The 144,179-nt window shown below is 48.0% G+C and overlaps 1 protein-coding gene and 1 long non-coding RNA gene across 3 annotated transcripts; one reads left to right on the top strand and one right to left on the bottom strand.

Annotated features, from left to right (window-relative positions):
* Window positions 1-27,018: 27,018 nt before the first annotated feature.
* Window positions 27,019-124,070, bottom strand: LOC119463558 (probable cytochrome P450 12c1, mitochondrial). Its single transcript, XM_049655271.1, has 7 exons — window positions 123,932-124,070; window positions 93,621-93,822; window positions 57,178-57,340; window positions 48,291-48,460; window positions 41,707-41,785; window positions 37,392-37,622; window positions 27,019-27,190 (listed from the first exon to the last, which is right to left on the bottom strand). Exons 1-7 carry the CDS (start codon window positions 124,035-124,037, stop codon window positions 27,068-27,070), a joined length of 1,074 nt encoding a protein of 357 aa, XP_049511228.1. The 5' UTR covers window positions 124,038-124,070; the 3' UTR covers window positions 27,019-27,067.
* LOC125940347 (uncharacterized) lies at window positions 66,275-87,289 on the top strand. Of its 2 annotated transcripts, none has more exons than XR_007463568.1 (3): window positions 66,275-66,445; window positions 67,447-67,519; window positions 87,123-87,289. It is a non-coding gene; the product is annotated as an uncharacterized LOC125940347 (long non-coding RNA). The 2 variants fall into 2 exon arrangements; XR_007463567.1 differs by having other exon boundaries at window positions 67,382-67,519.
* Window positions 124,071-144,179: the final 20,109 nt, after the last annotated feature.

Raw genomic sequence — 144,179 nt, 5'->3', positions numbered from 1 at the left:
TTTCTGCGAAGAGCTGGACAAATGGTGCCTTGCTTGTTCTTAGCAGTTAAAACGACATCAACATTATACAGGGAGGCTACTTCTTGAGAATATGCGAAAGCCCATGAATATAAGGTATTACCGCTTATTTATTTCTGTTCTCTACCATTTTTTTGGTGAACTATCCGCTAATGTTGTGATGGCTTTAGGGCACCTCAAGCTTGCTGCGGTAATAACAGCTTCAGGGCAGCTTGCACCACGTAGTTTTTGGCCTCACTTTGTTTTATTACACGTTGGCAAGAATTGGTGACCACCGAGCGGACGCAGGAAAAGGCGATGCCATTTTTGACAAGTTTTGAATGGTACGAATGAAAGCTTAGGAGGGCTTTTACAGACCGGGGCATGTATTTCCAGCATATGTGTGATCCCTCAAGCACGAATTGAAGGTCTATGAACTGGATCTTGTGAACGTTTGGGTTCTCCAACGAAAAGTTCCAACCTAGCTCTTGTTCTTTGAACACACTGAGTACTTCTACTACCTTTTGGTTGTAGAACCAAAAGGTAGTAGAAGTATCAAATATTACGTAAGCATACATGTATATCGCGACTTTGTGAGCCAAATTTACACAGGTTCCTGTCTATGACTCGTTGTACCACAGCAAAAAAAAAAAAAAAAGGCTCAGAAAAGCCTCTACTCCAGACCCTATACATACGCCTGAACGCCGAGCATAGACATTGCCTTTCCAGGCAATGAACGTAGAGCGGTGATAAAATGACAGCCACTCCAAAAACCTTCCAACGAAACACAACATGTAGAAGTGAACGCCGCCTCATCGTTGTGTTCGCAAATGTATTCTTTTACGCTCTGTATCAAGGCGTCGTGTGGCATAGAATAATATAGGTTTTCTACGTCAATGCTAAAGGCACTGCAACCTACAGGGTTCTCCTGATACAAAAAATCTGCAGCGAAACTAGAGCGAGGAACAGAAAAAGGGTCCTTAACATGCAACGATTCCAAACGTTTCTGAAGGACCTCTGACACCGAGTACAGCCAAGCGTTCTCCGATACTATCGCTCTAAATGGAACATCAGGTTTATGTGTTTTCGCGGAGAGGAACACTTCGATCAACAGGCTCTTTTTTGCCTCACTTCATTTGCCTCCTCCAAAACACGAGCAGGCACTCATAACTTAATCTAACCTCAACCGATCTCTTAGGAAGAACGAGAGTGCATGTGCGATCCCAAGAAAGCAAGTTCCTTATTCGTTAATGCAATCGACGGCTTACGGACCGAGTCACACTTAGCGATTGCTGCTGCCTCAATGATAAGTCTAGTGGTTTCATTAGGATGCCTAGCTAAGATAGTAGTCTTTTTAAAGTACGGAATACACCCGCATTGTGCGCAATGTACTTCGTTCTGGCTGTATTCCGTTCTATTCCGTACCGACGATTCGTCCCGTGCTGTGAATCTAGCCTTACGAGTTCGAACGCCGCTTCGCGCATTTTGGTTTGGCCTCATCACAGTAGGCCCTACGCACGCAACATACGCGTAATGCGGAGGTTGCGGGTTCGGCTCCTGCCGGCGACAAGTTATCTTTGCGTCCATTTTCATTTCGCTTTTCTTCATTATTTCTACATTCCAATTTCAACCACACCTAATTTCCCCGATGCTTTCCTTGGCTTCATTGTCTGTTGGCTATATGTGGTCATGATGAACAAAATCGCGCCCCTGGGTCCCCCCCCCCCCCTTCTTCTCTCGGTTAGGCCTTACCGAGGCGCACTTAGAACGTAGGCGAGATCATGTGCGGACAAGTAGCGCTCGGATAACAAATAACCAGCAGTGTGTTGTCAGATGGCGCAGAGCCACATATAGCCAAAACAGACGGATATTATATCCAAGAGTAGCCAACTATGCAGTCGCGCCTCGATAGCTTGTCGCCAAAATGCAGCCATCATTTCTGCTAGAGTAATATGGCAAAAAAACTAAGGAGAACAAACCGTTTTTTTTTGTAAGTAAAGTTAAACCTGAATGTATAGAATACACGGCCCAACCATGTGTTTGACTATACTCACACAGAGCTTAGGAAGTTAAAAAAATATTACATATGCAAGCATCAAGCACACGCACAAGCGAAGTGAGTGACTACAAATAAAACACGTGAAGAAAGAATATGAAATAGAAATCATTCGCCATGGTTTCCCAATGGCTAAGGGGTAAAATATCTGAATCTCTACAATAGAGGGTCCCTGCTTTCAAACTCTGAAGGTTAGGGATTGTAAGCCAAATTAATTATCAGATATGAAAACATGTAAGCACTTTATTGTAAATTTCGCCGACTTGCCTATGGCACACACGTAAAATCGGACTTGAAGCGAGCAGCTGGCCGGTGTCGGCTAAAAGCAGCACGCAGCATTTCTATAGCCAACATCGTGATGATGATGAGCGTATAGTGCTCTTCCATTTGTAACAGGTGGACGTAGAAATTAGGTCCTAGCGGGAAACCCGGTGCATCGATCGCGCCATGTCATGGACGCGAATGTGGAAACAGAAGAAGGCTGCACCAACAGCTGTTTGAACGCTCTGCGAATCTAAAAACACGCTTTTTTACGATTGCTGATACAGGCAAAACTGTAGCCCCAAAATAGCCACACAGCCTAAAGTACAGCCAAACGAAATTTAAGTAGCCCAATTTGGTAAAAACAGCTCAATCTGGCAACACTGGCAACCAGAGGCAGCGTCGCGTCGCCGTATCTGCTCCCTCAAGGCGATGCCTCTCCCCTCAAGCCCCTAACCATGGTTAATTGCCTTCCGGCGTCACTCAATTGTTTCGATTTCCCGCGAACCGCCGGTTGTATATCAGCGGTAGATAAATCCCTTTTTTGTCTTGAAGTTGCTTCGCCCCCCCGACAGGTATCCGCTGCCGTCACCGGGACGATGGACGCGCGCTGTTAGTTCATCTGGTCGATCTCGTCTCGGGAGTGTCCTCACCTGACGAGTATATATCTTACACCGTGATGCAGGCATAGTATAGCACAACAGCTGCAACATGCCGACAGTTTTTCCAATTCTGCCTTCACCAAGCAACTAGTTCATGCCGCCTTGATTGTCCGTCACCATTCGCTCTTAACAAGTTTTGTGCCCATTGGGGCTTATCTTGTCCAACAACGATAATCGTCATCTGCCTTGTTTGCGTTTCCTTTCTTGAAAACTCCGCGCTCACTAATTTCCTATCGAAAATGCTCTGTCACGCTAATAACACGCACGCCGTTCGGGATATGGAAGTACCGGGCGCGCAGCGTTACAGAAAGGAAGTGCGGGCAATATAGATGTTTATAAGATAAGCCCCAATCGGTGCAAAATTCAAGAGTCTGTCCTCTAAGATTCGCGCTGGTGCGAGTGGTGCCGAGGCTGCACACCATGCTCTGGAGGACCCCTGCGCTGCTTCATTTTACCAAGCAAACGTAAGGCACAATTCTCAGCTATTGCGTAGAAATCCAGGTTTTCTTCCAAATGTTTATTTTGCTACTTCGATTTTTCGTTGTCCCACAGCTGTCGCACTTGCACCACAATGACGCGAGGAATGCCTGGGCGGCTGTTGTATTCGGTCAGCATTGCCCAGGCAATTTCTTTGGGGCGGTTCGATATATTATCGGTGTTGCCTGGCTACACGGTTTACACACACGAAGCGCAAACTATCAACAGTTTATTGCGAGAAGAACGTGACCGTATTTATACCTTGCCACAGGCAGCACTGCGCATGACACCAAGGGCGGAACCACACCGACAAAAAAGAAAAAAAAAACGTCAACACGCACGTGTCGTGCCATTCAAATACGCTATTTCCTTAGCTGATAAGGTGATAGACTTTTAAAGTTGTGATGCAGTGGGCCTCAATAATGAGGCGTGTCATCTCATTATTCGACTTTTCAAGGATAATGCACTTTTTGAAGGTTGGTCTGCAGCCGCATTCATCACAACTAAGTGTCAGCCACCCTACCGTCTTGTGATTTACATTGTTTGCATGCCCGCGGAGCCGGTATTTGATGCAATGACCCATTTTTCCGACATAAAAACCTTTCCATGATAAACTTATCGTGTATACTACGCTTACATTACATTTCACCAATTCGTTTTGGTTATTCTTGACGCATGCTCTTTGTTTTCTGGTTCGGGTTAGTCATGTTGCAAACTTTTGCAAGCTTATTCGGCGCTGAAAACACGACTCGAATGTTAGCTTTTTGGGCTATCTTCTTAATGTTGTGCAACACTTCATGAATGTATGGGATTACAGGGAATTTTCTTTTTTTTCTTTCTCCATCTCTTGGAAGGTGGGGTGCACGGTGGAGTCAGGTGCCCTGATATTCTTAAGAGCTTCTCCTCTATGGACACTAACAGGTGCCTCGGGTAACTTGCTTCTAAAGGACGTGAAGTTTGCTGGCCCAAACTTTGGCTCATTATGTGTGGACAAGGAAGAGATTGGCGATTGCTATTTTTATTAGTTTTTAATGGGCTGATTTAAACGGGAGGAGAGGTTTGTTTGTTCGTGGTTCATGGCTCCAGCAAATGTGGTTTTGTTTAAAAGTGAACCTGACATCAAGAAAACGCATGTTTTCTTCACTGGGAAGTTCATGGGTGATTTCCAATGGGTAGAGACATTTGTCAGCGAGAGCAAAAACTTTTGCGGATTCTCGCCTAAAATCTGTCGGGTCACATTCTAAAAAAAATAAAAAATCGTCTACGAATCGGAACCCTTTAACCACCTTAGTGGGTCGAAGTTCAGCGTTTAGCGACTTGTCAAGATGTGATAAAAATAAATTGCTCAGTACGGGTGCTATCCAGGAACCTATGCAGATGCCTTTTTTGTAAGAAGTATATCTGTTCTCCCTTGTGATGGCGTGGAGCAGAGGCAAAACACCGGACTTCTAATCCGAAGGTCGTAGGTTCGAATCCTCCTCCAGTCCACTACCTTTCCAGGCTTGGAGTGACGCCTGACACCAGCAAAAAGAAAATTGCCGGGCGCTAGTGGGGCTATACTAGTCCAGGCGCAACCAAATTAGGAAGGCCCACTAAGCTTCAAGAAAATCACTCCCTCACCAGAACAGAAATTGGCCTTCCTGGTGCAGTATTCGGCAACTACCTCCCTCATGACTCCTCAGTCCCCCGCGGCTGCGGAGCATCTGACCATGGCGGCGGTCAGACCTGCGACGCGGCAGAGGGTGCTAAGAATCTTTGGGTCCGGACAGGCCGGCCACTGGAAACTGAACCTGGCAACGTTCAACACGCGCACCTTCTTGAGTAAGGCTAGCTTAGCAGGGCTATTTGCGGAACTATCAGGCATTGCCTGGAATATTATTGGCCTTAGTGAGGTTAGAAGAACTGGTGAGGCTTATACAGTGCAGACTAACGGCCACGTCCTCTGCTACAGAGGCCTTCCAGATAAGAGAGAATTCGGAGTAGGATTTCTAGTCCATAAGGACATAGCAGGCAACATTTATGAATTCTACAGCATTAATGAGAGGGCAGCAGTAGTCGTCATAAAGCTCAGTAGGAGGTATAGACTGAATGTAGTAAAAGCCTACGTCCCAACCTCCAGTCACGATGATGAAGAAATAGTTCAGTTTCACTGAAGATGTTGAATTAGCGATGAGAAAGGCGCAAACTCAGTATACTGTAGTCATGGGCGACTTCAATGCAAAAGTGGGGAAAAAGCAGGCTGGTGAGCAACTACAGCATGGACTCTAGGAACGCTAGAGGAGAGATGTTGATATAATTCGCGGAAGCGAATGGGCTCCGAATAATGAATACCTTTTTCAGGAAGCACAACAACAGGGAGTCCACTGAAAGAGGAAATGCACTGAAAGATATGCAAGGTAATATCATCAGCAATTTCGATGACATATCAAAAGCAGTGGAAGAATTCTATACTGACCTGTAAAGTTCCCAGAGCAACCAAGCTACTTTCATTCGAAGTAGTGATGAACAAGATACAGATGCTCCTTCTATAAATAGCGATGAAGTTAGAAGGGCCTTGCAAGACATGGCCAGGGGAAAAGCTGCTGGAGAAGATGGAATAACAGTCGATTTATAGAAACATGGAGGGAAGTACAGTACACTAAAGAGAAGGGAAGTACAGTAGAGGGCGACGGAAAACTAGGTGGGGTGATGAAGTTAGAAAATTTGCAGGCGCAAGTTGGAATCAGTTAGTGCAAGACAGGAGTAATTGGAGATCACAGGGAGAGGCCTTCGTCCTGCAGTGGACATAAATATAGCGTGATGATGATGATGATGATGATGATGATGATCTGTCCTCCCATTTGATGAAGGTGGATTTGAGATAAAACTGGAGAAGCTCCAGAAACTGTCCAGATGAAATACCGGACTCAGTCTAAAAAGCAACCCCTACAAATTCGTGAATAACGTGTTCCACACGCCTTAACAAACCATTATGTGGTAAACAGTAGTATAGGTCAGTAATATCAATTAGTGAATAATGTGCTACGTGTGCTGCAGGTCGATAAAGAAGGCAGATTCGCAGTTGTAACCTCTGGCACCTTCAATGAAAAGGTGAGCGTTTGATAAATAGATTGAAGAATACTTCATTAGTTACAAACAATAAAGGTGCCGTAAACGTTTAAATGTTTATTCGCTGCTTTTATGGCAGTATTTAGCCATATGATCTTGTTATCATGGCCGTTTTCCGGAAGTCGCCAGCCATTGAAGTGAAGGCCAATTTCTCAAGCCGCCCCTTGACTGAGTAGTGCTGAAGTAGCGTCCATGAAACGCAGCGGCTCCTTGAGTGAAGGAAGGCGCGTCGCCTCTGTATCGAGTGCGTTATCTGAACCGAGCACGCGCTATGCGCAGACGGTGTTCCGCGCATGCTGTCACCCTTGCCACCAACATGTATATAAGCGCACTCGAATAAAGGCAGTGGTTCGTTCTCAAGCAAGCCGAGGCTGTCGTTTTGCTTTATCGCATCACGCGATACAGCCTCAAATCGGTGAAGTCAAGGTGAACTGTGGAGTGAAGGCGCGTTTAAGAACACGGGGCGGAGAGTGGTAAACGCGATCTTTTTGGTGTCGATGCGATCGATGGCTCCACGAGACCCAGTGCGTTGGTCGTACGTCATCTCGCGGTGAAAAGAACGTTCTTGGTGTGGCCGCAGGTGGACTTGGTAGTCTACGGCGCAAGGCGCTGCAGAAAAGGAGGATACAGCTCACGCTGGTTGGCAAAGTTGGCCGCAAGTACTATGAAGCTGGTCTGCCTCTTGCTTGTGTCGTCCGAGAGTTCTTTGCAGTCAATTTGTCTTATAGTTGCTCCGAGGTCGAACTGGAAGCTGTCGCTGTCGTCAACGCTTTGAACCGTCGTGACATTACCTAATAACCCGTTCACACTTTGGCGTGATGCGGCGCACTTTCAAGGTCTCAAAGGTACGGAAATGTCCGATGACATCGGCAACTGAGCTGAGATTCTTCTTTCCGATTAGGTAGTTTGTACACGTCCTTGGCAATGCCTTTAAAATGACATCCAACTTTGTCCTCTGCGGTGATTCGAGGGTTGACTGTGTTGCACAGCTTGAGGATGACCTCGATGTGCACATGGTGCAGGTCTCCTCTGGGACTTGGGCACGCTGAAAGATTGTTTGCTTCGCCCATTTTCTCTTCACGATGAAGTCTCCAAAACATTCTGTGATATCCGTAACGAAGCGGTCCCACGTTATTAAGGTATCTTCATGGTTCTCAAAACACTCAAGCAGCAGCACACCCAGGATCTCTGCCAGGGGGGGTTCACAGTTTGCCAATACCATCTAAACAGCACTAATTTCGATTTCTTCACTGGAAATTGTGAAAAAATGCGCTTTTTGCGAGTGTGCAGACGATTGCGCGTCTTACATATTAGTTGCAGTACTCAAATGCGTAAGGAAAGAAAAGGGGTTAAACAAAAGTGGGGGTTAAGTCGGCCTCAGGGGGGAGGGGTTACAACCACTGAATCCGCCCCCCCCCCCCCCCCCCCCCGTCGGTGCGCCACTGCACTCAAGAGGTTGTCAATCCTCTCAGTCTATGAGGAAGAGAGCGACCTTTTCGAGCTTAGCCGTGCAAGTACCACCCACCGGTGGCACGTGCTCACCCGTTTGCTACAAGATCATTTCAAGGAAGGTTTCAACATTTCAAACAATAGTTTAAAACAAACATACAGTGTGTCCTAGCTGTCATGCAGAAAGGGTTAAAAATAAGCAAATGCCGGGTAGCTAGAACCATGGTCATGTTGTGTGCCATCGCTTGGAGACACTCAGATTATTTTTTGCATTCCTCCTATTTACATGATTAGTATTAGTTAATTAATCAACTCCTCAAATATTATAATCAGATGAAAAGCGTCAATGAGAAAATTGTAGAACAACATGAAAAACTCCTGATACAGCTTTCTGTTGCTCTATACGTGCTACATAAATGTTTTTCCGAGCGTGAAAGAATCCCGGCGAATACACGCAAAGTGCCTCGAGCGGCCAGTCGCACAGAAATATTGTGTGTATTCCTGTCCATATTGTCACGGTACTATTCCTCAAGAGGAGCGTCAATGAAGACGTTGTTGATCTGGCACGCTCGTGCCCATATGGCTCAGCGCTTCATCGCCTTCTAAGTATATTGTAAACACGTTTTCCTGTTGTGTCTGCCTCCCCGTAACATCTTGGTGGAGCTGCCGGGGTTCCACTTCTGGAAACAGATGGATTGCCGTTGCTACGGACCACACCACCCGATACGCAATTACACGCGCCCTCCCTACCAGTTGTGCTACGGACGTCGCTGATTTCTTGCCTCCACGATATCATCTGACATCACGGAGCCCCTTGTCAACTCCTCACCGACTGTGGTCTCTACTTTCTCTCCAGAGTTATCGATGACTTGCTTCGCTCCTGCGCAACAAAACACAAATTTACGACGGCTTGCCACACTCAAACCAACAGTTTGACAGAACGCTTCAAGCGCACGCTGACACGCTTTCTATTTATGTCTCTTCTGACCATCAATACTGGGACGTTGCGTTGCCCTTCGTTACATTTGCCTGCAGTTCTTCCCGTCATGATACCACTGGTTTTTCACCCGTTTATCTTCTGTTTGGCCTTGACCCAAAGTTATCTTTTGACGCTATCATCCCCGATGCCGTTCGTTGCCCCACTGCGTACGCCCGCGATGCTATTTCCAAAGCTGACGAGGCACGCCAAATAGCTCGCTATCGCCTTACTACATCGTAAGGACACCAGAAGCATCGCTATGACTCCCGTCATGCATCGCGACGTTATCTACACTCCGGGTGCCATTGTGATTCTATGAACTCCGACTCGGCGTTTTGGACTCTCGAAAAATTGCTTTCCCGGTACTCCGGACGCTACCGTGTCTTATGGCGCGTAACTGACCTCACTTACGAGATTGGCCCTCTCGAGTCTTCCTCTCCTTCCGTCTTGCTACCTACAAACGTTGTCCAGGTATCCCGCTTTAAATCTTACCACTCGCCCACACCACAGCAAGCACCGTGACGGTGCTTCAGCGGCCGGGTGTCATGTCATGACCCCTGGCTATATAACATATATTTATATAGTAACATATAATTGCTATAGCAATAACCTGTTAGGTATAACGTTAAGAGACAGGACGACAGCGGTGTGAGTATTGTAGTCGACATTAACAAAAAAAATGGAGCTGGGCAAGCCATGTATTGTGTAGGGAAGATAACCGGCGGACCGCAGGAGTTACAGAATTGGTGCCAAGGGAAGAGAAGTGCAGTCGAAGAAAGCACAATATTAGGCGGGGTGATTAAATTAGGAAATTTGCAGGCGAAAGTTGGAATCAGCTAGCGCAAGACAGGGAAGGGGTAATTGGAGATCGCCGGGAGAGGCCTTCGTTTTGCTGTGGACATAAAAATAAGCTGATGAAGATACTAATACTGGCATACGTGACATTCCACTTTTCTCTGCAGCACCGTCCAATAAGGACTTGTAAATGTAGCGTGCATGTATTGCACGGGAAGAAGTTGCTTAAGCACGAGCAAGCACAAATGTAGAAACACAAACTTATTTATATAGAAACGTTGCGAGGCGAGAAGGTGGCAAAGACTTCCGACGCTGCTCGACGAGTGTCCAGTGCTGATCTGGTCGAAAAACTCCGAGCCGCCACCAGAGGCAGCGGTACAATGCCTAGAGTAGGGAGCCTACATGCAACGCCGTTGCATATAGGCTCCCTAGCCTAGAATATTCTAGGCACTGTAGCACCGGCAACAGTCACGGACTGCGCGCGCGTTCGGTGCAAGCGCGGGCAAAACGCCGACGGCGTCGACAACAGTTCTGCGCGTTGCTGGTGCTGCTACAGACTGTTTACCGTAGTCGCGCCATTGAGGAGGATAATCATGATCTCTGTACAAATGGCACATACCCACCGTGGGGGATCGGCCAAGAATCGGGCGGTTTGAAGAAAATGAAAGTTGTCGCAGTTTCAACTGAAAGGCGAAGCATCAATTGCGATAGCAAATTTGAAGAGAGCTATACGGAGTAATGATAGCAGCTTTATCAGCTGTATAAACTTGGACATGCAGCAGCACCGGCAACACGCAGAACTGTTGTCGACGCCGCCGGCGTTTTGCCCGCGTTCGCTCAAAATGCGTGCGGCGTTGGTGACAGTTGCCGGAGCCTCTGATATAAATAGGCACTTGGTGCCGCAGCTAAACGTCGCCTCCCTTCCCTGCCCCTCCCCCCCCCTCCCCCACAGCCTTTCGCGCGTCGGAAGAAGGTACGTTTACTCTACATATATGGTGATTGTAGAGGAGGAAAGAGACGCCTACTTCTGCAGCCCTTAAGGGAGCATAGCCCAGAACGAGCGTTTCTTCTCCGCCGTGCGTTCACTCCCCGTGAAAGCGCGCGTCCCTAGCGCTCTTTCACTCGCACATACAGCGTTCGGTGGCGCGCGGCGACGATTTCATCTCCATTGACGTCATACGGAACCTCACGGCGACGGCGACAGCGACGGCAGAAATCTGCTTTTGAGTGTCCATATAATTGCTATCGCAATAAAATAAAAAAATTAGAGAAAGAAAGACGTCCAAGTTGCTTCATCCACCGCCTCTACGTGTCTTGGGCTTCGACTGGGCGAAGGTACATGCCGGCCTGGGGCGCGCGGTCGCTATTTTTGTCCTCTTTGTTTCGCTGTTCCGTTGCTCCGTACAGTGCACCACAACATGTCGGTACACTAGCTTGTTTTGCGTAACGCATATAGTGTATGTTGTGTACAGCCATGTGAGCACGTTCTAAGTGCGGTTTTTGTCCAATAATAATGAAGGTTGAGGGGAAAGTAACGTAAATGTAATCAAATACATTTTAGTAATGGCTCAGTGTTTTATTGAAATAAAAATAAAGCAACGTAGTCACCCAATAATAGTGACGGCTACTCCTTTTTGCATAGTATGAACGATAATGTTAAAAACATATTGTAAGAATGTAATAACTTCCTATGGTGAAAAATGAACAGCATAGAGTCTGATACGCACCGGAACATATACAGATGAAAGGAAAAGACAAGTTGCATCACACGGGGTTACTTCACATATAAGTGCACGCAGAGTTACAAACAAATCCACGAGGCGGCGATGGAGTGTGGGAAGAACAGGTGAACATATGAGGAAGGCGGAATGGTGCAATAATGCATGAGCGGGGATACGACAGTCAAAAGCGAGTTTCACCACACAAAAAAAGCAAGTGCTACACGTTTGTAAAACGTCAAGATGAAAGCCTGATTGCACTCTTCGCCGACGTTTTGTCACAATTAGGATACGTTTATGAAGAATTCCGGCAACTGTGTGCCAAGTTCGCAATCAGGCTTTCCCCTTCAGGTTTTACAAACGTGTAACGCCTGCTTAATTTTTTTGTACCATCTCCTTCGAAGGTTGGTCCATCGGAGCGCACGACAGAACTCACCGAAATCGCAGCGCTTACTGGTAGTCAGCCAGTGCTGCCAGCGCCTTCGCAGAGGGAGGGGCAATATGGGAACGCTGTCATGATGAGCAGCATCGGAGCCTGCTGTGGAATAAGACGATGACGAACGTGCGAGCAGTGGCACCAGCGCGTCTCTGTGACGTTTGCGATCACGCACGCATTAGACACACCTTTAGGAAGCCAGAACTGTGGAGGAGCCGCGGCTTCAGGGAAGCGTGCTCCTCCCGGACCCCGGCAACCCGGGCTCGATTCCCACCCAGACCGAAATGCACCAAATTTTCTTGTCAAAGCCACTAATTTACTTTGTTTACGTGTTTACAGGAACCTCCCTGAGAAATGGGACGTCAATCCAAGCATTTTGACGTGTTTCTATTCTTTGTGTCGTCGGCCATTTTTCGTCACGGCGCAGTTTCGTCAAGGTCGCCGCCAAGGGCCCCGCCAACATAGGCACCTAAGACTTTCGCCTTAAAAATATTACGGCAGAACTCGTCTTAGGATGACCGCCGACGGTAATGCGAATGATAATCAAGCAATATACTGACAGACCTTGTCCTGACGTGACGTTTACTTAACCCAAGTAGTGGTTATTTCGATATTTTTAACACGGCAGCATTAAGAGGCCAATGTCGCAGAAAATCCAGTGTCGGCGCCGGCGTCCCCAGAGCGCATTGCTATATGACTTGTGGTATGTGCGGATTATTTTGCCACACCATTCTATCACTAATGTTGCTCATACCTTGTCTTACATTCTTGACAAAGTTATTCCTCGGAATTTTGAGAATGGAAGCTCCCAAAAAAATGTCATGAAACAAAACAGCGACAGCCCATGCCTTTTATGTTAAATCTTAGACTGAAACATAAAAGCGCGATCGATCGCGCTTAAATATTTCAGTCTGAGAAGATCCCAGCATTGCCCATCATTAGTTTTATGCTGGGAATGCCGGGAAATGTGCTGGGCATGCTGGATAAAGTGCTGGGCACGATGAAATTCATCATGGGTATGCTGGGTGGATGGTGGGCGATATAGATGGTGCTGCGTAGATGCTGGGTAGATGGTGGAATACCTACTGGGTGACTCGTCTCAATGGTGGGTGTACAGGGTGGACGCTGGAATACATACTGGGCGACCTGTGCAAATGATGGGTGAATGATGGGTGTACTGGTTGGGTGGTTGGTGAATGGTGTGCGTGCTGGGTGAATGGTGGGTGTACTGGGTGGATGGTGGAAGGATTATGGGCGACTATACAGGGTGTTTCAGCGAACGCTTTCAAAAATGTTTACAGGTTGCCTGTGGTAGATAGCACAATTCTAGTTAATGAGCTGGTCCACTCGAAGTGGCGGACATTACTTGCAAAAAAAGTTAATGCATAATCAACAATACAATTAATAAAAAATCACTAATTTAGTTTCTAACTAATTACCTATTGTCCCATATTCCAATTTACAAATTCTAGCCTTTGAGTTCGCAAGGCGGACCCACGAATTATAAGGATGACATCAGTTTGGAGATAATAATGATTAAGATATAAATGTTTTGGTTGCCTGTGGCAGATAGCCCCATTCCAGTTCATGACTTAGTCTACTCGAAGAGGCGGACATATACTTGCACACAAAATTCAAATCTTCTGTTCAAGTATCAGTGTTACACTTTAAGCAGTTAAATCAACATTGAAGTGGTTAATTTCTACCATCAGTTAGATTGAACTTGTTCAGTCACACCTTCTTTGGAAATTTCATCATGTTAAGCTCAATGTTCTTACCAGCATCCAAATTTTGAGAGTGATGCCTGGTTTTTACTCGAAGGGTGGTTGCATCCTCTTTCTTTTCTACAGAAACATTAGGTTGTTTCTCAAAGAAAACCGCTTGTGGAATGGTCATGAAACTGAATCTGATTAGCGTATGATTGAGAAGAGTGTGTATCAGGAAAGTCAAGCTTCTTTCATGACTGCCTTCTCTGCCAAACAGCTGGGAACGTCCTTGCATTTTTGCAGGATTAAGTATATTTACATATTCCCAAATGCTACACAGGGTGTTCATTTTTATGTTTTACGGAATTGTTAGAAGTTGCCAAGTTGGCAGGTAGTATAATTCTTATCATCGAGCTGGGTTATTCGATCAGGCAGACATTAGTAGCACGAGAAATAGAAACGCATATTTAACTATGATTAACAAAATTTCACTAATGAACTTCTTAGTGAATTACTTTACCACATATATTACCATTTACAAATTGTAGCCGGTGAGCTTGTCAGGCGTATCCACTTGGAATTAATTTCCAGAATAACACCAGTTTGGAGATATGCTCCATTGAACTCGCTGTAAAAATGCACTGTTATTCTACTTACTTTTTTACCAAAATGCTGTTGTATACATGGAAGCACAAAAGTAACTTGAATGCCTATGTATTTCGTCCCACAGTTTGGGAAATAATATCTTGAAACTGGTGTTATCCTGGAAATTCATTTCAAGTGGAGTCTCGTCTTGCAAACTCACCGGTTAAATAGGTGCCGTAAAGTAATTAACTAAGAAGTTCATTAGTCAATGTTTATTAATTAGTTGAATATGTGTGTCGATTTCTCATGCTACTAATGTTTGCCTCATCGAATAACCTAGCTCAGCGATAAGAATTATGCTACCTGCCACAGACAATTTTAAAAAAATTCCGTAAAGCCTAATTTTGAACACAGGGTATATATATATACGTATGCGCTTCGTAGCTTTTGCTCTAGTGATCACGGTGAATGTAATAACAAGATATTTTTCCGTATTTCAATTAAGCGATTGATTGCTGGAACGTACACACTGGATTTTCTCGAATACAGTATCACTGTATTCACCTAATTGCTGCGACTCGATGACTCTGGGATATACTCATTAAATTAATTACTAATGCATCTGGGTACTTTCTCGCAAAAAACACGACAGACAGTGAGAAACTTAATGACTTCTGAACTGATGGAAGATATCTAAATGCCCTGTTCCCGTTAACGAAAATGTGAACTGATTGACTATGCCGAAGCGCCGGAGCGAAAAGCTTCAATAATGAACTCGTGAGGCCGCTAACTGCTGTTTGCGTCCCCTGCCATCTGGGCATGGAAATCGGCGCGATTCACCCTTGTCGCACGATATGCGCGCGACGTTGACAAGCAACGCCAAAGAGATCGCTAATGCTCAAGCCGGTTGGTTTGCTGTTGACACCACAGGTGAAACCATAAATACGTGCGAGCGACGGCTGCAAGCGACGCGACGTGGAGGCAGTGTGATACGCAGCTTGGTTGATAATTTGCATGCGTCGGTTAATAACGCCACTGTTACGGTGGACTCGTACTTTGCACTGTAATTTGCCCGTAAGTGCAATCACTACTGCTGACAGCCTTGCCACGAACTTTACCCCCATTGCTAAAGAGCTGCGTGTTCTGGGATCGGGCGTATCGTCGCCAGAAGACCGCGCCTGTCATACACCGCATGTATACAACCCACGGAAACAGCAGCCGTGTTTCTTCGTATATCGTGTCGAGTTGCGGCGGCGATGGCATGCAAACCTACGGCTACTCGATCGAGAAGCACAAGGTTGGACAAATGACACTGAACTGCGGTAATCATGAAGATGCGCTCCACTGCAACATACACGGTCCTGAATATTTCACTGCGTTTGTTCGAAAAAAAAGTTTTGCGCTCACCGCTGCACTCTTCTTGCTCATATTTTGCAGAACGATCGTATTTTGAGTTCTGCTTCGTTTAGTATAACACTTACCGGAGTTATTTGCCTGGTTTTCAAGGAAAACAAGGCAAATTTGCCTTCACTTATGGGGAATGCGAGCTGTTCCACCGACGGCGCTAGCATAAACTTGTGTCGCCGCCTGCCGGCAGCTGCAGAAAGCAGCCGGTAAGCCAGGTTAGCTGCGTGTTGTAGGAGCGGGCGACAGGCGGCAAACCACCCTGACCAGTTGCTTTCTGCAGCTTCTGGCAGGCGGCGAAAGAAGTTTATTATAGCTCGTCGGTGTAGCAGCTCGCATCACCATAATTGAAGACAAATTAGCATTTTTTCTTAAAAACCAGGCAATTAACAGTGGTAAGTGTTACACTAAACGAAGAAGACTCAACATGCGATCATTCTGCAAAATTTGAGCAAGAAGAGTGCAGTGGTGAGCGCAATATCTTTTTTTGAACAGGCTCTGCGAAATATTCAGGACCCTACAAGAAAGGCTGGCGAGCGGCTCGCTCGCTCGTTTAGATTTAGAAAGAGGATTTTAAGTATGGCTGTAAGCGTTTAACTCACAGACGAAAGGTTCGAGCGAAACTTACGCAAAATGAACGAGAACTGGAGTTAGAAAACGCCAAAATAAACAAAAATTTAGTAACGAAAGCCTACAGTTAGGACAGAAGCTGGATACCAAAATAGCCCCTCCACCCCTCCAATATTGATTGCATAGTGTTCAATCAATATTGCATGGTGCACCGATACACTAACATATCACGTTGCCTTGACATGTTGGAGCGTTAGAGCATTATTCGGAGCTATTCCTGACACGATTCACAAAAGTGAATTAGCAGGTGATATTTCAAATCGAAACTGAAACCTGTTCAGGCACCGCGGCCGTAGTGTCGCCACTATCGCTGTTTACAGACATGGCGTCGTGTTATGCTGCGTGCGTGTCTCTGTGGTGATGCAGTCGTCGTTTAGTTACTTTTTCTTGTGCTACCTCGTGATGTCGCTTTTATATTGCGCTCATTAACGAAGGAGGAATTTCTGGGCCGGATATGATCCGTCATACGCGAGGAACTAATTCAACAGCAACCTACAGCAACACAACGTAGGTGATCCCTTTGTTTGATTTGCGGACGGACGTGATTCGTAGTCTTGGAAGATACCGTCTTCAAATTCTTCCGCACAACAGTGAAAGGCAGTGCCGAAGTTCCTTCTCGACAACGCGCTCTGTGGCCAGGAGAAATGCTTTGAATTCCGGGCACATCGAGAAGTCGCCACATTGCCCCGAGACCAACGGACGTCCGGCAATAGGCAGCGCGGCACATCACCACAAGACGGACGGACGCGTGTTTTTCGTGCCAAATGTAGGTAGCCGTGCATGCTATCCTTCTTACGTTACGCGTTATCATTGCTCTATGCATTGTTTCCCTGGAAATTGAACAGCGTGGTACCTAATACGGTTGCAGTGGCGTTGAATCTGCTTGCGTTTGTGGAGATTAGTCGCTACTAATACATAGCGCTGGCAGTGAGATAATACGTGAGCACTACCTTTCGTAAAATTTTCCCAGTATTAGACGCAAAAATGTTCCGCCGGCAAGATGATCACCGTGCATTTTAAATTTGCGGTTTGTGTTAAATGCTGTATTGACTCGTAACGAAGCCGAAACCTCGGTTTGAATACGTCTGAGCTACAGCTCTAAAAAATATCTGCAGCCACCGTGGGGTTCTGGGAACCGGGAGTCGATACCGTAAGACAAATTACGTTGCGTTTAGAAGTGTTTGTTTTGCGGCGCATTTTGTTTGTACGGAGCCGCGATAAGTGTGCACGCTTGCACTTTTAATTATCGGCGTTTAAGGAATAGATTTAAAAGGTTATTTGTGTAGCATGACAAGGAAATTGATTGCTGCTGTATATTGAGAGGACTTCGTATTACAGTATTCTCGGCGGATTTACGCAGTTACAGAAAATGCTTCTGTGTAATTACGTTTTTGCCGATTTCATTTTCACTGAAAAGGGCTGTCAAACCGAGGTAGTTCGTACAGGACTGCAAGAAAACTGTGCCTGAAATACACAGCTATGTTCTCGTTCTATTTGCGTAGTAGATAAGAAGTCTGGAACAAATGCAATGGCAAGTTGTTGGCTTGTGAGCCTGAGTGGTGGTTTGTAGTGGTTATCGGCGGAACACTGTAGAACAGTTGCCATTTCTTTTTTTAATAAATGTATGGACTGATTTGTACAAGCATTATTTTTTATTATTAGACAGACTGTGTTTGGATGTGAAAATTTCGATTCTGTGCAACAGGTCCAAACGCATTTCATAATACTGTCAATGTGGAAGATGCAATAATGTTCAAATTGCATATTTTATATCAAGCTGTTTGTAAAATATGGGGCATGTTGGCTTCGAATGGGCAGTAAGCTTCCTGCACTGTATGTGTGCCCATGCCTTGAAGGTACACCTGAGCTTGAGATTATTAGTTGCCTAATGTGTGGACTACGTAGATTGTGGAAGACGTCTGTTGCTTTCTTTATGTGGCGATGGGTTTATCCAGAAACCATTTACATGCATTTCGCTTGTTCTTAGAGTGAAATAATGACTGCAAATCTGCATATTACTGGCAGGAATAATAAAGCACCTGCTCTACTTCCTCTGATAGTGGTGTCGTGAATTTGAATTTTCACCTGCATGAAGCAAGAAAGTGGACAGAGTTGTGTGATTTAGAACTTGTCGCACATTATATATGTGGTTAGGCATTATGTATGTGGTCAAGCATGCTTAGAATTAAACCACCACTTGACGTGGTTGCTTAGTGGCTACAGTGTTGGGCTGCTAAGCACGAGGCCGCGGGATGAAATCCCGGCTACGGCGGCCGCATTTGAGTCGGGGGGGGGGGATGTAGAAAACATCCGTGCACTTAGATTTAGGTGCCGTTAAAAGAACCTCAGGGGGTCCAAATTATTCCCGAGTCCCCCACTACGGCGTGCCTGATAATCCAGATGGTGGTTGTGGCATGTAAAACCCCATAATTGTTTTTTTTTAATTAAACCGTTTTTAATCCAAGGCAGGTCAGGTGGAATTGCCTTGGCATAACACATCACTACTGCCACACTCGGAGAAAGCATGCTGTAGCTGGTACTACTTTGTCGGACGTAAACAGAACTGTGGAAAGCATAAATACTGAAAAAAGCTGCAAATTTCCGAAAAGTTCAAGAAATTCAACATGCATAATACCAAACGTGTCTAAGGAGATTCTTTTAACTGTCACTGTGAATAGAACATCACATGAAAAAAATTTATTGTACATTTATTACACTTCAGGTAACACCTCAAAAACTTCAGAAACACATTTCCTTCCTGAAAGCTCATACTGTGGAATAGCTACTTTAATTTGTCAGTAGGTGCACCTCATTAGTGGGATCAGTAGGGGTCCTTTCTGTCTGTATTTGCTCATAATAAACATATCAGCTGATTGATAGATAACGCACAAGTGCAAAAATAGTCCTTGTGTTTGTCACAGTGTCATCTCTTATTCAGTGAAACAGTTGTCTGTGTGAAACTGTATCCTTTTGTATGGAATAACCACTAAATTGACTACCATCTGTTGTGTCACTCGACATAGTTTCAGAGCCTGTCCTGTATTTCTGTACTTTCAGAAAACCTGTTTTTTTTTCAGCCTGTTCCTCTGCAGATGACGCTGGTGATTATTATCTGTGAGCAGCACTGACCTATGGCTGAGTGAAGAGACATATAAGTAGGTAAGTCTAGGCTTTGTTGTTAAATTATTTTGTCATTATCGTAGTCGTAAAATTGATTTCTGGAATTTCAGAGCGACGTCTTGTGTGGTCGGGCTGAATGAATTGCAACTGTGATGCATAAACAAGGGAAGTAAAGGCATGTTGTTGGGCTAGTCGGTTCATAGATTCAGCAAAAATTTTTAAACTGCGCAAAGAAGACACAACATGAACAGAAACGTGTGTGAGCTTCAATGTTTCTGTTCATGTCTTGTCTTCACGCAGTTTAAAAATTTTCCTGAAACAAGGGAACAGACTCAAGTACTGATTTGTAATGAAAAACTTACTCAATGCACAGAATATATCTACCATGAGAATTCAAATGCAACCAATTCCGAAACTACTTGAAAATGCTTCATTTCCAGGTTTAGCTGCACTTGTAACAACGGTCTAATTTAGACTCCTAAACATGCACTTGAGACTACTCCATGCTTAGAAACCAGCTATAGTGCAATTACATGTTGCATATCCATGTCATTATGCATAACAAATATTCATTCCTGTTCGCAGTTCAATTTATGCTATAACTGAGTAAACTCAAGAAATAAAATGCATACGCCTTTCCAAGAGTCAATGAAATTGCTACTTATTGCAAAGCTAGAAGTAGGTGTGGCTCACACTATTTTTTGCTGTTGTTGCTTTGAGTGTTACATATGGCTGTACATTGTCCCGTGGCATTGTCAGTCTCTTGACTATTCGGTGGCATCTCAAATAAATGCTAGACTATTGATAGGTGTAGTATAAATGAAGGTTTCGCTGGCAGGCACACAGAAATTGGATACTTTCTGAGGCATAAAATGCCTGTGCACCTACACCTGCAATCTTTCATTGTTTTTTGCATGAGAAGTGGACCACAATAAGATATTCCTCTTATTGTGTTCAGCTTGGTGCCAAGGTACCATGAATTTATTCCACCCAGTCCAAATATAATTTTTTTGTTAATGTAATCTTTGGCACATGTGAAGAGACAACTAAATTGTGGTCGCATCACAACTTTTTAAGAAGAAACACTGACCGCTTATGATAATGTCAAAAGCAATGAAGAAAACCAGCCGTATTGTCTGGCATGCTCACAGAAGGCACTACAGATACAAGTGCTTGACCTGAATTAACATCTTTTTTATAGACAAAGTTATGCCGTCCTGGCACACATCTTTGGCTGTTGCATACAATATATTGTTACAATTAATTTGTTTCGCTTTGGGATTTTTCAAGAACCTGGTGCTATTAAACAGTCGACCACAATCGCATTTATTACAGGGCAGCTAAATGGCTACCATACCCATTTTGACATTGTTTTTGGGCTGTCTCGCTTTGTCATTAACATCCCCTAGTTTCGCTAGCCATTTAGCAGCTCTTGTAATAAATGCACATGCACTCCACTGTTTAGTAGCGCCAGGTTTCTGAAAAATGCAAAAACCAAAAAAGAGAAGTTTAGAGGTGCACTGGATAACAAAAGTCATAGACAAGTATGTCAGTGTGGTTTCAATACGCTGATTAAAACGAACGGATGGTATATATCGATAAACACTTGTAACTGTAGTTATACCTGTCCAGATGCCTGTCAATCATCGGGTTTTCTTTGTGGTTTTCGACATGGACTCTAGACGATGGTATTCCTTCTTTTTTCTGGGGTTTTACGTGCCAAAACAAGTTTATGATTACGAAAACGAATTATGAGGCACGCCGTAGTGGAGGGCTCCGGATTAATTTTGACCAACTCGGGGTTCTTTAACGTGCACTACAACGCAAGCACACGGGCATTTTTGCACCAAATGAAGTTTAGTTGACAGTTAGCGGTAGTCCTGTTTTGATTGTTTTCGTGTCCCATTGTGCTGCTTCATTGTGCCATCAAGGTTAATGAACTTGCAGAAATCAAGTTGTTGATACTAGAGCATACCACAGTTCTGCTACACTTTTACGACACAGATCAGAAAAAAGCGAAGGGAAAATGTACATGTGCAACGTAAAAGAAACAAGACACAGACAAAACAATTATGTGTACCTGTCACATAAAGAACAAAAATAGGCAATACTATACTACTACCTACTCATACATACAAACTAGCGGAAAGCAAACTGATCACATATTTGAATGGGCCTCGCATTGCTAACTCAACAAACCAGGAAGCACACACAACATTTGATATGTTTCTTCGTTGTCCTTGCAAAGCTTCCAGTTAAATCATGTGCAGCTAGCCTAACATTCTGTTTTTACAAGGTTTTTCATGGTGCCGATAAACTTACCTTTTAACTCAGCCCATTCAAATCTCATCAAGCAAGGAATCGTTAGCCTATGCTTCACTGATTCCTTTTCAAAGTCCTGTCACCACTTAATGGAAACCAGTTTCAGGAAAGGCCCGGAGACTTGAGCAATCGGGCTACCCGGGCAGTCTGCTGACGTCAGTAGCCGGAAGCTTGCAAAAGCAAGAAAAAGCTAGCAACCTAGATTCTGCTACTTCCAGGAAGAGAGTCACCGTCATCCCTTACATCCACACGTTGTCCCATAATCTCAAGAAAGTTGGTCGGCGTGCTTGTGTTGATGTTGTATTTTCGGCACAACATAAGCTATCACGCTTATGCAGGAAGGTCAACTGTAATCCTAAAGAAAGCAAAAATTGCTGCAGAACCAACCATAATAACCGTATTGTCACGTGCGCTGTAGGTGTTGCTGACAACATTCCTCTATCCTGCGGCCGCAAATACATTGGTCAGACGGGACGCTGTCTTAATGAACGATTAAAGGAGCATAATAATGATGTTTTCAACTCCGTTTCTGATCATCTCAGTATTCATTGCAGAGACCACCGTTGCAAACCCTTATTTGATAGCACACAAATTGTCAGTCGCAACAAAAACAAACATACTAGAGAAATTATTCAAGTGCTCGAAATTCACAAATGTGGGGAGCGCTGCGTCAGTACCCCTTCATTGTCACTGTGCGATAAAGAAGTGCAATATTTAACCACATGATTTGCATATCGTATGTTGGAAGCTGAGTCCTGAACACGTGCTACCTTTCTGTTTTTTCTTTTGTGCCTTAGCGTGGTATTTAAACCTTGGTTATGTGCGCAATAAAATTGTTGTAAGTCAGTGCTTGTTCCTATCCCTTCTCTCGCTTCCATGTAGATCGTCGCGCTGCTAACCTAAGATGAAACTTCAACGCAAGGGTGGCTGAACGGGAGTGTTGATAGAGAGTCTAGCCAAGTCGTGGCTCTCGAAATCTGACAGAAATTTGGGTGCTTGAAGAGCAGACAAATTATGCGAAATTGGAAGCAATAAGTCCTTCTGACGGGGCTTCGAATGCAGCTTCCGTATGACTAAACTTTGCAGTAAAGCCAACTTCCTGATGAGAAGAGGCGTGGCTTTGGCAAACACCTGCTAAAATCCCATGCAACTCGGCAAAACAGTGTGATGCATGTGTATGCATTCTCACTGCAAATAAAGCTGCTCTGCCATGCGCGCTGGGTAGCATATTTGTGTGTAATATATGCTACATTGTATTATTTGAAACTTGTTAAATCTTTTGCAGCAAATTTCCTTCATTCACTTATTACTACAAATGGTTTCAAAAACAATTTAATTCTATATTTATTGCACTCTTCTTTTAGACTGCCTGGAGAAGTACATCTAGGAACATCCGATGGGGCCACCAGCACCACCTTCAGAGCACCGCCTTGCTTCTGTAAGGAAGCACCTTTGGAGCTTCACAGAAGCGGGCGCGAGGGCAAGCGAGTATGGAAGACGTGAATCGCCTTAACCTATTCCATTTTTCAATAAAGTGTGAAGACATGGAACATATTATGGTGCTATACATTGATTCCTTATGGCATGAAAATGTAGTGGCATACTTGGCCACATGTAGATACAGAATGCACACTTTGCAAGACTCAAGCACGCATGAAGATAGCCCATCATGAGCTTCCCAAGTGCAATGGCTGCTCCTACGATTCATTACACAACTTGCATTTGACCTGATGTGTCCACTGTTATACCCAGCATCCCACCCAGCATGCCACCATCGCCCGGCATTCCACCCATCGCCCGGCATTCGACCCATCACCAAGCATTCTACCCATCACCCAGCATGCCCACCGCCCAGCATGCCCATTACCGTAATCCACCGTGATGATGGATGATGGATTCCATCATGCCCAGCATCGGGCAAATTTTCAATAGGGGAAACAATAACAAAAACCTGAAAATTATGTTTTTTTTTTGGCGTAGCTGCGCGCTACTTCCGAGATCGGCCCTAGCAAGAAGCCGCGTTTCTACCAGAAAGTTCGCCTCCGTGCATAGCGTTCGCCGCCAGCGTTTGCCCGTAAACTTTACGGTTACAAAAACTATAGTAGTCGTCAAGCGTGAGAAGCAGTGAGGCTTCTTTGAATGCTATCGCGTTCCACTCTTAAAGGCGAAGCTTATACGCCCTCAAAACTTTTTTGCTTCGGCTACATGCCACATACTTTGATGTCGTCCCAATTTGGTATGGCACTCGTTTGCCAAGGTCGCCCATGACCGTGGAGGCATGACACGACTCTACGACACTGAATGGGTGAAGATGGAATGATGAAGAAAAAAAGTCATCGATTGAACGACAAAGGCATATAAGGATGACGGCATGACGACAATTAGATATCAATTTTTAAATTGCGAAACGACCGGCTCCTACTCCATTCTCCGCGCGTGACGTCATGGAAATATGCCGCGCTCCCTATAAAACGTGCACGCGCGCGTGCCACGCCGCCTAGCCACTCCTCCATTACGCCTCCCCTTGTGCGCAACGACGCCAGCATACGTAGCGGGCTTTACGTCGTACATGGTTCTCGATAACATTAAGCGCATCGAGTTTCAGCAGAGAGAAAACGCTATGGTTACGACGCACTGGAAGTCTTGCACAGATCCCGTAGTGATCTCGTCGGAGACATCAAAGCCGTGGCCGTTTACTATACGGACCACAAAACGGTCTTTGCGCAAGTCTGCAATCCTCCTCCTCCTGAGTACACCGAGTAACCACGCATGCATAAGTAATGCAACCAAGTGTCCAGACTATGCGTATCATGTCTGCAATAAAGGCCGCAGTTTAGCCCGAAAGGCGAAGCACCGATTGCGATAGCAAACTAGTAGGACAGCTATGCGAAGTAAGGATAGCTTTAGTGGTCGCATGAACTTGCAAAGATAGGCATACTAACCAAATTAAGCATGGTGTCAAGCGCGCACGAACAAGCATGAACGAATCTCACTCGATGACCGCGGTGACTCGCTGTCAAAACGCTGTAGTGAGTAAGCGCGGCTGCAGCAGCGAGCGAATTGACCTTCGTCCCGCAGCTCGCATCAACGCGAACTAAGTCGCGAAAACGCAGCGCAGGGAGGAAGGACTCCACCCTGCTGCAGATGGCTTTCAAAATACAGCCGCCCGGGCGGAGCGCGGGGCGTAGTACGCCCCCCCCCCCCCCCCACCCCCCCCCCCCCCCAGAGCCTTGCGGCCCGGCGCACGCGCTAGGGCGCGGCGCGGAGTAAAACACGCCCGCCGCCCTCCCCCCGGAGCCGTGGACGCGACTGTGAAGACGGGCGCTTCCTTCCCGCCCTTGCGTGCGTGAGATTCAACCGCTATCACCTGCTCACTCTCGCAGGCTTTCACTCGCACATAAAACATGCGCGGCGCGGCGACGATTTTATCGCCCATGGTCTTTATACGGAACCTCACGGCGACGTCGACGGCAGCAATGCGAATGGAGTGTCCATATATCAATAAAACACCATTTTAACATCCACATCACGACTGCAAAGCATTTATTTAGCAACCGTACAAACAATGACCTAGCAATGCCTAACTTGGTGCAAAAAATGGATAATTTGGTCTAAGAAAATGTGCATTCGCACGATATTCCGCGGTTGCCGCAGCCAAACCATGTGTCATTTTTGTATCGTGTACAAGACTCGCAATTATGTAACTTCAGCTATGCACCTGGTGGGCACAAGTGATTCCTTTGAGGAGCCTCAATATCAAAATAATTGAAGTCGTGACGGAGTTGTTGTCAAATACTGCACCAGACAGGGCAATTGCTGTGGTGTTGAAAGAGTGTCTTCAACACCACAGCAATTCACACCACACACACCACACCACCACCACAGCTTGTTCAATGGGACTTTCTTACTTATTTGCACCTGGACTAGTAAAGACCCACTGGCTCTGGCGATTTTAATTTTCTGTTTGCCAGTATCAGGTGTCACTGCCATCACGAAAAAATGTTGGCCGTAACGGTAAATAGAGGTCGACGGTGGCGAGGATTACAGAGCAAACAGGGGTAGCCGATATTCTAGGTAAAACAAAAAAGATAGAAAATCTAACTGGGAAGGGCATTTCTTATGACAGACCAGGAGTTGGTTAGATAACCGGTGGCCTATTAGAGTTACAGGTTGTGTGCCAAGGGAAGGGGCGCAACGTCGAGGAAGGAAGAGAACTAGGTGATGAGATTAAATCGGGACATTTACAGGCATACCATGGAACCGGCTAGGGCAAGCCAGCGGTAATTGATCACCGGCAGCGGCCTTCATTTTACGGTGGACATAAAAAAATTACGCCGATGATGAATATGAAGGTAACGTGTCAGGCGCTTCATGAAGCGTTCTCACGATACGTATGTTTGGCGTGGCGCTGCTACGACCGAGGGCGCGCGTTCAAATCCCGGCCATGGCACGCACATTTTAATGGGGCCGAAATGAAATAACGCCTGTGTACTTTGCATTTTGGGCAGGTTGAAGAACCGCACCTAGTCAAAATCAACACATAATCCCCCACTACGACGTGCGTCATAATCACATCGTAGCTTTGTTACGTAAAATACCAGAATTTATATATATAGTCATATCGTAAAAAGCCACAATGACACCAAGGACAGCATAGGGGAACTTACCCGTAGTCCCGTAGTTGCTAACTGAATTAAAGAACTTGTAAATAAATGGAAATGAAAGTGAATGCCAAAATAGCCAGCCGCATGTGGGATAGGATCCCACGTCTTCGCATTATGCGTGCGATGCTCTTACCAATAGAGCTACCGCGGCGCCTTTTCCCGTCTACTTTCTCGGGTATTTAAGTTTATCTACTAGCACTAACCCCAGAAGTGTGAGCCAGTGCCACCACTCACGAAGTCGTGAGTTCTTATCCCACTGGCGGCCATTTGTTTCTTAATCCGCTTTCATTACCACGTATTTATAATTTCGTTACTTCAATTAAGAACTAAAAGTAATTACCCCTATGCTGTCCTTAGTGTCAATATTCGTTGGCTTCGTATGATATGACTAATAGATATCGGACCCCTCAGTTTCCTTTCTTCGTGTTCTAATATACACATGTATGTATTCAAATTACCTGCTGTGATCGGAGACATTTTATCAAGGTTAACACCGGACCTTGTGCATGGGATAGGTGTGTAGGTGTGAGCAGTGCTCCGGCGCGTTGTGCATGACCACAAACGGCGCTGGCATATGAGTGTTTAATGCAGGATTCAGGCAGGAAAGTATACTTTTATTTCTCTACCGCATTTGTCTTCAGGGGAGCGTTGGAATATTCACGAAGACGAAGTAACAGCGGCGACAATTTTTTTAAGCATTAGTTAAGTGTGGTGTTGAGTTCCACAAACCGGAACTTAGCTGGCTTTTCTGGCCTGCCGGTGAACTGCGTAAGAAAGCCGATGTCGCCGTGATGGTTCTCCACGCGGTATCTTTTCAGCACCTGCAGGAGAGAAGACAATTTCAACTTATACCTTTCACAGAAGCCCTACACGTATCATATCACCAAAGCATGTTCTGCCTTAGCCGCTTTTATTTTATTGCAATAGCAATTATATGGACACTTCAATCGGATTTCTGCCGTCGGTGTCGCCGTCGCCGTGAGGTTCCGTATAAAGTCCAAGGGCGATAAAATCGTCGCCGCGCACCGTATGCGCAAGTGAAAGCGCGCGGGGGGCGCGCGCTATCACGGAGCGCGAACGCGACCATCACGCGAAAGGCCGTGGAGGTATGGGAGGGAGGGAGGCGGGGCGACGCTGTGCTGCGGCACCAAATGCTTATCTTGCAACGGGGCGCAACGGGGCGCAACGGGAAATTGCCACTCAATCTCCCACGCGAAAGCAAGAAAGTGGGAAGGCAGCGCGGGGAGGGAGGGGGGGGGGCGGGCGGCAGCTTTTACTCTGCCAACTGCTCTTGTACTTTGCCCGGCTGTGGCGGTCGCCCGCGCCGTCTCCTAAAAGCGATATCCACACGGATCTGACCTTTGTATGCGCCGTGCATTCGCCGCTCAGTTACCGTTGAAGCGATAGACCGCACGAACCTTCGCCCGCGGCGGCGGCTGCGCTTGCTGCCAGCGTTTTGACAGTCGTTGTCTGCAGTCATTCATTGTGATCTATTCATGTTTGCTTGTGCGCGCTGACACCACGCTTATTAATTGAGTTAGTAAGCGAATGTATCCAAGTTTATGCAGCCGATAAAACTACTATCCTTACTCCGAATAGCTCTCTACTAATTTGCTATCGCAATTGATGCTTCGCCTTTCGGGCGAAACTGCGACATTTTTTTGTCATTCAGAATATTTAGCAATATTAAGGACTTGAGGGGAAGCTTTTGCTCGGGGGCTTCTATCTAAATACATGGGAAGGAATATATTGTTTATCTCGACAATCACAGGATAAAATTGGATGTGGTTCGTTGCACACAAAAATGTCACAGTTTCGCCCTAAGGGCGAAGCAATGAATGCGATAGCAACACAGCAATGTCATACGAAGTAAGGTGAGCGGCTTTGGTAGCAATATGAATTGTAGTAAACATGAGCTGATTAAGTAAGCAGGTGTGCTGCGGCGTAAGTAGACCGACATGATGAGAGACTCGATGACCACGAGAAGGCGCGTGTGAAACGGTGGTGTTGATGAGAAGCGCTTCCCGTGGGCAGCGCGTTTCAAAGGGACACACCTGTAGCGCTGCACTGCCGATCCGGGCAGCATTGCATGTGTAGCGTGCGTTTGAAAATGTGGCCCAACTATTACTAACTGAATGAACAAGCGTGGTGTGAGCGCGCACAACAAACACGAATAGATCACACTGAATGACTGCAGACAACGACGCTGGCAGCAAGCATACGCCGCAGCGGGCGAAGGTACGTGCGGTCTATCGCTTCAACGGAAACTGGGCGGCGAATGCACGGCGCATAAAGGTCAGAGCCGTGTGGAGATAAGAGACGGTGCGGAGGAGCGACGAGCGCGGTTGTTGGCAGAGTAGAAGTGCGCCCCCCCCCCTCTCTCCGGCGCTGGCTTCCCGCTTCCTTGCTTGCGAGTGGGAGATTGAGTGCGTTCGCTATCCGTGATAGCGCGCGTCCCCGCACGCTTCCGCTCGGGCATACGGCGCGCGGCGAAGATTGTATCTATAGGGAACCTCACGGCGACGGCGACGCCGACGGCAGAAATCCGGTTGAAGTGTCCATATAATTGCTATCGCAATGAAAGAAAACGTTAAAATTTAGTGATTCCTGCAAGCGAAATTTTGATTTAGCCGTACACTAAAAAAAAAAAAACATTGTCTCAAATTCCACAGCTCCAGGAAAAGAAACATCGAACTTACAACTGTGAACTCAGCAAGTAGAAAAAACTCGCACTGAGCGGCGCAGTTGTTCGAGTTCTCGGCAAATTTATCTGTGTCATTTGAGCCATTGAGCGAAATGCAGCTCCACTGTAACGTGAAACCTGGGGAGGTGCGAAGCATGCAGTGATGCACCGCTAATGGTCTCATACTGCCTTAAGCAATGGCTCATAACCCCTTGAACGCGGCCTCCCCATTACGACGACAGAAGAGAAGTGAAATTCTACGCTGGAATGATGAGCGGCAACGCAGAAAGCTGTGGAAGGGGACGAAGACGACGAACGGGGGACGCTCGGCACGAGCGCGTGCCGCTTGCTTACCGAGCACTCAAACGAGAACATCCGGGCGCCGATGGAAGATCAAAACGAGATCATCCGGGAAAGCAGTCAAGACTGAAGAAAATGCGGTCTCTGCACCCCAGCCTTGTACAGGACCGCATTACATGCGCTAGTTACTGCCCAAACAAGTTGCAAGAAATACTGCTCTGGCTTTTGGCTCAAGGTCACTTAAAGGTCGCCGATCGCGGGAGCTAAAAGTATTTGATGTTTTAAAAATTTCCGCCACCATTCCGCCCTGTGAAAGTGGATGTACAACGAAGCTGTTGCCGACGTTACACAAGCGCCACCACCATACCGTGTTGCACCGTCGATATCAAAAAAGCGTCCGCGACCTCGTTCGCTCCCGTTTTGTTGGTGTTTCCCCGCCGCGGTGCACGTTCGGGGCGTCCATACGCTCGCGCGTAACCCGCGTTAACAACGTCACTAACTTTGATGTCTTCGCCCTGATGTCGATTATGGTCGCAGCACACACTGCGCGACTGACGCAACGGACAGAGCACCCACTCATGAAGGACCGATATATCGCGTGCACACGTTCGTCATGCGCGCACACAAATGTGCCGGAGTGCAGCATATATCCTGATTGTAGTACCTCCGCCTGGCGCAAGTGCGTTATTGAACTAATTCAATTTCTCAATGTAAAGTGCGCCAGAAAATTTGTAAAGTAGGACTTACACACTACCTTCGGACATAGCATCGGATTGTAATTTGAACATACGAGAAAACATCATTCTGTTACGCGGAAACTCAAAATTACACTAGCTCTAGATACGAAAATTTCTTTGTCGAAGTGACCGTGTACCCGCACGGACGCAGAAATATTGCCCGGGTAGCCATACACAGATTCACTGTAAAATGCTGGCTCTGCCGTAATCGAGAGTAGATGTAAGCATGGAACGGACACCGGCAAAGCGTATTGGTGCCGCGACGCAGGCCTGAAAGCTCAGCCGAAATGAACCTGTTTTGAACTGAACCTCGCTGCAAGTCTAGTCTCGGCCAAACAACCATCCGCGGCGCGCCGGACGCTGCGGCCTAGTCATGCAGCGTGGCGCTATCACTCGAAGCAGTAGGCACCCAACCCGTGCCGCGGAAGTCGCGGACCACTGGCGTTGAAAACAGCACAGGCAAGTCTGTCTCAGAGCCAAAAGATGACAATCAAGTGCATGGTGCACTGCATCTGCCTTTTGAAAGTCGCTATAGAAAATGACAAATTAAACTTCAGCGTACTGAAGTTACAGCTTGAGTGATATTGTGAAAAAAAAATCAGTAGTCCCTCCCTTGTCGAGGAAATGGGGGTAAGCAAAGCTTGTCGTGTGTTTCTTCGATGTTGCTCGGAAGGAATTGCACTGACGAGTACCACGTTCTGCTCGAACCACAACCGATCACACGCACTGCAGCTGACTCCGAAGTTCCGGCTTAAGCCCGTTTCACATGGTGCGATTTTGCAGTGCGTTTTTCGCAGCTACAATTTCCACAGATGCGAAATTCGCAATCCCGTTTCACATGGATCTACGGCAGCTGGGTTTTTCGCATACTCGTTAAGCATTCTCACTGGCGATGACGTATGAGCGAGCCGCCTCCTATTGGTCGTCTGTTTCCACCGTTACAGTGGCTACCACCGCACCTGCGTGTTTCGCAGAGAGGTTCAGCAAGCCGAACATCGAAAAAACGCACGCACGAAGCGTCCGGCGGCCTATTTTCCGCAGCTGCGAATTCGCACGTGCGAATTCGCAGACAAAACGTACCATGTGAAACGGGCTTTAGAAACTCGCGTTGAAACCTGGCCGTCGCAACGGGGAAGGTGGCGTCAGCGTTGCCAAGGCATGCATCCCCGTTCTGGGTTTCTTGGAGGGCACGACGACGCTTACGTTTGACCTCAACATCGCGCTCCCGCAACTCGGGGTCCGTGGCTCTTCGCTGATAGTTCGCCTAGGCTTCGGAAGCCCTCACGCTAGAAGAGGCACATCGACGACGAGCCCTTTCCCGAGCGCGTTCTCGACGCCGTTGCTCAAACGCAACCTGCTCCTCGGCTGAACGTACCACGCGTGGTCTTCCCATCCGGACGCCGAAACTGATCTGAAGCGCGGGAAGCCCGGCGGAGCGCCCGCTAACCCCTTTTCCTTGCCCTTCCCTCCCCGCGGCACAACAAACGACTCTGATTGGTCGCACACGCCATGCGATCCGGCACCGGGGAATCTTTCGCCGCACCTGGTCTTTCTTGCTTTTTTGTCCCTGGCTCATAACCGCATATGTAGCGCGCGTGTGCGCCACGCGCGAGTTTTTACGTGACTACAACGCCACCGAAACTTGTGAGCCAATACAAGCTTCGCTTGAATATTAGTAAAAATCGGAAGCAATGTTTTCTTTATCAGCGGAGCTGTATAAGGCCGACGTTAATACCTGTGGAGCGACGTCATTCGCAGGTGTTGGGAGAGGGCACGCTAAGGCACAGGTGGGCGGTGCTAGGGAGAGGGAATCGAGCGCGCAGCTGTGGTCCTCGCGGGGGGTTCGCAGAGTGCTACAAAAAGCGTGCGCTGGCGGCACGCAGTCTCTCTTTCGTTCTGGAACGTTCCGAGATGGCGAAGACGAAGAGGACGCCCGAGGCCGCCCGGCTTGAACATCGACGGGAAATAGCTCGCGAACGGGCTCGTCGTCGTCGAGCCGATACCGAACTCCGAGCGAGAGATGCCGAAGCCAAGCGGCGGCGAAGTGAAGACCCCGAAGTTCGTGCAAAGGAGGCCGAAGCCGGGAAATGTAAAGAGCCGAGCGAGAGGGATGAAGGAGTTGAGACTGGCGAAGAAGGGGGTAGTTTGGGGAAAAGTGAGGGAGACAAATTAATGAGTTTGAACTCAGAAATGAGTTGTGGCAGGAACCGTATTTTGTTAAGGTTTGACTGGTTGCCCGGATGATCTCGTTTAGCTCTCGCAACGGTGCCCGGATGTTCTCGTTTCGTTCTCGCCCAATTCTCGTCTTGAGTGCTCGGATAACGACTCTGGATCTTCGCTCAAGGTGTCTGGAAGGTCGGCGACAGCGGGAGCTAAAACATTTCATGCTTAAAATATGCGCGCGCCTAGCGGTTGCCGGGCAACCTAAAATTTAATGGGATAAAGATGTGTTTGCATTTTTTAGCAATCACTTGTTTTTAGAAAAAAAGTTCAATAGACAGGCAAGACCACTTTTTTCTGTGTGTTTGCTGTTTTTACCTGATGTTTCTGTGAATTTTAAAACAGGCATAGCACGGGAATTGGTTGGCGGCGTGCGCCCGTCGCCCTTGCCTCCGCTCACCATCATGACATGCTCGATGTTAGGGCAGGTAGGCTCGCGTCCGAGCCGTTCTCTTAATACCCCTACCAACTGCAATTACTATCCATACCAATAGGGACGCAACGCGCGTTTCAATGTTACTGAAACACGATTAAGATATTTGCAACATACTATTAATTCGCGTAGTTGACGCGAATTATTAGTTTCCAACGCTATGGTGGTAGAACAACGGGTTGCTAGCGTCATGTACCAGTGTAGCCACAAAAAGGGTGGAGCAAAACGCGCACGTGGCTTTGATTATCCAATGGACGACCGCGCGCACACAATATGTTTAATCCACGGCCTTTCTTAAACAAAAAAAGTGCTTTCACGAAGACACATGTGTAAGCAGGCATCCCGTCGGACAGCGTGATAAGGCCAATAACTCTTAGTATATAGTTCACGGTATTTTCATCGCCAATGATGGCACCATGACGGCGCAGCGGAAGGTAGGATGACCACACGTGCTCATCCATCAGGTCGCCTTCTTCGAATAGTTTCCAACAACGCCACCTTTTATTGGGACAGCAATTATATGAACACTCCAAGCGGATTTCTGCCGTCGGCGTCGCCTTCGTCGTCAGGTTCTGTATAAAGTCCAAGGGCGATGAAATTGTCGCCGCGCGCTTCATGCTGTATGCTAGCATGAATGCACGCGAGGGACGCGCGCTTTCACGGGGAGCGAATGCACGGCGGAGAGCAAACGCGACGTCTTCCGTTGCACGAAAGGCCATGGGGGGATGGGAGGGGAGGGTGCGGCTTCTGCTCTGCGAGCAACTGCGTACTTGTACTTTGCGCGGCTGCGGGCGGTCGCGCGCATCGTATCTTGAAACGATCTGCAACACGGCTCCTACCTTTGTATGCGCTGTGCTTTCACCGCTCGGTTTCCGCTGAAGCGATAGACCGCACAAAGCTTCGCGCGCTGCTGCTGACGGGCTTGCTCACACAAGCGTTTTGACAACGGTTGTGTGCGGTCATGGAGTTTGACCTATTCATGTTTGCTTGTGCGCGCTGACACCATGCTTGTTAATTCAGTTAGTGAGCGAATGTGTCCAAGTTTATACAGCCGATAAAACTGCTATCCTAATTGCGTATAGCTCTCTACTAATTTGCTGTGCCAATTGTTGCTTCGCCTTTCGGGCGAAACTGCGATTTTTTCGCACATTGTTTTCCTTGGCGAGCTACTGCCACGTTGTGTTATCGGGTATACCTGTTTCTAACGTCAGGCGCCCGTTCTTGCGGCGAGCGTCGGAGTCGGCGTAACCGAGCGAAAGAGCACAGCGAACGATGAAAGCAAACGCCCAGCTGAGCGGGGGATGATACACTCGAGGAGGAAAGCGGAGGAGGAGGGTGCAGCGTAACCATGTGGCGGAAAGCGGAGGAGGATGCTATGGCGAAAGGGTGAGAAAAAAAGCGTAGTGCGGCGACGATGTCTACGAGAATGGCGTAAGAGTAGCGCGCGTCGTCTGGGATGTCTGTCGGCGGTGGCTGCTGTCAATTGTGCCCACGCGTCACCCACGCGCTGGCTCTCGCGATCTCCAGATTAGCGAGGCAGTCGCGCCGCACTTAGCTCCGATTGCAAACGTGCCGCGCTAGACAGATTGTCCGCGCCAGCCAATGTATCGCGAAATAAAAACACGTACAGAGCTGCGCTGAGATTTGGTATTAAGGAGTATGCTAATCGTCGCTGAATTTTTTTCACGGGTCCATCTCAAAGATAGTGCAGTCTAAAAAGGTGACAAAAGTGATAATGATGACGCCAAAAATCGGTATAGTGGTGGTGAAGATGACGATGGTTATGATGGTGACGATTATGATGATGAAAGCTGATGACAAAAATTTGGTAGGCGATTCAAACGTCGGTTCCGCGGAGCTCTCACAATAAATGACGTGGTGCATACACCCCATTCTCACTCAACTCGCCCAAGGAAACATTGTCTTCCATCGACTTCAGCTTGAGGTTGAACTGCCTTCAAACTTTTTCTCTGTTTTATGTTTAAACGCTGTATCACTCGCAAGGTATGCCCAAATGCGCACACCAAATCATGCGATGTCACAGTGCTCGGAGTGATGTCCCGAAAACGAAGGACTACTATCATGCTTCTCGTGAGAAACATTTTATGACATGTTGCATGCACAGGGAAGCACTACGCATTTCCAGCTGCGTTTAGCGATACCGTTGTGTGCCGGTCGCGCATATCCCTTCTGGAACATTGGCTAGGAGTGGGCACATTCCCTTCACTAGTGGCATATATGTTATACCTGAATAACAAATTACAATTAAATAAAAATTCTCTTGATTATATTGAACTATGGCATTATCAGAGTGGTGTTCTTTAGAATTACTTAAGAGTACATCATATGGTCCGGTTTTATCTAGTAATTCTTTTATCAACCATAACAAAGGCGTGCCTACTGGCTCTATTTGTCAGTGAGTATATAGGGGTATTTAAGCCCGTTTGCTGGAGCTTGCATTAGGCGCACATAAAGGGTTTCCAAGCTAACGTTAACCAAGCTGTAAAAAATAATCTGCAAGTTAAAAGATAATATGCACTTTGTTCTGTCGTTAGTAATGTTCCGCGATCAGAATAATTTTATCGCGATAGCAATTAAATAGACATCCCAGGTGAACTGTTGCTGTCACAGTGGTGCTCTGGATATACGAAAGTAATATATACTTGACATCTTTCACGTTTTTAGAACGTGAAAGATGCCCGCGAATGCACGCAAAGTGCCTCGAGCGGCCAGTGGCGCTGCAATTTTCCGTACTAAAATATCGTCCATATACTACAATGCCTTAACGGAATTTTCTCACCAAGGTTAGCCTTCAGGCACCTCTCATAACGAGCTAATAGAATATCAGATGAGGACTGGGGTCAAACACGACCCAGTGCGCCCCATGATTTTGAATGAACCACTTCTCCTTACTCATAATGAACGTCGACTGCAAGAAAAAGTCCCACGGTTAAAGAAAGCTTTTTATGTCTGTACTGCAAAGTAAAAAAAAAATTTCGCTGTTTCGCCCGAAAGGCGGTGCATCGGTGGCGATAGCAAATTTGTAGACAGCTATACGAAGTAAGGATATTAGTTTTATAGGCCGTATAAACGTGTAAACATTCGCTTACTAAATACATTAACAAGCCTGGTGTCGTCACGCGCTCGCAAGCAAACATGAACACATCTCACTCGGTGACCGCTGAAACTCGCTGTCAAAATGCTGGAGTGAGGAAGCGCGGCGGCAGGCGAGCGAATCGTGCTGCCTCTCGCTTCAACTCGAACTAAGTCACGAACACAAAGAGCGCACATGAAGCTATCAGCACTCGGTGTGCTCTGTCGCCACGACAGACCTCTTTCAAGAAAGGGCCCGCGCGGCCGCGCCTTACGCAGCCGCCGCCGGAGTAAAAAGCTCCCCCCCTCTCTCCCCTCCCCCGGTGCCTTGCGCTCGACGGAAGACGGCGCGCTTCCTCCTCGCTTTCCTCCTCTGTGCACGCGAGAATGCGCGGATCAGTAGGCAGCATCCCAGCAGGTCATTGTACCAAGTGCAAGTGCACCCCTAGTTTTGACGATTGCGACGTTGTGGCCGAGAGAGACACAAGAGCATGTAAAATTCGCGAGGCCTTTCGCTATGCAGGGGGAAATAAATGTGTGAGTGGGCCTTGTATTATTAGAAAATTAGTATCATTATATCTTGAGACGATGCCTGTTCATGTACATGTGCGTACGCACTTATTCACCCCTATTTTGACCCCTCCCTCCACCCCTATGGGTCCTGCTGACTTCTTGATTGCTCGCACCTTACATCAAGAAGAGCACAGTGTTCCAATTCCGCTTTCGAGGACAGACGCCGCAAGGCAGCTTCGACACCAGGCACGTTGTCTCTCACTGACCGAGTGGAACGCGCCAAACTTAAGACGTACACGACTGCATGGATTAATTACCCCTCCTTGCAACTCCGACCTCCATTCGGACTTCCTCAAGGTGAATCTTCGCTTCTCTGACGCCTTCGCTTAGGAGTTGCCTTCACAAAGGCATACCCTACATTAATTGGAGTGACCGAGAGTGCAGCATGCGAGGTCTGCAGCCCAGAAGAAACTATCGACCACCTGCTGTGCCACTGTCCACGATATTCTTCAGAAAGACAAAAACTTGCTAACAGGCTACAAAAACTGGACAGTCGGCCACTTTTCATGCAGGTGCTGCTGGAACACCGCCCCCATCACTCATCGGCCCACAGAGCGGTGAAGGCAATTTTGCGCTTTTTGAGGACGACGGCCTTGTGTGAACGTCTTTGACTAATAGTGCAAAATCACACGCGTCAGCGAGTTCACCGCTAATTTCCCTCTTTCCTTCCCTCATCTCTTTCCATGTCATCTTTGTGTTCCCTTTTCCCATTCCCTTGGTGTAGGGTAGCCAAACGGACGTTATTCTGGTTAACCTCCCTGCCTTCTGTCCTTTTTATTCCTCCCTTCCTTTCTTCCTTCCTACGAATTGCGCAGTAAAAACTCTTTTTTTTGTTTATACAGTTGTAAGCACCGCATTCTGTAGAACTTAATAAAGCTGATTGCAACTTAATTCTGTTGGAATTAAGCTGATTCCAGTTTAATTACAACATGTGCATTGGATCTCAATGGTTTTTCGTAATATCTTTGCGCTGTCGAACGTACCTTGGCCACAAGAATGCAAATCTCCATCTCAGCGATTCTTCTGCCAATGCACATTCTTGGTCCAATGCTGAATGGGAGAGAGGCGAATGGATGCAGATTCCAAGTGTTGTCATTCTCCTTGGACGATGGGTCATCGCTCGATCGCAGCCACCTTTCAGGTAGGAATTCCGAAGCCCGAGTGAAGTTCTCGTCCAGCCTTCCAGCAACAAATGGCTGTGTTTGTAAGACTGTCTGAAAATTGCATGTAGAATATTGTAACCCTCATCGCTTGCATAAAAGTTTAGAGCAGTAGAGTAGCAACAGTGAATGTAAATTGTTCGAAAAGAAATGGCCCAAGTACTCAACAGAAGTAGACAAAGAAATTCGGTGGGTCTTCATGCTAACACTTCAGCGAGAAGAATACGTAAGCATATGCGGTACCCGTCTTTGAGCCTATGTTAATCACCTGTATTTTATTATGTTCGTCATTGTGTTCATCCTGCCGACTCCACATGGCTCATTTGTAAGCAACGCATTCAGCGATCACCAATAGTAGCGCATGCAGCACACTCACTTGCCACGAGCCGCAGCTCTTAATAGGATGGGCATCTTGTGAAATTATGCAACATTTTCCCGTTAGTAATGCGCTTAGCATTGCGATTAGTAGATCAGGGTACTAGACGTACTCTCCGGGAGCTTTCTGTCTGTCTGTCTGCCTGTCTGTCTGTCTGTCTGTCTGTCTGTCTGTCTGTCTGTCTGTCTGTCTGTCTGTCTGTCTGTCTGTCTGTCTGTCTGTCTGTCTGTCTGTCCGTCCGTCCGTCCGTCCGTCCGTCCGTCCGTCCGTCCGTCCGTCCGTCTGTCTGTCTGTCTGTCTCTCTGTCTGTCTGTGTATCTGTATGTCTGTCCGTCTTTCCGTCCGTCCGTCCGTCCGTCCGTCCGTCCGTACCGCATTGTAGCGCTAATCAGTAGCGCATTGGGCTGCTGTTTCTCAGGGAACAAGTTTTGAAACGAATCGTCGAAACAACTTGCGCCAATAGCTATGTGCGGCAGGGTATCTTCCACTGTTCAATGAACCTCTTTGATGCCTACTTGACAACCACCAACAGCGACCAACTGAGTACGTCCCCAATATGACTGAACCTGAAACGGAAGATTGTCATCCACTCGAATGTGGCACGAAGCTACAAAGGATAGCACCTCGTGTTGCGATCTTCTATCCTCCTGGTTAGCCCGAACGACAGAAGGACGGCCCAGAAAGACGTTGGGCCCGGGCTCCCATCCCATACTACGATTAGTTTTCCCTCAACTGCAAAGCCTTCTTTCCGAGAAAGCACTAGGCGTTTACTTTGTATCTTTTTGCTACATTCGGGTAGATGACAATATTCCTTTCATGACACTTCCTCCACCTTACGGGATCCCTCCAAACTTATTTGCCGTAACGAGCTTCGAGTTAACGATTATTTCACCCTGACGCGGGGATCTGCTAGCCTCCCGGTTAGATAGGATGTTAGAGCCATCGCAGGATAAAATTGAAGCGACAAGTGTGCATATATTTTCGAATCACACATACAATAAACGCATACCACATAGTTCATTTTGGTCAAAAAAAGCATAAAACCCGTTCCATGTCATCATGATCAATGATAAGATGGTTGATTGATAACGATGATTGATAACGAGATCTGCTTGTAACAGAGGGCGCGACGTCAATACCCATACAAAATATAAACTACAGTGCAGGTTTGTGACAGCACAATTTGTAACACAGGACGAGACGTTGCTACATTACATATATATAAACAGGCCCACCTCGTAAGGCATTGGATTTATGTTGTGACAGTGCTATGGGAAGGATCCGTATAGCGAGGACTCCTGAAGAGCAGCGTGCATACAAGCAAGTGAACGGAGGCGACAGTGTGAACAACGGCGTCGTGCTCGTGCCACAGATGAACATCGTATCCAGGCCGTGTATCGCAAGTGCCAAAAGCGGCAGGATGATAATGGATGTCGTGAAGCCGAAAATGCAGCCAAGAGACGAACTTACAATCCAATAAATTGTTTCAAAGGTGCAAATCCTAAATTTAAGAAGAAATATCTCAACGCAGAATTCGCATTTAGTTGCTCCGTGTGTGGTCGACTGTAGTTCCAGGTTAAGTGCATTTTGCTTGTCTCTAGTGGTGTGAAGACAGGGCAAACAGCGAAACTGGCGACTCAACCTAGCTTTATCTCGGTTCGGCCAAGTTTTTGCGAGGTTATGCTTCAAGACTCGGTCACGTTTTGCTCAAGATCATTACGGAATCATCGACAGCCCAAGGAGCAAGGATCACTCGGTCATTAAAGTGTCTGGACGCTTCTGGAAGCTAAAACGCTTGTGCTCGGTTTCTCGGGCTTGTAACTCCGGATCTTCTGCGAATCGCCGACGTTTTCCCGCCGCTTCGGCGGCGTGATACTCGGGATCGTACTGAAGTCGTATCACTCGGTCTCGAGTAGCGGCGCGGCAGCTTTCGCGCAGGGCTCCTCTTCGGCAGTGACTCTCTGCTTCAGCCGCCCCATCTTCGCGGCGATGTGCTCGGCGCGGAGACGGCGGAGCTTTCGTGTCGCAGCGGCGGCGACGAGGAGCTATATATCCCGTGGTTTGATGCAGTGACGTCATGGCTTAGCTCCGCCTCTGCGCAGCCGCGGCAACCACTCCGCACGCCGCGGTGACGTCATGGCTCGGCAAAGCTATAAGCGAAGCAATGAAGCGCGCGATCACATCACGGCTCACGCAGCTGTGACGAGGCTCGGCGCGGTAGGCACAGCTGGGGCGAAGCGTTGCTAGGCGACGCATTCTGACATCATCACCAGGCAGAGGTTCTGCGGCGTACACTCGACGGACAATCCTCCAGCTTAAACAGCTTCGCTAGTTCACAGGGGTATGTGCCACTACGCTTGGACCCTTTCTGCACAACCACTAGGATCGGCCCACATTTCGGCTTTACACCTGACGGCAAAGGCCCAGGTTAAGCAGCTTCACTGTTTAAAAGTCGCAGTTTCGCCCGAAAGGCGAAGCATCAATTGCGATAGAAAAATAGTAGAGAGCTATACGGGGTAAGGATAGTAGATTTATCTGCTTTATAAACTTGGAGACATTCGCTTACTAACGGAATTAACAAGCTTGGTGTCAGCGCGCACAAGCAAACATGAATACATTACACTCGATGACCGCAGACAACCGCTGTAAAAACGCTGGCGTGAGTAAGCGGGTCAGCAGCAGCGACCGAAGGTTCGTGCGGTCTATCGCTTCAACGGAAACTGAGCGGCAAAATCACAGCGCACACAAAGGTAGGAGCCGTGTGCCGATCTCTTTCAAGATACGGTGCGCGCGACCGACCGCACCCGTGCAAAGTACCAGTACGCAGTTGTTGGCAGAGTAGAAACCGCATCCCCCTCCCTCCAGCGCTGCACTCCCGCTTTCCTTCTTTCGCGTGCGAGATTGTGTCGTCTGTTCCCCTTGTATGTTCGCCGAGAAATGCTTCACTTCTAAACCGGTCGCAGGATAGGCAGTTGGTGCCGCAGCACAATGTCGCCTCCCCCCCCCTCTCTCCCTACCTTCCTCCCATATTCTAACGGCCTTTCGCGCGACGTAAGACGTCGTGTTTACTCTCCGCCATGTGTTCGCTCTCCGGAAAGTGCGCGTCCCTCGCGCGATTTCACTCGCACATACAGCATAAGCATGCGTCGACGATTTCATCGCCCTTGTTGATATAGAACCTCACGGCGAGGACGACGCCGACGGCAGGAATCCGCCTGGAGTGTCCATATAATTGCTATCGCAATAAAATAAAATACACTTCAACATAACTCTCATAATCGTGTAATGAAACCCGCAAGAGTTGTCATAACCATGATCAAGTGACAGTAAATATTGTACATTTATTTTAAACGCGCACTTAACTATTACTGTTTATCATGGAAACACGGAAGTTTCATTGCGCTGTATAGCTCGTGCCGTATGCGCAGATGTCATTACTGTTGAACACCTTTCTGTAATGCAACAGCTCCAAAAGTGTAATGGCCTGTATCACTCTTCGTGATCGTATTTGGATCAATCTCTGGAAACGATAATGCACTGACGCTCTTGTTTTTGTCTGAGCCTAAGCGCTGAGTGCGAGCAATCGACACGTTATAATAGTGGTAAAAAATCGACCGGCTAAAATGTGACGGTAGATTGCAACGTCGGCATGTCATATAGCTTACCGCTTGTACTTTGACCTTGTCCTCGTAATGACCTAAATGTTCGATTTAAAATACGGAGTGCCTGCATTGTTATGTGAATGGTGGTCTTCATACTTACATTAGCGGGTATGCAGTAACCTGACATTACGACGTCATGGTTTAATTTCCGGTTCACTCCTGGTATGACGGGGTGGAATCTGAAAAAAGGAATGATACAGGAAATTTTGAAACTACTCATTCGACATCTGATAGCACTACTGCCGCTTAGCTAGGTCAAGCAACTTTTCTTCGAAAGAAAATAGCTGAGAGTTTTAGAATAGGGGACCCTAAAGTTTGGGGCCCCAGAGAACTTTGCGGGTGCTTGCGTTGGGGCATGCTGGAATGGATAGATTTAGAATAGGATTTTGCGTTGTCGGACAGCGTGTTGCGCTTGCAGCGCCACTACGGCGTTAAAGAAAAGCTGTTATAAATATTAATATATACCACATTATTATAAGAAGATTATTATAATTTACACTTTCGCGTTCAACTACAATTTAGAAGTTATTCTATTAGCAGCAACCAACTTGTTGCGCTTTGTTTTGCGTAACCAACTTCACATGCATTCACCAGCTAAGTTAATCCGTGTTAGGCCTACGAGCCATGTAGTCGACAATCGAATTCGGAATCAGCGGCGTCTAGTGAGTCAATCTTCATTACACACGTTAATTGAGAGGAAGCGATAACCGCAGTCACTTCTCCTAGCTTGCGAACTTCACGCGTTACCACGAACTGAGCCCAGTTCGGTGCTAGGTTAGAGCCGTAACTTCGATAGGTGCCGCCATGTATGCTGACGCAAAGCTTTTGGGGATACCGCTAAATCAGTGAAATAGGGTGCCCTACGTACAACCTAAAGGCAGTTTGCGTCTCGCGCATGCGTAATGGCTATTTCTTTGGGGCACCTAAGCGTTCGGGTCCCCTATTCTACAACTATTATCCTACTTTTAATTTATTGCAAGTGTTACACAAATATGTTAACGCACTCGATAAGATTGGGCAAATCTAGCATGTGCTTTATGTTGTTTGTTACAGGGAAAGAGGTTTCAAATCTATTTCCGGGGATATTTACAATGCGGCCACTGGCATACAAAACAGACACGATGGCAAAACCAATCCGCGCGACATCAGAGAGCGTCGTCGTCTTCCGTACTGCCGTCAGCTTCGTCTCGATCAGCGTTTGGTAACATGACCCCCGGTGGCGAAGGCGCCGTCCCGGTGCTGGCTAGATCGTCCTAGTTGTATCGCTTGAGGCTGGTGACGTGCACGACATCTATTGAAGGTCGAGATGTGATAGAATAGAGGGGCGTGATTTCACATGTGACGTCGGTCACTTGGCGAAAGACCTGGTACGGGCCACAGTAAGGCGAAATCAACTTTTAGCAAAGGCCAACTCGTCGTGACGGTAACTAAAGAAGGACCCTATCACCGGGGTTGAAGTGGGTATTGAGGTGGCGGGAATCATAGAAGAGTCGTTGCTTGTCCTGCGAAGTGGTAAGGCGCAAGCTTGCAATCTGGCGTGCCTCTACAGCTCTTAAGATGGCGTCACAGGCGTATTCTGACGACGAGTCGAGAGCGGCAGGATGAAGGGTGTCAAATGGGAGCGTGGGATTTATTCCGTAGAAGAGGTAAAACAGAGAAAAGCCAGCAGACTCATGTCGGGAGGAAATATAAGCAAATGTTACGAAGGGCAGGGCGGGAGTCCCAGTCATGATGGTCGGCGGAAACATACATAGCAAGCATGTCTTTGATAGTTCTATTAAGACGCTATGTGAGGCCGTTAGTCTGAGGGTGACGTACGCCATTGTCAACTTGTGCTTTGTAGCGCAGGAGTGCAAGAGGTCCTGGACAACCTTCGGAATGAAAGAGTAGCCCCAGTCTGTGAGGAGGTGTCGAAGAGAGCCGTGCCGAAGTATAACGTCTTCGAGGAAGAAGTCGGTGACGTCGGTTGAACAGCTGGTTGTAAGTGGCAGAGGGATCACGTACCGGGTCGTGTAGTCGGTAGCTACTGCTATCCACTTATTTCCGCCGGTAGATAGCGGGAAGTGACCAAGAAGGTCAATAACAACCCCAAAGAATGGCTGCGATGGCACGTCAAGGGGTTGAAGGCGGCCAGCTGGGAGTACTGTTGGTTTCTTGTGGCGCTGGCACGTTTCACAGGAAGCGACGTAATGGCAGACGAAACGGTATATACCGCGCCAAAGGAAACGATGCAGAACACAGTCATACGTGCTAGAGACTCCGAGGTGACCCGTGGTAGGCACATCTTGTAGCTGTGTGAGGACAGTTTGACGCATATGTGCAGGAATAACCAAGAGTAGTTCAGGACCGTCAGGGTGCATGTTGTAGCGGTACAAGACGCCATCCTGCACCACAAACATACGCAGAGAAGGGCAAGGTGTCTCAGAAGTCAGCCGAAGAATGACGTTTCGGAAGTAGGTGTCACGGCGTCGCTCATCTCCGATGTTCTGAAACGTAGTAAGCGACAGCACGCAGGTATACTCCTAGCTGTCGGGAAGCTCCGTTGGGTATACTGGATCGGCCGCTCTTATGCACAACGGTGCATGAGTACTCTTAGAGTCGTAGCGCCAACCGACCGAGACGTCCAGTAGGACCCTTTAGGGATGAAAGCCAGCATAAAGCATGATGGTCGGTGATAACTGTGAACGGCAGGCTGTAGAAGTAGGGGCGAAATTTACCCACTGCCCAAATGAGAGCAAGGCACTCGCGTTCAGTGATGGAGCAATTACGCTCCGCTTGCGACAGAAGACGGCTAGCGTACGCAATAACACGGTCGCAACCTTGTTGGCGCTGAGCCAAAACAGCGCCGATGTCATAACCGCTGGCATCGGTTTGACCTTCCGTTGGAGCGGTCATGTCAAAATGGGCTAGAACTGTTATCTGGCATTCACTCATTTTCGATGACATCAACCATCTTTCTCAATAAACGCTCTATGCGAGGATCCTCTGCCCTCGCTGACTGAACTTTAGGACATCAGAAGTTACTGTGCCCAAATTCTCACTTTCCAATTGGTTTTTAAATCAAAAATATGTGCTTGGGGTAACTTTTCTTCCCCCTCCTTTTTTATTTTCCATTGGCTTTATACCCGTTTTTGCACACCAGTAGGGACCGGTTTCCCCAGCTTTCATTTAATTTGATTTCCAAAACCAGGGGATCAGAGATAATTCGGGGCTAGAACTGGTGGTGAAGTGAGCCGCATGTTAAGCTCAGCGAATGCAGTAGCTTGCTCCAGACCCCAGACAAAAACCGCGTCTTTCTTGAGAAGTTCTGTGAAAGGGCGCGCAACGTTAGCGAAATTGCGTACGAACCGGCGGAAGTATGAGCAGAGGCCCACAAAGCTTCGAACGTCGTTGGCACAGGTCGGCACGGGGAATAACTTGACGGCGTGAACTTTATCAGGATCGGGCGGACGCCGGAAGAATCGACGAGGCGTCTGCGTACAGTAAGTTGCTGGCGGCGAAGTGGTATTTTGATGAATGGAGCTGAAGGCTAGCCTGGCGGAAAACAGAAATAATTGTCGTAAGAAGGCCGAGGTGCCTGGCAAAAGTTGGTGAAAAGACAATAACATCATCGAGGTAGCACAGGCAGATTGACCACTTAAAACCGGGAAGGAGAGCGTCCATCATACGCTAAATGTAGCCGGGGCATTACATAACCCGCACGACACCACTTTAAACTGATAGAGGCCATCAAGTATAATAAATGCAATCTTTTCGTGGTCCGTGTCGTCAACTGCAATCTGCCAGTACCCGGAGCGAAGGTCCATCGAAGAAAAATATTTTGCACCATCTAAACAATCGAGGGCGTCATCTATCCGCGGCAGGGGATACACGTCTTTTTTTGCTACTTTGTTGAGATGGCGATAGTCGACACCGAAGCACCAGCTGTCAGCCTTCTTTCTGACGAGCGTGACCGGGGAAGCCCAAAGGCTATACAGAAGGCTCAATGATATCTGGGGCAAGCATCTGGTCGACTTCCTTCTGGTTGACTTGGCGCTCAGTAGGGGAGACGCGGTAGGGCCGTCGGTGGATCGGGCTGGCGTCGCCGGTGTGTATCCGATGTTTCACAACGGAGGTTTCACCCAGTAGCCGGTTATCTCGATCGAAAATGTCCAGGTACGAGACGATAAGGCAATGAAGTGTTTCCGCATGGTGGGCCGGCGGGTCAGGAGCGATCATTGCCAAGAAAGGTTATGATGGCGAAAAATATGTCCAACGCGTCCACAGCAGAAGCATATATGACTATCATAAGAAGTGCACCATTCTTCCTGGTTCCGATAACGAGGACAAGCGTTCGAATTTCGTGGTAGATCGGGTACGCCGGGTGAGCCCGGCGTACCCGAGTCGGGTTTGTGGGCTGGGCTCAATATATGGAGTCCGACATTGGCCAGCTCTTGCCTTAAAACGGCCTAGATTAGGGATATTGTTGCGTGGGAGTCGTCTGGGCCGCAAATCTGGGTAGGCACAGAAGATGCACCTTCAATCTTCCTGCGGACGATGCACGATGCACGCAATACTGTTGGATGCAGGCGGAAAAGGTAAGAAACGGAGGTCCTCGCAGGTAGATATTGCACCCGCAATAGGAAGGCGAGAAAAGTTGTGAGCAATGCGACGGCTTTTGGCTTCTTCGAATCGGCGGCATTCAGCAATGATGTCCTGCACTGTCGATGAGTTCTTGAAAACGAGGAGCTTAAACGCGTCATCCACGATTCCTCTGAGGATTTCTGCTTCCGGAATCTTCTAGTCAACCTTGCGACAAAGTGCAAGCCCATCCTGAATATATGTCGTATAGTACTCAGTGCACGTCTGAGTTTGGCACGCAAGGTCTTTCTGCGCGGCACGCCGGCGGCGTACAGGCTAGTCAAACAAATCAGTGAGATTTTCTTGCACACGTCCCACCTAGTGAGTTACTCTTCGTGGGTCTCGAACCAGACGCGTGCCGTTCCCGCAAGGTAACATATCAGGTTAGCGAGCATGATGGTCTGGTCCCAGTGATTGCTCGCGGTCACCCGTTCGTAGAGTTGAAGCCAGTCTTCAACGTCGGTGTTGTCTGTGCCGGAAAAAGTTCCAGGGGGGCGCGGTTGTGCCATGATGATGGTGGGCGCGGTTTGCGACGTGCCCGAAGCATTCTCGCCTTGAGCTGGCATTGTCAATGCAACCAAGGAGCGCCCGCAGCGTAAATACGTTGTGCTTCTTGGAGTACCTCGCACCTCCACCAAAATGTTACGTGGAGAGAGGTTTAAAATATATTTACATGGCTATTTACAATGCGGCCACTGGCATACAAAACATACAAGATTGCAGAACCAATCCGCGTGACATCAGAGAGCGTCGTCTTCTTCCTCAGCTTCGTATCGATCAGCGCTTGGTACCAACATGAAGTTTGCAGAAATGCGTACTTCTCCGAGAAATGGGATGATTCTCGTCATCGGAAACTGTGCGTGTACGAGGACAGCCATGGGCCACGTAACTCGAAGTCGTGCTTATTCCAACAGCCTTTGCAAGGTGCACAATTTTTAAAATTTATTATGTTGTTAATTTTGGACGCTTTCTTTAAAAATATAAGCACAAGGTGGGAAATAATACCGGCAGTAGCGGACACAGGGAAGGAGTTGGGGAAATATTCGATTAAAAATAAGCATGAGATAAATTGTTCCGCTCCCCTGAAATATTAGAGGAAGCAGAGGGAAGCGTTGCATAGAATGCCGCAGTTTCATGTACCTAATTTTAATCATCGTGCTAGTCGCCAAATTGGAGGTTTCACTCTGATCTCTGTCATCCTCTTCTATTCATATGGCTACATCGTCGTCTTGTTTAGCGAACACGACGCTTCGCACCTTTCCTAAAACGCTCATTGCCCCGTTGACGGTGCCGCATCGGCGTTTCATTTTCGACACGGTACAGGTCGTAACACGACGGGTTTTCGTTTTACACGAAGGACGTTCCTTTCAATTTTTCACAAGCATGTCGCGTTTGACATAGCAAGTCTGTTTAGCGATTAATGAAATGCTGCTAGCAGCGCTTCCGATTTACGTCATCCTGCTCGATCACGTCGCCCTTGAGGTCGGCGGGAAATTGGTTCGCGTGTTTTCTTTGTCATAAAGACAATCCGCTACTTCGTCGTCTGATTCGGACGCCGGGCTTCGAGTGGCCTGTCGATCGAAAGCCCTATTTTGAGCCTTATTCGGCTGCAACTATGGGACAAGGTGTCTCAAGTTGTCTACCCGTGCATCTTAACATTTCCCACATTCACTACCCTCAAGCTCTCTTGCAGGGTCATGCACATTGATCCAGAATCGCCTTGGCCGAATAAGTATCTTGTCCACGCGCACGGTGGAGAGTGGACATGGAGGAATTTCGCAGGCGATGTCTAGTGGTTTATAAAACAGCTTGCTAAATAAAAGCAGCGGCGCCATCAGCAGCAGCTGCGGTTCGCTGGGCTCGCCTTTGACTTAGAGGCAATGTTGGTTCCGATTTGTCAGTTCTGATATTTCGTCACTCGCTGTACAAATTAAATAGCAATATTGGGAATACCTTCTTGTATAATTAGGTGTACGGGAGCAACAGGGAGAATTTCAGAATAAAACATTTACACGGGCACGCTGTCACTGACATAAAAGTGCATTGAACTAACTTAACACTTACCGAAGTGCCTCTTTTATACAGGCTTTGACGTAGTGTAAGTGATGATGAATGTCTGCAGAGAATGTGCCAGAATTGTCCTCCGTTGCAGCGAGAACTTCCTGTCGTGCTTTCTCTTGGGCTACTGGGTTCATTGCTAACCGATATAACGTGTAGGTGACCGCACCAGCTGTCTGAGAGGACAAATACAAAAGCGTGGAGCTGTGTTTAAATCATTCAGTGCAAATAAAATGGGCAAATGATATAGCGACACTCGTAGTCGACTAAAGATTTTAAAAACTTGTTTATCGTAAATTATGCAGGAAGTGGCTAACTTAATTAATCTACTGCGTATTCCTGGTGCTGAAATCCTAAAGGCATTACAAATCGACGACAACTTCTCCTATACAAGTGAAGACCGTGCTTGCATTACATGTATTTGCAACTTCCTCTTGATTGCGTATTCCCGTCATAATTTTAAACGTTTTCTTCCTACTCATGGCTATCTTAGTGGTAGTGTGCTTGCCTTAGTAGCTTCCACGAAGTTCTTACACACATTGACTAGAAGATGGCAAATAAGTTCTGCGGAATCCCGCAAGTTGGCGGAAGTATCGTGAAAGGGGAAAATCGTCGTCCACGCGGATGTAGCACGAAACTACAAAGAAAACCCATACGGGTTTCTCAGAAACATCGCTTCGCAGTTGAGAAAAATTGCGCAAAACTAGTGCAAAATTTGTTGTCCCGAACGTTCGCACAGTGTAACGTGCTAACTTGGGATGGTTCGTACATGTCTGAAGAAAACGAGTAACAACGCTGAACAGCGGGACGAGACTCAGACAGACGAAGTCACGTCCCGTTCTTCAGCGCTGTTACTCGTTTTCTTCTTGCAGTAAATGACGGGGTGAGAGCGGCATGAACAGGAGCGCCAGGTGTTTTAAAAAAAGGAAATTATGGGGTGTGATGTGCCATATTATGATCTGATTTAGAGGCACGCCATAGTGAGGAACTACAGATTAAATTTGACCACCAGCGACACTTCAACCTGCAACCAATGCATGGTACATGGCGTTCCTGCATTTCGCCTCCATCTAAAGGCGGCTGCGTGGCCGGGATTTCATCCAGTGACCTTGTGCTTCACAGCGCAAAGCCATATCCACTAAGCGGCCGTGGTGGCGAGCACCAAGTGCTCACGACTGTTCGGCTATGCGGTGTTCACGGTATTTCCGTGTAAACGCAGTTATTGCAGATTGCGACTCTTTTGTTGGAAACTGAACATTTTTCAGAGGCATCACTACAGGCGGCGGCCGCTTCAGATTTATCGTAGCCGAAACTGGTATGGGGGGGGGGGGGGGTAAGGCCAGAAAACACGAAATAAACGTTAAGTTTATGCACAAGGACGCCGTTGCGCAAATATTGAGTAGAGATCAACCAGCAGTTTAACGGAATCAGTCAAGTATCCGTGACCGCTCCAATTTCTGCAACACTCTGTGCATGTAAGATGGCGCTTCAAGAAGTGCAACTGTCTGGCTGCGGTTGGGCAGAAATGGCACTGCGAAAAATTTTCTTATGTTTACGGGTGCCTATAACTATATATATGCTATAGATATAGATATAATACTATATCTTCCGATAATATCAGGGACTATACATTTCTTGCTCTTGCAGAATTCATAAAGGACACTTGATTGAGTCATCCGAAATCATAATAACTTGTATGAAAAACAAGGCTCGTCAATTTGTAGGTCACGTTTTATTTTTCCACTGCGCTGTAACGTTTTATTTACTTAAAAAGACACCCTGAAATGTTTAAGTGCGTATTTTAAGTTTTCATGGTTAATGTGAGTCTGCAGCAGAGCTTCCTTCACTTGTCCATCTTCGCGCTTAGAGCGACCTGACAACTATTTGTCAACGTTTTTCTGCGCGTTTGGTGTGATCAACAAGCAACATGTAAATTATCTGACGCCTCTCCTATATCACGATAGCCGACCGCTATTCAGAGGCAACTGGCCCGCTTTAGCTGCTGTAAAGTTCGTTGCCTTCAGGTTACATTAATTGTAGGCTGGTAAACTAAGCGCGATTAAATAACACAAGACACGTGCAACACCCAAGAAGAAGCGCTTGTCCTCGTGTGTTCCATGTGTCCTGTGTTTTAAGGCAAACGCATTATCATAGTGAGTCTCCGTTTCAAGGCCGTTTCAAGAGCACGTCGTCGACACGAAATGGTCTTCTTAGGATAAGAGGCGATAATCCGCACAAAACCACGATTAAGGGTGGAAGAAGGATTAACCAAGTGAATTTTGTGATAATGGGTATACAAAGAGGTGAATGAGGTGAATTAAGAATTCATTGGTGGTGAATTAAATGAGTTTAGTTGGCTTATAGGAGTCAAACGAAAGGTAATAATTGTGGCAGAAGGCATCGTCATCCGCACACGCGCACAAGACGACTACTGCGCATGCCTCAGCCCAAGAGCGCAAGGTATAAATACCAGAGCACTTTGTAATAAAAGCATTCCTTGTTCCCTCATGCCTGCGTGTAACATGGTGTCAGAAGTGGCGAACGCGGTTTAGCACCGTCGTTCGTATTGACAGCGTGGCCCTCCACGTTGGAAACGCCCCAGCAGGAACCGTCGCGAAATCTTGACACGCATGGCGTCGTCAATAATTTCGCCGTCGAAACCGCTGGACTCAACGGGAGACATCTTCCACAGCTGGACCGTCTGGAAGAAAGACTTCGACCTGTACGCAACGGCAACGAAGCTGAAAGAACAAGCAAAGGAGGTTCAAGCGGCAACGTTCCTAATGGCAATCGGTGAAGAGGCAAGGCGATCTTTCTACACTTTCACGTTTGAGAATGACGACGACAAGCAGGACATCAAGATTCTCACCGAAAAGTTCCAGGCGCACTTCAAGCCAACAACTAACCTGACATTCAATGAATTTCGCTTTGGCTCCGGGAATCAGCAAGAGGGTGAGTCGTTCAACGATTGGCTCACAGAGTTTCGGACGCTCGCACAACAATGCGAGTTTGGCGCACTAGAAGACCGAATGCTGCGCAGCAGAATTATTCTTGGAATCGATGACAAACTTCTGCAGCAGAGACTCGTATTGGAAAATCCGTCTTACGCCAAAACTGTCGAAATCTGCCGTGCAAGCGAACAAGGTAAGGAACGTTTCAATGAAATACAGGACGCCTGTGCTACTAGAATAGATGCAGTGAAATCAAAAGCCAACACTTGCTTTAAGTGTGGCTTAGATAAACATAAAAGTGGAAATTGCCCCGCTCAGGGTAAGCAATGCCACAAATGCGGAAGCCGCAACCATTTCGCACGTGCATGTCAAAGGCCGCAGTCACGACAGGGCAGCGAAGGACGAAGTGTACAAGAAGTTCAGATAACGCACGACGAAGAACTGTTTCTTCAAACACTTGAAGTCAGTACTCTAGATCGAATTGATCGTTGGTCTACAGGAGTCGTTATCGTAAGCGTGTATATAAAATGCAAGATTGACACCGGTGCGAACTGCTGTGTAATGCCTGAGGAGGTGTTAGGTCGCATAACATCCCAGCCTGCACAGCCATGCTCCGCTACACTGCGCGGTTTTCGGTCACAAAGGAATTGCATCTAAAAAGATTAAGCTGCCCATTAGCCACAAAGGACAGTGCACGGAAGTAGAATTTTTTATCGTCAAGCCGAGCGTCCCAGTCACACTGAGTGGCTGCGTTGCTGAACGTCTGGGCCTGATAAGCCGCATAAGTTCAATTGATGCGTGTAGTTGCAATACACCTCAAGGATTTGAGGATGTCTTTCAGGGCCTAGGAGAACTCAAGGGCGTGGCCTACCACATACAGCTGAAGCCCGGTGCTCAAGGTACCGTTAAACCAGCAAGAAGAGTCGCTGTTGCCCTTCAAGACCGCGTGAAAGCAGAACTCCAAAGGATGGAAAGTGACGGGGTCATCGCTAAGGTAACTGAGCCAACTTCTTGGTCAAGCCACATGGTTGTGGTGGTTAAAAAGGACAAAGTGCGAATATGCTTAGACCCGTCAGATTTGAATAAGGCTATCCTCAGGGAGCACTACTACATGCCAACCTTAGAAGACGTAGTACCGCGTCTATCGGGAGCACAGTACTTTTCCACCTTGGACGCGTCATCGGGGTTCTGGCAGGTGAAGTTAGACGAGCCTAGCTCAAGAATATGTACTATGAGCACCCCGTATGGCACATATAGGTTTTTGCGCATGCCGTTCGGCATAGCGTCGGCTCCAGAAGTTTTTCAACGAGCAATGCATGGAGTTAGAGGGTCTTTCTGGTGCAGCCGTTGTTATGGACGACATTTTGGTCTGGGGAAACACTCGCGAGGAGCACGATAGCCATCTGTGCAAGTTGCTGACGCGTTGCAGAGAAAACAACTTGAAACTTAACAGAAAAAAATGTCACTTCATGCAGCCCCGAGTACGTTACATGGGCCATGTACTCACCAAAGAGGGACTCTCCCCGGACCCTGAGAGAGTAGAGGACATTCTACAAGTACCAACACCCCAAAATCGTAAGGACCTTCAAGTATTCCTCGGCATGGTCAACTTTGTGGCGCGCTTCGTGCCCAATATGTCCGCTCTTTCTGCTCCACTTTGAGAGCTTTTAAAGAGACATAGCGTGGAATTGGTCGGACCTGCAGGAAAATAGTTTTCAACATCTCCGTGCCGCTCTCATGCAAGCACCAGTCCTGGCATACTTTCGGCAGGACCAGCCCGTGGTATTGTCGGTTGATGCTAGCCAGTACGGTGTGGGGGCCGTGCTCTTGCAAAACGGACAGCCTGTCGCTTACTCATCCCGTTCGCTAACCGCAGCACAACAGCGATACGCGCAAATTGAAAAGGAGGCCTTGGCAATCGTCCATGGCTGTACAAATTTTCAAGATTACATATTTGGACAACCAGAAGTAATGGTCGAATCAGATCACAGACCACTGGAAATGATATTCAAGACGCCTTTGTGTGAATGCCCGTTACGCCTCCAACGCATGAGGCTAGTACTTCAAAGGTTTCCAATCACCGTTACGTACAAGCCAGGCAAAGAACTTCTCTTAGCTGATGCCCTCTCACGTTTTCCAAGTCAAGTGCAACTGCAAGAAGAAACTGGGCAATTTGAAGTCAATGCCGTTTCTTTTCTGCCGATTGCAGACGACCAGCTACGAAGCATCCGGGAGTCAACCCAGAACGACGCATTTATGTCGCAGTTGCTTTGTTATACCAAAACGGACTGGCCCGAGACAAGGCTGCAAGTACCGGATGCCCTGCGAGCCTTTTGGACCTACCGCGATGAGCTACATACCGAGGACGGTCTGCTGCTTCGGAGCAACAAGTTAATCATCCCGCCAGCCAAGCGCCGGGAAGTCCTCCTCTTACTACACGCAGCCCATGGCGGACAAGAAAAAATGAAGGAAAAGGGCCGACAGGTGATGTTCTGGCCTAACATGAATTCGGACATTGCGGCACTTGCAAATTCTTGCCACGTATGCAAAAATACAAAAACAGAAACGCTAAGCTTCCAATGCTAAGTCATCCGGTGCCCAGCTTACCTTGGCAGTCTGTTGGTATGGACTTGTTCCACTACGGGGGCAGCGAGTACTTGATTATAGTCGATTTTTACTCGTTCTTTTTCGAGATCAGACAGCTTCGCCATACAACAGCGCAAGCAGTTATCCAAGCATGCATGAAAGTTTTTGCAACACACGGGATCCCTGCCAACATCTGCAGTGATAACGGGTCCCCGTTCAGCAGTGCAAATTTCAGGTCGTTAACCTCTCATTTTCACGTCAACCATGTCACGTCCAGCCCCTACTACCCACGCGGAAATGGCATGGCAGAGCGTGCCATTCGAGAGACAAAAAAGTTGCTCAAGAAATGTTCATTTGGCACCTTTGAATTTTGCAGCGCCATGTTGGAATGGAGAAATTCGCCGAGAGACGACCTTCTGCAGTCCCCGTCGGAAAGATTGATGGGTCGCCGCACCAGAACCAGGCTTCCAGTACTGGACTGTCATCTCAAGCCAAAGACTATACACACCGAAACCGTTCGAAGCCGTCTAGAAGACATTAGGAGCAGGCAACAAAAGTACTACAAATCTGCTAGACATATTCCAGATCTTCACAGCGGGTCGGCAGTGTCAATCTATGACACCTTACAGAGAACCTGCGCTCCAGCAGTAGTTTTAGGCACGGCAGGCACGCCACGATCCTACATTCTCGACACCGGCAGCGGACATCTGCGTCGCACGAGACAGCATCTAAGAACTACAAAGGCAGAAATACAGGATCCACCTTCCGAAACGGAACCGCCAGGTGATACTTCAACTCAGGAGGTGACGCCTGAAGACGGGCTTCGTAGGAGCACGCGCCAGCGCAGAGAACCACAACGGTTTCCCTTGCCAGAACGCCGGACTTAATCACGTATTCCAAGTTTTTCTTTTCTTTTTTTTTCGTTGAAGAGAAGATGTGGCAGAAGGCATCGTCATCCGCACACGCGCACGCGCACAAGACGACTACTGCGCCTGCCTCAGCCCAAGAGCGCAAGGTATAAATACCAGAGCACTTTGTAATAAACGCATTCCTTGTTCCCTCATGCCTGCGTGTTACAATAATGAGATAGCGTGAGCTAAGATAATGAAGAGTAATGAGAGTGAAATTAGAGTGAATTAAGTGGTGATAGGGTGAATCAAGAGTGATGAAAATTGGAAATTTGGAGTAATAGGTCAAACCAAGTGTTATGGAAGTAAAATCGAGATGATAGAGTGAATGAAGGTGAACCAAGCAGTGATAGGGTGAATCAAGAGGGAAGAAAGTGTGAGTTAAGAGTGAATCAAGGGGTTATGGAGTGGGGGAGTAACTTGAAAAAATATATATGAGATTTGAGGGTCCAAGTTAGAGCGACTCAGCAAAAAAAGAGTGCCGAAACACCGTCCGAGTTTGTTGAAAAAAGGATGACTTGCAAAAATGACTTTGCAAAATGTGTAAAGAAATGTGAATAAAGAACATAAAGAAAATGTCAAAGAAATTTTACAAAGCGTAAAAAGGGGTCGTAGTGTCATTGAGTTAGCCGCGCTCGGGCTTTCGCCTTCAAGTCGCCTTAGTTGTAGCATAAGGGGCCCCTAGTAACGTTTTTATTCGCGCTTAGTTTTCCAGTTAACCATACCGACCAACCAGCCCAATAGTTAGTCCTTCTGAATTGCAACAATTTTAGCATAACTTGACTACATACCCTCATACCAGGTATTTAACGACGACAGGCTGCAGGTCTCCAGTGACGGCTACCGCACTGGAAATTTCTACATCTCGTCTACACTAATGTTTGCTGGCGGGCTAGTTGGTCACGCATTCTTCGTAGCAGCAGGTGCCACAGCGCATACAAAGCGTGGTTGCTTGAATGCGATGGTATTACAGCTGCACTACAACAACTTTGGAGGTATCGTGTCTGGCCTGTAACCGTGGCTCAATCCCGAAGAAAGTGCAGTCTGAAAAATGTGGGTTGATCCCACAGGCAGCATGGTCCAACACCGGAAGAATGCAATAAACGCGCACGTGATGTACGCGCCAAACTTATTAAAGAACACTTTGAGCACGATACCAGCATACGTGCGATCATGACCTACTGGTTAGAGCAATGGTCTGATGTGCTAGAACACGCCAAGGCTGTCAGTGATGGCGCTGGCTAACGCTCCCAGGGTTAACTGTAGTACACATTCACATATACCCACGAAAGTGGAAGCGAAAACGGCGCCGCGGTTGCTCAGTTGGTAAGAGCGTCGTACGCATAATGTAATGACGCGGGTTGGTATCTAATTTGCGGCTGGCAGTGTTTTCTTCAACTGTCGGCTAAATGTATTTGTGATATCGTGATTATAAGTAAAGGAACATGTAATTGCCCCCAAGCTTGCGGTGCTCTCATTATATGACTATATATATATATATATATATATATATATTCTAAATTATTTGACAAAAAGGCAAAAGTAAATCACAAATACAGTCAGTGAGGCTAACAAAAAAAGTCGCAGTTTCGCCCGAACGGGGGAGGCATCGAAATTAGTAGACAGCTATACTAAGTAAGGATACTAGTTTTATCGGCCTTATAAAGTTGTAAATACTAGCTTACTAGCTAAATAAACAAATGCGGTGTCACGCGCGCACAGGTAAACATGAACACATCTCGCTCGATTATCGCGTAAACTCGTGACAACACTGAAGTGGGAAAGTGCGGTAGCGGCTGCGAGCAAATTGACCTTCGCGCTGCGATGATCAATTGCCGCGCGAATTGACCTTCTCGCCTGCAGTAATACCATAATGCTGGAGCAGTTTTTCAAGTTCACCACAAAAATTAAAAAAAGCACACACACAGGACGGATCCCTCACACGACGGAGATAATCAGGAGGGAGTGAGTGAACACTTCTCCAATTCCCAAATATCTATACGAAAAAACAGTGCCATTCTATCATGTAAGTGAGTTTCGTCACCGCGAGAACATGTGATGATTAGACAAGCAATATTCCTTGCTGCATTAATATCCTAATTAAATATGAATTTTTCTAGCATGTGGTTGAAAACTATCCACAGCAGCAACATCACCACGAAGGGATAAAAGAAACCTAGACAGTCTTCTTAGACATAAAGCTTAATCCCCCCCCCCCCCTTTGAAGAAAACAAAAGCGAAAAAAGCCCACCTTGAGGGCTTTGACAGATCTGATCTCATATTCACTGGAACAAACGTATAAGTTTGAGGGATGATGACATGAGAAATAAATAGCCTTTCATGTGAGCGAAAGTTATGCACGGCCTACCGTAGCCAATTGCTTACATTCATTTTTATTCTGATTTCAAGGGAACAATACAAGGAATCATACAAAAACAAGAACTATACCGTATCAGCTCCGCCAATAACGAAGTCATGAAGAAAAGTGAACATTTCCTTGAATCCCATTTTCTGCTGATTGTAGAGGTGCTGGAGGATGGTGCAGTTTTCATTGTTGTCACCCTTTGATTTGGTCGCTTCCGCTGCTTCCTTTATCATGTGTGACATGCGCCTGCAAAGACAGAACGCAAGAGTAAACAAGTGAAGGTGCGAGGTAGAATTCATGTAAAATTTTCACATTGTTTTCACCTTCACACAAAATAAAGTCAGAACCACAACCTAATTCTGTGGCTTGTACTGCTAGAGTAGACACAAAGCGACAGAAGCGACGAAGACGTTCGGAAAGCAAAGACTAGTTTTGGCCTATGTGTAACCAAGCTGTGTTGATAAAGAAGAAAATCTCAAAAGATAATTATGCAAAATATGGATGTTCTCTAGCCTCAGGCCGCGCAGTAGTCGCACTCATCCAAGACTTTTGTCTTCGTGAGCCGCATATTCACACACACCTCTTTGTGGCCATTTCACTACTGTCTCAAGAAATTTGGAAGGTAGTTCATTCTGAAACGTTATTGTAGCTCTAAGGCGCCTTGCTAAGGCTACACCTACTATCTGTATATTTTTGTTTTGTTCACAGAAGCTTATTCTAGGTGTTCCAGGCAACGAATAACAAGCTGGTAATATATATCGGTGTAAATTGTGCTGGTACAACTGGTGCAGTCCTCGCAATAAGATTGGCTAACGTAGGGAAGTTTGTTGCATTCTGTCATTTCAGTGACCTTTGTTATTTTAAATGAATCAATTGTCTTCCTGGCTCGTTGCTCTAAGACGGTGTTTCGGACTGACATGAACAATATTCTATGCAGTTGTTTTCAGCAGGCATATTTTGTTGTAGGCTTTCCTGTTTGAAATTAAGTTGAAGTTGTCGAACAAGTAAGAAACTTCGTCACTTCGAAGCTAAAACTTACACCACGACCGCATTATCTTCAAGCGCGCTGCTATTATACCTGCGTATTATTCGATGGCTTTCGACAGGTTTTAAGGGTGCATTGAAAGCAATGTCCTTCGCAATATGTCCACTCCTGCCTCCTTTGCCAACGCCGCAGGAACTTTCTTCCTCCCTCAGCTGCACCATTGCAACTATTGGAGCCATTACACCATTACCTGGAGCGCACGTTTCACCAGGTCGAAGTTGGTTTTAATGGGCCCCCCCGCGACGGCGACCGCTGGGGGATTGTAGCGATAGACCATCTTACGTGCTATGCTGAAACTTTGCCTCTGCCCAACGTGTCTGCGCGTTATTTTGTCTCATTCCTTCTGCGTCACATCATACCTAGCCATGAAATTCTTAAAGAATTTCTGAGTGATAGGCCATGTCTTTTTCTCTGACGATATAGAAGCCCCCTACGCAATGCCACCTAATTCACCGTACCACAACAACATCCAATCTTCAGACTAATGGTACCAGTGAGCATTTTAAGCGCACTTTCGGCGACATAGTTGTCCTGTACGCAGCGTCTGACTAGAGAATTTGGAACCGTGTTCTACCGGTGGTAACGCCTCCTCGTAGTACTGCAACGCGGACAACCACGCGATTTCGCCCTTCCTTCTCGATGGGCGCGAGCCTTACTGCACAATGGATACCATCCTTCTGTACCGCCTTAGCACAACAGAGTGCTGCACACCCCGACCTGAGCTGCTGCACACTCGGAAGAGTACTGAAAGCTGGCCCAGACATTTTCTTCGGAAGGCCAGCTGCGCTAGAAGCGCCATCTCGATACTCCCGCTGCTTCTGCACTCACTAGCCTGGCCTTAGATCCCCCCCCCCCCCCCCCCACCCTGGTCTTTCACGCAATTTCGTTTACAACGACCAGGGTCCCCACCGTTTGGTCAGCCAAATGTCCCCTGCGACTCTACTATACTACACGGTGGAGCCCCTCGAAGCACCTTCGGATAAGCACAGCCGAAGCCGCGCAATTGTGCGCGTTCAGCTCTAAAGCCTTATTTCGATGCACTTGTACTATGCGCCCACATGCCGCAGGGATGGCTGCTTTTCCCCGGTGAGATAATTGTACTCGAGAACGATCACTCTGAATTTCTTCAAGAGAGAAGGTGATGACGAGTTAGTCAAAGCCGCGTTTGTGGCTCCATTGCCTGAATGAATTGTTTCGGGAATAAGGTCTCGGGAGGCGCAGGTGCGCTTTGAGGAGCAGGAGCAGAAGACAAACAAGAAAAAGGAGCCACGAGCTGCCTGGGCAAAGAAAGTCAAAGGTACTGTGAACTCCACATGTAACGGGGCAATAGCCTCGCAGGTACAAAGCAATGATGTCAGGGTAGAACAGCCGATCAGAGAGGGTATATTACTAAAGAAAGCAAATAAACAACTTAAGAAGCAGATGCAGGAAATGAACAAAGGGTTGAGGGCAGAAAGCGGCAATGTGGCAGTAGCTAAGCCAGTGAGTAGAAGTAAGAGCCAGGAGGAAGAAGGCACACCGGCGCCCAAAAAGAGAGCTGTAGTCCCAGAGTTGGAATCAATGTGCTCGGTTCTGGAGGAGATTAAGAATGCGATTAGGGACCTAAAGGACACGGTAGACAGTGTTAACCTTAAGGTGGACAAAATATGGAAGTTAAAGTTAACAGCCGATAAAAGGCTGAAAAAGCTAGCGGCCCAAGGAGAGGATGAGGAATATATGCCCTCGGAAGCCGAAAGCGTTAGTACACTTCCAGGAGCGGTGGGTAGTAGAGTCAAGAGAACAGTGACAGGGGGTAGCAAGTAATGTAAGGCAATAATAATGAATAGCACAAAGAGACTTAGTGTGTGGCAGTGGAATTACAGTGGATTTCAGCAAAAAAGAGCGTCCTTAGCACCGATTATCAAAATGATTGAAAATTGGCCAGAATTAATTATGCTGCGGGAAACTCTAGCGAAGGAGATCGGGCTGTCCGGCTTTAACTCGGTCTGCAAAGGGAAAGAACCGGGCAGGGAAATCGCCTCCCTAATTGACAAGAAAATTCCCTACATCGAGCAAGATTTAAAATTAGAGCCGAGAAAAATTGAATATATAACGATAGAAATGGTCCTAAAAATGCACCAAGGTAAAGCGCAAAGCTTGTTCTGTCTCAACATATATAGCATTCCCAGCGAGATGAGATAGAGCTTCAAAGCAATTGTTAATAAGGCCACTGGAGTACTAAGAAAGGGGAAAGAACCTGGCATCTTGCCACGGATTTAGGCCTCTCTCTAATCACGGACCCAGCCTTTTCTACTAGGTGTAGCATTTCCATGTGTAGGGACACTACCCCGGACTTAACCTTCACTTCTAACTTACCCAGGACAGAATGAAGCAACTCTGGCGCGGATCTTCGCAGCGACCACCAGAGTGGGTCGACTTAAATGCAGCCATCTCAGCTTATGCACGGCTTGAATGCACCAACGAAATCTATAGAAACAGTGGAAGAGGTCGCACAAATGGACAGTAGATTGGCGCATTTCATCGAAGCCAAGCAATCGATTTTACAAAGATGGAAATCACACCTTGAACAGAAGACTTGGGAAGCGAATTGCTCAGCTGAGTAGGGATATCGAGGAGCACGCCCGATATTTGCAGAAGCAACAGTGGAATGAGGTGTGTAACTCTATAGATGGAAGGATAAAACGTGGGGTAAATTGGAATCTACTCAGGCATCTGCCTAATGAAAACGACACTAAATTGAATAGACGTATGGCAGTGGCGAAGCTGGTACACCAGGAAAGTCAGACTGCAAGCGCAGAGAGCATAATGGAGCGATTGGCAGCTAAATACTTACCTCTCAGGAAAGAGGATCAGGAAGCAAGTTACCCCGATTACTTAGGGGCAGAATGCAACTTTATGGATCAGGAATTCAACGAAAGTGAGGTACGCACGGCGCTATATGATTTGAATAGTAGGGCGGCATCGGGCCCGGATGGTATCTCTAACAGCTTGCTTAAGAATTTGGATGACGTCTCCCTAAAATATCTGACCACATACAAAAATAAACCATGGAAGGATGGGCTATATCCAGAAGAATGGAGGATGACCTGTACTATCTTAATACCAAAGCCGGGCAAACAACTCAACTGGGATAACCTCAGGCTAATTTCGTTAATATCATGTCTAGGGAAGACTATGGAGCATGTCATATTGAGCAGGTTAACGAAATATGGGGAGGACAATGACATCCTACAGTATAATCTGATTGGTTACAGACCAGGCTTGTCCACACAAGATGCCATGTTGTTAATCAAACATCAACTGCTCTTAGCCAGTCCAAAGCACACTAGAGCCCTCTGGTCGGATGTCAAAAAAGCTTTTGACATAATTAAGCATAGAGCAATACTTGAGGTCATTTCCGAACTGGGATTGGGCAGAAAACTCTATGAAGTGGTTAAAGCAATTCTTGGCCGTCGCTCAGCACACTTTAGATTCGGGGACATTAAATTAAAGAAGATGGATCTCGGTGCCAGAGGGATAGCCACAAGGGTCAGTCTTGTCACCTATGCTTTTCGACCTGGCGATGTGAAAAGGGGCAAAAGGATTAAAAGGAACCGAGGACATTCACTTTACCATTTATGCAAACGATGTTACTGTATGGAACGCTGAAGGAAGTATGGGACAGACGGAAAGCAGACTTCAGCAGAGCATTTATGAGGTAGAGTCCATTTTAGAATACACGGGACTCAAATGCTCGGCTGAGAAGTCTGAACTCCTAGTACTCAAGAACAGCAGAGGGGGGTAGAAAACTGAGGGGATATGTTCCCGAGAAAGAACCCAGGTTAGTACTAACCACGAAGGCAGGCAAAACTATTAAACAAGTCGAATCCATTAGAGTCTTAGGGTTATTCTTGGAGGCAAACAGGCCAACGGAAGAACAATACAACACATCACAAGCAACACTGAGGAGGTAATAAGACTGCTGAGGAGAATCACTAGCACACCTACATGGTTGGGAGAGGAGAGCGCCATGAGACTGGTCCACGTTTTCGCCTTGTGTCACTTCTCATATGTAGCTGGGATGCTTAGATGGACACAAACAGAGCTAAACAAGTGGAACAGATTAATTAAAAGGCTTGTCAAAACAAGAGTGGGATTGCCGGTTAGCACATCGGATTATTAATTACTGAAACTACGGCTCCACAACACAATAGCCGAGATAATTGAAGCTCAGCAAATTGCCTTTAGAGAGAGGCTTTCTGAAACAAGGTTAGGTAGAGCAATACTCGAAGAGGTAAGGTGGTACCCAACCGAATAAAAAAACTCGGGTGAAGACACAGTAGAACTAAAAAAGTCGCAGTTTCGCCCGAAAAGCGAAGCATCGATTGCGATAGCAAATTAGTAGACAACGATATAAAATAAGAATAGTAGTTTTAGCGGCCGCGTAAAGTTCTAAATATTCGCTTACTAACTAAATAAACAAGCACGGTGTCACGCGCGCACAGGTAAACATGATGACATGTCGCTCGATGACCGCGGGAGCTCGTCAAAACGATGGAGTGATAAAGCGCGCCAGCGGCAGCGAGCAAATTGACCTTCGCGCTGGCTCTCCTTCAACGCGAACTAAACGTGGAAAGCGCAGCGCATACGAAGCTACCGGCACTCGGCGAATGCACTTTGTCCCATCGCAGATCGCTTTGAAGATGAGGCCCCGCGGGCGCACACTTCGGCCACATCGCAGATCGCTGTCAAGATAGGCGCGCGGCAGCTCCCTGAGAAGCAGCCGCAAAAGCAGAACGCTTTTGCGTAACAGAATATGTTCCTCGTAACAGAATTATGTTTCCTCGTGCATTCAAATTACAGTCCGACGCCACCATGTCTGTAGGTTGTGGTTAAGTCGTATTTTACCATTTTCCTGCGGATATCACTGCGAGATATTCAATTTTTGTTCTCCAAAACCCTGCACCACGTGGAGGGCCTGCGTGGTCGGGGTGGTTTCGGATGATTTTTTCGGCCACGGGCGCCGACTCTAGGCGCCGACGCCGGATTTTCTGCGACGCGGGGCCCTTAACGCTGTCGTGTTACAAGATAGCATAAGAGAGATACTTAAAAAATTAATTATGGGGTTTTACGCGCCAAAACGACGATCTGATTATGAGGAACGCCGTAGTCTTTGTGGCTACTTGAAAGATCGAGCATTTGCAACAAAGCCAACTGATATTATTCACATCAAGAACAGGATAATATCTGCCTGCGCAAGCATCAGACCAGAAGTACTGCGCAGATTTACCCAGTCAGTGCGAGAGTGGTTTATTTCCGCAATACAATGTTTTGCGTTGCTGTGGAAGGAAAGCACTTTGAACATTTTTTAAAGCACTGATACCTTAATGGGTTTCCATAAAGACGTGAAATTCGTGAAACGAATTTGAAGTAGTGCTACATCAATATTAGCTGGTCGCTTGGACAATGCGCGCGCACTCGCTCGACGAAGAAGACGGAGTGATTTTGGCTCGGGCTGTGAGCTGAACTGATTAGCGCTGCAACCGCTACTGTAAATACATCCGATAAATAGTTTAATGTCTATCTGCCTCGCCATTCTTGTAACAATGCCATAGCGAAAAATTAGTTAGCATGGGTAATACATTTGTTGATTTCAATAAAGTTATAATATTGAGAATTGAACCCTCAATTTATTTTGCGTAACCCTGGTTAGCACAATGCCCGCTCGTCTACACACCATCACGCATGAGCATAGACCCTTCCCCTCCCCTGGCTTCAGCGCTGGCTACCTTATCTCGGCATCGCAGTTGCTACCATCATTACAGGCTGCTCGGTTGCTTGTTTCGGTAGCGGTTCCGAGTACTGCAGTTTGAGATTACGCAGCCAAGACTGAAAGGGTGCCAGTTATCACCTTTGCCTATGCCTCCACCCCGTTGTCAAACTAAACACCGTACACAGCAGGCACGTCACAAAAGGGACGAGCTTTGCGCCGATGGCTTGCATCATGGGTTACAAGTCACCGCATTCCGCATGTCGCAGTTTCTGAACTTCTCCGGAAACTAAGCAGCACTTTCGACGTTGATTTGGTCATCGACGCGAGGACATTGTTGAACACTCCTCGATACACTTCAGCGCGATCTGTCCCTCCTGGCGAATATTGCCATTTTTCTTTGAAGGAAAATTTAGAACGCGTGATTGCTGTGTTCCTGAGTGGCTGTCGAGGGTCAACGAAAATGTCAGCTAAGCTGGACTGACGGTTCAAACTGTAAAATGTGTTGATATTGTTTGTCGCAGTTTTCCTTTTGTCTGTTTGGTTTCACTTTGACCGAAAGTAAGAAAAAGACACCGTAGTCTAGTTGCTAGAGCACCGGCTGTTGTGCTCCACGGCAGAGATTCAATTCCATTGCAGGTTGCACATCACTTTTTTGTATTATTAAAGCGAGTTAGGAACCTACCTACCTACCGCAAAGTGCCAAGAATGAGACATTAAAAAGTTCAACTTTTGTTATTTCAAATTATCTTTATAACGTGGCGCTAGCATTATGATAGCAGCCGCATTTTGTATTTTCTTAGTTAAATTAGCTAGCATTTCTGTGCTTCAGGTACTGAGTAAGAAGCCACACTAACTATTTGTCTGCATTGCAGCAGCGTGTGTCGCAAGAGGATGCAGCGCCGCGACGTATCATAGCGGCTACCTGACAAAGCAAAGAGTGGCGTGACGGCTCATCGGCGTCATCGCTTGCGCCGACGCAGTCTGAGCTAGAGCACTGCACGGGCTCGGGCTTACCCGAAAGCCCGGGCCCGGCCCGGCCCGTGGGCCGGGCCGGGCCGGGTAGAGCAGTTTTTAACACGAAAGTGTTTTATGCCGGGGTCCACCAAGACTTCACTGACGTATTTCCGTCACGGAAATAAGTCATAGAACATAATACAAAGAAAGAAACCAGAAAAAAAGTTCCACAAACATGCAAAATTTGGAAATCGAACCCACGACCTCTCGGTCCGCGACGATAGATCGCCGAGCGTTTAACCCATTGCGCCACAAACGCATTTGCAGAGAGCTACACAGACGCGCCCTATATATCTAACACTCCTCCGTGTACCCGCGCTCTTGCTCGGGGCGGTGCCGCCGCCTACGAGCAGAAAAGAGAAGTACTGCATTATGACACTAACGCGCACCGACAGTGAACGCTTCGGTGGTCTCAGCACTACGACGCCTCGATGCCAGCATTCGAAGGGACGCTGGCATCAAGAAGCACTACCAACGCCACCTAGGTGGCGTTCACCGTACTCAGCACAGCGGAGCGTGGCCTCCGCAATTAGCTCTGAAAATGTTTCTGAAGTTGATCGCGGAGGCTGCAATTACGACGCGCTGTACGCGCTGATTTGACTCGGTGACGATTCAGTTACGTGCTTTGTCTTGCGCGTTGTATTAGTGTGTCAGTTACGTGCTTCGTCTTTCGCGTTGTGCTAGCGTGTGCAGCGTAGTGCAGCTTCCATATGCACGACGGTTGCTCATGGTCATCGACGTTGGTAGTCGTGATGGAGGAGACGTGCCACCAGGCGTCAGCGTGGGTGCATCAACGCCTAAGGGCGCTTTAGCCACAAAACACCAATAGACATTATATATCAATGTGCAATAAACATTACACTACTTCTGTGAAGACACGTTTCACTTTCGTGTTCTATACCGATTCCTATATAAAAGGGATCAACCACATTTTTTTTCACGGGCTCGGGCCGAGCTCGGGCACGGCGTGTGCTTTTTGACCCGGGCCCAGGCCGGGCTCGGGTTTTTTGACGTGGGCCCGGGCCGGGCTCGGGCTTTCTGCGAGTTATTCTCCGGCTTCTCAACTCTGAAAAACATGTATTTCTCGGTCTCGGGCCGGGTTCGGGCCGGTTTCGAGCCGGGCTCGGGCCGGTTTCGAGCCGGGCTCGGGCCGGGCTCGGGCTTAAGGTAAAGGGGTGGCGGGCCGGGCCGGGCGGGTAATGTAGATTATTTCCGGGCCCAGGCCGGGCCCGGGTCTCGCCATAAAAGTTTTGATCGGGCTCGGGCGGGCCACCCAATGTAAAACAGGGCCCGGGCCGCGCCCGGGCCCTGTTTACATTGGCCCGTGCAGTGGCCCGTGCAAAATTGGCCCGTGCAGTGCTCTAGTCTGAGCAGCCTAGCGGACTGAGCCCCCCGCGCAGCTTCCCTCGAGATTGCGTAACTTTTGAACCCGCCGTTACATTCACCGTTATTTTTGTCAGGACAAGCCGTTAAGTTCCTGACGCGTGTTCGTTCATGAACTGCGGAGCGCCAGACTGCCTTCCACATCTTCTTTGCTCACGTGAGTAGTCACTGCCATTTTGACACCTGTCGTGTTTAGTTATAGCGCTTTTCAGGCGGGAGTTTTAGGCGGTAATGAAGTTCTGCAATGAAAGCGCCTTGCTTTTAACTGGAATCTCTAATATTGTTTAAGAGGCATGTTTACGTCTGCGTACGTTTCTTTTATTGTGTGCGTATTGAGGTTTGCCAAAGCTGTCTAAAATTACCTCTACGTTTCGTTGACTGGTGATCGTTAGGATGACGATGACATTCCCGTTTTGCGCGGAATAATGAGACGTGCTACAATTTTCGCGTAGCCTCGGTATTCTTCGGTCGACGCTCTTGTGCAAGATCACTCGTGTGTTTTTCCGAGCATGAAAGATGCCCGTGAATACACGCAAAACTGCCGAACGACTGGCCGCTCGAGGCAGTTTACGTGTATTGGCGGGCATCTATCACAGTTGAAAAAACACTTTATGTAGCACGTATTGAGCAACAGAAAGCGGTATCGGGGGTTTCTCATGTTACTTTACAAGCTTCTCATTTACACTTTTCATCTAACTATAATAATTGAGAAATTAATTAATTACAACAAAATTATTTAACTAGGCGCAATGCAAAAAAATAATGCTGAGTATCGCCAACATTTCCTTGGTTCTGTCCAGGCACTTGCATATTTTAAAAGTTCGGCTAAAGTTAAATGAAACACCCTGTAAAAAACAAGGCACTGTTGCCTTAATTTTTGTAACATAATCAGACAGTGCAGCTATTTACAGCATCTTCTTTTTACGATACTTAACATTTTTTGGCTTCAGTCAGGCAGCAAATAAATTTTGAGGTCGCACTGGCGTTTTTTTTTTGTGTGTGCAAGTCTGTGCAGTAACAAAATTCTCTTAAAAAGAAAAAGCGATATACAGTTGTAACAGGCACTAGAGTTTTTTGGTAACTTACTATGCAGGCACATACCTACGTGCAAAGAGAAGGCGCGTGAGGGTGAAGACACCAATCATGTACCCTCTGCAGGTGCAGAAAGGGGCAGAGGAAAACGCAGCCGCCCAAAGGGCCACCACGAAACTCCTGAACTCCAAGAACCCAGGTAACTGTTATTTCATATTGAAGTCGTACGAATTAAATTTTCAGCGTGACACATATACATGTCAAATCTCGATAATTTGACCTCGAAGGAGCCTGAACGTTTGTTCCAATTAAATGCCGTTCAAATTAAAGGAAGGACTTATTTCTGAAGTATTTGTGCACCATAGCACGACGTACGAACGGTGCGAGTCGTTATATATATATATATATCACGGTGCGCGAGCAGATGTAGAGCGAGGGCCACGACACTGCCCACGTCGGCCAACGCTCGCTTCGCGATAATAGAGAGTTTTAGCATTGCCGTTTTACGGTACGGTAATTTTGGTATACGGTACGGTATTACCGTTCCGTACAAACGTACCGCGATCACCGAAGACGTTTTAGCTGCGTGTATGCTCGATGCGTACGGTAACTTGGTAATGATGATAGTGGCTAACATTCGGGCTTTGCCAGTATGCAAGGACTATGTGCTGAGCGCGAAATATTAATTTTGGCGAATACTCGAATGCTTTTGCTTGTCCATGCACATATTCTTCACGGAAGTGCCAGTTACTCCAAACGTGGACGCCAGTCATGTCGCGACGGTTTGTCCAGCAACACGTGAAACCTTTTTTTTTTTTGCGTAGGTGTTTTTGTCGGAGCAATATATTGACCCTTTTCGCGGAGCAGTTTGTTTTAGAGAAAGGAGATGGCGCTCACATCGGCGCGCCATGCCTCTCCTCAGCGACCGCGCAGGAATACGAAACCATTACCGCTTTCACCTTGCTTCTGTGCAATCAGCTGTCGGAAATGCAACTGAGTTTTCGCTAACACACTGTGCTCCAATCATTCTAGTGTAATGAAGAAGAGTAACCTGTGCCTCAGCAGCATCGCCACCGGCATGAGCTCGTGGTTGCTGTCCTTGGCCGAACGCTTGTGACTGCTACCCGTTCGCCTGCATCCGTTGCTATTAAACCTCTTAGCAAGTGGTGGAGGTGCTGGGTTTCGACCACCCTGGAACTGCGGAGTCCTCGCACTGTCGTTGAAGTGATCGAATTGTGTCAGAGTTAAGACGAGTTGCGCAGGCAACGGCTTCACACCAGACGTCCCCCTGCGCCCGCCGACTCTGTGTCCAGCCTTGGTGTCAGCGACGACCATGCTGCCCTGTTTCTGAAGATTCAGGAATTCATTCGCGCAGAGGTTGCTCGCCAGCTATCTTTGATGTCTTGCGTCCTGGAACCACCACCCGCTTTGGCACCTACGATCCGCGACTTCATCCAGGAGCAAGTTTCGCAAGCCATTCCTCCAGCACGTGATCCGACGCCAGTCACTGCACCTCTCACGTACGCAGAAGCAGTTGCCCGACCTCGCCCACAAACGCTCGCGCCGCCCGCTATGCATCGACCACCGACCTTTTCGCCGCATCCTATGCCGTTACCAGGTCGACAGCATTTTCCGACTTCTCAGCCACGGGTCGGAGCTTACCCCCAACAATGGCGCACCTTCGATGACCGTCCAATATGTTTTGCTTGTGGTGGTGCTGGTCATGTGGCGCGCCATTGCCGTCGTCGCATGCTTCCTTTCCCGAACATCTGGCGAGCGCCACCGTTCCCTGCTCAATTTTCGTCTTCGCCTTCCAGCCTTCCTACCTCTTATTTTGTCCTGATCGCTCACCCGCGCCTACCCGCCGCTCACCATCTCCACGTCGTCGCTCGCTTTCTCCGATGCGTCGCCGTGCCGGACCCACCGAGCAGGAAAACTGAAGGCCGCAGTTCCCGAGGCACGAACTGCGTCTACGTCGAAATGCTCAAGTCCTCGTCCCTCTCCAGCCAACGTAATTGAAGTGTATGTCGAAGGAGTCGCCGTCCTGGCACTTGTCGATACAGGAGCCGCAGTATCTGTAATTTCCGCCAAACTCTGTCGCATACTAAAAAAAGTTCTGACGCCTTTATCCGACCTCTCCCTTCGAACCGCGACCGCTGAAAACATTACGCCTCTCGCTGCATGTACTGCTCGAGTCTTCATTCAAGGAGTTCTGTATATTGTCGAATTCGTCGTCCTGCCCTCGTGTTCCCATGACATTATATTAGGCTGGGAATTCCTTGCAAATAATAACGCCGTTATTGACTGTTGCCACGCCGAACTTGAACTTTCTGCGCTTCACGATTTTGAGACAATCGACGACCACCCTTCTAGTGATAAACTGTTTGTGTCCGAAGACAATGCCGTTCCTCCGTGCTCTTCCCTGCTTGTCCCTGTGTCGTGCGCCGCTATTTCTGAGGGCACTGTTCTCTTTACGCCCTCTAAAGTGTTCCTTCGCCGCAAATGCTCTCCGCTGCCCTTTGCTCTCCTTACTCTTCGCAGTGGCGCCACGAAGATGCTCGTCGACAATCCCACGGCGTGCCCTTTACCTTTCTTTCATGGCGAATGCCTAGGCCTTGTTCAGCCGGTCGACACCTTTTGCATCTTTGACGCTCCTGCGGCTTCTACTCCTACAGACCTTAGCGCACTTTCTTGTGACCCTGCGGTTCATCAGTCCCTGCGCGACGCTTTCAACCGCTCCATCGACGATGAAACGTCATCTTCACAAAGAAGCCAGCTGCTCGCTCTGCTTCAGAAGTTCCGCGCCTCTTTTGACAGCCCTGCTTCCGGTTTGGGTCGCACATCTACCGTTTTTCACCAGATAGATACCGGCAGTCATGCACCTCTACGGCAACGCCCTTATCGGGTATCCGCCTCGGAGCGCCGTGTAATTGATGACGAGGTTGATGACATGCTCAAGCGCGGGGTTGTACAGCCTTCGAACAGTCCCTGGGCGTCACCGGTCGTTCTTGTTAAGAAAAAGGATGGCTCTATTCGGTTCTGCGTCGACTACCGACGCCTGAACAAGATAACGCGCAAGGACGTTTACACGTTACCGCGCATCGACGACGCCCTCGACTGTTTGCAGGGAGCGGAGTTCTTTTCTTCGTTGGATTTACGTTCGGGATACTGGCAAGTCCCTATGGCACCATCTGATCAGCATGAAACAGCATTTGTGACGCCTGACGGATTATATGAATTTACGGTGATGCCTTTCGGCCTGTGTAACGCTCCAGCCACTTTTGAGAGGATGATGGACAATATTTTGCGCGGCCTCAAATGGAACACATGTCTCTGCTACCTGGACGACGTCGTTGTCTTTTCCGCTGATTTCCATGCACATCTCAGCGGTCTCGAGCACGTCCTGAAATGTCTCACTGACGCGGGACTTCAACTCAACTTAAAAAAATGTCGTTTTGGCGCCCGAAAGCTCACCATTCTTGGCCATGTTGTCTCGCGAGACGGCATTCTTCCGGACCCAGCCAAGCTCCGCGCCGTCGCTGACTTTCCAAAACCGAAGAAGTTAAAGGAGCTTCGAAGTTTCGTTGGTTTATGCTCGTATTTCCGACGTTTCATTCGAAATTTCGCATCCATAATTGCACCCCTGACAGACCTTCTAAGCGGCGACAACGAACTTTCAGCTTGGTCGCCCGCCTGCGATGACGCCTTCACGAAATTACGCCGCCTGCTAACCTCGCCACCTATCCTCCGCCACTTCGACCCTGCCGCCCCCACCGAGGTCCACACCGATGCCAGCGGCGTAGGACTCGGTGCCGTACTCGCGCAACGGAAGGCGGGGTTCGATGAATATGTCGTCGCCTACGCGAGCCGAACTCTGAAAAAAGCCGAGGCTAATTACTCGGTTACAGAGAAAGAGTGTTTAGCCATTATTTGGGCCCTTGGGAAATTCAGCCCTTATTTGTATGGTCACACTTTCGACGTCATCACTGACCACCACGCCCTTTGTTGGCTGTCCACCCTCAAGGACCCGTCTGGCCGTCTTGCTCGCTGGGCCCTTAAGCTACAGGAGTACGACATCCGCGTTCTTTACCGTTCTGGCCGCAAACACACGGACGCTGACGCCCTTTCTCGCTCACCGGTCGCAGCTGACAACGCTTGCCTATCCGCCCTTGAGCCCGCACTTGCATCACATGCACTGCACAACATGCCGTCGGAGCAGCGCAAGGATCCCTGGATCAGTGCTCTCATCACCATCATTTCTGATCCATCCACCTCTTCACCATCTCGCGCTCTTCGCCGCCAGGCTACCCACTTCTGCATTCGCGATGGCCTTCTTTATCGTCGTAATTACCTTTCTGACGGACGCAAGTGGCTTCTTGTGATACCCCGACATCTCCGTGACCTTATCTGCGACGCTTTCCACGCCGACCCACAGTGCGCGCATGCCGGCCTCTTCAAGACTTACGCTCGACTACGCCTCCGATTTTATTGGCGCGGCATGTATAACTACGTACGAAAGTTCGTTCGCTCCTGTACTCAGTGCCAACGCCGAAAATTACCTCCCGGACAAGTCTACCCGTCACAACTCCTTCCCTGCCCTAGTCGTCCCTTTGATCGTGTTGGTATTGACATATACGGACCGCTACCATCCACTCCAGCAGGGAACCGCTGGATTATTGTTGCCGTGGATCACTTGACCCGTTATGCTGAAACCGCCGCTCTGCCGACTGCCACCGCCCGCGACGTTGCATCGTTTCTGTTACACCATTTCGTTCTGCGCCACGGTGCCCTCGCGAACTTCTGAGCGATAGAGGCCGAGCCTTTCTTGCCGATGCTTTGAAGGCACTACTCGACGAATGCCGAATCATTCACCGCATAAGTACAGCGTACCATCCGCAAACTAACGGCATGACAGAACGCTTCAACCGTACTCTTGGTGATATGCTATCAATGTACGTCGCCTCTGATCACTCAAATTGGGACCAAGTTCTCCCTTTCGTCACGTATACGTACAATACTGCGGCCCAAGCAACTACTGGATTTTCCCCGTACTTTCTCCTATATGGCCGAGAACCATCTAATACGTTCGATACAATTCTTTCATATTGTTACGTGTGGAAGGACACAGACGAAAGAGGCTATTTACAGGCTATTTACACTGGAGCCAGACAGCCAGGCCCACACTCGCTCGCACCAAGAGCACAGACACACTTCATCGTCTTTCTCGCGGCGGCTCGTCCCTTGAACATCTTTCGGTGATATCGTAATACTACCCCCCCGGCGGCAAAAGCACCGTCACGGTGCTGTTAAATATCCAATGCGCTTGGAGAGTTGTAGGGTTTGAGTCGGGCGACGTGGACAATATCACTGGTGGTCACATCGGAGGACGTAGTGGGCTTGGCGAGAACGATTTCGTAGGTGACATCGGTCACTTGGCGGAGTACGCGATATGGGCCGGTGTAACAGGGGAGCAGTTTTTCACAAAGGCCAACTTTACGCGATGGTGACCAAAGCAACACGAGGGTGCCGGGCGCAAAATGCACATCACGGTGACGGAGGTCGTAGCGTTGTTTTTGTTTTTCTTGAGAAACTTGCAGACGAGCACGCGCAAGTTGGCGAGCATGGTCAGCACGGGCGATTGCATCACGGGCATAATCACTAGTGGAAGCTGTGGTGGACGGAAGCACAGTGTCGAGTGGTAGCGTCGGGTCTCGGCCATACAAGAGGTAAAACGGGGAAAAGCCAGCAGTTTCGAGACGGGAAGAGTTGTACGCAAAGGTAATGTAAGGTAGAGCAAGGTCCCAGTCACGGTGGTCGGTTGAAACGTACTTCGATAGCATGTCTGTAAGCGTGCGGTTCAGACGCTCAGTGAGGCCGTTCGTTTGTGGGTGGTAGGAGGTGGTAATTTTATGCTGTATTGAGCAGGCACGCATGATGTCGTCAATGACTTTGGACAAGAACGTACGGCCACGGTCGGTGAGCATTTGACGCGGAGCACCATGCATCAAAATGATATCGTGGAGGAGGAAGTCCGCGACGTCAGTAGCGCAACTGGTCGGAAGAGCGCGTGTTACGGCGTAGCGGGTCGCATAGTCCACAGCGACGGCAACCCACTTGTTTCCTGATGTAGATTCCGGAAAGGGGCCGAGAAGGTCTAAGCCAATACGATGGAAGGGCTCGGCCGGGATGTCGAGCGGCTGCAGGTAACCAGCGGGGAGCTGGGAAGGCTTCTTGCGTCGTTGGCAAAGTTCACAAGCGGCGACGTAACGCCGTACGGAACGGGCAAGGCCCGGCCAGAAAAAGCGGCGACGTACTCGGTCATAGGTTCGAGATACGCCGAGGTGTCCTGCCGTTGGTGCGTCGTGAAGCTCTTCTAGAACGGTTGAGCGGAGGTGTTTAGGTACTACAAGTAGGAACTCAGAGCCGTCCGGATGAAGGTTACGACGGTACAGAGTACCGTCGCGGAGGACGAAGAGGCATAGAGTAGCATCGGCCGGAGAGTGTTCCAAACGGTCGATGAGTGCTCTGATGTAGGCATCACGACGTTGCTCGTCGGCGAAATGAAGGAGCTGGGAAACTGAGAAAACGCAAGCAGCATTGTCAGGATTGGAGGTGTCAGAGTCGTCAACAGGGTAACGCGACAAGCAGTCAGCGTCTTGGTGCAGGCGGCCAGACTTGTAGATCACGGAATATGAAAATTCTTGTAGTCTCAAAGCCCATCGACCAAGCCGGCCTGTAGGATCTTTTAGCGATGAGAGCCAGCAGAGGGCATGATGGTCCGTGACTACGGAGAAAGGACGACCGTAAAGGTAAGGACGGAACTTCGCAACTGCCCAAACAACAGCAAGGCATTCTCTTTCCGTAATGGAATAGTTGCGCTCCGATGGTGACAGGAGGCGGCTTGCGTAAGCAATAACGCGATCCTGGCCACGCTGACACTGGGCTAAGACGGCACCTACACCATGACCACTGGCATCGGTACGCAATTCTGTAGGGGCATCAGGGTCGAAGTGGGCGAGAATGGGTGGTGAGGTGAGAAGAGTGACGAGACGAGAGAAGGCGGTGGCTTCTGAAGTACCCCACGAAAATTGTGCGCCTTTCTTCAGAAGATTAGTGAGGGGTCGAGCAATTGCCGCGAAATCTTGGACAAAACGACGAAAGTACGAGCATAGCCCAACAAAACTGCGAACGTCTGCGGCTGTCTTCGGAACCGGAAAGTCTCGGACGGCGCGAGTTTTGTCGGGATCAGGCTGCACTCCGGAAGCGTCGACGAGATGGCCCAGAACAGTAATTTGGCGGCGGCCAAAACGACATTTGGACGAGTTGAGTTGCAGCTTCGCCTTTCGAAATACATCAAGTATAGCGGTTAGACGCTCAAGGTGAGAGTCGAATGTTGGCGAGAAGACGATGACGTCGTCGAGGTAACAGAGACACGTGGACCATTTAAAACCTTGGAGCAAGGAGTCCATCATACGCTCAAAGGTGGCAGGGGCATTGCATAACCCAAACGGCATTACTTTAAATTGGTATAGGCCATCAGGTGTTATGAAAGCGGTTTTTTCTCTGTCCATATCGTCAACAGCAATCTGCCAGTATCCAGAGCGAAGATCAATAGAAGAGAAATAGCTGGAACCGTGAAGGCAGTCAAGGGCGTCGTCGATACGTGGGAGCGGGTAGACGTCCTTCTTAGTAATTTTGTTCAAATGTCGGTAGTCTACACAGAAGCGCCACGTGCCATCCTTCTTCTTAACCAACACCACAGGGGACGCCCAGGGACTCGAAGAAGGCTCAATGATGTCTTTATCTAGCATTTTGGTCACTTCAGTTTGAATTACTCGGCGTTCCGACGCAGAAACGCGATAAGGTCGTCGGTGAATAGGCGTAGCATCGCCAGTTGGAATCCGATGCTTGACCGCGAGCGTCTGGCCCAAAGGGCGATCGTCGAAATCGAAAATATCTCGGTAGGCCGATAACACTTTGCAAAGGTCTTCAGCCTGTGTAGAGGACAGGTCCGCCGCAACCATTTTCTTTATGTTGGGATCGGCGCCAGACGTTGGGGCGAGGGACACGCCGAGCTCGGAAGAACCATCAGCTGGTAAAGTTGCCACTTGATGGTCGCCGAGGCAATCAACGTTGGCAAGGCAAATACCTTGCGGGAGAATTTGTTTTGCCAACCCAAAGTTAAAGATCGGCAGGCGAGTGCAGTTATTAGTAATAGTAAGAATACTGTGAGGCACGGTGACGTTATACTGTAGAGGAATCTCGGGCAGAGGAGTGACGAGGTACTCGCCATCAGGAACAGGTCGGGAAGACAACAGTTCAATATAGGCTATTGACTTTGGTGGTAGGCGAATAAAGTCGCTGGGGCGTAAGCGGCACTGGGGTTCATTAGGAGGTTCTGCGAGAATCGGCAACTCAAGGCGAAGGGTACTGGCAGAGCAGTCAATAAGGGCAGAATGCGCAGAAAGAAAATCGAGTCCGAGAATTAGGTCGTGGGGGCAATGAGCAAGCACGGTGAAGAGGACAGGAGTGTGGCGGCCGGCGATGCTGACACGTGCCGTACACATGCCGACGATAGGGACAGTACCGCCATCCGCAACGCGGACGACGCGTGCCGACGCTGGGGTGAGGAGCTTTCTGAGTCGTCGTCGGAAGGCAGCACTCATGATTGAAATGTGGGCCCCTGTATCGATCAGAGCAGTGACAGGATAACCGTCGACGTCAACGTCAAGAAGGTTTTCGTTCGTAGGCAACGTGAGCAGAGGATTTGAGGGCAGGGTCGACCACGCAGCTTCACCTCCAGAAGCTGCAGTGCCTAGTTTTCCGGTGGCATCCGGGAGGCGATAGGCGGCGAAGAAAAGCGACGTGGTTGGGGCGAACGAGACTGATGGCGTCGAGGTGAGGGTGAGCGACTGTAGCGAAGGTTCGGAGCAGGGGCATCAGCGGCAGAGGGTTCATGGCGGGTGGCATAGGGAGCAGAAGGCTCAAAGGTGCGGGAATAAGCGGCGGCGTATGTCCGAGGAGGAGGTTGCCACCGGTTGCGGCAGTGACGAGCGACGTGGCCGATGCGACAGCAGTGGAAGCAGATCGGCCTGTCATCAGGGGTACGCCATTCGGACGGGTTGCGGCGAGATGTGGCAGAAAAGGATTGCCGAGGGCGAGGAGGGCAGCAAGAGAACTGGGGAACGCTAGGTTGAGACGTGGAACACACGGAGTTCAGACCCATGTTCTCAAATTCCTGTCTTACGACGGCCTGAATCATCGCAATCGTGGTAGCTGGCGGATCGGGAGGCGTCGCGGAGAAAGCTGGGGAACAGGTGGCCTCGAGCTCGCGGCGAACAATACGGGTCACGTCGTCACAGGTAGTGGCCTGACGCGGTCGACCCTCATATGTCGACGTAGCAGCAGTGTTGGGTAGCCGCGTGATGTGGGGTGTGATACGGCGGCTCTTAGCGTGTTCAAGGCGACGGCATTCTTTTATGATGGCGTCGATAGTCGCGACATTGCCGAAAACAAGCAAATTGAAAGCGTCGTCGGCAATGCCTTTTAGCACATGGGCTACTTTATCTGCTTCAGACATACCATCGTCAGCTTTGCGGCAGAGAGCCAAGACGTCGAGTATGTACGAAACGTACGGCTCTGTAGAGGTCTGAACACGAGAAGCAAGAGCCTTTCTCGCGGCAACCTTGCGCCCAATAGGGTCGCCGAACAGGTCCCGTAGCTTTTCTTTGAAAGTGTCCCAACTTGTTATCTCGTCGTCATGTGTTGGGTGCCACACGCGTGGGGTGCCGCCGAGATAAAAGATGACATTGGCGAGCATAATCGTTGGGTCCCACCTGTTATTAGCACTGGCGTGTTCATATAGCTTGAGCCAGTCGTCAACGTCCTGTCCCTCCAGGCCAGAGAACACACCAGGGTCGCGATGTTGGGCAACCGTGACGATAGGAGTAGTCGGACGACCCGAAGCCGTTGCAGAGGCGGTCTCGTCACCGGGGGGCATGGTGACAAGCTCGATGTACCGACCACTTCGGAGTTCCGTGGCGAGGACGGGGATCGCTAACCTCCACCAGAATGTTACGTGTGGAAGGACACAGACGAAAGAGGCTATTTACAGGCTATTTACACTGGAGCCAGACAGCCAGGCCCACACTCGCTCGCACCAAGAGCACAGACACACTTCATCGTCTTTCTCGCGGCGGCTCGTCCCTTGAACATCTTTCGGTGATATCGTAATAATATAAACCTAATGTGTCCGAAAGTACTCCGCTGTCTGAATCTGCTCGACATGCTGAGGAATGCCGCCAGCTTGCCCGCTCTTTTTCCACCGAGGACCAGTGGCAGCAGCAATCCCGTCAACCAGGCGACCGTTCTGCACCTACATTTTCCCCTGGCTCTCTGGTCTGGCTTCGGGTACCCGCTACCACACCCGGCCACTCTGCAAAACTTGTCGTGAAATACCTCGGACCCTACCGCGTTCTGGAGCAAACGTCATCCGTCAATTACCTCGTGGAGCCCCTCAAGCCACCGACAGACCTGCGCAATCGCGGCCGCGAACTTGTCCACGTCTGTCGCATTAAGCCGTACTACGACCCACTAGTAGTGTCTTCGCCTTAAGCCGCCAGGATGGCGCCTTTTTCGGAGGAGGGCGATTGTAATGAAGAAGAGTAACCTGTGCCTCAGCAGCATCGCCACCGGCATGAGCTCGTGGTTGCTGTCCTTGGCCGAACGCTTGTGACTGCTACCCGTTCGCCTGCATCCGTTGCTATTAAACCTCTTAGCACTAGATTGAATCATGTGGATTGAAGACATGTGCAGTAGTTGGCTGCAAAAATAGTGACTGGCATGTTAAGGAATAGAATGAATCGGTGTGACCAAGTTCGCGGACTGCTGCTGCAACTGTCCGAACGTGTTACCGGCACTTCGTGATGTACGGCTTTCTTCGAGGATACAGAAATTTGCTCATCCGCCAGCCTTGTATCGCTAACCTTCAAAGAAAGGGCTTCATCCCCAGAACGTCGGAAAGAGTGAGTACCACTCGTTAAACAATGACAAAGGGCGTAGCGCCGCTTTCTGTCATAGTAAGTTTCGCGCACGTTATCTATACACATCTGTCCCAAATGGCAGGAAAACTTACGGTCACTCTATCGCCGACGTATCAAGAATAAGTGAATGGGCGCACACTTGAATATATGCGCACTGTATACGCACAATAAATGACGGACTACACCTATGGCACATGAATGGTCGAAGCTGAATGTTTCGTGACGGTGCACAAGAGTAAGCGAATTACTAGCTGTAATATATATTTGCTACAAAGTATTACAATGTACAAAACAGCTACGTTGCAAGCCTTGTGCGTAGCAAGAACAAATTTATCGGAACTGAGCACACCCGCGAGCGATTAGGCAGAAAATAATCAGATAGTAGCCGCACCGAGGAACGTCACTGAGTCAGAAACTGACAAGCCACTGCATCAAAATATTTGCCGAATAAAGAACAAAGAGCAAAACACATTAATCCTGACTGAATTCATAATCGGAAAGCTTGGATAGCTTGGAATACACATTAAGCCCCGCTTTAAGAACAAGCACCATATACGCTGCTTGCGCCGTTTGAACATAGCCTTATAAGCTCCGAAAGCGTTTTTGCATGTTCTCTGAAGCTGTGATCAAAGCTTCGTGTCGTCCACCTAGTCACCGTCTACGATATCTCCGAAAAAACAGAGGTTTTCAAGCCGCGCCGGCGTCATACAGTTCTATTGTAAACTAGGAGGCAGCGGAGGCAGTTGAGGCAAGCAATGGACGCGCCACCACGTGATCAAACATGCCAGCGCCCACGGGATCGCCGCGAAAAGGGTCAATAAAGATAGGACTGTTAGTTGTAAATTGCACCGCTGGGAACACTTTGCACCAGCAGATAAGTAGTATATTGTTAATTACTGCAATAAAGAATCGTAGCCCCGTCTAAGTAAAGTATGCGTCACTAGATGGCGCCACCAACCCAAAGTGTGTTTTTTTTTTCTTGCTATGCTTTATGTTCTTTTTATTTGCTTGGTTTTCCTCTATTTTAAACTTAGTTTTTTCTTATTCGGCGTGAGTATGTTACTCGCCTGTTACGAAGGGTACGGTGACAAATTCAGTTCAGCTTAGCTCAAGTTTATGCTTTCGGTTAGAAGGGCTGTCATACGTGGCGTTACTTCGCTTCGTCGCTGAAGGTGAATTAAAGTTAACTCGTTTCTTAGTCCTACCATGGTGAAAAACGCACGCGAGTCGCGGACATGCACGGCTTGAGCTCTGGCGGACGCTACTTGCTCGCTATGGTCCGACTCGGCTCGCAAAACATGGTGCGCACGTTACCGTTTGCGGTAGAGACACCTTCCCGTCAAGTACGCCGTACGGAAATGCTTTCCGTACGGTAAAGTGCGCGCATGCGCAGTGCTCGGCCGGTACGGTATTACCGCACTTACCGTACGGTAACTTGGCACTGCTAAAACTCTCTATTGGCAGAAAACGAGACTTCGGGGAGCGGGCGACGGCGCCGGGCGCGCGCGGACACTTCGAAGCTGCGGGAGGAGGGCGGCAGGGAAGCGGATTTGGATTCGACAGCGGTGACCCCGTCGCTTCGGTGGCTCCCCTAACCCTCCCTCTCAACTGCGTCGTAGCTCCCCCACCTTCGACTGTGTCCGTGCGCGCCCGCCGCCGCTCCCGCCGGCCCGGTGCCAGCTTAGCCCTCGCCCTTTCGTTTCCCGCCGTTGGAGCGAGCGTCGGCCGATTGTGGGCAGTTTCGTTGCCCGGAGTGGGCCTTCGTCGTTGCTTCCCTCTGCGTCGCAGCCGCAGCGTTGGCTTGGACATCGACTCGTACACGCGTGTTACGGCGCGACGAAGAAACGGCGACCTTGCCATTTGAGAGAGACAAATTTCCGCCGCTGTTCTATTTCTCTTATTGCGATAGCAATTGTATGGACACTCGAAGCGCATTTTTGCCGCCGTCGTCGTCGCCGTGATATTCCGTATAAGGCCTCATTCACACAGCCGTCAAACGCTCCGTCACGTCACCGTCACGTCAAAAAAACGCACAGCAGGTGCGACGGAGCAGTGTACGAATAGGCGACTTTCGCAATGCCGAGCGGTTTGCTGCTGCTGTTCTTGATTTGCAAGTGGAGACCGGCAACGCAACACTCCATTTGCTAGTAAATACAGCGTTTGACCGCTGGCGCCACGCTGCGCCGCTCGCGCGTACCGCGTTTCTAGGTGGTTCCGTTCGCCGAGGGCGCTCGAACGCAATCATATGGTTCGCACGAATGCAGCCTTTGGAAGCGTGGCTGTAATGCTGAGTGGTTACGGCGCTCGCTTCGGGATCATGCGTACGCGGGTTCGAAACCCGCCCTGGCTAGAATTTTTTTTCTTAATATCACGCTTTTTCCCTTCTTTTTGCTCTCTGTTTGCCAGCGCGGTCGCTTGAACCCCGGTGCCACGGCGGCAGCCGTGGTACCGGGCGCCGACGTGAAGCGGCGGTCGTTGGGGTGTTGCGGAGCGCAGCGTAGCAACACCGCAAATAAAAAAATACTGCTCCAGTCAGGTAGACTGCTCCCTCCCTGATAGTGAGATTATATTTGGATCATCAAAACAGTGATGCGTTTATAATACCACCGATCCCAACAGCAGGCTAGTCACCACCAGCCCAGCGTTTTCTCGGTTTTCTCTGTCAACGCCTCCTCCGTTCCAACGGCGGCGGCTCGAAACATGGTACGCGCGAGCGGCGCAGCGTGGCGCCAGCGGTCGAGCGCTGTACCTACTAGCAATTGGAAATACGCGACCGCAACAAGGGCGCAAAGCTCGGTGACGAACAAGTACGTGGGGGCGAAAAATGTGCAGGAATCGCAAGTTCGGCCATCGGCGTGGTCCATGTCGCACATTTGAGCACCACCGAAACGCACAGCTGAGTTTTCGACGTGCCGCACGTGGAGCCAATGCTGGCACGCATGTAAACTACAGTGTACTAGAATATTGGGTAGTGTGCTCTCTGCCCTATGCGGCGCACGCTTCCAGCTGAAGCCGCGCATGTCGCCGGAGCCGGAGGCCGCTAGGGGCGCTGGAGCTAGTTCCACCTGAAGACCCGTGCACTGCCATTCGCTTGCTGCAGTCTGCACACGAGGACGCGAATCGACTTGATTTTGATTGTTTTAACACGAAAGTGTTTTATGCCGGGGTCCACCAAGACTTAACTGACGTATTTCCGTCACGGAACTACGTCATACGGAAATACGAAATGACGTTCTTACAATGTACACGAACATAATACAAAGAAAGAAACCAGAAGAAAAAGTTCCACAAACATGCAAAATTTGGAAATCGAACCCACGACCTCTCGGTCCGCGACGATAGATCGCCGAGCGTTTAACCCATTGCGCCACAAACGCATTTGCAGAGAGCTACACAGACGCGCCTTATATATCTAACACTCCTCCGTGTACCCGCGCTCTTGCTCGGAGCGGTGCCGCCGCCTACGAGCAGAAAAGAGAAGTGCTGCATTATGACACTAACGCGCACCGACAGTGAACGCTTCGGTGGTCTCAGCACTACGACGCCTCGATGCCAGCATTCGAAGGGACGCTGGTAGGGTGGCTAACGCTGGCATCAAGAAGCACTACCAACGCCACCTAGGTGGTGGCGTTCACCGTACTCAGCACAGCGGAGCGTGGCCTCCGCAATTAGCTCTGAAAATGTTTCTGAAGTTGATCGCGGAGGCTGCAATTACGACGCGCTGTACGCGCTGATTTGACTCGGTGACGATTCAGTTACGTGCTTTGTCTTGCGCGTTGTATTAGTGTGTCAGTTACGTGCTTCGTCTTTCGCGTTGTGCTAGCGTGTGCAGCGTAGTGCAGCTTCCATATGCACGACGGTTGCTCATGGTCATCGACGTTGGTAGTCGTGATGGAGGAGACGTGCCACCAGGCGTCAGCGTGGGTGCATCAACGCCTAAGGGCGCTTTAGCCACAAAACACCAATAGACATTATATATCAATGTGCAATAAACATTACACTACTTCTGTGAAGACACGTTTCACTTTCGTGTTCTATACCGATTCCTATATAAGAGGGATCAACCACATTTTTTTGTAAAGTGCAACGTTCGTCGACTTGCCTCTGCAACGTCCTCGGACTTCCTTTGTGCTCATTCTACGGTGCGCTAAGAAACTCCGGCGCAATTACTGTTTTTCACCAGGGTGCCGGACAGGCTATAGTCGAATGAAAGACTCGCCGAAGGCGTCTCTTTTCACCGCCCCACAAGACGAAGATAGGAGACATCAGTGAGAAAGAAACTTACACCGTGAAGACAAGAAGCTTGATCAGACATGTGCCGTGTGCCAATTGCACTTTGAGCCGCGTTACATAATTAGAGATTTCGTTGACGTCGTTAACGGCAAAGAGTTTTTTTTTTTTCATTTCGCCGTACTCCATATTCTTAGGCATGCTCTTAAAGTGCTTTGGATCTAGTGTGTGCTCTGTGAGAAAAAAAGTTGTCGCAGTTTCACCTGAAAGGCGAAGCATCAATTGCGATAGCAAATTTGTAGAGAGCTATGCGGAGTAATGATAGCAGCTTTATCAGCTGTATAAACTTGGACATGCTAGCTGCACCGGCAACACGCAGAACTGTTGTCGACGCCGTCGGCGTTTTGCCCGCGTTCGCTCAAAATGCGTGCGGCGTTGGTGACTGTTGCCGGAGTCTCTGATATAAATAGGCACTAGGTGTCGCAGCTAAACGTCGCCTCCCTTCCCTCCTCCTCCCCTCCTCTTCCCCCCCTCCCCCACGGCCTCTCGCGCGTCGGAAGAAGGCGCGTTTGCTCTACATATATGGTGATTGTAAAGGAGGAAAGAGACGCCTACTTCTGCAGCCCTTAAGGAAGCACGGCGCAGAACGCGCGTTTGTTCTCCACCGTGGGTTCACTCCCCGTGAAAGAGCGCGTCCCTCGCGCCCTTTCACTCGCACATACAGCGTTCGGCGCGCGGCGACGATTTCATCTCCATTGACGTCATACGGAACCTCACGGCGACGGCGACGCCGACGGCAGAAATCTGCTTTTGAGTGTCCATGTAATTGCTATCGCAATAAAAAATGGTTTGTTTTATTTTGTAAACATTGTTATTGTTGTACGTACAAAGAAATATTTTCCACATGCACTAGCAGCTGGAGATTTGTAATATTTTTGGAATCTGTGCAGTACTTTGAGTATTCTTTCGTTGGGCTGATTTTGCTTATTTTTCAATGCTGCAACAATAGTGTACATCGCTTTTGTTTCGACGCTGTTCCTAATAAATTTGCACGAACTTGAAAGTGCATTCGAAAACAAAAGCAATCTTATGCGCTCAAAGAGCAATGCCGCCTGCTCGCTGAAATCATTGCTCGAATTCAATTACAGTTATACAATTAGAAATAAGCTTGTTTTATATTTTAAGGAAAATAATTTTTGCATAAATATATGCGCCGTGTTTTTCTTTCGGCGATGTGTACCCACACGTCGTGTATATGCATTTATGATGCAAGAAAACTGCCCGCAACTTGACCAAGTGCGGTCAGCTTGGGCAGCAGTCCACTGCTAATGCGAGCGGCGCTAGCTCGACGCTGGCCTTAGTGGACCGCAGTGGACGATTACACGGTGATAACTAGTACTATATATATATATATATATATATATATATATATATATAATAAGCAAATCATAAGAAGCCAACAAACAAAAACACGAAGGACAACAGGCTGTCCTTGGTGTTATTGTTTGTTGGCTTCTTATGATATGCTTATTAAAATAATCGGGCCCCTCGGTTCTCTTTCTTCTCGTTCGTTATATATATATATATATATATATATATATATATATATATATATACAGGGTGTTTCAGCGAACACTTTCAAAATTTCTTTAAGGTTGCCGGTGGCAGATAGCCCAATTCTAGTTAATGAGCTGGTCTACTCGAAGCGGCGGACATTACTTGCGCAAAAATTTAAATGCATAATCGACTAATTAATAAAAATTCACTAATTAAGTTTTTAACTAATTACCTGATGGCCCATATTGTCATCTACAAATTGTAGCCGTGGAGTTCGCAAGACGGATCCACTTGGAACGAATACTCGGGATGATACCAGTTTCGGCATATTAATTCCCGAACTTTGCGGAGAAATGCATTGGCGTTCCAGTTAGTTTCTTAAGAAAAAATCGCTTTATGCATTGAAGGACAAAATTAACTGGAACGCCAATGCATTTCTTCGCAAAGTTCGGGAATTAATATCTCGAAAGCGGTGTCATCCCGAGAATTCGTTCCAAGTGGATCCGTCTTGCGAACTCCACGGCTACTATTTGTAGATTACAATATGGGCCATCAGGTAATTAGTTAAAAACTTAATTAGTGAATTTTTATTAATTAGTCGATTATGCATTGCAATTTTTTGCGCAAGTAATGTCCGTCGCTTCGAGTAGACCGGCTCATTAACTAGAATTGGGCTATCGGCCACAGGTACACTTTCAGAATTTTTGAAAGTGTTCGCTGAAACACCCTGTATATTGTCACGTAGTAGTGACGCTGAAGTGAACAGTCGTAAAACTGTGTATTAGGACACTGATTCTTTATTGGGCGAACCTGTTTCCACAAAAGCAAGCTACACTCGAAGCACAACGAAAGCGGCGAACACAGTCGGCGATCGTCGAAAATCTGCTCAGCGGCGAAACGCGTCGGCTTTTATACATGAGTCATCGAATGTTCCAGATTATTCCCTGGTGCCCGCGTGTCTTCCAGAAAGTTCTAGACAATTCGCGTCGGTCATACAATCAGATAACATAAGCGTCGGTGAAAACAGGCAACGGAAAGAAGCATCCGATAACGTTCTAGAAACTTCCGATACAGGCGCGTCCTGCGCCGAGCAATAACGTTTAACATTTGTTAGCCGATGGAAAGCGGCCACCGGTGAAAGATAAACACGTATACGTGTCAATATATATAACGAATCATCGTGCTCATATATATAAAACGAATTATCGTGCTCATGTTATCGTCACAGTAACTGCTACAAACTGCCGCAAGCTGCCCACTGCGGTGGCGAACCAGCGCCCAAATTCATCCACTCGCGAGGCCATCGATAACGCCGCCCGAGCCGTCGCAGTCACAATGGTAAAGTTTATATATAGCACAAAATGCTAATTTACGCCTTTCCGGTAATACAGATAGCAAGAACTTATTTTGATTTACGCTACGCAGTGAAATAACCCGCATAGCGTAGGCGCAAGACTGCAAAACGTTTCAGGTGAGAATGTTTGAAGCGCCATCTCTCGGAGGCGACATCAAGGGCCTCAAGCGGAGCCGTCATCTGAGCCCACTACCCATATTCTAGAACACTATAATGTAAACAAACCAGCTGCCGCTGCTGTTGCCAGCTTCAGCTTTGTAATATGGCTGTATTTAGCGTCGGCTTCTTAATTTCTGATTGGTCGATATTTGAGGGGCGGGGATCCGTCACCGTGCTGGCGACGGAAACGTAGAGCACCGCTCTGCGTCGCCGGCGAGCCGTTTTTGAGGGGAAAACGACTCGGAAACCCTCTCCCCTGACGAAAACGGATGATTTGGCACTGAGCCGTGCTCCCTCAAGGGCTGCAGAAGATAGCGCCAACCTTTCCCTTTCCCTCAAGAACCACTTATCATCATGCCGTGACGGTGACGTCACGGAGCGTTTGACGGCTGTGTGAATGAGGCTTTAAGTGCAACGGCGATGAAATCGTCGCCGCGCGCCGTGTGTGGGTTCATTTCGGTGTAAGCAATAAATTGCATATGCAAGCACTCTAGAGTGCATAACTGTTTTATAAACTGCAGGAGGTTAACCCATTGGCTTGCGTAACTATAAATGTCCCCAAGGTCAAAGTTAGTGAAAGTGGGTGAAAATTACGGCTTATGTTCTCACCAAGTGAAATGTGTGGATGACTCACTGTTTTTCTAAAAAAATTCTTTACAAGTGTTTGGCAATGTTATTTTGTGGAGGGTTTCAAGCAGGCAAGTCATAGGCGTGCAACATTTTAATGGTTTAATTACAAGCAACTGAAGTTCTTACTGTATCCGCTTGAAGCAGCCGTGCTGCAAATGGTCGCAGTTACTCAATCAAGGTTGCACTCCTCTGCTGCCTTTTATTTTTTAAGGAATCGCAATATATTTGCTCAATTTGAAGTATGCGATGTGTTTGATATTGATAGGCTGGTGTTGAGGTATATGCTCAAGCCTTTGCCATTTCTGAATTGGCTGTTTGATCTGTGTCAAATGAAATTGGGGTGGGGTACAATGCTGTTACGCTGAAGCTGTGCCTTTGCAGAGCCGCACTTACCTATTTTCTCGTACAACATTATCAGAAATGCATTTATTCCTTTCTTTGAATGCTAATTGGTACCTACTTCGCGCATGTTTAGGAGGCTGCTGTCATCTACCAGTCGCCAACTAGTCAACACAACAGCCTCCTGAAAGCTAGCAAAACAGCCGACACTTACATTGGTTGCCGATTGTACATGCGACACCTTCAGTTAGATGTAAAGTATGTCTTCAAGGCCACAGAAGAGAGTTTCACTTGTGATCTGTTAATGTTAGAACCATGTTAATGAAGGTGAAATGCTCGAAAACTGTGTGCTTGGACCAATATATTGTAGTGCTGCCCATTGCCAAGATATATTGCAGTGCTTATTGCCAAGGCATTGAAAAACTGAACGTTCACTAAGAAAAGTGTGCTTCAGTTAACATGCGTTTTACACATGCCTAATGTTTTTGCAGTAAGAAGACCTGCTGAATTGAGGAGCTACAGCCCAGCAGCCTGTTCGAAACCAGGTTTATCAAGGTCGATACCTGTAATGGACGTTACTCGGAGGCACTCACATTTAATGTTGATTGCTAGCTTGTCTAGTCGTCGCGTTTACTTTTTGCAATAAAAAAATTTTATTGCTGTATGTTTCGTGTATTGCACAACGAAAACCTGCAGGCCGCCGGCGGGCGAAACGCCGCAGGGGCATGGGGAGAGGGAAGGAAAGGGAGACGAAGGGGCGCTAGAGGGGAGGGGGAAAGAAAATGGATATCAAGATCCCGATTGTAGCAGGATTCAATCTGTACTTTTTAAATGCTTCTAATGGTCTTACGAAATCCCATTTCAAGACGGGATTTTTCGAAACTACTTTAAGCAGGGTTCTAGAACTTGCAATAGTCATATCCGCCGGACATTAGCAACAATATACGACCATTTATCACCTTCTAAACGGACTGCACGGATTTTTTAGTGCGTCTTTCAGACGTTCATTTAGTCTTGGAAAATCGGTATGGAAGCAGTTTCCTATCGCTTTTGTGCTAGCTGGGTCACCCTGTATAGTTTAAACGAGAAGAACGGGCATCGAGGACCAGGTTCCTTTTCTTTATATGTCACGAGATCACTCTGGCAACCGGCGGATCAACTTAAGATAAATAAGTATGACGTAACTAGTTCTTGCGCAAAATATTTCGCACGTTTCGGTTGGTGGACTGGATTGGCACAAACGCTGGTCAGCAGCCGTTGGGAAATCCTACGTTAGGATTTAAAAGAGTTGAATGTTGGGCTAGCTGAGGGGAGGGGGGGTATTTTGACATAACAATATCCAAGCACCTGTGTTCGTCTTGCTCTCTGTTGTGCCGTCCCGTTGTGTGCCATTTCAAGATGCTTCTAACTTTAGGATTATATCCTGCAATCATTACGTACAGCTGCAGCGGAAAAAGATTAGCACAAGTGAGCGCTCATGCGAGCAGATAAATAGCGGTACGCAACGCTGTTGTTGTTGTTCCCTAGTACGCCTAAAACGAGAGTGCCAGCTACTCCCTCTTTGAAACATAAATCATCTGGCACTTTAAAAACAAGCGCGTACGGTGGCAAGAGCGCCTACGTACCGCAATTTCCCTGCTCCGGTCATTAGTCGCGTGTGCTAATCTTTTCCCGCTGCAGCTGTGCGTCGTACTTTTTGCGTAAAGTTATATATATATATATATATATATATATATATATATATATATATATATATACGCCAATGCATTTCTCCGCAAAGTTCGGGAATTAATATCTCGAAACTGGTGTCATCCCGGGAATTCGTTCCAAGTGGATCCGCCTTGCGAACTCCACGGCTACTATTTGTAAATTGCAATATGGGCCATCAGATAATTAGTTAAAAACTTAATTAGTGAATTTTTGTCAATTAGTCGATTTTGCTTTTCAATTTATTGTGCAATTAAAGCCCGCCTCTTCGAGTAGACCAGCTCATTAACTAGAATTGGGCTATCTGCCACAGACAACCTTAAATAAATTTTGAGAGTGTTCGCCGAAACAGCCTGTATATATATATATATATATATATATATATATATATATATATATAATGGTCGCAGACTTGTATTTAGCTGCACCGTAAAAAATTCCGGGTGAACAAAATTGATCGGAGTCCTCCACTATGCCTAGCCTCGTAATCACATCTCCCACGTAGTGCGAGATGTGATCTAGCTGGGTTGATTGAGATGTGATCTTAGATGATCGGCTTTTTCCCGCGTAGAACATCGGAGTTTTAATTTCATTTAAACTTGATTAGGCTCACCTCACATTGATTTGTGAGGTGTAATTTAGGGCAACATTGCACAGGCTGGCTTACTGGAACATGAATGGTGCAGTGCTCTGACATACAGAGTTGGTGGCAGGAAAAGTTTTTTTCCTTCAACCCCAAAACAACCATGAAGTTGAGGAAACGTATTCAGGACAACATGATAACGGCGACGATCTAACGACGATGGCTAGACGACAGATGTTGCTGTCAGACAAAGCAGGCTCAGTTCTGAGCTCTCGCGGTAAAAATATAGGAAACCACTGAGGGTACAATATTTATTGATCCACAGGATATTTGTACATATAGCTTTCCATCAGTTGACTCGCCATTGCGACTTTGTTTCATATTCAAAAGAATTGTGTTGTCAAAGACAGGACCACGTCCACATTTCTTATAGCCTGGGAAGCAAGGTGAGACCCATATTCTTTGGTTTGACAGGGCACTTGGTTTGCTTAGGCATAAGGATACTGGCACGTAAAGTGACGGGAGCCAGTATTGATGTGGAGGCGTAAAATGCCCATTAAGCGAAAAATCATAAGCCATTCCACTTTGTGAAGGTGGATGAGCAGTGAAGTTGTTTAGCACATGACACAGAGGTACGAGTTTATGATAACTCATACGCGGCCTCCCCATTACGACGAGAGAAGTGAAATTCAAAGTGGTGAATGACCACTTGTCTTTCTGGTTTTTGAAGCATAAACATTCCTTGGTGAGCTCCTCAGCCCTGTCAGGCGAAACATGTAATGCCTTGTACATGCACAAAAATGCGTAATTGGGAAAGTTAAGACATCTAATCGTTATGATAGTCAAAATGTAGACAACTGGCAGCTTTTTTAAGCAATAAGGAAACATTTAAAGCAAAGGAATGAAGTACAAGAATTGAGATAGATGATTATGGGGCAGCCGCTCTACAATCTGAGCTAACCAGGCAGCTAGCAGATGGAAGGGCAAAGTCGAATTTGTCAACTTGAAGCAAAGGCAAGTGATTGACGTATCCACCCTTTGTAGCAATTGCTACATATGGGTGGATGTTTCATTTTGATTAGGATATGATGATTATGACATGAGAAAGAAATGTGAATTGACCCATAAAGCTCCTTGGAAAATGCATGCGGAAGCGTATGTAGGGGTGGGCCAACTGAACTTTGGGAGTGGGTCAACTTGAAATTTGGAGGTGGGGCAACTATAAATGTGGGGTGGGCATACTTGAATTAGGGGTGGACCAGCTTAATATTTGGTGGTTGGCCAACTTGAAATTTGGGCATGGGCCAACTAAAATTTGGAGGTGGGCCAACTTGAAACTTTAGGGTGGCCCTACTCAAATTTCGAGGTGGGCCAACGTTAAATTTGAATGCTGGCTAAATGAAATTTGGGGTGGGGCAACTTGAAGTTTCGGGGGGTCAACCTAAATATGGGGGTAACTTGAAATTTGGTGGCAGGCCAAGTTAAATTTGGAGATGGGGCAATTTGAAATGTGGGGTGGGCCAAACTGAAATTCGGGGTGGGCACATTTTTAAGTTAGGGTGTTGCCCTACATGAGATTTTGGGGTGGGCCAATTTAGAATTGAACATTGCTGAGCGTTCTTGGAGTAACGAACACCTAGCCGGCAAGCGAGCGCATTGAGACGCTTGGCGCGTTTTCATTAGGCCTTACCGAGGTGCAGGCAGAACGCAGGTGAGAGCTGGCGTGGACAAGGAATGTGCGCAAAACACAGGCTTGCGAGAGCGATAGCGAGGGTGACATGCCATGGCGACGACGCACTGTCCCTTCAAGCAATGCCTCACACGCTACTAGGCCAGCTGGTGGGCCCCATGCACTGCTCCATCGATGCGCACTCGTGCCCGGCGTTCCGGGTTAATTGTTGAAATTGCATTGAAAGGGTCAGGATGCGGCTGGACAATCTGACAATTCTTTACTAAAGCTTAAGCACTCTGCCACCGGAAAGGCCATGGGTGGACGTGCATAAGCTAGGAAAGACAAGTAAGCAAAACTTAGCAATGACAGAGTCACAGCCGAGCCAAACAATGCTTACGCTTTAGTAGAAGATTCTCAGAATTTCTGTAGCTTTTTATATACATTCGGAGGAAATTAGACACGTGTGACGTTTCGATGGCACCGCCACCACGGGAGAGTGGACGCTTGAACGCCGAAAACAAGAGGGCGGTGGGAATGTAGACATGTCCGACGCGGGTCGTACAGCAGCAAATCTTTGAGGAACCTTTATTATGTACCTGGGAGTCTACTGATCGTGAAAATGGTGCCTCTTGATGACTGATCTACTCAAAATGCATGTCCAACTGATGAGATCTATAAGCTTTTGTATCAAATCAAACGATTTTGCATCAAATTCGGGACCTGAGTTCTTGCCTCACGCTGAACAAAAATGCATGGAGTCCTAGCGATAAACAGCTTCGCTGTCAGAGCCCGCGGCTGTCGTCTGTAGCAACGAAATGACACCTAAACTCGCATTGCTATTGGATGCGGAGCCACGTAATAATCGCGAACGGGAGTGGGCGAACGGGAAAACATGCTGCTGTTATATCGCGCCAGGCGTTGCGTGAGTAGAGAGGGCATCGCTGCGTCGGTGGCATGATGTATTGGCTCCGCAGGTTGTTGCTGCTTGCTGGCTCGGGCATTATGTGCTGCAATGGTACAACACTCGCAGTGCGAAACTTGAAAAACGACTGAGCGCCGCTCGATTGTACATACGAGTATATGATTTCGCCTTCACAACTCATAGTGCTTAGATGTCGTCGTATTTTTTTGAAAGTTTCTTAATTACGTATTAGTGCAGGCACGGTGCAACATACTTCTAGAAAATTACCTGACTGAGTGATAAAGCCATTGAAGATACAATAATCCCTGATCAGAAGCTTTCTCAACCAAACTGGTTTCCATCACCTTACGTGCTAAGGCGTCGTTATGTTTACAGAAACGAACTGTGTTGTCAAAACAAAGATTATGACTTTCACCTTGCTGCCAACTATAAGAGATGTTAATGTATAAAATAAGCAGACAGGTCACTGAGACGTGTCTGAGAATTCGCGTTTTGTTGTTTCCATGTCGAAGCGGGATATGCAAACTCACCGAGAAGTTCTGCGTCCTCAAAACCAAAATTCGCACGCAAGAAAAGGCGACGCCACATTGGCCACACCTTCGACGTCACTACAGTGATGTAGCTGCACGAGGAACATGCTGCTTTATACACTGCGTATTGGAAATGCTATACGGAGCTGCCGATAGCCGGTTACTTCATTTATTTTGTGGGCATGTAAGTTATGTAATAAAATAGAGGATATTGCGGTAGCGAAAAAAAAATGTCGCAGTTTCACCCGAAAGGTGAAGCATCAATTGCGATAGCAACTTAGTAGAGTAAGGATAGCAACTATACGGAGTAAGGATAGTACTTTTATCAGCTGTATAAACTTGGACATGCAGCAACACCAGCAACGCGCAGAAATGTTGTCGACGTAGTCGCCGTTTTGCCAGCGTTCGCACCGAACGCGCGTGGCGTTGGGGACTGTTGCCAGGGCCTCTGGGGGTGGCTCGGAGGTTTTTGACGAGATCAGAACGGGAAACTCGTCGAGCAGCGTCGGAAGTCTTTACCACCTTATCGACTCGCAACTATTTTATTGCGATAGCAATTATATGGACACTCCAAAGCAGATTTCTGCCGTCGGCGTCGCCGTCGCCGTCGCCGTGAGGTTCCGTATGACGTCAATGGAGATGAAATCGTTGCCGCGCGCGGAACGCTGTATGTGCAAGTGAAAGGGCGCGAGGGACGCGCGCTTTCACGGGGAGTGAACGCATGGCTGAGAACAAACGCGCGTTCTGCGCCGTGCTCCCTTAAGGGCTGCAGAAGTAGGCGTCTCTTTCTTCCTTTACAATCACCATATATGTAGAGCAAACGCGCCTTCTTCCAACGCGCGAAAGGCCGTGGGGGGAGGAGGGGGAGCGAAGGGAGACGTCGTTTAGCTGCGGCACCAAGTGCCTATTTATATCAGAGGCTCCGGCAACAGTCACCAACGCCGCACGCATTTTGTGCGAACGCGGGCAGAAGGAAGACGGCGTCGACAACAGTTCTGCGTGTGGCCGGTGCTGCGGCATGTCCAAGTTTATACAGCTGATAAATCTACTATCATCACTCCGTATAGCTCTCTACAAATTTGCTATCGCAATTGATGCTTCGCCTTTCAGGTGAAACTGCGACAACTTTTTTATATAAATACGCATTTAGTGCCGCAGCTAAACGTCGCCTCCCCTCCCTCCCGTCCCCCCACGGCCTTTCGCGTGACGGAAGAAGTCGCGTTTGCTCTCTCTCTATATATATGGTGATTGTAAAGGAGGGAAGAGACGCTTAATTCTGCAGCCCTTGAGGGAGCACGGCGCAGAACGCGCGTTTGTTCTCCGCCGTGCGTTCGCTCCCCGTGAAAGCGCGCGTCCCTCGCTCCCTTTCACTCGCACATACAGCGTCCGGCGCGCGGTGACGATTTCCTCGCCGTTGACGTCATACGGAACCTCACGGCGACGGCAACGACGACAGCCGACGGCAGAAATCCTCTTTGAGTGTCCATATAATTGCTATCGCAATAAAAATTACGCTAAGGTGCCTAATACGCATAGAATTATAATTACAAATGCGCAGTATGTAACGATACTTACGAGACTAGGTAATCCCCAGTACGTTGAAAACTCCTAATGGTGGGCGTTGCAAAGTAGCGATAGTAAGGAAATCCTGTCACCAGTTTGTCCATGTCAGAAAATAGTGTGACAATTCCGTTCATTATGCCAGCTGCGTCTGAGTCGGGTGGCAGCGGATTCTCGAGCAGTCCTAGTCTCTTGTCCAGAGAAACAAACATGGCGGCTGCAACACAAACGAAAGATGAATAAAATAGCACTTTGTCCGAACTGGCTGCTCTTTTCTTATCTACGAATATTATGTCTGGCACGCGACGCTTCTTCGTCCTGCTAGCGCTCCTACGGATTGCCGTAGTCCGCCTTTTACCAGCGAAGCTGTTTAAGCCAGCCGTAATTTGTGGTTAGTGGTCCGTATCAAGAAAATACCAAGAAATAAAGCTTTCTTGCCCAGGCGGGATTCGAACCAGCGTACCTCCGGTCTCAAAGCGAGCGTCGTAGCCACTAGGCTACACAGCCTCTTTTTTTCTTGATTTTACTAGGCTATAGCCTAGTAAAATCAACGCTTGCAGAACATGTATTTATGCGAACTATATGATTGCGTTCGAGCGTCGTCGTCTTCGTCCGCAGCTGGCGCGTTCGTACGCTCGCGGTCTGCGAGGTGAAGAGGTTTTGCGCGCTATGAGAGTGAGAGAGAGGCATTCCCGGAGCGGGTCTCCTGGAACGCGGTGTCGGTGTTTCAAGCTGCGCTACGCAACGCGTAGTGACGGCCGTAAGTCCGATACTCACGAAAAGAAATTATCATCATCATGAGTAATAAGATGAAAAGTTCGCGCGCACTTCCGGAAAATGCTGGGCTACGGTCGCCGAGCTTCGCTGTTTCAAGCGTTACGCGGCCGAGTGCCAGATTAAGTGTTTTTTTTTTTTTACCCTGTCCAGGAAGCATGCTTTTGTATTTACGTGCAGGAATTCCGTCTCTTGTGGTTTCAACTATCGCTGGCTATCCTAGTAGCAGTAAAATTCTGGCTATTAAATACTTGAATTATTTAGTGTCGATTGGCTCATCCCGGAAATCCTGAGCATGCAATTGATCCCGTAACCCATACCTGCGTTGAAGCTGTTTGTGTACTGGGTGCAAAATGCCACTGTGCTGCCCCAAATACTCCTGGTGAAAATTTTAAATGCGCAACCTTTTCTATGCATATCCACTCAACGAGGAAACCTGTCCGTCCGTTCATCTGTTACATAAGACGAATCGCTATAAAGATATTAAGGTATAAAAAATCGCAGTTTAGCCCGAAAGGCGAAGCATCGATTGCGATAGCAAATTAATGGACAGCTATACGAAGTGAGGATAGTAGTTTTATCGGCCGTAAAAACTTGTAAACATAGGCGTACGAACCAAATAAACAAGCATGGTGTCACGCGCACACAAGCAAACATGAGCACATCTCACTCAATGACCGCGGAAACTCGCTGTCAAAACGCCGGAGTGAGGAAGCATGGCAGCAGCAGCCAGCAAATCGACCTTCGTGCTTCGGGTCGCATAACGCGAACTAAGCCGCGAAAACACAGTGCACGCTGGACTGTGTTACCGAAGCAGATGGATTTCACGATACTACGGCTCTGGCGGGCGCGCCTGGCCGCCGGGACCACCACGAGTACGGCGACGACAACGGTAGAAATGCGCCTGGAGTATCCATATAATTGCTATCGCAATAATAAATTCGTCAAAGAGAAACGTTGGCGGTGGTGAGTTTCGAACGTACGACCCCATGATCAGAAGCCGTGCGTATTACCCACTGAGATAAACACCCGTTCTTGCAAAGGTGAATATATCTGAACCACATGAATGTGTTTTACCGGTGGTACAAAACAAATGTCAAAGGAGAACCTCATCTATGCAGGCTTTGTTGAAAGATTTGGTGATGGTGAAATGATGGCCATCTCTAGGACCACATGTAGAGCCCACTTGGGGCATTGTACACATCAGCAAAATTCCCATTTTGCGAAAACTTAATGCCAGACACGCCACATCCCCAGTGCGTTTCGGTGCGTCGCGGGATGCGCCTTCCTTTGGAGCGTTCCTTAACGCGTCGAAACACCACCGGTCTCTGAGAGTTCATGCGCTTCACGTCGCGCAACACAGACATGCCCTATTTTATTTATTGGCCATCATATAATGAAAACGTACCGCGGCGTAGCCCCAATACTGCATAAAATGGGGCCATTTCTACGGAAATAGGCAAACATATGTTGACAGCACACCCATCCCAATTTCTTATATTTGATTATTGTGATATCAATTAGGTTCCGTATAAAGTCCAAGGGTGATAAAATCGTCGGCGCGTGTCGTATGCTGTATGTGCGAGTGAAAGCGCGCGAGGGACGCGCGCTTTCACGGAGGGCAAACGCACGGCAGAGAGCAAACGCGACCGTCGCGCGAAAGCCCGTGGGGAGATGGGAGGGAGGGAATGAGGAGGGGCGTCGTTGTGCTGTGGCACCAACGGCGCAAGGGGAACTGGCGACTCAGTCTTGCACGCGAAAGGAGGAAAGCGGGAAGGCGGCGCGGGAGGGAGGGGGGGGGGCGCCTCCTACTCTGGCCGCAACTGCGTTCTTCTACTTTGCTCGGCTGCGGCGGTCGCCCGCACCGTACCTTGAAAGCGATCTGCAGATGACTCATAACTTTGTATGCGCTGTGCTACTGCCGCTCAGTTTCCGTTGAAGCTATAGACCGCACGCTCATTCGCTCGCTGCTGCTGCTGCGCTTGCTCACGCCCGCGTTTTGACAGCGGTTGTCTGCGGTCGTCGAGGAGGATCTATTCATGTTTGCTTGTACGCGCGGACACCATGCTTGTGAATTCAGTTAGTAAGCGAATGTGTCCAAGTTTATACAGCCGATAAAACTACTATCCTTACTCTGTATGGCTTTCTACTAATTTTGTATCGCAATTAATGCTTCCCCTTTCAGGCGAAACATCGACTTTTTTTTACTTTTTAATGTCACCTGCATTGAAATCTGAAAACTACTTTGGTTTCGAGCTTCGTGTCACTAGTACTGATAAATATCAGTAAAGTAGTCAATGAGTTGATAAGGAGTGATGAGGGGTTATGTGGGGCTCACCACCGTTGATGATGGTTTGACGCGGATGGACAATGTGCTAAAGAGGTATAAGCACTTATAAGGGTCGGAACAATTCTGATCAGGTTAATAAGCACCGATGAGGCCTGATAAGGGTGAACCAAGTCCAAAAAGGTTGATAAGAGTCGATAAGCATTGATAAATATCGGATCAAGTCTGATAAGGTTGATAACAATCGATAAGGTTCATAACGACCGACAAGGGTTGATAAGGGTTTATGCTGGTCGGATCAGGTTTCATAGCATTGATCATGACACCGTGCTGCGTGGAGATGTGCAAGTGGCACTACGCTATGCACATTTAACAACTTTCATAGGAATTTACACGTGAATTTTTTTATTCGCCATCGTGAAGGTGTTACGGCTGCAGATCCGTAGATGCAGCGCCAGACGTTAACTTTTGGGGAAAGATCTGCGTGCACAATGACCGAGCTATAATTTTCTTGAGGGCGTTTGCCGCTGTAAAAAAGTAAGAGCTTTTGGCATGCTTTATTTTATTTATTGGGCATCATATAATGAAAACTTACCGGGCGTAGCCCCAACACTGCGTAAAATGGAGCCATTTCTACGGCAATAGGCAAACGTATGCTGACTGCACACCCATCCCAGTTTCTGATATTTTGTTTTACTTCTTAAGGTCACTTGCATTAAAACCTGAAAACTACTTTGGTTTCGTGCTCCATGTCACTAGTGCTGATAAATATAAGTAAAGCTCAAATACACATCGCTGTCCCGCAAGAAATAAATGATGGACTGATGCGGAAGGGTAACAAAACTTTGCACTATGTAGGCCTGATCAAAGACTGTTTTCATATATATCATGTAGTTTTCAATGGGACGAAATCCTGCCGTACGTAACGTTTGCGTACAACACTGCCACGTAGGCAACTACACGATTCACGCCGTTTCGCCTCGTTTATGGACGAGATGTTCAAACTATGCTCGACGCCATGATTCCATATGACGACATCGATCAGCTCGACCAGTTAGCTCCTGACGTCGAGGAGTACATTCAGCGTGCCGAGGAAGCACGTCAACTGGCCCCTGTGCACATAAGACAGCAGCAGTGTACAGATGCAATAAGGTACAATCTTCAACATCGACAAGTTACCTATGAGCCCGGTGACCAAGTTTGGGTTTGGACCCCCATTAGACGGCGAGGCCTCAGCGAGAAACTCCTGAGCAAGTACTTGAGACCGTACACAGTATTAAGGCGTCATAGCGACGTGAACTATGAAGTGATTCAAGACGGATACCTGTCATCGCCCAAGCGCCGATTACCACGCGCAGAGATTGTACATGTCGTCCGCCTCAAGCCTTATTTCATACGGTGATGTTCGTATAGTTTAGTGGTGAACAAACTTTTTTTTTTTGCTGTAGTCGCTTCGTCCTCCGAGGAACTGCGAAGCAATGTTTTTTGTGTTCCCGACCACAGAACGCATTTTTCGCCTCGTGTTCATGCATGTCCGCATGTGGGCTAGCGCGCTTCCATTTTTTTGTGTGTGTCTTACCTAATTTGTGTACTATCCGTGTACGTCTTGTGTTTGAGCATCGAGTCGATGCTTCATTGGGAGGGGGAATAATGCCACCTGGTGTTTTGAGCCAGCAAACAATCATTGCGTGCCCAACAGGAACGCAGAAGAAGACGACGAAGTCGAAGATCCCGCGCCAGCTGGAGAACCATCCCTTCGTGTCTGGCATTCCTCGGGTCTGGCTGCTGGTACTGTTGACTGCTCTTTCCTTAGCGCGTGACAATATTAAAAAGTAATACATAATGCTTCAATGTCAAGACAGCAGATTGAAGAAATCTAAAAGACAGTCGCACATGAACGCAAGATGAACCTCATCTACAAAGGCAAAGGCGATAATGACACGGCAAGCTCGTACAGGCCACTTACAGTAAAATCGGGGATATAAAGAATGGCAATGCATGTCATAATATTAGAACTATCGAAGTGGGTGGAGAAAATTATTTACGAGTCGAGGGAACTTCAGAAAGGATTCAAATCTGGCCGACTCTTAGAGGATAATATGTTTCTACTAACTCAGTGCATAGAGATTTCAGTAGCTCCGAATAGTCTTTAAGGTTAGAATTTCTAGATAGTACATCAGATTACGACAACTGTCACGAAGAATTGTTATGGGATATCCTTAAGCACGAATGCTTTGATGACAATTTTCTGGAGCTGCTGAGGGAGATATACCTGTGTGTGCCATCTAGCGTTATCCAAGCCATTCAAGAAAAAAAAGTGTTCATAGAACACGCCGCAAGATTCAACTATAAGACATACAGTGTTCGGTCGTCAGCGTTCGCACAACCGACTTCAAATTGTATGGGAAGGTCGACAGTGATATCAAGAGTGGAATTTCATCAAGGACTGAAGCAAGGATGTCCTGTGTCTCCATTGTTGTTCACGTTTTGTGTTAAGGGCATGAAAACGACTGCTGAATCGGGCTTGATATATCTTGCATTCGACAAGCGCAAAGTTTGCAACATAGGTTCCTTGAGTGATGTATGCGACGACGTAGTGCTACTAGCGGACAATGCAAGCAATTTACAGACGCGAATATATGTGTCAATCTAGCGACAAATCCAGTGCTTTCAATTAAAATGCACAGAGAAATCGGGAATTATGGTCTTTAACGAAGAGACGAGTATTTCATCATCATCATCATCATCATCATCATCATCAGCCTATATTGACACGTATACATGTTTGTCTTTCACCGGTGGCCACTTTCCACCGGCTAACAAATGTTAAACGTTATCGCTCGGCGCAGGACGCGCCTGTATCGGAAGTTTCTAGAACGTTATCGATGATTCTTTCCATTGCCTGTTTTCACCGACGCTTCTGTTATCTGATTGCATGACTGACGCGAATTGTCTAGAACTTTCTGGAAGACACGCGGGCATCAGGAATTAATCTAGAACTTTCGATGACTCAGGTATAAAAGCCGACGCGTTTCGCCGCTGATCAGATTTTCGACGATCGCCGACTGTGTTCGCCGCTATCGTTGTGCTTTGAGTGTACCTTGATTTTGTGGGCACAGGTTCGCCCAATAAACTACCAGTTTCGTCGTACACAGTTTTACGACTGTTTTCTTCAGCGTCACTACTACGTGACATCTGGTGGAGGTGCTAGTGCGTTCATGCAGCGAACGCCCCCGCAAAGCCGCGATCCAAGCCCGAAACCGGAGGACAACGCCAACGTCACCAAGGACCAGCGAGCTAGCCGTAGGCAGCAAGGACTTCTGCCGGAGTACGGACTTCTTCCCGAGAAGACCACAGCGATCAAGGCCAAGTCAACGACCTCAATGGCAGCCCCAGCGTCCCCCATCCTGCTGCAACAACCTCGGGAGCCCCCGACCTTCCATGGATCATTGGCTGAAGACCCTGAAACCTGGCTGGAGACATACGAGCGGACCGCGACGTTCAACAAATGGAGCGACGACGACAAGTTACGCCATGTCTATTTTTCGTTGGATGACGCTGCTCGAACCTGGTTTGAGAACAGAGAGACCACCCTGGCTACGTGGGACCTCTTTCGTGAAAACTTCGTGAGGACCTTCACGAGTGTCGTACGAAAAGAGAGGGCAGAGGTTCTCTTAGAAACCAGAGTGCAATTGCCGAACGAGAACATCGCGATCTTCACGGAGGAGATGACTCGCCTCTTCCGCCACGCCGACCCCAACATGTCTGAAGAAAAGAAAGTTCGGTTCTTGATGCGGGGTGTCAAAGACCAACTATTCGCCGGATTGATGCGCTACCCGCCCAAGACTGTCGCCGAATTTCTTTCCGAGGCTACAACGATCGAGAAGACGCTTGAAATGCGCGTCAGGCAATACAACCGCCGTGCCCTGACCAACTACGCCGACGCTCAAGCGCTAGGCGCCGACGACCTGCGCGAGACCATCAGAGCGGTCGTTCGCGAAGAGCTGCATAAGCTCTTTCCCAGGTCGCAGCCTCACGTGGCATCTATCGCCGACGTCGTCAAAGACGAAGTTCAGCGCTCACTTGGAGTTCCCGATGTGCAGCCACAATCGCCGCAACCCCAGCCGGAAGCGCTGACCTACGCCGCCGTCGCCCGTTGTCAAGGCCCCCCTCCGCGCTCGCGCCAGGGCCCCGTAACGCCGCAGTTCCGTCGTCCACCGCCGCCGCCACCAACACGCCCGCCCGTCGCCCAGCGCAGCTACCAGAGGAAGACGGACATTTGGCGCGCCCCCGACCACCGCCCGCTCTGCTATCACTGCGGGGAAGCCGGACATGTCTACCGTCGATGCCCATACCGCGAGATGGGCCTACGAGGGTTCCCCGTCAACGCGCCGCGTCCCGATCGAGGTGAACGACCGCGCGACATCGCCGACTACCTCGCCGGAGCCCAGTGGCAACCACGACCATCCTCACGCTCGCCGTCACCAGGCCGCTACATCTCGCCGCATCGCCGTCAGTACAACGGTCCCACCCGGGGCCGATCTCCCAGCCCTTACCCGGGAAACTAAAGGCAGCAACCGATGGAGGTGCGGTTGCTGTACGACGCAATGCCAAAGATCCTCCGACGCCGCCGACGACGACGATTCACGATTCATCACGACGAGATATCAGCACGCCGCCTAGCAGCAGCCTTGACAACACTTCGCCGCCGAAAGAAGACCTTCCGACGCGACGTAGCAGCAGCAGAGCAAGCCGACGCGGACGTGATCCGACGCCACGAATTAACCGCAACGCCAGACGCCGGTCTACCGATCTAGACGTGCTCATCGATGGCCATAACGTCACCGCTCTCGTCGACACTGGAGCCGACTATTCCGTCTTCAGTGGCCCGTTCGCCGCCAAGTTGAAGAAGGTGAAAACAGCCTGGCAAGGACCCGATGTCCGGACAGCGGGAGGCCACCTAATAACGCCGACTGGAATCTGCACAGCGCGAGTCACGGTAAACAACCGCACTTACCCGGCGAGCTTCGTAATCCTGCAGCACTGCTCCAGGGATGTCATCCTAGGCATGGACTTTCTAAATCAACACGGTGCAGTCATCGACTTAAGGTCCAGGTCGATAACGCTTTCAACGCACAACGCGATACCACCGGATACAAGCATAAGTTACCATGCCTTGAATGTGCTTGAAGAACAAGTCACCGTTCCGCCTCGCTCCAGCGTAATGATTTCCGTCGGTACCGTAGTGCCTGCAGACATGGAGGGCGTCATCGAGGGCGATCATCACTTACTGCTCGACCGTGAAATTTGCGTCGCTAGAGGCATAGCTGAGCTACGTGCAGGGAAAGCAAGGGTGATGCTCACGAACTTCAGCCCCGAATACAAGCACATTAACAAAGGCACCACGGTCGCCTACATCGACGAAATAGTACAAGCCAGCAGTGCGTTCGCCTTCACGGATTCCAGTGCACTTGCAACGACGACAATAGTACCTCAACCAACTTTCGACGTCAATCAGAACCTTCCCAGGCACAAGAAAGAACAACTAAAGGCTCTGCTCCTGCAATACGAGGACTGCTTCTCGTCGTCGTCAAAAGTTCGACAAACCCCTGTCGCCAAGCACCGCATCATAACCGACGAAAATGTCCGGCCACTCCGTCAGAGCCCGTACCGAGTTTCGGCGCGCGAACGCGAGGCCATAAGGCAACAAGTCGACGAAATGCTACGCGACGACATCATCCAGCCGTCCAAGAGTCCGTGGGCGTCCCCCGTGGTGTTAGTGAAGAAGAAGGATGGAACCCTACGTTTCTGCGTCGATTATCGTCGCCTCAACAAAATCACGAAGAAGGACGTATACCCCCTCCCACGGATTGACGACGCCTTGGATCGACTCTACAACGCAAAGTATTTTTCGTCGATGGACCTCAAAACCGGCTACTGGCAAATCGAAGTCGACGAGAGGGACCGGGAGAAGACTGCGTTTATAACACCAGACGGACTGTTCGAGTTCAAGGTCATGCCGTTTGGTCTTTGCTCGGCGCCTGCCACTTTCCAACGTGTCATGGATACAGTACTGGCAGGCTTGAAGTGGCAGACTTGCCTCGTCTATTTGGACGACGTCGTTGTGTTTGCCTCAAGCTTCGAGGAACACCTCCGGCGCCTTGAAACAGTTCTTCAAGCAATCAAGACCTCCGGACTCACGTTGAAGCCAGAAAAGTGCCGCTTCGCATACGAGGAGCTCTTGTTTTTGGGCCACGTCATCAACAAGTCTGGAGTGCGCCCCGACCCTCAGAAAACTGCGGCCATCTCCAACTTTCCTGCGCCCGCTGACAAGAAGGCAGTGCGTAGATTTCTTGGACTGTGCGCCTATTACAGGCGCTTCGTCAAGAATTTTTCACGGATCGCTGAGCCACTGACGTATCTCACGAAGGCCGACGTCGAGTTCAAGTGGGAGACGCCGCAAGTCGAAGCATTTGAAGAACTGAAGCGACGCCTGCAATCGCCGCCAATACTTGCGCACTTCGACGAAAATGCCGATACCGAAGTCCACACCGACGCAAGCAGCGTAGGACTCGGCGCCGTGCTTGTGCAGAGGACTGACGGACTAGAAAGGGTTGTAAGTTACGCTAGCCGGTCGCTATCGAAGGCGGAAGCAAATTATTCCACAACAGAAAAGGAGTGCCTCGCCATCATCTGGGCAACATCTAAGTTTCGCCCCTACCTCTATGGCAGGCCCTTTAAAGTTGTAAGCGACCACCACGCCTTGTGTTGGCTAGCTAACTTGAAGGATCCTTCAGGTCGCCTCGCACGATGGAGCCTGAGACTTCAAGCATTCGACATCATCGTCGTTTACAAATCCGGGCGAAAGCACGCTGACGCCGATTGTTTGTCTCGCGCCCCCGTCGAACCGCCGCCACAAGACGACCAGGATGACGACACTTTCTTGGGACCCATCAGTGCCGACGAATTCGCCGAACAACAGCGAGCCGACCCGGAACTAAGGAGCCTTGTAGACTACCTGGAAGGCAAGACCGTCATTGTGCCGAAGGCGTTCAGGCGAGGATTGGCGTCGTTTTTCTTGCAAAACGACATTCCCCTAAAGAAGAACTTCTCGCCTCTCCGAGCCAACTACCTCCTCGTGGTACCCTCAGCATTGCGTCCAGAGGTTCTGCAAGCTCTCCATGACGATCCAACGGCTGGACATCTCGGTTTTTCCCGCACTCTCGCGAGGCTACAAGAGAAATACTACTGGCCTCGCCTCTCTGCTGACGTCGCCCATTACGTAAGGACATGCCGAGACTGTCAGCGACGCAAAACACCGCCGACAAGGCCAGCCGGGCTTCTACAGCCGATCGAGCCACCTCGCCGACCGTTCCAGCAGATCGGGATGGACTTACTGGGGCCTTTTCCGACGTCGACGTCCGGGAATAAATGGATCATCGTAGCTACGGACTACCTCACCCACTACGCCGAAACAAAAGCCTTGCCCAAAGGCAGTGCCGACGAGGTAGCCCGATTCTTCGTTGAGAACATCCTCCTGCGTCACGGTGCCCCGGAAGTCGTCATCACCGACAGAGGTACGGCCTTCACGGCTGAACTAACTCAAGCCATTCTGCGATACAGCCAGACAAGCCATCACCGCACCACCGCCTACCACCCGCAGACGAATGGCCTCACCGAGCGCCTAAATAAGACCATCGCCGACATGCTGGCAATGTACGTCGACGTCGAACACAAGACGTGGGATGCCATCCTTCCGTACGTAACCTTCGCATACAACACGGCCGTGCAAGAAACGACGCACATGGCGCCGTTCAACCTGGTCTACGGAAGGAACCCGGTAACGACACTTGACGCCATGCTACCGGCCGTCGCAGACGAAGAAAATCTCGACGTTGCCACCTATTTGCAGCGTGCCGAAGAAGGTCGACAGCTCGCCCGCCTGCGCATCAAGAACCAGCAGAGAACCGACAGCCGACACTACAATCTTCGACGACGCTACGTCGAGTACCAGCCCGGAGACCGTGTTTGGGTCTGGACTCCGATACGCCGACGAGGACTTAGCGAGAAACTCTTACGTCGCTATTTCGGACCATATAAGATCATCCGACGTATTGGCGCACTGGACTATGAGGTCGTGCCAGACGGCATTTCGCAATCACAACGGCGCCGCGCACGACCCGAAGTCATCCTTGTGGTGCGTCTTAAGCCTTTCTACGCCCGCTGACGAACTTAGGTACTTTGTTACTTTATTTTTTTTTCTTTATTACGCGTGGTTTTGTTTACGCTTCCACATTTGTTTGTAGCATCGGGACGATGCTTTTTAAGGGGAGGGTATTGACACGTATACATGTTTGTCTTTCACCGGTGGCCACTTTCCACCGGCTAACAAATGTTAAACGTTATCGCTCGGCGCAGGACGCGCCTGTATCGGAAGTTTCTAGAACGTTATCGATGATTCTTTCCATTGCCTGTTTTCACCGACGCTTCTGTTATCTGATTGCATGACTGACGCGAATTGTCTAGAACTTTCTGGAAGACACGCGGGCATCAGGAATTAATCTAGAACCTTCGATGACTCAGGTATAAAAGCCGACGCGTTTCGCCGCTGATCAGATTTTCGACGATCGCCGACTGTGTTCGCCGCTATCGTTGTGCTTTGAGTGTACCTTGATTTTGTGGGCACAGGTTCGCCCAATAAACTACCAGTTTCGTCGTACACAGTTTTACGACTGTTTTCTTCAGCGTCACTACTACGTGACAATATTTTATGTCCGCTGCAGGACGAAGGCCTCTCCCTGCGATCTCCAGTTACCCCTCTCTTGCGCTAGCGTATTCCAACTTGCGCCTGCAAATTTCCTAACTTCATCATCCCATCAGGTTTTCTGCCGACCTCGACTGCGCTTCCCTTCTCTTGGTATCCATTCTGTAACCCTAATGGTCCACCGGTTATCCATCCTACGCATTACATGGCCTGCCCAGCTCCATTTCTTCCGCTTAATATCAACTAGAATATCGGCTATCCCCGTTTGTTCTGTGATCCACACCGCTCTCTTCCTGTCTCTTAACGTTAGTCCTAAGATTTTTCATTCCATCGCTCTTTGTGCGGTCCTTAACTTGTTCTCGAGCTTCTTTGTTAACCTCCAAGTTTCTGCCCCATATGTTAGCACCGGTAGAATGCAATGATTGTACACTTTTCTTTTCAACGACAGTGGTAAGCTCCCAGTCAGGATTTGGTAATGCCTGCCGTATGCACTCCAACCTAATTTTATTCTTCTGTAAATTTCGTTCTCGTGATCAGGGTCCCCTGTGAGTAATTGACCTAGATAAACATACTACTTTACAGACTCTAGAGGCTGACTGACGATCCTGAATTCTTGTTCCCTTGCCAGGCTATTGAATATTATCTTTGTCTTCTGCATATTCATCTTTAACCCAATTACACTTTCTCGATTAAGGTCCTCGATCATTTGCTGTAATTCGTCTCCATTGTTGCTGAATAGGACAATGTCATCTGCAAACAGCAGGTTGCTGAGATATTCGCCGTTGATCCTCACTCCTAAGCCTTCCCAGTCTAAGAGCTTGAATACTTCTTCTAAGCATACCAGCGTGGTTGCTCAGTGGCTATGGTGTTGGGCTGCTGAGCACGAGGGCGCGGGATCGAATCCCGGCCTCGGCGGCCGCATTTCGATGGGGGCGAAATGCGAAAACACCCGTGTACTTAGATTTAGGTGCACGTTAAAGAACCCCAGGTGGTCCAAATTTCCGGAGTCCCCCACTACGGCGTGCCTCATAATCAGAACTGGTTTTGGCACGTAAAACCCCACAATTTTTTTTAACTTCTTCTAAGCATGCAGTGAACAGCATTGGAGAGATTGTGTCTCCTTGCCTGACCCCTTTCTTGATAGGTAACTTTCTACTTTTCTTGTGGAGAACCAAGGTAGCTGTGGAATCCTTGTAGATGTTTGCTAAGATATTCACGTATGCCTCCTGTAATGCTTGATTACGCAATGCCCCTATGACTGCTGGTATCTCTACTGAATCAAATGCCTTTTCATAATCTATGAAAGCCATGTAGAGAGGTTGATTGTACTCCGCAGATTTCTCGATTACCTGATTTATGACATGGATATGATCCGTCGTAGAATATCCCTTCCTGAAGCCAGCCTGTTCTCTTGGTTGGCTGAAGCCAAGTGTTGCCCTGATTCTATTGGAAATTATCTTGGTGAATATTTTATACGATACTGAAAGCAAGCTAATGGGTCTATAATTCTTCAGTTCTTGAACGTCTCCCTTCTTATGGATTGGTATAATGTTGGCGTTCTTCCAGCTCTCTGGTACACATGAAGTTGTGAGGCATTGCGTATAAAGGGCCGCAAGCTTTTCAAGCATGATATCTCCTCCATCTTTGATTAAATCTACTGTTATTCCATCTTCTCCAGCAGCTTTTCCCCTGGTCATGTCTTTCAAGGCCCTTCTCACTTCAGCGCTAGTTATAGAAGGAGCCTCTGTATCCGGTTCATCACTATTTTGAATGAAAGTAGCTTGGCTGTTTTGGGCACTGTACAGGTCAGTATAGAATTCTTCCGCTGCTTTTACTATGTCATCGAAATTGCTGATGATATTACCATGCTTATCTTTCAGTGCATACATCTTGCCTCGTCCCATGCCAAGCTTTCTTCTTACTGGTTTAATGCTGCGTCCATATTTTACGGCTTCCTCAATCTTTCCAACGTTATAATTTCGAATATTCCTTACTTTTTTCTTGTTGATTAATTTTGACAGTTCAGCGAATTCTATCTGATCTCTTGAGTTAGACATTTTCATCTTCTGTCGTTTCTTTATTAGGTCCTTTGTTTCTTGGGAGAGCTTACCTACTGGTTGCCTTGGTGCCCTACCTCCCACTTCAATTGCTGCTTCTGAGATCAACCTAGTTACGGTTTCATTCATTACCTCTACGTTGTCTTTATCTTCCTTTTCTAAAGCTGCATATTAGTTTGCAAGCACCAGCCTGAATTGGTCTGCTTTTACCCTTACTGCCTCTAGGTTGGCCTGTTTCCTCTTGACTAATTTCACTCTATATCTCTTCAAATTGAGAGAAATCCTAGACCTCACTATCCTATGGTCACTGCACCTTAACCTTACCTAACACTTCTACATCCTGCACTATGCTTGGATCGGCAGAGAGTATGAAATCTATTTCATTCCTTGTTTCTCCATTAGGGCTTTTCCAGGTCCACTTCCTGTTGCTGCGCTTCCTGAGGAAGGTTTTCATTATTCGGAGCCTATTCCTTTCCGCGAATTCTACTAATATCTCTCCTCTTGCATTCCTAGAATCGATGCCATAGTTGCCAATTGCTTGCTCACCAACCTGCTTTTCCCCCACTTTTGCATTGAAGTCGCCCATGACTAAAGTATACTGAGTTTGCACCTTTCTCATTGCTAGTCCAACATCTTCATAAAACTGTTGTATTTCTTCATCATCGTGACTAGAGGTTGGGGCATAGGCTTGTACTACCTTCATTTTGTACCTCCTATTCAGCTTTATTACGACGACTGCTACCCTCTCATTAATGCTGTAGAATTCATCAATGTTGCCCGCTACGTTGTTATGCACTAGAAATCCTACCCCGGATCCTTTCTTATCTGGAAGACCTCTGTAGCAGAGTACGTGGCCGTTAGTCAGCACTGTGTAAGCCTCGCCAGTTCTTCTAACCTCACTAAGGCCAATAATATCCCAGGAAATGCCTGATAATTCTTCAAATAGTCCTGCTAAGCTATCCTCACTCGAGAGGGTGCGCGTGTTGAACGTTGCCAGGTTCAGTTTCCATTGGCGGCCTGTCTTGACCCAGAGATTCTTAGCACTCTCTGCCGCGTAGCAGGTCTGACCGCCACATTGGTCAGGTGCTCCGCAGCCACTGGGAACTGAGGGCCATGGGTTAATTGTCGGAGTCATGAGGGAGGTAGTGGCCGAATACTGCACCAGGGAGGCCAATTCCTGTTCTGGTGAGGGAGTTACTTTGATGAAGCTTAGTGGGCCTTCCTAGTTTGGTTGCACCTGAACTAGTATAGCCCCACTAGCTCTCGGCGATATATATATATATATATTCTTGCCGGTGTCAGGCACCACTCCATGCCTGAAAATGTGGTGGACTGGAGTAGGATTCGAACTTACGACCTTCAGATTTGAAGCCGGGTATTCTACTTCTGCTCCACGCCACGGAGTAATTACGTGGTATCAATTCAACAGCAACTCATATCCATACTCAAGCAATATAAATACCTTGGCGTATACATAAACGAAGTAAAGCTTACTCAAGACCCCACCGGCGATAATCTGGAAATAAAATGTCACAGTTTCGCCCTAAGGGCGAAGCAATGAATGCGATAGCAACACAGCAATGTCATACGAAGTAAGGGGAGCGGCTTTGGTAGCAATATGAATTGTAGTAAACATGAGCGGATTAAGTAAGCAGGTGTGCTGCGGCGTAAGTAGGCCGACATGAAGAGAGACTCGATGACCACGAGAAGGCGCGTGTGAAACGGTGGTGTTGATGAGAAGCGCTTCCCGTGGGCAGCGCGCGCGAAGGGACACACCTGTAGCGCTGCAATGCCGATCCGGGGAGCATTACATGTGTAGCGTGCGTTGGAAAATGTGGCCCGACTATTACAAACTGAATGAACAAGCGTTGAGTGAGCGCGCACAAACAAACATGAATAGATCACACTGAATGACTGCAGACAACGACTGTCAAAACGCTGGCAGCAAGCCCATACGCTGCAGCGGGCGAAGGTACGTGCGGTCTATCGCTTCAACAGAAACTGAGCGGTGAATGCACAGTGCATAAAGATCAGAGCCGTGTGGAGATAAGAGACGGTGCGGTCGAGCGACGAGCGCGGTTGTTGGCAGAGAAGTGCCCCCCCCCCCCCCCACCGCTCCCTCCGGCGCTGGCTTTCCGCTTCCTTGCTTGCGCGTGGGAGATTGAGTGCGTTCGCTCTCCGTGACAGCGCGCGTCCCCGCACGCTTCCGCTCGGGCATACGGCGCGCGGCGAAGATTTTATCTATACGGAACCTCACGGCGACGGCGACGCCGACGGTAGAAATCCGGTTGAAGTGTCCATATAATTGCTATCGCAATAAAAGGGAAGGGGAATGCAGCAATAACGAAACATAGAGCACTTTGCTTTTACAATAAATATTAGGTGGTGCATGAAATCTGGAAAGGCTGGCGTTCTTCAAATAAAAAAAGGCGGAAGCTTGCACTAGACCGCGCAAAGCTTAAGTCACAGCGAAGTTGGCCTATTTGCCGACACCGCGTTGCACCGCGTTGCAACGCCTACAACACGTTCCAGCAGACCCGCTCCGTGAATGCGTGTCTCTCTCTCTCTCTAGGACTTACGGCCGTCACTGCGCTTGCAACACCGACACAGCGTTCCACCGTGTTGAAATACCGACCACGCGTTCCAGCAGACCCGCTCCGTGAATGCGTCTCTCTCTCTCTCTCTCGCTCTCATTTTCTTTATATCTCTTCCGAACATAGCGCGTAAAACCTCTTCTTCAGCTCGCAGAGCATTAGCCCGAGCGCGTGCGCACGCGCCAGCTGTGGACGAAGACGACGACGCTCGAACGCAATCATATGGTTCGTATAAATGCATGTTCTGCAAGTGTGGCTGCAGACGTTGATGCTTGCCCGTGCTATAGAGGACTTTCGCGAGTCTGATTTCATTTCTCGAAATGGAAAAAGTGCAAAAGTGTGTACCTGATTGGGTTCCCCGTCTGGAATGTTTGTTACATATGAAACAGCTGTAAAATTATGACGTTGTCATTACGTGGTTGACTATTATACCAATGCAATAAAGAAAAAAAGCTGTATAGACTAGTGGTTAAGACGCTCGCCTTGGGACCGTGGGTACGCGGGTTTGAATCCCACCTGGCCAAGAAAGTTTATCTTCTTTTATTTATTTCTTCATTGCTGATGATGATAGTTTATTTATATGAACCACAAATTACGGCTGGCTTAAATAGCCTAAATATTTTGCCAGTCAGTACTTGTTCAGTGGTATTGGTGTCTCTGTGTGCCCCTGTATGATTCATGCTGTCTGAGTATAGCTCTGGAAAGGAGCAGTGTTCCAGCGCTTACGTTTGCAAATACCATTTTCTGCTTAAAATGGGGTATTTAGTTAGGGTTGGAGGTTAGCCAAAGAATGGTACGCCGGTTAGCTTTGAGGGCCCACAGTAAAACCACAAATGAGGCATTGCAGTGTGACGTGGGTGGGGCCTATCCGGAGTTCAGAGAAGCGCAGAGCAAAATCATTTTGATGAATGGTTCAGGTACAAATTGTATCGGGCCTGGAAACCAGGGTCCTCAAACTTAGAATAATGCTGTATAAGCCTGGCAGCCGGGAGGCTGATATAAAGGCGTAATAAAGCTCCAATGAAGCCATCGTTACTCTTTACTTCAAGCTTGGCAGTTGTCTGCGTCGGCACGCTATGTTGAATGACAAATAAATGGGTGGTCAAAGTGTACAAGTATGTGTACCTGAAAAGCATGGACACATGGAGAAAGAGGAGTAGAATGTAGCCACCCAAGTACAGGGTAATATAAAATGTAAATAAACAAGGACTGATCAAAAAAGTCGTACGTTCGCTCGAAAGGTGAGGCATCGTTTGGGATAGCAAATTAGCAGAGAGCCATACGAAGTAGGATAGTACTTTTATCGGCCACATCAACATGTAAACATTCGCTTGCTAACTAAATTAACAAGCATGGTGTCAGCGCGCACAGCACACATGAACACATCACACTCGATGACCACGCAAACGCGCTGTGAAAACGCTGTAGTAAGCGGCAGCCGCAGCGAGCGAGTTTTCCTTCGTCCCGCCGCTCGCATCAAAGCGAACTAGGCCGCGAAAACACAGCGCAGGGAGGAAGGACTCTGGCCCCGCCGGTGGGCTCGGCCACTGTTCAGCAGGCGTGACCACTAATCCACTGCTCTTCGTCATGCAGGTTATCCGTCAAGCCATAGCTCTGCTATACCTTCCTGTGCTGCCGGGATCAACGCCGTGCGCATCACCGGTGCGCGCGCAACCATTCCGTGGATCTGCCCAGATGTCGTCATGTGGGTCTTGACTGGACAGTACTCAAACTACAACGTGGCTAGCTACGCCACCTTTTCATCATTGGTCCTCGATACAGCTTGGAAAGTCCCATCGGCCACGACGACAATCGCTCCAGCAGCTATAAAGCCACCACTTCTGTCGGCATCGCTGTGTGGGCTCGGCCGCTGTTTAGCAGGCGTGACCACTAATGCATGGCTCTTCGGCATGCAAGTTGGTCCTTCATACAGCCTATTTGCAAAAACAATCAAGCACTTACCTCTTGCTACGGCTGCCGAGTCCGCAGCGTTTGTTTGCTACTTTTGAGTGTGGTACGGTCTTGCTTTTCTTGCTGCTAGTCGCGTGTGATATCGAGTCAAACCCTAGGCCAGACGATGCGACTATTCTTACCGAGTCAAGCGCAGAATCAGCTTTTAATGAGTTTTCGGAGATAATAAAAAATGTATTACTAATTCTACCAGCTCTGTGAAATGCAGAAGACATGTTCCAGCGTTACAGAATCCTTAGTTAACCAATGGTCTACTAACTAGCCTACGTAAAAAAGATAACCTTTACCGAAATGTTAAACAACGCCCGTTTAACATTCGACTCAAAACTCGCAATAAAACCGATTGTAAGATCCTAAACAGGCTTCTCAAGGTTGCCAAAAGAAGTTATTACGAATTCAGAATAGCAGAAGCCGGCCGCGATACCAAAAGACAGTGGAAAATAATAAATTCTTTCTTGAACCGATCCAGTCAGGATAAACCAATAAGTAAGCTTCATTCATAAGATGCCACGTATACGCAACCAGTAGACATCGCCAACGCAGTTTTTCTGTGACGATACTTTCCATCATACCAATGACACTCAATTAGTATTTCAGCGCTGCTTACAATCATTTTACTTATTTCCAACTGGCCCAGATGAAATAATCAATGTCATTCATCATTTAAAGGTTGCAGGAGCAGGTCTGGACGAAATCAGTTCAATTAACATTAAATTAGGAGCTCATCTTATCGCCCGCCCGTTATCTCATGTTACAAATTTAGTATTTAAAAGCGGAGTATTTCCAAGTGAACTGAAAAAAAGCAAAAATTATTCCAGTATTTAAAAAGGGTGACCGCTCCTGCATTTCTAATTATCGCCCTATAGCAATTATTCCTTTCTTTAGCAAAGTTATCGAAAAATGTATTGAAAAGCGCCTAACTAAATACTTCTCAAAATTTAACGTTCTTTCACCTAATTAATTTGGCTTCAGGGTAGGTTCCTCGACTGACTATGCTATACTTTCTTTCACAGATAAAATAAAATGCGCCATAGATGCCGGTTTCTACGCAGGATCAGTTTTTATCGATCTTTCCAAAGCATTTGACTCAATAAGTCACGTCATCTTACTTGCTAAACTACGGGCAGTAGGCGTCGATGGCCCTGCACTAGAACTTATAAAAAGTTACCTAACAGATAGACAACAGGCTGTGTATTTTAATTCTTCACTTTCCGAATTCAGAATAAACAATACAGGGGTTCCGCAGGGGTCAATACTTGGCCCACTTCTATTCCTGCTTTATGTAAGTGATTTACCTGGCTGTCTATCCGAAACTGAGGCCTTCCTTTACGCCGACGACACCACTTTACTTGCAACCGATCGTTCACTAACGTCTCTGACTGCTAAGCTAAATACTTATCTGAGCAATATTTTAATGTGGTGCCACCTTAACTCCCTAAAGATAAATCCTGCCAAAACGTCTTTTATGCTTTTTCATTCAAATCATAGGACACCTGAATTCATTCCCACTGTCAACCTAAACTCTCTTGTCATCAGTGCAGTAAATGAATGTTCATTTCTTGGTATAATTCTAGATTCTAACTTAAAATTTACAAGGCATATTGCCTATTTGAAGCGCAGACTTGCTCCCGGTATTAGAATTTTACTTAAAGCTAGGCATTATTTTAGCAAAACAACATTGCCAACTCTGTATTATTTATTTATTCATAGCCATATCAATTATTGTATTACATCGTGGGGTAACACATATCCAACCCATATAGTACCGCTACAGCATTTGCAGAATCAGGCCATCCGGATATTATCTTTCAGCTCATTCTACTGCAGTGCTTCTGATATGCTTCAAAACCACAATCTACTGCCAATAAATAAACTTGTTAAATATAATTTAGCCGTAATGCTTTTTAAAGTAATAAATGGTCCTCCCCCAGTAAATATATTTTCGGAGGTTCCCTTGGTAAACTTGAACTGCACAAGGTTTGCAGCTAACAATAATTTCCTATTGCCACTAATTCATACTAATTATGGAAAACAATCTGGATATTTCGCAGCATTGTCCACTTGGAACAGCCTCCCACTAGATGTCAAGCGCTCTTCTTCATTAGGTCTCTTCAAGAAAACCTTATTCACTTTTCTACTAGAGACACAAAATTGATCACATATCTAGTCTATTCACTTCACTCCGGCTCATTTCTCTTTCGTGTCTTTTTCCTTTATATGATTTACAATTATGCACATAATAAACTTTTTTTCATTCGTTTTGTTTTGAATGCTTTAGCTACTACCTTAATTGTACTAATAGTTAGTGACTCTGTATTATTTCCAGTTTGTACTTCATTTACTTTGCCTAATATTCCACTTAGTGATTACGACATTGCTGTTTTAAGTTATATATTAGCACAAATGTATATTTTCTGTCAGGAGGTCCCCTTTCAGCTACATGCTCTGGGACCTCCTTCTGTATACTTATGTAAGCTGTATTCTACTTACGAAAGAAAATAAACTGAAAACTGAGTTGCGCAAGCTAACCGCCGGTCAGTCGACAGTATTAACAGAAATTAAAGAACTTAGGACACATCTTGTTACAACAAATAATGCCATCGCTGACCTGGCCAATAGTATGGCATCTGTCGAAGCCCATTGCGAGCATATCGAACACTTGTGACAGCAGCTTTTGAAAGCGATGAAACAGCATGTCGCGTCTCGAATCTAGAGAGCCGTCTTGACGACGTAGAGAATCGTCCCCGGCGAATTAACTTAATATTCTATGGAATTCCGGATTCTTCATCAGAAGCGCGTGCACCAGCCTGAAGAAACAATAATACAACGTTGCTCCAAACGCCTAAACATAACGCTTGACTCAAAAGAAATAGAGAGAGCACATTGTTTGGGTCGTCGTAACCCTGGGCATAATCGTCTGATCGTTGATCGTTTTTTTTTTGTCTTTAGGACGAAAGAGTCGATCCTAACTAACGCTCGTAAGCTGAAAGGAACCACCTATAGTGTTGGCCAGGATTTTTCTCGGCGGGTACAAAACGCACGTAAACACATCATCATCATCAGCCTATATATATGTACATTGCAGGACGAAGGCGGCTCCCTGCGATCTCCAATTACCCCTGTCTTGCGCCAGCTGATTCCAATTTGCGACAGCAAATTTCCTAACCTCAACACCCCACCTAGTTTCCTGCCGTCCTCGACTGCGCTTCCCTTCTCTTGGTATCCATTCTTTAGCTCTAATGGTCCAGCGGTTATCCATCCTACGCATTCTATGGCCTGCCTAGCTCCATTTTTTTCGATTAATGTCAACTAGTATATCGGTTATCCCCCTTTGTTCCCTGATCCACACCACTCTCTTCCTGTCTCTTAACATTAGGCCTAACATTTTTCGTTCCATCGCTCTTTGTGCGGTCCTTAACTTGTTCTCTAGTTTCTTTGTTAGCCTCCAAATTTCTGCCTAATATGTTAGCACTCAACGTAAACACCTGAATGCATTTGCAACAAGCAAGTCTATGCCCTACTCACTTCGATACAAAACACTCCACATCGGCTCACATTTCTTCTTTGATGAATCTTCACGAAGTGTGAAAGAACAGTCATAGGTATCACGTCAAAGCTCTCAATCACATAGCCATCCCACTCCCGCGTCCCATACCGCCTTCTCACTTTCGGTTATCTTTACCATCATAGGCAACTTCCTCTTCCAAAATGTGAAATAGTGTCGAATCTGGAATCAGCACCCGAAAGCAATGTACTGGTACTAACCGAAGCGTGGCCTTCAGTGCCGTTTCATATGTCGAAGTTTTGAGTAACTTGCCTAACTTTGATAAATTTGATATATACCAGAGGGGGTAGCGTTCTGATCGCCGAGCACAATGAGCTGTCCTGCTTCCCTGTCAATAAATCATGTGACCTTGAAATTTTATGGTTCACCTGCCATGCCGATCCCCAACTAATTATTCCTGGTGTATGCTACAGACCCCCCTAACCATAATCCTGATTTCCCCCGCAAACTTAACATTATCCTGAGTGAACTAAGAGGTATTCCTAATGCGTGTATCCTGCTCTTTGGTGACCTTAATTACCCCAGTATTGACTGGACTACTACACAGTTATCTACCGGTAACTCGGAGACTGCGGAATTTCTTGACTTCTGTCTTAACCATGATCTGACACAACTGATAAATGAACCAACTCGTGTCATGCAAGATAGTGCAAACACTCTGGACCTTATACTAACCACGCACCCCCGAATATCTATCATTCATTGGTACCTTCACGAATTCAGTGACCAGAAAGTAATTCAAGCTACATTGTCCTTCAAACCATCGTTGCGCCAGTCACACAAGAAAAAAAATTCGCCTCTACGAAAGAGGTAACTAGTCCGCTATAAAGGACGAACTGCAGGAAATCTACCAAACGTACGAGTCCGCTTTTGGAAATGAGTCTGTGCAAGACAACTAGGTATTATATCAGAACAAGATGAATTCTTTAGCCGATAAAGATATTCCACATATCTCTATTCCTACTAAGCGCCCCCCCCCCCCCCAAACCTTGCTTCACTAAAACTTTGAAAACACTTAAGAGAAAAAAAAAGCGGCTCTTTCGTTCCGCGAAGTTGAAACCAAATGCCGACTCGTGGGACTATAAGGCTGAGCACGCATATCTAACAGCAGTTCGCCAACGCAAGCATTATTTTTTTCACTCAACCCTCCCCCGCATGATAACTGATAATCCTCGTAAATTCTGGCAGACCGTCAACCACCCTCAACCTACTCGCGCTATTCATATTTATAATGATCTGGGTGACACTCTGTCAGAGTCTGAGTGTGCTAATACTTTCAATGCCGCCTTATCATCAGTTTTTGCAACGGAACCTGAAGTCCCCTTACCTATGTTTTCTGCACCTGCCATGTCTACAATGTCGGCCATACATTTTCGACCAACGGCAGCGTGTCACTAATTGAAAAATTAAAAGTATCTTCATCCGCAGGTGTTGATGAAATCACCTCTAAACTATTAAAAAACACTAAGCATAGTTCTGCCGCATTCTTAGCTTAGTTGTTCTCACAGTCATTGTCCTCGGGCACGTTACCAAACGAATGGAAAGTGGGCAAGGTCGTTCCGGTCTACAAGTCAGGTAACCAAGTTTCACCGTTAAACTACCGGCCTATCTACATTACAAGTATACCCTGTAAAATTATGGAGCATATCACTTACCCTCATGTAATGAACTTCCTCGATTCCAATAGCTTCTTTCATCTATCACAGCATGGGTTGAGCAAGGGTCTTACTTCTGAAACCAAGTTAGCTCTTTTCCTTCGTCATCATGAATGTAGATACTAACACACAGACTGACGTAATTTTCCGTGGCTTTGCTAAAGCGTTCGATAAAGTACCTCATCAACGTTTACTATTAAGACTTTCTCATTTGGACTTGCATCCAGTTGTCTTACAATGGATGAAAGAATTTATTACTAACTGCTCACAGTATGTATGCATCAATAACACTGCATGTAACCCTGTTTGTGTATTCTCTGGCGTCCCCCAGGGCTCAGTACGGGGCCTCCTATCGTTTCGAATATACATTAATTTCTTCTTTCTTTCTTTATTTCCTTAAAGACCCTACACAGGGGTATTACATAAGGGGTGGGATTACAACAATAGTTAAAGCAATATCAGTTAAGGTGAGATAATTGTTCACACTTCTTCCGTGAATGCAGATGAACTGGTGATGGCAGCGATGTGGTAGGGAAGGCCGTTCCAGTCTACAATTACAACGAGGGAAAAAAATGAAGTCGAAAAAGTGATAGTGCGCACTTTGGGACGAGCAACACTTAATGAATGACCGGCGCGAAGTGATATTCCTGCTAGTGGTGAAATGTATGGGGGGAGAGCGAGATGACTGTAAAAAAAATCTGTGAAATACTGATAGGCTGGCGATGCGACGGCGATACGAAAGTGTTGGTAAATCGGAGTCTGCTTTTAAGGATGATATGCTGATGTCGTAAGAATATGCAGAGTGAATGAACCTAGTAGCGCGATGATCTCTCATTGGAAGTTTCTTGCTCAATTCGCATGTTTACAGACGATTGTGTTATTTACCAATAAGTAACTAACACTAACGACCAGGTCGCACTGCTGAGCAGCGTAAATAATATCCTAAACTGGTGCAATAGTTTGCTAATGATTCTAAATTGCACTAAATTTAAAGCAATGTCTTTCACTCGTTCCTTTAACCATTTCCTCTTTCCGTACATGATTGCTAACACTCACATTGAGACAGTTAATTCTCTTAAATATCTATGTGTCACTATCTCTGAAGATCTAATTGGCTTCCGCATGTGTCCAACATCATAACATCTAATAACAAAACCCTAGGTTTCCTCAGACGTTATTTACGAACTCCCCTCCTCATGTTAAACTCATTGCATACAATTCTCTAATACGCCCTAAATTCGAATACGCGTCAGCAATTTGGAACCCTAATCAAGTTTATCTTTTAAATGCAGAATCTTTTAAATGCAGAACAGAATCGTGCAACTAGGTTCACATGCTCATCGTATTCATATAGCATAAGCATATCTTCATTAAAGGCAGAAACAGTTCCGCCCCCCCCCTTTCCTGTTGCAGTCGCATCGCTAGTCTATTCCTATCTCACAAAATATATCATAGTTATCTCAATCAGGCACCTTAAATCATAAAACGCGTATAGCCCGTGTATCACTTCGTACAGAACATTCCCTAAGTATTACTCGCCCCCGAACCCGTACTCTCCCTTTTCGTATTCTTTTTTTCCACGCACCAATGTTGACGGTGGACCGTACTCTCCCGTGGACTTTATACAGAACCTCACGGCGACGCCAACGGCAGAAATGCCGTAGAGTGTCCATATAATTGCCATCGCAATAAAAAGAATATGGAGCTTTACAACAATGGTTACAACGAAATTAGGAGGGGATATCTGTACCATAACACAAAGCGCAGTACGTGGCTATCTGAGGTTTGAGATATTTGCCTAAGTGATAAAACATACCGGAGCAAGTATTGGCAACAAGATGGGGCATGTGTCTACTGCAACAAAAAACTAGAGATCACTCAGCACATCCTAATGGATTCGTAGGTATTCGTCCAGTGACGCCCGTAGGTAATGTACACCTTCCAGAAGCACTTACTGTGCTGTGACACCTGTGACCGATTGTGGTTGTGTATCTGTGCTCCTTTCTTTCTCTATCTCTACTTTCCTGTCACTTTACCTCCCCCTCCCCTCTCTCCCCAGCGTAGGGTAGCAAACCGGATCTTCCCATCTGGTGAACCTCCGTGCCTTTCCCCTTTCTTCTGTCTCTCTCTCTCTCTCCAGAAGCACTTGGATTTGATTTAAAGTGAAAAGAAGCACTAACCGGTCAGAAGACGAGATAAGCAAGAGACGCCTAAGCATGCATAAGCACTGTGCCACTTGCTCATCTAGACGTAGCCCGGTGTCATTATCAATGTTATGAAACTTGATCGGACCAGTATAAACTCTTATCAACTCTTATCGGGCCCTATCAACCTCATAGGACTAGATGCTGCCTTTACCAACCGTTATCGGTTGTTAGCAACCTTATCGGACTCGATCCGAGCTTTATCAACCCTTATCGTTCAGTATCAACATTATCGCAATTGATCAGATTCTTATCAATCTTATCAGACATGATACCATCCTTATCGACACTTATCCGTCCTTATCAACCTTATCGGACTTGGTTCAACCCTTATAAACCCTTATCGGCGCTTAATAACCTTATCAGAATTGCTCCGACCATTATAAGCCTTTAACGCTCTTTAGCACATTATCCATCCGCGTCGAACCATTATCAATCGTGATAAAACCAATATCCTCATCAGTCCTTATCATCTCATTAAGTGCTTATCTGTCGGTGCTGCTCGATCTGAAGTGCACGAGCCCTAAGATTGGTGGCATTTTGGTCGGTGAAGGAACGTCCTAACGAGAGGCGCATCCCGCTACCACCGAAACGCATCGGGGATGTGGCGTGTTTGGCATTAAATTTTCGCGAAATCTAAATTTTCCTGATGTCTACAGTGCTCCAAGTCGGCTCTACATGCGGCCCTAGAGATGTATTTTATTCACAATCACCAAATCTTTCAAGAAATCCTACATAGAAACTGTTCACCTTTGACGTTCATTTTGTACCGCCGGTAAAGCACGGTCATATGGTTCAGATATATTCATTTTGTGCTATTCCTAACAAACACAGCGACATATGTCCATGGTGCGACTCCACCCCGACACTAGAACACATCACTTACCAATGCACGCAGCGTCCGGCAGACGCCGTCTCGCCGCTACTTGACTATTAGCTATTGGTCGTGGGAGGCGCGACTCTCCGAACTGGACTTGGGAAGCCAATTGGCGACCCTCGACCAGGCCCGGCGCGCCGCAATAGCCAGTGGGGCCCTGGAAGAGGGGCTCCACCCACAGTGACCAAGCACGATCCTAATTAAAAAAATTGCCCCCACCTTCCCGAAGGGAATCGTAAGGAAATGCGAATGCATTTCTGGCGCCGAAAGTACACGGCGTAGTAATTTTAATGGCGTAAATTAAGGACGAGACGAGGATTTGTACCGTAACCATTTATTTACACATTCATCAGCACCTGTTTGTGTTGTCATTGTACCTGACGGCCATAATCACAGCCTTGTGGTCGCTAAAGTGTACAGTCAAAGGGTCTTTGAGAACCATGCGCACGTCACAGTTTCGGGTAAAGGCGAGATCAATGCAACTTCCGTGAATGGTAGTCAGACACTTGTCGGACTCGGCGGAGGCACACTGCATAGAGTACTTTGTCCGCATGTACTCCAACAACCAGGCGAGGATAAGCGCGCGCGCCCGCAGCTGTTGCTATGGGAGAGGGAGTGAGAGCGGAGAGATAACACCTGCCGGCGCGCGGATACCGACAGACGCCTGACATGCCCCGACTAAGAAATGCATTCGCATTTAAAAAAAAGTTGTTTCTCTCTTTCTCTCATCTTGTGCAAGCGCGGGTGTTTAGCCCAGTGGGTAAGACGCTCAGCTTCGAAATGTGGGGTCGTAGATTCGTAAATCACCACCACCAACGTTCTTATTTTCGGATTTATTTTGTTTTATGCATTCATTTATTCAAAGTGATTCGTCTTACGTGACAGACGGCCCGATGGACGGCTTTCCTGCTTGAGTAGGCAGAGAAATGCTTACGCATTTAAAAGGCAAGGGGAGATTCATACGACCGGATTCGTTGCAGTTATAGGTAGCGGCAGAAGGTAATCTTGGTTTAAAGAAGACAAAAAAAAATTCACGCAGCAACTACTCTGGGAGTTGTCTAAGTATGCGTAAGAATTGTGCCACTTCTTGATTTCCACCCAGCCCGATGTCCTTATCAGTGTTATGACGCTTGATCCGGCCAGTACAAACGACAGCATTGCGGCGATACGAACTGGTGCGTACGGCGGCGCAAGGTGCATTGATAACGCATGCAAAGTACTGCAGGTGGCGGCGCCAGGTGCGCTGATGACGCTGCGATCATTATAAGCCGTTATCGCTCTTTAGCGCGTCATGCATCCGCATCGAACCACTATGAACCATGACCAAACGTACTTCGCCGGCGGCTGTATTAGGCACGGCAGCGCGGACCGTATCTTGAAAGCGATCGGCGATGCCGACAGAGAGTTCCGACTGAAATAGCTTGGCGTGCTGTGTTCTCGCCGCTTACTTAGCGCTGAAGGGAGACTGGTGGGCCAGTATCTTGAAAGCGATCTGCGAAACGGGCAGAGTGCGGCGTGTGCTGAAAGCTCCTTGAGCGCTGTGTTCTCGCCGCTTCCTTCGCGTTAAAGTGACAGGAGCACGAAGGTAAAGTCACTCGCTGCTGCGGGCTCTGTCTTGGAAGTGATCGTCTTACATGACGGAGGGACGGTTTTCTCGTTGGGTAAGCATAGAAACGCTTACGGATATAAAACATTAGGAAGATGTATAGAAAACAGAATGAAAAACAACTCATTAACTACAGCAGGCTAGGTGACTATTTGTCACCGCCCCATTGTAAAGAGACGCAAATAAATCATCATCCTCAGGCTACAATCACCGGTATCGTTGGCTTACTTTGAAGTTTTAGAATTGTTTAAATGGGGTTAGGCGAGATCGCGCTAAGCCAACAGGACGCCGATTCAGGTCTGCCGATTTCCTGCGACGGCTGTGTTGTACCTACGGTCAGTGTCGGCAGGAGCGGAGTCGTCGGCAGAAAAACCAGACGACTTTATCGCCGCACTTCAAAGGCACAATGGCCCCCCACGCTTACGTGGCCCTCGTGGTAGTTTGCCGCTGAATTCTGCATGTGCTGCTCGCCTTTACTTGTTACTCGTTCTCAACACAACATTTAGCATATTCCCGGCAAGGAACAGTTAAAGCGCGCGCAAGTTTCTTTGTTTGCAAACCGATTTATCAGAGCGGTGTATTTACCGGCACGTACGACTACTGTAGGTTGTTCGCTTCAAGAACGTTGAAAACCATGCCATGCTGGCAGAAAATAATTAAGAAATATTGCAAAACATGCTGATTTGCCAATATGAGCACCACCGCATCACACTAGCTGATACGAGCTGCATGATATGAGCATGAAAAAAAATCACAGCATATCCACGGGGTGAATGATGATGAGTGGGCGAAGCTCCGGAGGGAATCATCGGATCTCCCGCTTAAGGGGACGCTAGCACAAACGCGTTAGAAACGTGCAGTACTCTCTAGTAAGGGGGAGCGGCCACAGCGTCTTACGCAGCCATTTACACATGCCGGAACATGCACCGCGTTTGCCGACGCCATCACATGACTGCTGAGAGAGTATACCCCCCGCACATGCCGGAACATGCACCGCGTTTGCCGACGCCATCACATGACTGCTGAGAGAGTATACCCCCCGTATTCATAAACGCTCCTCGACTTGAACTTGACTTGCCACCGCCTTGGGCAGCGCGTTCGAAACGCGTTGAAGGTAAGGCGGAGAGGCCACAGCGTCTTACACCAGCTTCTTACACGGGCCGTAACGCGCTAGCACAAATGCGTTAGAAACGCGCTAGAAACGCGGCCTTTCGTTAATGTTGGGTATTTATTGCCATCGTGGTGCGTGTGTCTATGTGCGCTTCGTGGCGTAGTGGTTAGCGCCGCGCGTTCGGAAGCGAGGGGTCCCTGGTTCGATTCCGCGCTACGGACACAACTTTCGGGATTTTTTTTTTCATAAAACGCCGGAAGCGTTCTCCGGAAGCCGGAAGCTGGCTTCCGGAAGCGGAACCGGAAGCAGAACCGGAAGTGAAAACGGAAGCGGAACCGGAAGTGGAACCGGAAGCGGAAGTCGGCTTCCGGTTATACTATACGTATACATATATATGTATATATGGGTATACATACATATACGGACACACAACGCCATCTATTGAGCAATTCATAAAGCTAGACGTGGCTACCTACTACGACGGGGACGAACGGGTGCCGCTATAAGGAGCTTCGCCCCTAAAAATGCAGTCCAGCGCCTTTACAACGAACGCCTGTAACGAAATCATCTGTAAAACCAGGGGATAATTCTCTCCCGGTTCTATTGTGAGCGGTGCGGTGCGTGACGTTTACAAAAAGCGATCTGTAAAACGAAATATTTCGGAGGCCCCAAGTGCTGCGTTATAAAGGCGTTCGAATGCATGTTGTTCCACCTATTCAAACGTAATATTTGCACATTATAAACGAACTGCCGTAAGCGCTTTTCTTGATGCTTTTTTTTGTAAAACAGCTCGTGAACTAGCGCGTGTCAGCCTGTCTTGCCTCCCACATGCATGTCCAAAATAATCCCAAGTAAACTTACACTCCAGCGCCCATCTCAGCATGGTGGTGTAGCAGTCCGATACGTCTCCATTTTCGTCCCGGTCGCTGGCGATAAGCTCCACGGCATTGTCGGCAATATGCCCCATTCCTTCAGCATACAATTCAACAGTCCGAGGTCTCAACGTGCAAGGTTGCACCGCTGTCCTGATTTGGTGCCATTGTTCGCCCTGCCTGTGGAAAATGCGACAAGTTCAAACGACGTCTGCCTTTACGACTTCGAAAATGAATTTGTAGGTAATACGTTTGATTCCACAAACAGCGAAACTTTACGTGTCCTTGTTTCAAAAAGAAAGTCGCACTTTAGCCCGAAAGGCGAAGCATCGATTGCGATAGCAAGTCAGTAGAGAGCTATACGGAGTAAGAATAGAAGATTTATCAGCTGTATAAACTTAGACACATTCGCTTACTAGCTGAATAAACAAGCATGATGTCAGCTCGCATAAGCAAACATGAATAGATTAAACTCCATGACCGCACGCAGCCGCTGTCAAAACGCTGGCGTGAGCAAGCGCGCCAGCAGCAGCTAGCAAACATTCGTGGGGTTTATTGCTTCAACGGAAACTTAGTGACGAAAGCACAGTGCATACAAAGGTAGGAGCCGTGTTGCTGCAGATCGCTTTCAAGATACTGTGCGCGCGACCGCCCGCCATGCACAAAGTACAAGTACGCAGTTGCTCGCAAAGCAGAAGGAAATAACCCCCTCCGTCCCGCGCTGCCTTCCCGCTTTCCTCCCTTCGCCTGCGAGATTCCCCTTGCCCTTGCACCTAAAGTCCCTATGCCTTCGGAAAAGTACCGGTATCTTTTTAACAACGCCGCTTCTCTCTCTCTCTCCTGTATCTCCGATTGGACGATGATAGCGCACACTTTCACTTTATATTTTGTTTTGTTTTTTCGCCTCAGAGTCATGTTGAAACTCCGTCTGCGCAGCCGCCGTCGCCGGCGGCGGCGGCGGCACGCGCCAGGCCTGAAAGCTTCAACGTGGGCTTCCGAAGGGCACCACCATTGACTTACTTTTGCAAGCAAAGAGCAAAGAAAAAAAACCGTTTTAGGAGAGGAGACGGCGGAGGAGACCGTAGATCGCGGTACTTTTACTATATAGGGACTTGCGGTCGATCGCCAGATACGCATTTGGTGCCGCAGCACGACGTCGCCCCCCCCCCTCCCATCCCTCCAAGTCCACGGCCTTTCGCGCAACGGAAGACGTCGCGTTTGCTCTCCGCCGTGCGTTCGCTCCCCATGAAAGCGCGCGTCCCTCCCGTGCTTTCACGCGTGCATACAGCATACAGCAGCGCGGAGACGGTTTTATCGCCCTCACAGAACCTCACGGCGACGGCGACGGCATAAATCCGTTGGAAGTGCCCATATAATTGCTATCGCAATAAAATGAGCTGAAATCAATTTTTATAGCGCATGAGCTGGAAGGCCATAAAGCGCCATCGCAATTGTAATCTAGTGACCGCAGGCCGAGAGAGGCGAGTAGGGTAAATTGCCTGCACAGGGGCCTAAAATATAACAAATCAAGGTTAACTGTGATACTGTGACAGTAAAGGGACGTTTATAGTCCAACTTAACGTAAGCGCGCGCGCGCCCGCTACGTCACGTTGGCGAAAACTCTATAGTTGGGCGCACTGGCGCAGCCAACGTAACCGGCGGCTTCCGCGCGCCCCGACGTGCCCGGCGCCGAATTGGCTCCTGACGCATTCGCGCGTTGGTCGCGTCGACTGCGCCGACCCACAATGCATTTCGCGCGAAGAAATAAAGGCGCCCATGCCGCTTCGCCCCCTGCTTCGCCGAAGGTCGCAAACAGGCGTTCAAAGCAGCGCGCGGGCTTCGGATCGTTCTGCGCATGCTCCGAAGATAACAGCTGACGGCGCGCGCGTCGAATTATTGACCCTTTTCGCGAAGCAGTTTGTTTTAGAGAAACGAGATGGCGCTCACGGCGGCGCGCCATTAAAACCCCTATATATAAAAAGTAGCGCCATTCTTAGATCTTGCCGCCACCGCGCTCACCCCGGCGTTTCCTCCTTGCCGCCTCCTGTCGCCCCAGCCTCCTCCGCTCCCCCATTGGCCAATCCGTGTCACGTGGAAGCACGCGTTGCGCTTTTGTATATTTTTTTCTTTCCTGCGCGCTCCGACGGCCATTCTCGGGCCTGTGCGACGGAAGTGCTGTATGCACAAGCGGATCAAACGTGTTAGGGACAAGAATTTCGTTGTGATGGCATGCTGCTGCGCCTTAAGTTGTCGCAACCGACAAGGCGAGGGCAAAAGGCTTTTTTTGTTTACCATCGGCGTGCGCAAACGCTTGCTGCACACTTGATATTTGCGCCGTCTCGCATCGTCGCGTTGCTACTTACAAAACGGCACTATTAAGATCACTTACTGACTGACGAAACAAAATCGCGCCTCAAAAACTTCTCCGCAGGGCGCGATCTAAGTTTTCCTCGGATTTCGTCTGGTAGCGCGTTAGCTGTCGTCTGCCACGGCAGGCCCGACGCAGGCGGCGCCACTGTCGATATCGCGCCTCGATCGCGCTGGTCGCGCCGAGCGCGATAGTGGAACGGAGGAGGAGGGAAGTGGATGGCGCTACTTTTTATATATAGGGGTTTTACGCGCCATATCTCTCCATAGCGACCGCGCACGAATACGAAACCATTACCGCTTCTACCTTGATTCTGTGCGATCAGCTGTCGGAAATGCAACTGAGTTTTCGCTAACACACTGTGCTCCAATCATGCTAGATTGAATCATGTGAATTGAAGACGTGTGCAGTAGTTGGTTGCAAAAATAGTGACTGGAATGTTAAGAAATAGAATGAATCTGTGTCGCCAAGTTCGCGGACCGCTGCTGAAGTTGTCCGAACGTGTTACCGGCACTTCGTGATGTACGGCTTTCCTCGAGGATACAGAAATTTGCTCATCCGCCAGCCTTGTATCGCCAACCTTCAAAGATAGGGCTTCATCCCCAGAACGTCGTCAAGAGTGAGTACCACTCGTTAAACAATGACAAAGGGAGTAGCGCCGCTTCCTGTCATAGTAAGTTTCGTGCACGTTATCTATACACATCTGTCCCAAATGGCAGGAAAACTTACGCCCACTCTATCGCCGACGTATCAAGAATAAGTGAATGGACGCACACTTGAATATATGCGCAATGTATACGCACAATAAATGACGGACTACACCTATGGCGCACGAATGGTCGAAGCTGAATGATTCGATCGTGACGGTCCACAAGAGCAAGCGAGTTACTAGCTGTAATATATATTTGCTACACGGTATTACAATGTACAAAACAGCTACGTTTCAAGCCTTGTGCGCAGCAAGAACAAATCAATCGGAACTGAGCCCACCCGCCAGCGATTAGGCAGAAAATAATCAGATAGTGGCCGCACCGAGGAACTTCACTGAGTCGGAAACTGATAAGCCACTGCTTCAAAATATTTGCCAAATAAAGAACAAAGAGCAAAACACATTAATCCTGACTAAATTCATAATCGGAAAGCTTGGATAGCTTGGAATACATTTTAGCCCCGCTTGTAGAACAAGCACCATATACGCTGCTTTCGCCGTTTGGACATAGCTTAATCAGATCCGAAAGAGCTTTTGCATGTTCTCTGAAGCTTCGTGTCGTCCACCTAGTCACCGTCTACGATATCTCCGAAAACAGAGGTTTTCTAAGCTGCGCCGGCGTCATACACTTCCATTGTAAACAAGGAGGCAACGGAGGTAGTTGAGGCAAGCAATGGACGCGTCACCACGTGATCAAACATGGCAGCGCCCACGGGATCGCCGCGAAAAGGGTCAATAGAGGAGATGGCGTTTCGGCTGGCACAGCGCAAGCGGCGTAGCGTGGCTGGCCGCGAACGACGCTGGCCCGCGCGCCGATAACGTCGGACTATAAAGGGGCCTTAACTGTATCTCATAAAGCAAGTGAGAGAGTAGGTGTAACTTTATAATCACGGCTATTGCCGTAGAATGGAATTTAGTTCACTTGCGGTTTGCCAATGAGACGTCAGCTAGCAGCAACATATCCGTTCCTCAAAACCCAGGCAGACTGAGGGATTAAGAGCGGTATGCAATCTCCCGTAAGCATCCCGCTTCAAACAGTTACTTGAAGATTACTGAAGAAGGGGAACATTGCGTTACTAGATGAAGGGGAGCTTTCCTTTTGTATTACCTGAAAAAATGACGCCGTCTCTCCCTCTCTTTCCGCTCATAGTCAATCAAAAGCGTTAAAGACTGACAGTTGCACATCTGCCAAACCTTTAACTTTCAAATTTGTAAACTTCCTCAGCCATGACTTGGAGGGATTAGGCAGGGAGCTATGGGGATTTCCTACCGGCCTGCTGTTACTCCTGATTGCACGTCGCGACAAGGTGCGGCGCGAGGCAGCCACGCTCTACGCAACTACAACCGTCACGGGCAACGCAACGACGACGCACACCGGTGAGTCGTGATGCATGAGTGCTAGGCACATCCTTAATAAAAGGAGAAACGTTTTCAGAACTCTAGTCCACGTGCATGTAAATTGTCTGTATCGTGTTAGCGTGTCTGTGTGTAGTCTGTGTTACTTGTAAAAGTCTCCCGTCTGCTGTGTCGTTATTAAAAGGATCCTGGGCCCAAAAGGAAACAGCAATCGTTTCCATCACAATCTGGCGAGCCTGCCAAGATCCGCCAGTAATATCCCAAACGTGGAGACCGGCATTCGGGTGTATCACACGCAACACTAGACGACCGACATCGATTTAGATAAGCTACACGCCATTTCAGCACAGATAGGCATATCTAGCGCTGAACTTCGCGAGTGGACTGTAAGAGAAAAGGCTAGGCACAGGGACGAACGAGCAGCTGAGCGAGAGACAGCTAAAGAAGCAGCAGAAAGTCAGCGGTTAGCCGACGAAAGACAGCGACGAATCTTGCAGCTGAAGCTCAAGCTTAAAGAAGGAACGCGGAGTGAGATATCTGCCCCAGCCCCGCCCGTAACGTCACCAAGTGTACCCTGCTTAAATAGCCAGAAGTTACTGCCGCTGTTCGCTGAACGACGCGAGGACCTCCACGCGTATCTGCAGAGATTTGAGCGCGTAGCCATTGGACAGGACGAGGCCGGTTGTAAGTTTGCAGCCAAGGACAGAAATGCAATGGGTCTTAAAGAACTAATCGAGTTAGGCGAGAACATGGGACTAGTGAAAGCGGAGTTGAGAGCCTGGGTGGAACAGCAGCGGTCATTGGAGTGTGAGAGGCGTGCTGTTGAAAGGGAAATGGAAAAACCTCGCCATGCAGTGCAGCTTCAAGTTGAGCGAGTGCGTCATAAAGAAGAGCTATGCGTCCTCAAATTGCAGATCGAAGCTTGTGAAGCGCTCACTAGCGCTACAATTTTCGGTCACATGACTCCTTCCGATGTTGAAGCTTTAAATGGGGTTAATGCCTTGTCTTCACCGCCTCCCTCAAACAAAGGCATTGGGTTTTGAAACAGGCAATGAGGCGGCTCAAGGTTGCTTGTCGCATGAGCACGCCTTGTATGTTTGCCATGATCACGAAGCTAGTAGCATTAAAAAACTAATGCAAAAACTGCCCTAAGCCACAAAGATAAATTGTGACTCACTATCAAAGCATTCTTTAGGTTTTGGTTCTTTGTTGGAATCATGCACTTCAATCGAAGAGGCTGCTGTGCAAACGGAAGTTTATATGAGCCCGTTCTTCATGACACTAAACAACACACAGCTTTGTACTCGGATATTACGAGCAATTGATATTCTCAGCAAACTCACGCAGCCAATCTTTCTCAATCTATGAGAGTGGACTCATCCATGATTTCTAAGCAAGTGCCTGTAGCACGCTCGAGACGGGTGCGGGTGTGGCAAAGAACCCTTTATTCAAGAAAGCTGTAGATTATATAGCTCCGAGCAAGGCGGCGTATATTGCTGCACTTGAGCGTGTGCATGGCTTTGGACAACGTTATCGCTACGTCATAGTGCTTAGTATCCAGTCAATGCCTCCAGTGGTACATGACCTTCGCGTGAGCACCCCATCTCGACAGCTTATGGTAACTGCAACATGTCAGGTGAACCCAACGTCTTACAATGAATCGCCTGTAAAAATAATGAAGCGTGTACTCACTCACCTAACAAGCCACCAGACTGCCTGGGCAACTTAAGACCTGTTTCTCTCACGTCATGTCTGTGCAAACTTTTGGAGAGCATGGTCAACGCAAGATTGTTATGGTTTAAGAAAAATCTAAATTAAATTAATTAAATTATGGGGTTAACGTGTCAGAACGACGATTTTATTATGACGTACGCCGTAGTGGGGGCTCCGGAAATTTGGACCACCTGGGGCTCTTTAACGTGCACCTAAATCTAAGTACACGGGTGTTTTCGCATTTCGCCCCCATCGAAATGCGGCCGCCGTGGCCTGGATTCGATCCCGCAACCTCGTGCTCAGCAGCCCAAAATCATAGCCACTGAGCAACCACAGCAGGTAAGATTGGCTGGAGGAAAATTGTCTTCTGCCTCACACTCAGTATGGATTTCGGCCTGGTCTTTCTACTCACGATATTATGCTCCGCCTAAAAGAGGACGTGCTCGATACCTCGTCCTCGTGTCCACGCATAGTTGTTGGGGTAGACGTCAGGAAGGTGTTCGATAGCCTTCCCCACACCTCCGTCATGCAAGCCATACAAGAAATGGGCATCAAAGGCAACATGCACAACTTTATTGCCGCATTACTGCAGGACAGAACGTTTCAAGTTCAAGTGGGCAGTGAGCTCAGCTCCTATCATCATAACGGGATGGGAGTCCCACATGAAGCTGTAATCTCGCCAACATGATTTAACATCGTCTTAGCTGCTCTCCCTGCAAAACTAAAGGAAATCACAGGCATTGAGCACGCTATTTACACAGACGATGTGACGCTCTGGACTACGCGAGGTTCCCTGGGAGAACAAGAGGAGGCCCTGCAGATGGCGTTGAATAACATCGAGAGCTTCACGAAGGCGATTGGGCTTACGCTAGCGCCGGAGAAAACCGAGTTTGTTGTTATCCATGGTGGGAAAAGGTCAAAGTCGAAGGACGACGAAAAAGCCAGTGTCCATCTCTCGATCGGATAGACACCCATTCTCAGGAAGCGGGTCATCCGCATACTCGGAATGTATTTAGACGAGCAGTGTCTTTCCACAACGTGGTTTAACCAAACTGTAAAGGTCACCAAGCAGGCCACTCAAATGCTCCGCAGAATTGCCAAGCGTAGGAGGGGCGTCAAAGAAAAAGAAATGAGACTCTTTGTGCAGGCTCTTCTACATTCTCGCATCCTGTACGGCGTGCCTTTTCACCCGATCACTCGAACACAGCTACGTACCCTGGAAAGCCTCTACAACGAGGCAAGGAGAGTAATGACAGGACTGCCAAGGCACGCGATACTCCATGCGCTCAAAAGCTGCTGTGCTTTGGGTGACATCGCCGATCTATCTCAACACACGAGCTTACTCATGTAACACGTCTCAAGTCCACAAATGCTGGAAGGGCCACTTCGGCTAAAATTGGGCATGACATCTCTAACCTTCCTGCGCTTCCGCGCATATCTCCCCCTTGGGAGCACATACCAATTGTGGACCCCAAGCCACTGCCGAAGAACATGGGTCAAAACCAACCCGCAAAGAGACAGGCTCAGGCCAAACGCCATGAGAAATATACGCACCAACTACGCGAGGGCAACGACAACTCTGGCAGGTGCCATATAGTCTATGTGGATGATTCTATCGCAGGACCAGATTAGAAGCGAATGTTCACAACGGCGTGAACAAATATAGAAGCAACCGAACGGGGCAGTAAACTCCACCTCACGAGACATATCGTTCACAGCTCTACGGCAGAACTGCATGCCATCCTTGATTTTGCCAAGCATGTGGCACAGCTAACACATTTTCAAGAGATGCTAAGCACCACTACAGAGTGTTTACTGACTCTCAAGATGCCTTTAGAGCTTGTAAGAACATTCGCACAACCACCGCTGTGGTCCAACAATTCCTCCTGAACGTGCGTCGTCTGCGTGACCAAGGCCATGATTTTCAGTTACACTGGATCCCAGGGCACAAAGGCATACCAGAAAATGAACGGGCCCACCGACTAGTGCGCGCCCTGCTACTATCCGTGCAGTCGAAACCACCCGAACAATTACTGAACAACGTATCAGAAGACACGGAAATACAGTCAGTGGTACGATCCCATGGAAGCAATAACCGAAGCCAAACGACACCGGCGCAGCTATCTCGTCTCTACATCCAACCCCATTGACATGCCTCCGCTTCCCTCCCAGGCTGCTACTCGTCGGCAGCACGTTCTGCTCCGGCAGGTACAGACTGGAACCCTCCTTACTTCCTCGTGCAGCGTTTTCGCAGAAAGGAAGACCCTCGTGTCCTGGCACGTTCGCATGCGGGTACCTGCAGCACCTGCAACACCCGGGCGGACCTCGAACACTTAATCTGGGACTGCCCACTGTATTCTGGCCCCAGGCAAAGGGCCCTTGCTTCGCTCAAAACGGAATCGCAACCGACCTCCCTCCAGACCTGGGCACTACCGAGGGAGAGCAGCGCTGCGACCGCCAACGAGCTATGACGGTCCCTTTATGAATTCTTGGATGATCCTGAGGCTCCAGTCAGGGGACCAGGCTTCTTCATCTCGGGCATAGCAGCGACAGCGTCAGACCCCATGGTGTAGATAATTAAGTCTCCCCTATCACCACTGTCTCCCTTACTTTTTCACCTCCGCCACTTGCCAAACCAATTCACCGCAGCCCTTTAAGGGCAACAATGCAAATAAAGACGTGTACACAACAGCCTTCAATGGTGAGCGGAGACGAGCAGACAGATGTCCCTAATCTTCCACTGAATCATGAAAGTGTTAATTCGGTGAATTCGACAACTCGTTTCCATTCTAAGATCCCACAAAGATCTGGGATACCAGACAATCGTTTTGCGCAAGATTATGCCACGAACATCAGAGTGGCTGACCACATACGAGGCAACATATCTGGCGTTGCTTGGCGTGCACGGTTAACACTACATGGAAGACTGATAAGCAGGATTGAGACATCCGTGGTTCGGTTAATATGGGAGCGGATAACATAGCTGGGTCTACCTGTAACGGCATGCGATTCACCAGGTTCGGACAAAGATGTCAATGGTTTTTAGGGTTTCTTCGACCCTCTTCTTTAGTGCCATCGTGATTGCCGCGCACAGTGCCGTAGTTTCTTTTTCGTAGAACTTGGGATTGGGTTAGGATATTTTATTGCGATAGCAATTATATGGACACTTCAACCGGATTTCTGCCGTCGCCGTCGCCGTGAGGTTCCCTATAGATAAAATCTTCGCCGCGCGCCGTATGCCCGAGCGGAAGAGCCTGCGGGGACGCGCGCTATCACGGAGAGCGAACGCACTCAATCACCCACGCGCAAGCAAGGAAGCGGGAAGCCAGCGCCGGAGGGAGCGCGGGGGCGGGGGGGGAAGGGGGGGGGCGCACTTCTACGCTGCCAACAACCGCGCTCGTCGCTCGCCTCTTATCTCCGCACGGCTCTGACCTTTATGCGCCGTGCATTCGCCGCTCAGTTTCCGTTGAAGCGATAGACCGCACGTACCTTCGCCCGCTGCGGCGTATGGGCTCGCTGCCAGCGTTTTGACAGCCGTTGTCTGCAGTCATTCAGTGTGACCTATTCATGTTTGTTTGTGCGCGCTCACACCACGCTTGTTCATTCAGTTAGTAATAGTCGGGCCATATTTTCCAACGCACGCTACACATGCAATGCTGCCCGGATCGGCAGTCCAGCACTACAGGTGCGTCCCTTCGCACGCGCTGCCCACGGGAAGCGCTTCTCATCAACACCACCGTTTCACACGCGCCTTCTCGTGGTCATCGAGTCTCTCTTCATGTCGGTCTACTTACGCCGCAGCACACCTGCTTACTTAATCAGCTCATGTTTGCTACAATTCATATTGCCACCAAAGCCGCTCACCTTACTTCGTATGACATTGCTGTGTTGCTATCGCATTCATTGCTTCGCCCTTAGGGCGAAACTGTGACATTTTTTGTGAGTGCTGCGCGATTCATTTTTTCAGATTATTCAGGTTACACCAGCGTCACCTCATTAAAGAATAAAGCTGAGTTGGACATCTTAGCATTTCGCCGTAAAATTCCTCGCCTATCACTTTTCCTTAAGCTTTATCACCATCCATCACTTGATGATGATTTCTTTCAGCCGCCACCTTTCTTTCCACGTCGTGACCATCCAAACAAATTCAAACGCATTAAGTGCCAGTTATCCCATTATGCATATTCGTTCTTACCGCACACAATAACTGAATGGAACGCCTCACCATCAGACATTGCCACGGAACCAGACTTGACAAAGTTTCACCATTTAATTCACTCACGACTTGTCAACTAATCGTATTATTATTATTTTGCGACTTTTACAGTGTTTTCGATGTTTGTTGTGGTTTTGCTTTTCATTGCAGTTGCCTTATGCTGTCCTCACATGTACTTATGTTTTATTGCGATAGCAATTATATGGACACTTCAACCGGATTTCTGCCGTCGCCGTCGTCGTCGCCGTCGCCGTGAGGTTCCCTATAGATAAAATCTTCGCCACGCGCCGTATGCCCGAGCGGAAGCGTGCGGGGACGCGCGCTATCACGGAGAGCGAACGCACTCAATCACCCACGCGCAAGCAAGGAAGCGGGAAGCCAGCGCCAGAGGGAGCGCGGGTGGGGGGAGGGGGGAGGAGGGGGGGCGCACTTCTACTCTGCCAACAACCGCGCTCGTCGCTCGCTCGCCCGCACCGTCTCTTATCTCCACACCGCTCTGACCTTTATGCGCTGTGCATTCGCCGCTCAGTTTCCGTTGAAGCGATAGACCGCACGTACCTTCGCCCGCTGCGGCGTATGCGCTTGCTGCCAGCGTTTTGACAGTCTTTGTCTGCAGCCATTCAGTGTGATCTATTCAAGTTTGTTTGTGCGCGCTCACACCACGCTTGTTCATTCAGTTAGTAATAGTCGGGCCACATTTTCCAACGCACGCTACACATGCAATGCTGCCTGGATCGGCAGTGCAGCGCTACAGGTGTGTCCCTTCGCACGCGCTGCCAACGGAAAGCGCTTCTCATCAACACCACCGTTTCACACGCGCCTTCTCGTGGTCATCGAGTCTCTCTTCATGTCGGTCTACTTACGGCGCAGCACACCTGCTTACTTAATCAGCGCGTGTTTACTACAATTCATATTGCTACCAATGCCGCTCACCTTACTTCGTATGACATTGCTGTGTTGCTATCGCATTCATTGCTTCGCCCTTAAGGCGAAACTGTGACATTTTTAATATGATGTATAATCTATCACCCTCGTAATGAGGGCCTTTGGAGGTATTTTAAATAAAATAAATAAGTAAACCTTGGCTTGTGTTCCGAAGTATCGACGCGTTTTTGATCAGCGTGTACACATGAATTGTATCTGAGGACCAAGAACTTTTCTTGAAAGACCCACACGTGCCTGTACTACGCACACCATCCTCCTATGTTTATAGCAGCTTGTGGGCAACTATCTTAAGGGCGCGGCACTTGTGGTGATGTGGATAGTGGCGTGTGGCTGTGACAACACAGAGTGTGTGACAGGCCAGCTTGGAGTGATGGTGATTGTGTGGCAGCAGCAACCAGAGAATTGGTGATGGTGATTGCGGAATAAGAAGACCACGCGCCAGGAACAAGGAAACGGCGAGCGGAGCGCGCAGAGCTTGAGAGCGAGCTGAAGTCTCGAACAGCAGCTCGCAAAACGGCGGTTGAAGGGTCGGGTACTGGCGACCGGGTGACCTACTACCGTGCGGACCTGGTCTTAGAGCCCGCGCGTGGCTGGGTTCTCCTGCGCACCAGCGGCCTGCTGTTATAGCGGTCTGGTGCAGTGCTTCGTTCTAGGGACCGGGGCGCCTGAGCTAGCTATCTGCCGACCGAGCCCGACGTCCTATGGGGGCCGAGGCGTTACAGGCCAGGCGTTGCTAGCCATTTACAGAAGTGGCCTGGTGCTCTACCGGCCTGCTGTTACCTGCTTCCACGTCGCGACAAGGTGCGGCGCGAGGTGGGGACGCTGTACGCAACGACAACAGTCAAAGGCACCGCAACGACGGCGCACACCACCGAGTCGTGATGCATGAGTGCTAGGCACATCCTTATATAGAAGGAGAAACGTTTTCACAACTCTTGTCCGCGTACATGTAAATCGTCTGTATCGTGTCAGCGTGTCTGTGTATAGTCTGTGTTGCCGGTAAAAGTCTCCCGTCTGCTCACATCGACTTTGGAAGTTGGCGGTCATGTGAAGTGCTGAAACTGCCACTCTAGTTCAGGTTTGTGCTGAGTGCGGCATTAAAAATTTGGTATATTACATGCTCTTTCTGATGCTCACTACCACAGGTCTCCAAACCACCAGCACCGTCCAACATTGATGAAGAAAGCCCAACCAGTGCTTTGTTTTCACTGGGTTACGAGAAAAACGGTGTTACAAATTGCGCGCTTGTAACTTGGACGAGCACAATTTATGTCGCAAAAGCATCATTTACAACCACTGCTCGCGTAACCTTCATGCCGCCACTTGTCATGCTCGCAACAATAAAATTCTCTACCACGAATAAATCTGCATTTTGCAGAACAAGGTTCTGCTGGTAAGATGCACGCAACAGTTTCTTCAGTGTTACGTGCCGATTGACCGCGTTCCATCTCATCGTGGTAACGTAGCCGCTGGAGAGACGATAGCATTCGGTTGCCTTGAAATTAATCTAGCATGTGTTCACTCGCCTCTGGCAGCCTGGTCCACAAGTTTTTCCGGCCATCCAGTTTCGGCGGCGGAGCGTAAGCGCTCGCTCTCGGCCATATAGCGTGACCCATCGACTCTGGCCCAGCCAGCGGGCACCCACAGGAAGCCTCGCGTCCCGTGGTCAGAGAAAGCAACGTGTACGCTTGTCAGGTTATGGCGAGATAATTTGGACGCACTGCCAATAACACTGGCAATAACGTAGATGCGAATTTTGATGCTCCGGCAGGTGCTTCATGCCTTATGTGTTTTTATTTTTTGTCCGCCTTAACCAGACGCACATGTTCTCAGAGTTTTAAACAATCGGCACCTTCTGATTTGCCAGCGCTTACAGAAAACAAAGAAAGGAGACCACGCCGTACCGCGTACCACCGGCGAAACGCCTTTCCGTAAGGGGTCCTTCAGCGCAAAGTAAACGGGGCTGCTTCAAAGAATAGTTTATTTGCCAGTATGTCAGAGGTATAAGCCGTTAAGAGTGCCAGCATCTTTGCACCTGGAGTCTGCTTTAAATAAATCATAGCCAGGTAGTAGAGGAAACGTTTCAGCACCCACATTACTAAGTTACTAGCCACAAGTTATCGAATCTCTGTTTTCACAGCCGTTGCAGAAATATTGCTCCAAAAAAGCCACAGCGCAACAACGGAACAGCTTGCGAGAGCACATCCTCGACATCATCATCTCGAAGTTGGGCAATACTTTCATAAGGCAATGCACAACCTGAATAAAGTAGGCCAATTATGTGGCCTACCGATTGTTTTGTCGGCCCCCTTCGAACTTTCTCGGGCGTGTGCGACTATGTTGGGGCATTGAACTTTGACCACCTGGGAGAAAAAACACGCCAGGCCTTTTGTTTCTTGCGCTGTGGTCGTCGTATACGAATTGTCTCTATCATGTGGCAAGAAGTATATCGGGGAGACAGGCAGATGCAATATTGATATGGCACGAGAACAGAATGAGTGCGCGGTAAGGAGTAATAAGGTTGCTCACATTACGAGGAGTGCTCGTGCAAGCTGTTTTTAGGTCTGTTAGGGGGCTCACAAAGAGGAATAATGCTCTTGCAGGCAAGCTGCTAATGGCACACTTCATTCGCCGGGAGAGTAAAATGTGTATAAGTAATACATCTGTTCTGCTAAGGAAAACTGCATTTCATGTGATAGATACGCTTCTTGGAATGCATTTGGTGGACGCCTCTTTTTAATTTGGGCGTTTCTGACAAACCGGGGAAATTTTTTGTGGCTTACTGCATTCAGTAAAAATCAATCGTAAGTTAGCACTTATCGCGTGTGCTCCTTCGTCCTGATGAAATTTTGTGCTGGTTCTGGCCCTCTAAATATTAATTCAGTATAATAATTTCTGTGGTATAACGTGCACGAACCACAATCTTATTATCAGGCACCCCGTAGTGGGGGACTCCGGATTAATTTTGACCACTTGGGGATCTTTAACGTGCACCCAGTGCACGGGACACGGGTGTTCTTGACATTCACCCACATCGAAATTCGGCTACCGCGGTCGGGATTTGATCCCGTGAATTGGTGCTCAGCAGCGCAGCGCCATATAAGCAGGTGGCCTCTAAATATATGTGCTACTTAAGTGCATATTCTATCTTGAGCGCGTAGAATACTTCTTTGCAGAATTCTAACGACACCTTTTCGGAGAAGTGGAAACCGATAAAACTACAAAGCGCTCGTCCGTGTCATTAATGTGTCCGTGTTTAGCTTGCGCATAACCATTTCGTTTGCAAGTATGAACCAACTCGGCCAACAGAAAGTTTTACTGAAACTACAAAGCGTTACCAATGATGTGACACGTTTTTACTTAGTCTAAATACTTTATCGTGGAAGTTTCAGTATTTTTGATAGGGTGAGGTGAGAGCACTCGATTACACTGGTAATGTAATGAAAAGACCAGGCTTTACCATTGACAGGCATCGCTTACCCATTTCCAAAGCCCACATTTTCATAAAACTGATTACGTTGTCTGCTACTGATGGAAGAGCTAATCCGCGCGCGTGATGTCTAAAAGATAGTTGCGTCCTGAAACGCAAACGCAAAGTACATCCTAAAACTCAACATAGTTGTTTTCTCAACACGCAGTCTTGGTGTTTGTCGCAACACCTCTTGATAAGATGGAATGCACTGAAATTGGATGCCTGCTTTTAATTTGCGCATGTATGACAATCCGGGGGAACTTTCGAAGGGTGCCAAGCTTATGGGACCCTTTATTTTATTAACAGCGTAGCGCTTATGTCATACCAAAGCGCAGTCACGCATTTTGGCTGACTCGTCAAGCATTGAAGCTTCAATGTGTGAAAACTGTATTTAGCGTCGCTAAACCGTAACTCACTAAAACATGCTTTGCTTAACATAATGTCGTTACATTTACGCATATCGATTGTCAAAGCTGCACGACCTAAAACACAACACTGGTATGGGCGAGAGAAAGACAAAATGAGAGAGAGCGAGAAACACAGATAGAAAGAAAGAGAGGAAAATCAAGAAAGAGAGAAAGATAGAGAGTTGCGGAATTGGAACCCGGGTACACACGGTCCAAACGCGAGCGTCATACCCACTACGCTATACACCCAGGCTTGCAGAGCTCTGCTGTTTCATCCGATTTCGCAAGCGTCGAACAGGCGTAATTTTTTTCGTTAGAAAATACTCAACACAACGTTCAGCACTGACAATGGTTCAACGAAACAACTGAGATACAGTCAAACCCGGATATATCAAATCTGAAGGGGATAACAAAAAAGTTCTATATATAGCTAATTCGATATATAAAATAATAGGGCCTGGGGCAATTAAACGGCGGCTTAGGGATTGGTGCGTCCGAGGGCCCTGCTAAGTTACTGCACGCAACTCATTAAAAAAGCAAGCACGCTTTATATACCTGCAAAAAAAAATGCTGGATCACTTTCAACTTCATTGCAAAGTCCAAGTTGATTCTTTTCGTTACGCTTGCAGCGGTCATCGCTCGCGCTAAATGAACTCACGAATAGGCACTGAACCCACACTACGACGCCACGAAAATCGGAAAGAAGGAATGTTGACGTTCGAGGTAGCACGCGGGCTAGCCGAACAGCTCGACTGGGCTTAAGTGACTGCACAAACGACCCGCACGGCTCAACCGACTGCACATTCTCTTCTTCACCTCCGGGTGCCTGAAGACCTCAAAGTGCACAAAGAAGTGCACTTTGAGCTCTTCGGCGTGGCGCCGCGTTCGATATAACGAATATACTGGTGAACAGGTGTTCTATATTCGCGTCCACCAGCCCTATACATTAGCGTGGGATCTTCAAGGGGATTTTACAGCTGTTCGATATACACAGTAATTCGTTATATGTGGTTTCGATATATTCGGGTTTGACTGTATTCACTAGTGCACGTTCCAAGAGCCAGTGTACTTTGTTAAATTTCTCCACAAAAATTGTATCTTGAATGCCTGTACCTTTGTCTATCGGAAAATCTGAGGTTGACCAGGCCGAGAGATACCATATGGAAGCGTTACAGGACATGTATAAAGCGTAAAGAATTAAAAAAACGCCAATTTTTTTGTAGCGAGTTTTTATTGAAGCGATAGACGTGATTTCGTGAAAAAAGGAAACGCTTTTATATAGCATTGGAACAAAAACATGACTGATTTTACTCTTCCCTTCAACGCCTAGTTCTGAATTATGCAATCCTGTGTTTCTTTTTGCTTTGTTTTTTTTTTACCTTGAACACTTCAGATTTACTGCCTACGCGTCCGAGAGACATGATAAAGTTGGCTCCCCACCACCAACACGTGAACGTGAACGTACATCGCCATCTAATTTCTTCAACGTGACAGCGCAAACGGACAGTGCAGGATTTGAATTGACACCATGCTGCCCCCAACATATGGATTTAGTAAGAATAATAAGTTGTGCTAGCTAGTTTCTGTTGAAAGGCATGTTTACTAGAGCAAAAAATGACACAAGTTTAACCTGTGTCAGTTTTCTTGCGCTAGATGTTTTTTGTTCTTTTAACTAAGAATGTGTGCCACAACCGGCATTAAAGGGCTCAGACATCACTTAAAATATTTACTGCTGTTCTCGCGAAATATGAACAAAGTAAAGCCTACAACAGTGAAGTTGTTGGTGCATTATTGGTATATACAATTTTCTCGTGTTATGTTAGCACCTACCACTTCTAAACGTGCCATCTCGACTCTTTTGCCGTACAGTGCAGCGCATAATTACTTTAACCCATAAAATAACCATGCCTCGTTATAAACTTCGAAATTACAATTTTATATAATTACTGATTGCTTATTTCGGAAGCATATTTAAATTTCTTCGATGTTAGACTAGGCAGAAAACAAATACTAAAGCAGCGTAACGCCACATAGTTTATTTGCTGATAAGGCATGCAGCTAGGTATGCTTCGTAAAGCAACACAGTCTCGCAAGGAGTCTCGCATTGCACCATATATAGTGCGATAGTACCTTATAAGGTACCACTGGTTCGGCTGGAGGTACAACTGCGCCCGCATGGTTTCCCAATGTTCCGTTTTTGCCGCGGTTCTGCCTGTGATGCAGCAGGTAGGTACGAACTTCTGCATCTAGAGAAAAATGTACATGCGCTCCCGCAACCTCGTGTTTATAGTGGAACACTGATAAAGGAAATCAAGAACCCTGTAGCCAGGGATCTTTTGGAGGTGCTTCGCCTTGCAACGTAGCTAGCAGTGGTTTAAGAAAATTAAAAGCAAGGAAAACTTAACAGCGACCCTAGCCCTCGAAAAACGCGAAATCATATCGCGACACGTAGCTAGACGGTAGCGACCTCTCACGCGGCAGGGTTATGGTTTCCTTACAACTGGCGCGTTGCTCGGAATCGTTTGTTAAGTGGGTCTGCGAACCTACAAATATTAGTTGACTTGTGCTAAGAAGTCAACGCATATTCTTAGAACAGAATTTTTTGGTGCTTGAAGATATTGGTATTGCTTCAGCTACGGGTCTTTGCTGACCCCGATGGCGTTAACGTAGTGAAACAACAGGGTAATGTAGAAGCCAAAAATCTTAGTTCCGAGTCGTTTTTTCAGCGAGATTACATTGCTGCGTATACCCGTTAACATTTTACTGGCTTTCGAATTGTACTTCAAAACTATTGGGCTGGTACATTGTTGTGTCACAATCTTGTAGTTTACTTTAGCGTGACAATGTAAACAAATTAAAAATTTCAATATTCTGTGAAGGCTACAGAGGGAATTGCGAGGAATCAGCTAATGCTCTCACGCATTGAAGATGCCAGCGTTGGCAAAGTACTCCTTCCTCTCTGTGTGGTACAGCTTGAATGGCAGTGCTGCCATCCGGTAGGGTGTCCTTCCCTCCTCTTGGTACAATGTCCGAATGTCATCCGCGCTGAAGAGATGCACCAGGAGTCGCCTTCCAGATATTTGCTCTCCGACGACGGGCCCGTACCGTTGGTGCATATCCCACGCGGCTTCGTTCAGTTTCCTGATGTTGTATCTGCCTGCGGTGCAGAGAGACAATTTAAGGGTGAATATTTTCAATAGGGGTGTTATCATATGCCACTTCTGTCTGCGTCTATTGCGACGATTTAACCGAAATGTTGAGAACGAATGAACATAGGTAAAACATTGCTATGAGACCTCGGGATATTTTATCAATGACCTACGCTTGCATGTACTTTGAATCTTGAATGCCAACAACAGTGCAATTTTACAAGAAGCTTATGTGAAAACGAGTAATGAATACACGCATTAAACGGCGTCTCCATGAGCTATTGGTGGATTTAGATCTCAGTGGCAAGTCTCTCAGACGACAAGCAGTTGAAAACGTACACACTCACACGCAAATTTCTATGAATGCTACCGACTTTGTCAAACTGCCGAGTGGAGGAAATATCACTGACAATGACCCGACGTTGACTCACTTCTAGCGGCTAACGATTACGTAATCATAAGCGGAAAATGCCGCCGTGACGAGGCGAATACAGAGGGAGATTTAGAATGGAGGTTTAGAGCTTAACGTGCCCCAACAAGCGGAGTCCATAGCTTTCAACCCACGCAACAATGACTGCACTATTGGACACCGCATTGACGACGCCAGAAATACCAGCCTAGACTGTTTTCAGCTGAGAACTGAGGGCAATTAAGAGAAACAAACTAGCCACGCATGTGCAAAACCGTGAATTCAGATCCACACTGTGGCAAATATTCTTGTTGAGTCTATGAAACGACGCCTTCGGATTTAGGATATAGCAAGAACTTGCTACACAGACAGTCCGCGGAATATAAGAAGTCATCTTTGCACAGTTCTAGCAGTATATATTTCTGCGAATTTGCACGTGAATATCTAACATTTTCTCTTTTTTTTTTTAACAGCAGAGCTGTTTAAGCCGGTCGTAATGTGTGCCGCCTGCAAGTGTGTTGCCTAGCAACCACCTCGCGGAGCGCCGCGTGCTATGCTCGGGGGAGAGAACGAGAAAACAAGAGCGAGAGAGAGAGAAACAAATTTTAGCAGCACCAACGAGGCAACGCGCACAGATGCTGCCAACGCCGTTCGCGTTTTCCCTTTTCCCCGCGTTCGCTCCGAACGCGCGCAGTGTCCGTGACTGCAGCCGGTGCCCCTGGCGGCGGCTCGGCAGGTTGCGACCAGCTGCGCGCCTCTGCCCATGCGCCGTGCCGTCATCCCGGCGTGTTGTCTGCTGCGCGCCGCCCGTACACTGCGCATAGCTTTCGCCCCACTTCCCCTACGTGTGCTCGGACTGCAAGTGCTTCGCGAGGCGTTCCCCAATACCGCGGGCCACGAGGAAATACTTATACACTTCGTATAACTTAGCATCACATGGCATTACTTCGTGCAACTTAGCATTACTTCGTACAGCCAGGACTTCCTAGGAACCGATCATATCCGCGCCACTAGTGGAAGCTAGCACTATTGCGCCACTAGTGCAAGCTAGCCCGATTTTTTGGTAAGGAGTTCTTGAATAGCATTAAGCTTTTTAATCTTGCACGTGCTTCACCAGGGAACAAAAAACGAATGATGCATTCTTGGTTCTAGCTGAAAGCCAGATATTTATAGCTGGTAAACTTAGTGAAACCAACGCCGTTTCATTGGCAGCCTCAAGGTGGATGAAGCGGGGAAGGGGCCGGGCACACTTCACGCACTGTTTTGCCAGCCCTCATGCTCGGGCACGTTTCTGAAGGAGGAGGGGGGGAGAGGAGTCTTTTTTTGCATCAGTCATTGAACGTTAGCCCCGATCGGAGCTGCGACGATTCGAATGAGCTTAAGCCTCTCCAGCGAGTGTAGAGTGGCGCTATATCATATTATCGCGACTCTTGTGCGATCATTATGCATGATGCCTCGAAGGACACATATATACAATTAAGGTGGGGTGCGCC

The sequence above is a fragment of the Dermacentor silvarum genome, chromosome 9, assembly GCF_013339745.2.
Source record: "Dermacentor silvarum isolate Dsil-2018 chromosome 9, BIME_Dsil_1.4, whole genome shotgun sequence".
Classification (NCBI taxonomy): Eukaryota; Metazoa; Arthropoda; class Arachnida; order Ixodida; family Ixodidae; genus Dermacentor; species Dermacentor silvarum.
Note: the sequence above shows the minus strand (reverse complement) of the source record. Positions and strands in the feature narration are given on the sequence as shown.

Bases quoted from the DNA above. Each gene is read 5' to 3' on its own strand.
- LOC119463558 (XM_049655271.1), bottom strand. From the start codon at position 124,037: ATGGGGCATATTGCCGACAATGCCGTGGAGCTTATCGCCAGCGACCGG. The intron at 93,823-123,931 runs GTAAGTTTACTT...TTTGTGTTGCAG, and splicing joins GCTGAGATGGGCGCTGGAGT to CCGCCATGTTTGTTTCTCTG. The intron at 27,191-37,391 runs GTACGTTCGACA...TCTCTCCTGCAG, and splicing joins TTTGCATTCTTGTGGCCAAG to GTGCTGAAAAGATACCGCGT.